Source organism: Electrophorus electricus, chromosome 6, assembly GCF_041902795.1.
Source record: "Electrophorus electricus isolate QZ-2024a chromosome 6, ASM4190279v1, whole genome shotgun sequence".
Lineage (NCBI taxonomy): Eukaryota > Metazoa > Chordata > Actinopteri > Gymnotiformes > Gymnotidae > Electrophorus > Electrophorus electricus.
The window spans coordinates 28190135-28304701 of NC_137502.1; the positions used below are offsets into that span (position 1 = coordinate 28190135).

Sequence of the window (114567 nt, forward strand, 5' to 3'; positions counted from 1 at the left end):
TCTGACCATAATACTTGTAAGAACATTTAGTTTGCTGTGGTTGCCTACATGTACATAATTTTGTAATTTTGCATCAGTGCAATGTCTGTGACATGATGTGTTTGTAACTTTATTGATTTTTAACTTTAATAATGATTACCTGCTTTCTTGTGCTAGAATTTAAAAGAACTTACTTAATCTCCCGTTTCATATTTTGATTTCTTTGCATTGCATGTTTTGTTATGTGTGTGGTCGTTCAAATAGTTGTGAGAAGAAAGCACATACCATACCATTGACACTTTCAGTTCCACCCCTGACATATACTTTAGTGAGGTGCTCTGCGGGAAGAAATACTGAATACTGAATCTGTGAAGATAAATCTGTCCAGTGTAACTAATGCACAATCAAGCTATCAATCAATAGGACTTACTCTCAAGGAGCCTGGAAGATTAATGGGGCTAAGTCCTGCTGTTTGAGCGTTTATGCACCACTCCATTGTGCTACTGTTAATTATATGTCCTGACCTGTTTCCTAATACAAAAAGAGCAATGTTCAAACTGCATCCATGTAATTCATGCTACTGAGCTTTAGCACAGGGCAAATAACAAATCTAGCCTCACTTCTTAGCTTAAGATACCAAAATGCTTACATTAAAAGTCTTCATTTCCCGTACTGGGCAACCATGAGAAATCTCCAGGACTGACCAGTGACAACACTCAACTCACTTCTTGCCTCGCAGTTTGCATGGTTTATGAAGAATACAGAATGATCAAACAACTGTCTGAGATTTTTCAAAGTGAACAGCAAAAAAAACCAAACAATTCTTTAAATAAACAAAAGACAGCAAAGTATATGTCTCCCCATCATGGTAAAGCAAATAACTAGAAATAACTATCCCATAGGCCGTTAAAAGCATAACCCCAGTAGCAGTAATACAGAAATGCCAAAAAGCCTGTGTTGCGAATAATTATTGATGGATTAGCATAGCAAGTGCAGGGTGTCTCTCTCTTCAGGTAATGTGACCTCTTGTTTCCTGAAGAGGAATGGGTATTAAGCTCCTTATGGCTCAGGTTATTGTTATTACCTCCATTATTTGAGATGACCAGATGCTTGAGCAGGAGGGGGAACGGCACACCCCACTGACAACGGTGTTGTGTGATTGGCTTGGACTAGAAGAACATTCTTGAGGTCAAAGGGCAAATTCTTCCAGAGCTAACATGCCATCTGCCCGGCGGAGGACTGCTTCTACTACTCCTTTTTTATGTGAAAGCCTCATTTTGTACACTAAGATAACTACAAAAAACTAAGATGACAACTATCTATACGTACCCTATAGCATATGGCTACAGCAACACACACACACACAAAAGCAAGTGCATATTAAAACCTTATATACCATAAACTGTTAGAGCTGCAAAAAGCAAAGGTTTTGGAGCCTTCTAATCTGAATGATTTCACTCTATTTATACAATGAAACAATATATCAATTATGCCTATCGACATAATCTATTGACATTGTTCTTCTCACAGTCAGCATATGATGTGATGTCTAGACAAAGATATCTGATCTAATTATATTGTTTCTTAACATAGTCAAGAGATACAACGGAGAGTCAGCTCCAACGCTATTCCATCAGCTCCATTATTTTTATTTTTATTGGCTTCACAAAAAGCTCTTTCAACTATTCTTCTCCTTTTTTCTAGCCTTCATGTTAGAACTGCTATTGAAACGTCAGCATATTCAAAGTCGCATTGCTCATTTATGTATTTATTTAAACAGATTCTGTTAAGTTTTATATTAGGCAGCACCACAATGATGTTTTACAATGATCTGGGTACAGATCCTAACGAGTTACCCAACGGTGAGAACAGTAAAGAAACACCATCAACACATCATCCTCCCAGACAGTCACGCTGCAGGCAAAGAAGGCATGGGAAAAACATACAAAATATAATTAAAAATGGAGACATTTGCATGATAGAGCAAAGATCTATGTGGGGAGTTAATAACCAACATTAAAAGTCTATCGATTATCTAGCAGAACTAATAATCTGGACAGCACACAGAATACTAGAAACACGAGGTGATTACAAGTTGGGAGCCAGGTTTTATAGCTAACAAAAGATGTGAGAGCATGAAATCAAAGGTTGTCCATGGAGCATCCGAATGAGATTAAGGGAAGTCAGCAATCTGCAGCAGAATAATGAGTGACACATGCAAATAGACTACAAAGCAATCAAGCATGCCAGGGTTAGAAAGCAACCAGAGTCACAGCAGGGATTCTACTGCAAGGTCTCACACTGGGGTTATATTAGGCATCACCACAGAAGCACACATTCAGAATACAGGCAAGAAATAGACAACTCTGAGTTTTAGCAAACTGTAACCTAATTAAGAGTACAGTAAATAGTGGGGAGAAATAATATCAATAACACAAAGTAGCATAAAAAGACACTGACAAGTGCAATTTTCTTTACAATTATTTCCTATATTGTGGCACATCTGTAATGATTGTGGCACAATGTGTCCTTTACAAGAAATGATGGGTGATGGAAGCTGTCCAAACTAGGTGTGACAATCTGTGTGTGATGATCCAGGTATGTCATAATGGTGTGGGATTTTTTTAAAGCTGCCAGCAATAGCATGATCAAGAGCCAGCAATTATTTTTTATCTGGTCTTGAAAATAAACTAGATGATTTTTGTTCTTAATAGTGAGAGCTTAAACCATTAAATGAATATGTCAGAATACTTTTAGTGGTTTAGAAAAGGTGGATATATCTACTTCAACTGAATGTAGTTTACTGTATAAAAATGTATTGTAACTTTTTAATAGGCAATTATGCCTGCAGTGGGTAGGTTATTTACAATGACCAACAATGATCCCTTCAAGAAATAAAACTGAGCTGATTTAGTATTGGGTGTTTTTCTGCAATTTGTTTTAGGTTTTGTTACAATTAGTACTTAGAAGTGTCACATTTCTGAATATAGTTGTCTAGTACAGACACGTGGTCTGGCTTTGGTTTTGATGGGTTGTTAATGAGCTGTCAGTTCTATTGGCTGCTACAGGAGTTTGTACACTGTCTAAAAAACGACAGTGGGTAAAATACGTCTTTGGCAACCCACAACCGAATATTTAATAAGAGCCCATATCTAAAGTTGTTTTTGTCTAGCTGTTAAAAAAAACCAAAAAAAAACCAAACAGTATATTTCTATTAACCTACATAAAATGGATTGTTTCTTCAGATTAAACTGGAAACTGGGAAGCTAGTTTAACCATTCTCAGTTTTTATTATTTTAAAAGCTGATGAAGTCTGAAAGTTTTTTCATATTTTATGAACAGTATCCACCAAGTGAGGCTTGGTGTCATCTATGGCTCATCCAGCATGGTATGTTAACTGTGGTAGTAGGGCACAAAACACTACTCATCTGGTCAATCAGGCACAGCTGACATCTGATCCAGCTGGTTAGTGTAAGCTCTAGGACTCATGACAGGTGCTTGCTACAAGTTTCCTTTAGTTTTGTTGTGTACATGGAAGAATTATGTCACTCAAAGCATAAAATGTGTTCAGCTTGCTGGGCAAGGCACTGTGCCATACACAATCTTCATGTACATGATTTGCTTCAAATGAATACTGAGCTGCCAGACATCTTTCTGCATCTCTAAATGACTTAGTTTTTATCTTTTACCTTTAGAGAATAGAATAGCTTTGTTGCCAATGTGTAAGAACAATGACTCTATGGGTAACTTGTTGATCATTCCAACAATCAGACTTCAAATCATGTGAGCTCTTAAAATAATTTGTAAAAGATGCTACTGGTGAATTTCAGGCAGTCTGGGTAACATTCACTGGAGCTTTAGGACTTGGACTTGAATTTAAAATGGTGGTTTGAAATGCTGGCAAGATTTTCTTCAAATTGTTTCTGGATTGGCAAACTTGATTTCTTATTGGCAGGTTTGGGGAATTGGATTTGTTCCAGGATTTTGTATGTCAGGAAAATGTATTTCTTTGTGCAAATTAAAAACAATGTACTGAACTACCTGATGATATGTAAAATCAGTCATAAACTGCAGTCTAGTTCACTGCAGGACAGTGTTTTCTGCATACATTCCACATGCTGCGGGGTTTTTCTGAAGTAATGCATTTCTTACAAAACTCCTGACAAACTGTTAGATTTACACAACAGATACAGATTTTTTCACCTCTGATGAGGAGCGCTTTCCTGAGCACAAGAGTAATTTCCACTGATTAATGAAACATGCTTTCACTTTGATTTATGAAATGTCCTTTTCCTTTTCTTTTCTGTATCCTCACACTGAGACTCCTGATTAAATAACTTCTGTCAGTGGGAGAGTTTTTGCTGATGCTGGCAAAGGAAAACACATTTCACTTCTTCTCTCTCTCTCTCTCTCAAAACCTACCTTCAAAACGTACTGGCACATAATGGCCACTGACTCAATGCAATGCTCACTGATAACTGCAGAAAAAGTCATTTCAACTCCATGTAAATTTCACATGAACACACGAATACTCATTCTAGTCCCCTGCTGTACAGTAGTAGTGTGCCTGGGGGTTCCTTCTCATGCAGAAGACCTTGTTTCAATGTCTTGGCTTCTCTAGGAACTAGTGGATTGGAAAAGGAGCAGTATCAAGGATGAAATGACTTGCCAGGGAAAGTAGGGCATCGTGACAGATCTTCTCTACAGCTGGCGTCACTGGCATTGGGAGATGGACGGGTTCCTTTCATTCTGGACCGTGTGAGGAAGACACTAATGATCCCTATCAATCAAGAGTGCACTAGCCAGGATGGAATACTGTGAGAGCCATGCGTGAGTGTGTGAGATGGAAGCAGAGGTGTGTTGGTTTCGTAGATATGTACTCTGAAAGTTGTATTTATGCCAACAAAAAGTTCACAAGGATGAACCAGAATTATAGCAGCTGGTTGTGAATAATTGTTGAGAAATATTTGGGAAGGAAAATCTAATTTGGTGGTGGAATACTTATTGACACAATATGACTTGCTTCCTAGGTGACAGGATGACTAAATATTAGGGAAAGACCCAATTTTATTCACTTTATTGTCTTTCAAATGGATTTATTAAAGATGAAGAGATATTGAGGGTTAGATCAAGGTTGTGCAGTGGAGCAAAGATTTTGGTCACTTTTAAAGAGGGGTTCATAAATCACACTAGGAAACAAGCTATAAGACTAGGAAACAAGGCATAAGAGTCACAAAAGCATGGTCTAGTCAGAATGTATACAAAGGCAGCTTTTAAGTCTATTTATTACTTCTAACTCCAGAATCTCTGACATTCTTACTGGAGAGCTGCACTCTATGACCAAAGGTATATGGACATATGATCACAACATCTGTGAGCTTGTTGGACATCCTATTCCAAATACATGAGCATTAATATAGTGGTATTGTTGAAATTTGTGCCCATTTGGTCAAAAAAGTCCCTGAAATTGAATGAGAAGGCCTGGATTGTAACGGATATTCTAATTAATTTTTCTAATTAATTTTTCCATGATTAATGTCGATGCCAAAATATACCGATTATTTGTGCAGTAAGCGCAACTAAACCAACACTATTACAATTTAAAAACACCAGTCTGTCAATCAATGTTTGAAAACAGCTACACAATAGTGGCAAACAATTTTTTATTATATACACTGGAATTTCTTCTTTGCTTTTTGGATCCGAATCTCATTCATTTACACCTGTGTTGTCACTGTAATGAAAGTCCGCAGAAACCTGCGTTACAAACGGACTGTGGAAGTTCGCTAGTGTGCAATAGCCCACTTACAACACAAATGGAAGAATTTAGACAGCCATCCGGTTCGGAAGACCGGAGGTTTAGGTTGAAAACTGGAGTTCTTTGTTCAAAGTCATGTGTCACTTGACGATAGCTACCTAATTACCGACTTGTAATGATAATGACTATCAGCTGCAACTAACTGGCATACAACTCTCTAACTTGAATGTTAGCGGTCTTTTAAAGTTATTTTAGTAGTTGTGTAGGAGAAAGTAATAAGTTCTCTCGCAAGTGTATGACGATTTGTGAATAGCGTTGTATTTTTGGTTTGTGCGTGCCAAGATGTATTCTGGGATCCGTTTGGGGTAAGTCTGATGTCAAATAAGTGAGCTGCTGATGTTTTGATTTGGGATTACTCAAGCTGTAATTTTTTTTTTTTTTTTTTTTAAACAGGACGTTACTTGGCTTAGTGTTTTTACCTCATGTGAGATGTTCTGGAAATATTGTGGGTAAGAAGTTTTTGCTAAATAAATTGATACATCTGTTAGAATTTACACTCTGATTTACAGTGATCAATGATCATATAGAGCCTGACTAAGCTTGTATTTACTTCATTTTGCCTTTCTTCAGATGGAACCGCAGGACGTTCTCTAAATTTTAAGTATAACATGGGCAACAGTGCAAGGCCACAGCAAACCTTGGGTCAAGTTTTTTTTCAAAATCCACAGAATCTTACCCCCAGCTCCTACAGCATAAGCTTTAGTCAAGGCACCCACAGCAGCTTGGTAGCACCTGGCCTTTCTCAACCTTTGCCTCCCTATAAACGTGTTTCCTCTTACCAAATGTCAAGTCCCTCCAAAAATATCTGGCCATCCAGCAGCAGTGCCACCTTATTTAAGATGGCAGATTCTGGATACTCTATGCATGGGCTCCAATATGGCTCTGGTTCTGAGCATATGAAGCCATATAGAAGTGAATCCAGATCGAATATTGCTAAACCTTCCATTGTCAGTTCTGCAGAGATAATTTTAAGACCAGAAACTGGAGGATCCCAGGATTTTGTGGACCCAAACAATCCTGGTGTTGGCAAACAACTTCCTGTGTACAGTACTGTGTCTAGACCAAGTCCTTATAGATCTCAAATCAGCCACAAGTCTGGGAATATCTGGCCAGGCACCACTGCTTCCAACTCATTCCAGAGTGACGTTCTTCATTCCTCTTCAGCTGAGGTAATTTTGTCTAAACCTCAGTTTAGACCTAAAAAACCTTTTAGTCATTTTACACCTGCTCATCATTTTACAGCCAGTTCTGGAGCAATTCATCTAGTTAATGCAGTAAATCCTTCTGCATCTGATGGACGTGTTTTGACCAGTTTTCGAAGTCAGAGTGTTCCTGGTCCAAAAGAAATGGGTTCGTCCTCTGCAATTGGATATGGCTTTGAGTCAGGATACCATGACCAGGAATCACATGGTAATGGTTTCCAAGCTTCTTTCAAACCAGCCTCTATGTATCCTGTCCAAATGTCAAAGCATGCTGAACAGACCCATTTTGGAACCCTAGCTAAACACATGTCTCAGCCAATAGGAAGTAAAGCATCTGGCATTCAAGATGGCACTTGGATATCTAAATGCACTATTGATATTCCATCTCATTATGGCCAAGGTTCCATCCGAAGATGTGCTCTCCTTAGCAGCAACCCAGATTTGCTTCAAAATCAAGGCTCCACTAATTCCACTTTAACAACTTGGATGCTGCTTTTCAGTCAGAAAAAGCCAACTCGTAGTTCAGTTATTGTCCCTGATGAAACACTGCAACCAATTGCAGTACAGAATGCAAACCCTTCTATGATGAGCTCACACGACAAATTTGGTAACAGAGCACAAACTCTTCAGAGCCAAGACATTTTCCAAGGTGTAAATATGTTTTCATCTAGAACAAATGCCCAGGGACCAGCCCGGAGAGTGAGTGTGCCTGCTCTACCAAGTGGTGGTAATGTATACCTTCCACGTGTAGGCTCACCTCAGTCTAATATACACAAGAGATGTGAAATGCATGGAAGTGCACCACCTGCTGGCAGCTCTGTACCATTAGCTTGGAACAGGGGAAAGTCATTCAAGTCGTAATGGCCACAACTCCATGTGTCAGTCAAACCAACAGAGTAGAGGGATCCAATGATGCTGTATACAACTTGGTTATGGAAATGCATTAATTCACTGCACCATAGCACACCCCAGAGAAGAGACACAAGTGCTTGGAGTGTTCAGTCATTACCTATGAGAGTGCGTTGAGTCAAAATGGCTAAAGCAAGGCATTCTTGAATAGGTGTCTGCTGCCTCTCCACAAATTCCAGGAGCTGTTTCACATGGATTTTTTTTTTCCTCTTAGTGGTGGAACAATGGAGTATAAGTCTAGGGGAACCCTGAACCTTTTCCCATTCCAGTAGGAGGAAGAACTTGTTTGTAGTGAGTTTGTCTGCCAGTTGGACTGCACTTTCTCCAGGGAGCCATGACGACAAGTTTGTGGTGAGGAGTCCAACACTGACTGCTGAAAGTACAATGAACATGAACTTGGAGTAGGTCAAACCTGTACAGTGCACGTAATTTCTCAAATTCTTGGCATGTACTTTCCTGTGAACTGCTATGGGACCAGACAAATAAAATTTTGATGCTTTAATTTTTGGTCCATTTGTCTGTTTCCTGCTTCCCACCTTTTGAAGTGCAACCTGTTTCTAGGTATAAAGTTAATCTGTTTATGGTCATTGACTGGATGGATAGATGGGGCTATTAAATCACTTGCAGATTCTGTGGGCTAACTCGAACGTCTACCTCCTCTGATTTGATCAGACAACGTGTTCTCGGGTGTCGCAACAGAAGCACGTTGGTGCCATCTACTGGAAAGTGTCTCTCACACTCGCGCTCTCTCGATAGCTCGATCGCTCGCTCGCTCTCGGTTCAAAGGGCTAGCCGCCTTTAAACGTTTCAGAGCAAAAATGTATATGGGTTTGCGAGTTTGTTACCGCAGTTGAGGTTTCAAACGTACGCAATTCTAAACGTTTTAACGTTATTACTGCGTCACGTCACCAGCAGTGTTGAGTTGGGAATCTACCTGTTACTGCAGGTAAGTTGAATTAACGTTAAGAAGAGGAAGTGTAAAGGATAAGGGAACTGTCGGATATTAATCTTACATATCTATGCCGTTTGACATGAATCAATAGACTGCCATAATTGCGCGCACACTATTTTTGAAATAACCTTAAAAATCCAGGAGGAGAAAACATTGGACTTCCGGAAATCTTTCTCGTACTCAATTGACTGCGACGTTTCCTCCATATGCCGTGAGTAAAGTGTGTTTAGTTGAGGTGAAACGTGGTATTTGGATTATTATTTCTAACAAACAAATACTACTACTTATCAATTTGAATAATCTTGAGTTTTTCTCAGACTGCAGGACAGTGGAAGGTTTTGTAACATCTGCCATTTTCTTGGTCCTCCGGTAAATGAGCTTTATCGGCGGTTATATACGTATAGGCCTATATATTTTTGTAATGTGCTTGTTTGAAACTCTCAAATAATTCATGTGAAATTATCACCCGCCTCCGTTTAAAAATATCTAGTTTCTCTTCCTATCTGGTATGCCTGATGATGGTTATAATGTCTCTAAAGCAACTCGGCTGCCGTGGGTACAGACGTTTGTTTGTTTTTTCTGCCTCTGTGTGGTTTGTGCACTGCTCGACGGACTAGGCGTGTTTACTGCTATTTAAGGCTAAAGGTTGCTGCTTAAATGAAACGGACTGAAGACTTACTGTTCAAACAGGCTGAATCAAGTGTGAGAGCACATTGATCTTTTTCTCAGACCATGCATATGACAGGTTTACGCTGTTTTGCATGTTCTGTGTTTCTCTTCTTTTGTGTTTGTTAAATGTCGCTGGGACATTATAAATTATGGCTCCCTATATAAAGCAATACAAAAGCAACCTATTTCGGATGGCGAGCAAATGTGTAAAAAGTAACCACCTTCTGCATGTGTTGATAAAGCTACCAAACCGGTTAGTTTAGATCCATTTGGTGTGGCAGACGTCAGGTCATATGCAGCTTTCATTATCTCCGTTGCAATCTACACCCGAACTGACATGCTTACCAATCCAAGCTAACCCGAAGTCCTGTGTCTTTTTCTTTTTTAACAGACTGTGACATTACTGAGTCATGTCATACAGCTCCAGCAATTGTGAGGGGGCAGGGGGTCCTGGAGCTCATCCCAAGCATCGTAGTAGCATCAAAAACAGGCCATACCAAGAGCGCTGTGTTGACCCAGTCAAACCTGAGACCCACTACCCTGGAGCAGTCCATAAGATCTGCCACAGGGAAGCTAATGGCAATGCCGTTGAGCCAGAGACAGTCAGGTTTTTACCTGCCAAAGTAGAACCTGCATCAGGTTCCTGTACATGTGCTCCCTGTGCCTCTGTGAACAGTTGTAGGACATTTGTGTGTAGCGTGTTGACATGTGGACTGTTCCGAGTGTGCAGGCGTTTGCCGTGTCTGATGCCTGGGGACAACTCGGGGGATGACACGGAGGTGAAAACTGTGTCCGAGCCAGGTAATAACGGCTTCTATTCGGATCTTCGTATTCGCGGCATAAAGGTGGACACATCCGTTATCGAGGAGGACCAGGAGCAGGGCTCATTTAGCCCTTCTAAGTTGGAGCTGGACAGCCCAGCCTATCCAAGCAGCAGTATCCATTTCAGCAGCCTACAAGAGGAGCACTTTATTTACGAAGGAACTGATGAGGACGTGGACTCATTAATCACACGTAAGCTCCTGGAGGTGTTCTCGGAGTTTGAGATTAATGAGCTAGCAAAGTGTACGTCAGACTCCATGTTCCTGAAGCGCTCCCAGGAGATCAGTCAGCTCATCTCCGACATCGTCCAGGAGCACCACATCAAGGAGCAGGAGGCAGAGTGCCGGTTGGTGCGCGAGATCATCCGCATCAGCACGCGCAAAAGCAAGAAGAAGCTGCCCATTCGGCAGCAGGAGCCCCAGAGAGACAGCGGCAATGACACGTGGAGGAGCGGCAATAGCAGCAGCAAGAAGAACAGTTTCAACTCCATCGGTGATGGCAGTAAGTGGCACCCTGCTTGCTACTCTCTGCTACTCCTTAAGTGGGCCCTGCTAAAGATGAAGAGCTTCCATCTTCACTCGTGAGCCTTTATTTGTAAAGTTAGATCTGTGACGTTAAAGCTGTATGGTGATATTATGACTTCTGGTACATGGAGAGATGAAGGGTATGTCATTTTTAGTACCTGTATTGCAGGAAAATGGGGTATGGCTAAGGGGTTGGTTGCAAGGCTATAACAAGTATTGCAAGTTAGTTTTCAATATCAAGTTGGTCCTGGTCATTCTCTTGTTTGTAATATTAAAGATCAGTGGCTTTTTGGTTATTGATGAATGTATTCAGTATGTTTATGCAATGGAGTTAACACTCCTTGCAGTTCTTGCAATATGTAAGTTAATATGGTCACTATGATGCAGACTCTCTTCATGTTTCTTCCTTGTTTTAGGCCTGAAAATTTCAGAGGAGAGATCAGATGACATAGAAGCCAGAAAGCTGAGAAACAACAGTAACCAGTGTAAGATGGTCATGGTATTTTTTAACTGCTAACCCAGGACTGTTATTACCATATAATCATATCAATTAGCGACTGAATGCATTATATAATTGCTGTTTAATCTGATAATCTGCCAGTGGGCTGGTCCCCACCTCATTTTTATACAACAGTAATCTACCACTTTGAAGGAGCAGTACCGCTCCCACTGGTTCATATTAAAGGCTGTTGACTGCCTCTCTCAGCTGACTGTACATGATACACTGACCCAGCCACTACTTGGCTTGAATAAGAGAAGGGCAAGACCAGCTCCTCTCCCATCTGTAGATCATGAGACGTTACATAACCCAGCCATTGTCTCATACAATGCGCTCTTGTTTGGGGGGGGCTATCTAATCAGTTGCAGAATTCTGAATTTAAATGTCTCTCCCTTACTTGTTTGAAAATGCCTACCCCTGCTAGTTCTGTTTAATGTTTTTATTGTGGCTTTTACGCTTAAGTGTAATATACTTTTTTTTTTTAATGATGTAAAAAGGTTTACTAATCGTTTGAGAATTATGTGAATTCATCTGGTTTTTGCCAGTTGTGTAGTCTTGGTGTATAAATGTGTATGAACATATATTAGATTTAAACAGTCCATGAAGTCACACATTTATGACTTTTCCTTTTGCCTGTTTCCTTTCTGCTCACTCGTTCTCCTCTTCCCTATTCCCGGGTTCTGCCGCCCCACCCCCAGCGTACTCTTCGAGCTCCCCTGGGCCATACTCTCCGAGCTTCCAGGGTACAGTCACGCCTGTCACATCGGACACTCCTCTGCTACCTTATAGTGTGCGAGCCTGAGTTGGCAGTTTGGCCTTTTCCGAAGAGACCTCCTGACGACTCGAAAACTAATGAAGTAACTTGAGGAAGAGAGAACGTATGCTGAATATGTGTATGACCTAAAGGGATGGATTGCTATCAGTTCGTTTGAAGTGTAGCATAGCAAGGAATTATATTTCTATTTGCAAGTAGAACAGTTGCTGGATTTGTTACTTTGGACTCCACTGCTTCTGCTTGGAGTTTGTTTCATCACTGCCTGTCCGTGATAACTGAACCTAGTAAGAGTGGTTAAACTCTTAAGAAAGTGGCAATAACACTCAAACATTCCAACTTCTATATAGCTGACATCAGTAGCATATTGGATTTGATATCCTTTTGATTTTTTTAATTCTATTTGTTGGAAGAACCACTGTTGCACTTTCTTTAAATGGGCACTGAAGGATATACACTGTCAGCTTTTTTTTCCCTCATAGTTCTTTATAACCTGTTGGTGTGAAGTACAGCAGTACCTCAGGGTCATCTTTATGTACCCTGTGTATGGACTGCCCAACAGACTATGGAGGTCGTTTAAAAAAATTATGCTAGTGCTTGATTGTTTTACAAAGTGGCACTGTGTTCACTTTTTGTATATAGTAATGTCTTCTCTTCATGCAAATGTCCAGAGTGTAGATTTGATTTTGTGTAACTTTGAATGATATGTATATTTTAAATGCAAAATTTAATATTGTCACACTGAAGGATGACCCAGTAGATGTGTCTAATCTCTACATAGTTCTAGACTAAATTATGGTGCAGTTGGAGACAAGGCTTTGTCTCGGATAGAAAACCTTAAGAGTTCGATAGAGCAATAATATATTAATTCTTTTTACTCCAAATAAACTTTGTATGAATGTGACTTTTGAAGTGAAAAATATAAGCTAAATGCAGGAAATGTGGAAATTCTGACGATTGTACACTTTTTTCCATTTTTAGTGTTATATGGGAAATGTTTTGTAAATAGTCATTGTAAATGAAATGAGTCCATGAGCAAGAACCTCTACTGTAAGACCAACATTCAAATATATGGGTAGTGTTTTGCATGAACTTGGTGTGAAGAACCAGTAACCCGATATAACCTACTCTCACAGTTTCCATGGTGGAGCTATATTACAAGCTTTTTCAGAGGCTCTTGAGGAATAAAATCTTTTGCAACAGGAAAAAAAAAAAACAACTCAGAGGAGCAAATGGTACAAGCGTCTGCTTTCATACCTCTATTATTATACAGGTGCATTAAAAAAAAATTAGAATATCTTGAGTATGGATTATAGCTCATGAAAATCAGAAGTCCAGTATCTCACATTTATTAGAATATTTCATATTTCATAAGATAAAACAGAAAAGGATGTACAATACAGAATTGTTCTACTTCTGACAAGTATGTTCATTTATGCACTCAGTACTTGGATGGGGCTCCTTTCCTATGAATTACTGCATCCATGCGATGTTATTGAAGTCCAGGATGCTGTGACGGTGGCCTTCAGATTGTCTGTGTTGCTGGGTTGGATGTTTCTAATCTTCCTCTTGATAAAAGTCCATAGAGTCTCTGTGGGTCCAGTGCGGAAAGTTGGCTGGCCAATCAGGCACGGAAGTATCATGGTCAGAAAACCACTTGGTAGTTGTTTTGGCACTTCGGGCAGGTGCTGAGTCCTGCTGGAAAAAGAAATCAGCATATCCATAAAGGTTGTCAGCAGATGGAAGCATGAATTGCACTAAAATCTACTGGTAGGCAGCTATGTTGACTTTGGACTTGCTAAAACACAGTGGACCAACACCAGTAGATGACATGGAACCCCAAACCATCACAGACTGCGGAAACTTCACACTGGACTTCAGACACCTCTTATTCTGTGCTTCTCCACTCTTCTTCCAGACTCTGGGACCTTGATTTGTATATGAAATTCAAAATTTACTTTCATCTGAAGAGATAACTTCTGACATCGTCTCTAGGTAAAGAGTTGTAGCCCCTTTCCTGGTGATGTCTGTGTTTGGAGGCTCTTGATGCACTGATACTAGCCTCACTCCATTCCTTGTGAAGGGAGCCCAAGTCAATCAACTTGTCTTGATCCTCTCAAGGCTGCGGTCATCCTTGTTGCTCGTGCACCATTTCCTACTACCCTTCCAGTCAACTTTCCATTAATATGTTTTGATACAGCACTCTGTGAACAGCCAGCCTTTTCAGCAATGACCTTTAGTATCTTACCTTCCTTGTGGTCATGTCTTCCCCATGATTGTACTTGCATGTGCTGAACGAGACCAAGAGATACACGGTATCTGTACTGTTTGAATAGTAATTTACTCAAACTCATAATTAAATATTCAAATAATTTGATATACTGCATTTTGGATTTTCATGAGCTATAAGCCATATTGATTAAAAGTAAAACAAAAAAGGCTTGAAATATCACTTTACAGCTAATGAATGTAAAATTTGTGACCATTTCCCTTTTTGATTTAAATTATGAACCTGTGTAAAGAACAATCAGCATGTTGGTTTTGTTCTGTGATAGATATTGTAGCTCCTGTAGGCATATGTAGGGTTTGCATAGCTTTTTATACCATGTCTCTCAAATCTCCAAAATATGGTCTGCAACATTCTTACTTGAAATGTTCTTAGAATGCAAATAAAGCCTCATTATGGTTTCACCTGGAAATTAAGGTTAAAACCAATGTGACACATGGTGGAACACCACTGGTAATGGCTGTGTGTGTTTACCAGATATGTCCACTGAAAGCCAAACCAGCCAACTGAACCATCCTGGAGTGATGTATTATCTACAGCTCTGTCTCACCCATCCTGGAGAGCTGTATTATCTGCAGCTCTGTCTCACCCATCCTGGAGTGCTGTATTATCTACAGCTCTGTCTCACCCATCCTGGAGAGCTGTATTATCTAGAGCTCTGTCTCATCCATCCTGGAGTGCTGTATTATCGACAGCTCTGTCTCACCCATCCTGGAGAGCTGTATTATCGACAGCTCTGTCTCACCCATCCTGGAGAGCTGTATTATCGACAGCTCTGTCTCACCCATCCTGGAGAGCTGTATTATCTAGAGCTCTGTCTCATCCATCCTGGAGAGCTGTATTATCTACAGCTCTGTCTCACCCATCCTGGAGAGCTGTATTATCTAGAGCTCTGTCTCATCCATCCTGGAGAGCTGTATTATCTACAGCTCTGTCTCACCCATCCTGGAGAGCTGTATTATCTACAGCTCTGTCTCATCCATCCTGGAGTGTTGTATTATCTACAAAAGGGCTGCACAAAGGTATGCTGACAGTATGCACAACACATTGTGATAGAGTTGTAGTTCTTATTATGAGAGGGTGTGGTGTTCTGTATTGAGAGAGGGAGTAGTTCTGTTATGAATGATTTGGTTTTTCTCTGTAGTCAGGCTGTGTTGTAGAATCAGAGGTCCAGAAAATGACAGCACAATTTATCAAACAACAGAGCTCCTCCCTGTGAATCCCAAAGGCATTTATGGTTGGTTGTTTAACGCTATGCCATTAAAATAACCACCTATATTCCTAATAACTGAAATATTAATAACTAGGTCCTTTAGGGACCTGGTTCTACTCTACTATAATCTGACTTTATATGCCACATATTCAGTGCTCTGGTGTAGATATCCATATGTGAATTCCCATATGATGAATCAGTCAGTCTTTATTTTGAATTTGCTCTGTAAAGTTACTAAGTCACTAATCTCTAGCCTAGGCTGCTCCTTTGGTCTTTTCCTGGAGACATACGAAGCCTAGCCTTGGCCTGTATAACACTGTCATACTCAGCATTACCAATTCCACTCACTTGCCATCACACTTAACCTCACTTTTATCCATCCATGTTTATTCAGTGTGGTTCATTGTTTCAAAAAGAGATCTATTAGCACATACAGGACATTCCTGGAGGCATTGTGCAGTAAATAGCCTATATGTATTTGTTCCATTACCACTGAAACTACTGTACCTTATTATACCTGCTGGTGGGGAGTTTATGCTGAGATAGAAAGTATTTTCCCTCCAGCATTGAATTCAGTGAGCGCATTCCTTCCAGAGACCAAATCTGTTGTTTGTACAGGGGACATTAAAAACGTTCACACAGGTATTACAAACTATTGGGACAGAACACTTAAATTATAACATTTATTTACTGAGAATAACATTAAATAAAATAAGCAATAATTAGAGAAAATACATTACATTCACTGTTAACTGAAGAGTGTCTCTAAGTGTGGCAAATGTAAATAAAGCACAACTGGTTTGACCAGGTCGACTGATGGGAAATATAAACACTTAAGAGGAAGTACTGTTTTAAGTCTCAATATATATACAGAGCTGGGGGGGGGGGGGGTTGGTTGGGTGACTGTGGGCTGATACCTGATATCACTGTACTGCATAGGAGGTTGGGACTTTTTTTTGAACTTCCTATCCATTTACAGTATTTACAAGCCCTGTGAAACGAAGAGTCATTTTAATGATCTTCAGAATTTGTTAAGTGTCACTCATATTACACATTTATCAGAATAAATTATATCTTTAGGTTAGTCAGATATTGGCGTATCCAGAATTCAATTCTCCAGTCATGACAAGAGATAACCGCAAGAGGGAGACCAAATCACGACATAGCGCCTTGACTCAAAAAGAACGTGTTGAAGATATCGTTGCTTAATCAATATTAGAAACCTTTTATTACACAAGGGTTACCTGAAAATAAAATGAAAATCAAGCAGATCCCATCTCAACATAATTAGCCTAATTATATGAGAATATACAAATGCTAACAATCATTTTATGCATATAAGTGACAGTTCAACTGTTATTTCTCACAGACAGTATTGAGTATTAAAATCTATATCCAAAAATGTTTTACTAAATATTTTTTCCTTTACTTGTCCAATAAAATGCAAATGTAACTGGAGTAATATAGAAGAAAGACAGTAGAGTATAAAGTAGACAACGTCACTCAAAATGTATTTAACGTCTGTAAAAATTGACAAACAAATACCTAAATACAGTAACGGAAGTATAAACCAAATAAAATCATCCACTTCAAACAGGTCAGAAATTCCTATTAGCTGAAGAGAATTTCAGTCAGTAGTTCTAGAAGGTCTGTTTGGCCAATGACAGGCCTGAAAAATAGTTCTGTCACAAAACTTTGGGCCACTGTCCTTAGAGAAGACGCTGTAAGCAGGACGCAAGTGAATCGACCATGGTCGTTTGGATGAAGAGTCTGGATGACTTCATGCAGAACTCGCTGAGACTCCTTCTGAAGCCCCTCAATGTGCTTGCAGCTCATTAGACCAGATACATCTGTAAAAACAGCACACAAGCAGCCTTTTTATGTGGTCGCATTACACCAAATCTACAATAATCAAACCCTTTATTCTGAACTTCTATATAAGTTATGGTTGTATCACCAATAATTACCTTTTATGCACAACGATAAAACAAGAATTAAATTGCTTGGTTGTTAAAGAATGTTACCTGGATTGAATAATATTGCACCTTTGAGATATGCATACTCCTTAGCAGTGAGATCAAGGCTCCATAGTTTGTTCAAGCAGGAATTCAGGTTATGCACAGCTTGTAAGGTGGTTGGAGAGTCATCTGTCTCCTGCTCGTTGGTTCTCTTTTGGTGGTTCAGCAGGAGGTTTCGGAGGATGCTAGCTGTGGGTATGTCTGTTACCTCGAACACCATGTGCTCTTGTGCCAGGCCCAGGACAAAAAGTGGTGCCCAGCAGCTCTGAAGAAGCAAGAGCTGATCGATGCATGGTAGGTGGTGGAAGGAAGGTAGGCTTTTCATAAAATGAATGGTTTTTACCAGCACTTCAGATGCTGCTTGGCACGTACTCGCTGAGTTCCTCAAGCACACTAGTTTCCGTTGCTCGCAGTGACAATTGTGCATCCCAGAATAATCCCAGTTGTCGTGTCCTAGACCACAGCTGTCTTTGCGGTTGAGAATGTTGAAAAGGATGGCATGAGGATGCCGATCCCTGAATTCAGTACAGTAACAGTCTCGTTTATTTTCCTGAGGTGAATACATTTTTGACAACAAAAAAAAAAGGGCTTTTATAAGGCAAATTAGATGCCTTCTCACAAATCCAAATACAAGTGTTTTTCCACGCGCCACTTCAGAAGACTGGGTAAGGTGTTATTTATAGTGTGAGCCTCTAGCTATGACGAATTGTCAACCTTGACCTCGATCACCACCCTGAGCTACGACTCGCGAGCAAAACAACATGACCCTGGACCGCGTGCAGTGGGTTACATCTCCGCTACGTGGAGGCGATAAGGCTTATTCAGGTGAGCTTCAGTAGTGGCTGAACTGGGACGCACGGGCGAGAGTGCCGAAAGAGAGGTAAATGACATTTATCATGTTTACAAGCCATTCACTCTGTCTGTACCAAGCCACCAAGGACTGCGAGAACGATTACATAGGTTATAGACTTGGGCTTCGGGCCAATACACTCCACAGCACTGGATAAGACTGTGACTGCATAAGACTGCAAGAGCACTACATCAAATCTACTAATAATAGCTAATCAGGCTAATGACACTCTGAACGATCACATTGCATAGAAATCCCTTATTGATCATATTTAAACATTTGTGTTCATTTTCAGATGAAGTTAAAAGTCTACAGCATGAATTTTCAAATGTGTAAAGACAGGCCTGCTAGTCACAGTGAGATGTGGCTGTGGTACACAAAGGTCTTTTTAATACTTGCAACAAAATGCTTAAACCACTGTAGAAGGTTGTGTCAGTTAAATGTTGGTTGATCAAAAACAGTAATTCTTATTACAGCTACATTTTTAAATATCTTTCTAATTAAAGCTACAAAAATTGTTAAGTATTGGATGTACTTTATTTAAATTGCCCCTTAGTGTACCTGCTCAAGCACAATTTAACTGCACTTTAGCCTATTTTACAGTGTACTTGGCCAAGGGTCACTTTATTTTGAAAGTCTGTTGTATTATTCAAATACCATTAAATAAAGTACATCTAATAATAACACTAAACCTGTGTAGAAGTAAATGTAGATTTAGTTTGGAAGTATACATTCTTTAATTAATTTTATTTCATGCTGGCTACCATTTTTCTCCTTTTTTTGGGGGGGGGGGGGTGATTAGAAAGATAAAATAAAATCTGTAAGTTATTCTCAAACATTTCAATTAAATTTCAAGACTGTCAGACCCGATGCCGCTCTTCCTCCTTGTTGAGTTTTGTTTATGCTGTCCCAACTTTTAAAACAGTAAGGACGTTGCATTTTGTCTAACTGAGGCATAAATTCAGGCACAAGCATTTTACCCAGTTGGAAACATAAAAAGTTCACTTTGCATGGCGGTAATTTTAATATTCAGAAAGGTAGCTAGTGAGAAAAGTGTTCTCACACAATCCTACAAGAACTCTGTGCCAAAAATAGATGCCATTGGGTTATAGGTTTTAGAGACTCAGCTGACAAACTATTAGGAAAGGCTTCAAAACAGATCCGTTTAATCTCATTGTCCCAGTTCTTTATATTCTGGACGTTTCTAGAGAATTCTCCCAACCCTCGTTTTCACTCTATGAAGTACTTGAATATGCGCTACAGGAATTACGTTTTTAAAATTGGACCTCTTATTGGCTCTCTGTTCCTTTCTTTAACTGAAGGTTAATTTCATTGGTTCAAGAACTTTCCGGGTAGTGTTTGTAGCTAGGACGTGAAAACTGTACACCGGTAGAGCGTGATTACCCTTAAGCACAGACTTATTTGTTTAAGTATTTGTATTTGTCTCAAGACGGGTGGAAATCCTTAAGATGGGTGATGATGAAGAAAAGTATGATGGGATGCTGCTTGTTATGGCACAGCAGCATGAAGGCGGAGTACAAGAGGTAAATGTTTAAATGGATAGCGTCAGATGAGAGAGCGTCACATGCGCAGGAGTTGCAGGCTAGCTAGCTAGCTAATTAGTTTATTGATCATATTTAGAGAGTTGGCTGTCTTGATCTTTATTGTTGCAATTAATGTTTAGTTACAAATTAATGTATTATTCCACCACACATTATTTAGCTATGATGAATAACTCATAACTGTTGCTGGAACGTGGCTAGCTATCTATCTATCTAGCTAGCTAGCTAGCTAGCTAGCTATCTATCTAGCTAGCTAGCTAGCTATCTATCTAGCTAGCTAGCTAGCTAGCTAGCTAGCTATCTAGCATGCATCATTGTGTGTGTGCAGATAGGGCCTTAGTACATTACAGCTGTGATTTAGCTAGCTAGATTGACACATAGTAAAGATATTTAGCCCGCATTAATTGAGCCGTGTCACAGGAGCGACATGATAATCATAACAATTCACCCGTTGTTCAGCATTTTAGTGATTATACAGTTAGTTAATCTAGTTATCGTACATGTCTGAACGGCCGATTTTGCATTGGTAGCACAGATTTAACCGGTAATTTGTCTTGCATGTGTTCACTGTGTTATTTTGACTGTTAACAGTTGGTGAATACATTCTTCAGCTTTCTCCGACGAAAAACTGACTTTTTTACTGGAGGCGAATCAGGAGCTCCTGAGAAGGTGAGATGATCTCTATGGTACTTGTACACTATCTTCAGGTCGCAGCATATACAGTAAAACGTTATTGTATATACTGGCGTTGAATATTGTTGTTTTGAGAACAGTATAACTGACACTCAACTTTTCCTCATCAGTTAGTAAAAGAGGCTTTTGCTCATCACAGTCAACTGGCTTTCAAGGCCCAGAAGGAGAAACTGTCCAGGCAGGAGAAAGAAAAGAAGGAGAAAGCTGAACGGTCAGATAAGCTGAAGGCTGAAGAAGAGCGAAAGAGGAAAGAAGCTGAAAGTGAGCCCAGAATCAAAGAACTTACAGAGGAAGAAGCAGAGAGACTGCAGACGGAAATAGACCAGGTGAAAATAAATAAACAAAGAAATTGAAAGAAATCCATTTAAATTGCACATTTAAATTTAAATCCTTAAGTAAGGCAATATAACTTAAGAAATCATCAGAGCAATAAAGCAAATTCTGTTATTTTTTTGGTTTTGGTTCTCTATAACACCTGTCTGTCTGTTTGATGTATAAGAGAAAATCTTTTGTAAACTGAACACCAGCAAGTGATTTTTTTCAATATGCTCACATGTTATTTCACTACTGTCTTCAGAACAAAGAAAACGAGGAAAAAAAAGAGACTCCTGCTCCTGAGAGCAGTGTTGCAGATACGTCTGATAAAGCAGAGAAGGGGGTGAGGGGTGTTTACGTTATACAACACCTTTTGATTTAAACACTTTCTCAATTCTACCTTGGACTACTGGGTTCTCAGCTAATTATCAGATGGTTATGACTCATCTTTTACATGAATATGGCCGGGTTAACAATAGCGATGAATAAATTAGTGTCCAGTTGACCTTTGATAAAATGCAGGTTAATGACTAATGATTATTTCTGTGACATTTAGTCTGACTCAGAAGGAGAAGAGGATGAGAAGGATAAGAGCAAAATGAAGCCTAATGCTGGAAATGGAGCAGACTTGCCCAACTATAGGTGGACACAGAACCTGTCTGAAGTAGATGTAAGCATTTAAGTGGTTTTAACATATTTTGTCTTGAATAGAAAACCACACTGATCTGCATATTCCAGTGTACTTTGAGACTGAAACCTAAAGATGGTCTGAACAATTTGAACATTTGGATAATTCTTTCACTACTTTGCTCTCAGTATCCTAAATAAATGGCCAAAGCTTCCCAAACTAAAATTAACTGTTAATATATACAAAAGTTACAATGTTGAATGTGCATAAATTATAGCTGTTAATGTATTATAAATTTGTCTCTTGTGTCCACGTTGCCTATCAGTACACCGTAGCTTGTGGCCATAGAAGACAGTGAGGGCAAATATACTGTAGAAGTCTACTGTTTGGGAACACTTTAAATTACTATTATTAAACTGTTGAGACAGAATATTTACTGCAAAGTATGTGACATGTATTATATGAATTATAAGGCATACTCTGGAGGCACTGCAGGTTTGGTGTCATTTTAGAGCATTCTGAAGCTCATCCAAAAAGACCCATGAGCATTTAAATTATTTGAAACCTTTAAAATGGCATTTGGACCTACTGAAACAATTTAATTTTAGGGTAAAATGTATACACAAGATGAGGTCATTGTCCAGACACTCAGCTAATGGTTTTGCTGTACTTTTAAAAGTGTGGTTTCTTGGCTTGCATCCTTGTCACTTATTTTATGCCCTCGTGAAATGTGCTGTGAAGAAAAATGCTGCGTCTGTGGGCAGTGAAAGGAGTGATGCCACCCCTGTGGTCAACGATCTAAGTCTTTTTAATTATCTCTCCAGCTCATGGTGCCTTTTGATGTGAAGTTCCGTCTGAAGGGCAAGGATGTGGTTGTGGATATTCAGAGGCGTTCTCTGAAGGTTGGGTTAAAGGGCCACCCACCTGTTATTGATGCGCAGCTCTATAATGAGGTGAAGGTGGAGGAGAGCTCCTGGCTTATTGACGATGGGAAAATAGTAACCGTTCAACTAGAAAAGGTAAGAGATGGTAAAAGGAGAGATGATAATACTAGGTGTGTGAATGCAGATACTTGTTCCTCAATATGTATATTTTTAAAAATTTGTGTGTCTTGTATAGTAACCAAGGCTCTGAGCAAGACCTTATTACTTTTATATAATTATGATCCCTTTTTTTTTTTTTTTTTTTTTTTAAGTTGTGCCTTCATAATCGATTCAGAGTCATGAACTTCCCACTCATGTGCTTTTGCTATTATCTACCATTCTGCTGTAATCAATTGTTTTTAATGAGTACATTTTTATGCTGTTTCCAGATTAATAAAATGGAGTGGTGGAACAAGTTGGTGTCCACAGACCCTGAAATCAACACCAAGAAAATCTGTCCAGAGAACTCTAAGGTAGTGAATGGCATACCAATCTAACAAGTTATGATCTGCCTTTATTTCCCTAAAAGATACCTTTATACATCAAACTGTCTGCATCAACACTACTAGAGGTCATATGGATGGAGACATTGTTTTAAAAATGATCTTTTGTAATAAGATCTAAATTGTCCTTCTCCATCATGTCTTTTCTCTTTTTGCAGCTGTCTGACCTGGATGGCGAGACACGCAGCATGGTTGAAAAGATGATGTATGACCAGAGACAGAAGTCCATGGGCCTGCCTACCTCTGAGGAGCAGAAAAAGCAGGACATCCTGAAAAAGTAATAGGCACACGCATGCTCACAGTATAGAAGCCTGAAGAAATGTTAGACTGTTTTGAGTTTTATAAGAAAGCTTTAGAAAGTGGTAGACTGTGTTGTCAGCTGTTACAAACCAGGGACTCGTGCACAGGGTTCTCAAAGGCAAAGCAAGGAAATAGGAGAGCTTAGACAGTCAGTGGGTGGCTGGCTCAAGATAAGGTGCAGTAACCTTGCATATGCATCTGTAGTAGGCTGGTCTTGCGTCCAGGGACGGGTGTTAACTCAGTTCATGCAGCTCCTGGAGCAGAAGTGGGTGGAGAAAAATTGCCACCAGGAGAACTCGCTGAACTTTGTTACTTGCACACCAGGTCCTTGGGTAGAAGCATGCGGTCTGTTGGCTACATCTTATGTCATTCATAGTAACACTCCATATGACAAGGTTAAGGATAGGGATATCACTTTCATCAATAATAATACATTTCAAACCGTGTGAATGCTTAATTCATTAACATTTTTCATATTGACCATGTGAGTGAGTGTGCTTAAGAAATCTGTGATGGATATTTGTTGAAAGTTGCCATTTGAATGCTGTAAATGCTAGTCCTTTTATATTGCATATTTATTTGCAAATACTACAGTAATAGATAGCAGCCCTTTGGTATTATTTAACTACTGGCAAGCTAATAATATACAGCAAACAGTAATATTATAAAATTAAGTGGCTTATTTTTTTATGTCTATTGGGTGCACAAGATGAAAACACTTAGAGGCTCCTGAATATTCATTATTGTTGTTGGATTCAAAGAGCTGCGTTTTAATACTTCTAAGACTATTAGTTAGTGTTTACTAGTTTCTAGCTAGTGAAGTCTTGACAAATCTTCCAAACTGTCTTCCTTGTAAGGAATCACAATATTAATTATGGCCGGCACCTTTGTTCATGGATTCACACACAAATCTTGTTTGTACATCTGGAGGAGCTGGAATTGTTCATCTGTTGCTCTGACACAGATGAGGTGTTCAGCGTAACATGGTGACATTCATAATATCCTGAATTTTGTTTATGATGTAAACATTCTTGGCAGTTATTGAGTAATGTGTAATTTTCTTGTAATTTATTAACTACAGTCTAGTCTCGTCAATTGTGTGAGCTACACTGAGTTTTTATTCCACGTTTCGAGGTGGACTCTTCCTGCTATATGCGCGGGCAGATGTGGATTAGGCATTGGCACTGGATATGTTGTACTTCTTGGGTCGAGGAACTTTTACAGAGGGTTTTATAGACCCAGTTGCAGGTATTGTCATTATAGAAAAGTGCATGAAATTATACGAGTTAACCGAAAGTACCGTGGAGGTGGCCCAACTCCTACTGTTGCAGTCAAGGACAGTTCATATCTTTTAATAACAGTCATAAAGTAATTGTCTGTAACGGTCTGTGCCTGCCTGTGAAGTTATTTGAGCTGGCACTTATATACTGTTAACAGACATTCATTTTAAATAAATGAGCTGTTGCTTGAAGTTTAAAAAATGTACATGGTGCAGACTTAACAAATTCCAAGGATCTTTGTTACTCGTAAAAAGCAAAATATAATTTTAATTTTAGTAGCAGCTTGTTTAGTTTTAGAATAGTACAATTACTTTTTACTTATAAAAATGGTATTGCAAAAAAGTAAAGCTTTCTGAAGGTAGACAGTTTTTCCATTTAAGGTAATGTAGGTGAAATGTGAAGGGAAGGAGAGATATTGACTAGACTTGTATTTGTCACCGACATTTGATAACAGGGAGGTGTGTGTGTGTGTGTATGTGCGCGCGCGCGAGCGTGCGCAGGATAATAAGGAGCAGTTGGAGACGGACACAGGGACACCGCTTATCACTTCTAGGTTTGTTAACCCTGCGATGTACTTGATGAAGGAAGTGTGCCGCTGGGTCTGCTTTATTCCCCCTCAGCCTTGTTACACGCCTCGTTCAGCTCAGCCAAATAACGTGTAGATGATGCAATTGTTCTAAATTGGATATTTCAGAAATTATAATATAGTGCCTTTTCTTTCTCTTGCACCTTAGATGCTATGATTTTTACTTTTTTTTTTTTTAAACATGCTTTTATTCCACTCTATGAAGTGTGTTATATTACGGCTGGGGCTATACAGCGTTATGGATCTCCAGCACTACAGCTGGTCAATATCAGTAAAAAGAAAACGCATTTCTAACTATAATATCTGCCCTTGAAATTAAAATGACTCCAGTTTTGACTGCAGACTATTCCTTGCCTAATCCAGTGAGTGGGGACAGCTCTCTTGCCATTCCTTAATGATCACTTTATAATGAGACACATTTAGAGCTAAAATTACAGTACAGCCAAGGTAGCTGATCAGTGTGTTTAATTTTCAGATTTGTGATTTGATTGGAATTTGTATATTTTGGGTGATGGTTCTCTTTTCAACTCTCCTGCTGCAAATTTTCTAATACCAGAAAGACGGCTACTAGCAACATAATACAGAACCAGACAAAACTTGTACATAACTACTTTACAAAAAACACACACAACTTTCTGTTCTCTACATTTATAATTATAAAACTGTTAAGTAACACATGGTATTATGCAGTGATCAAGGAGTGTTCTCTGGTTTCATTTTACCAGCATGATGACGGCTTTTCACATTAGCACTTTCTCATCCAGCTTCAAGCTGATGCCACCTGACAATCATTTGCTGCAATCTGAGTATGTCTTGGCTAAGGACCTACACTACTGCTGAGCAGGCATTCAAATCATAAGGAAAAAGAAAATGAATACATAGGCATCAACTTTGACAGTTCAAGCTTAAGGCTTTTGATCAAATTATCTAAGGTTAAATGCAATACATTTAGTAAGGTGTGTCCGGTGACTGTGGACTGACTTTCATTAATGAATACATGAATGTGTAACCTATTGATTGATCATACTCGAGCTACCAGGATATAGTGGTAAAGCCAAACAAATGTAACCTCTTTGGCGTCAAATTTAAGAGATGTGCTGTGTATATACTTTTGCTTTATATGTTAGGGGAACTAAAGGTGACTATCAAAGGCCAGGATTTGTCATTGGGCTTTAATTTGCGCCACATCCACCGAAAGGATACTGTGCGCTGGCATGGGTGGTCTCCTTGCTGGCGGGAAGTGCTGACTCAGCTATTCATTGGAATGTGGCTTATTGAAGTGCTTGGCCTCAGTGTGTGCTGTGAGGTGGATCTGCTCAGCAGATTACTCAGCATTTACTGTTCCTGACCACAGCTGCCTGAAGAAGAATTGGAAATGTGTGGTTTTAATGCATTTGATTGCTTTAAAAAAAAAAAAAGGTTAAAAATCCCCCCCCCCCCCCCCCAAGATTATTTCAGAACCATACAGTAAATCTGTAACTAGCCATGTTGTTCCTTATTACCGTGTCCTGTGTAGAGTAGCAAATGTGGTTGTGTTTGTGTGATGGCAGGTTCATGGACCAGCATCCTGAGATGGACTTCTCCAAAGCCAAGTTCAGTTGAGAGCTCCTGCCATGCTGCTGAGGTTCGAACTGCAGGCCCGCCATGCGCTGCACATTGGAAACCAGGCCTCTGGCTTTCTCTCCCATGCTCTCCTTTCTTTTTTTTTCTTTTTTTTTTTCTTTCTTTTTTTTTTTGGCAAAAATAGAAGACTGTATGTTTATCTAGTCTGACTCGTATTACAGAGGTTACTGTATTCGGAATATTTAAAGCGTTTGTTTTGTTTGTTTGTTTTATAAATAAATTCAAATCCCACCACCTGGTTACCTAAAGCCGTCTGACCGGTGTCTGTTTTTATATGAACGCATCATAAAAAAGTTTCAGTGTGACCTGTTTGGAAAGCTTTAGACATTTTATTTGCCCTATTCCTCACTCATACTTTTTTTTAATCACCTGAGGAGTAAGAGTTTACAGGGCTGCAGGTGGAGTTGAAGGCCAGGGAAAGGGCCTTGCTTCTCTGGGTCATTGCTCTTTTGTGTTGTTTTTGGATGAGCACAGGGCCCAAAGGTTTTTATTTATTTATTTATTTATTTATTTATTTTTTATGACCATTAAGCAGCTACTATGCTCTTAATCTTCTTAAAAGGACAGAGCACTTTCCTCTAAAGCTGTTTCTTTTTTTTCTTTTTCTTTTTTTTTGATGGATCACTTGGCTGGTGAGAATGTATTAATGGTTTCTAATAAAATTTTTAAAAAAAACAAAAAAACACTTTCTTTAAACAAATACCTAAAGTATTTGGCAATGTGAAATGCACTGCAGGAGTGGCAGGATGTCACCTGACTAGTTATGTAGTATTTCAGAGTTTATGATAACAGCAGTGACTTCTTTTTGTTGTCCTTCAGTTGGTGTCATGCTAAATATGATCTAGTCTAGTCTGAGCTATAGAAAAGTTAGAATGCCACATTCCTGATTATGCGTAGTTGTTTAAGTTGTTAAGATGTTTAAGGATTAGTCTGAATCGTTATTGTCAGTCTCAGACAGTATTTGCAATAACCAAAAGAGCTTTTGTAAGTCCTTCATGAAATGGTCATTCCGTTGTGCACTATGTGGCCACAAGAGGGAGGTATTTGACTGTGCACCACACCCACTGGCTTCGGGTAGAAGCTCTATTATAAATGACTTCCTCAGCAGGGATTGTTGATATACCGGGCCTCTGAGTGTTGTGTTCATGTATATTCTTATGATGGCATCTAGATTAATTGAATTGCTTACATATTTATTTTTTGGGAATGATTCTGAAAGTAAGAAAATAATGGACAAGTAGTAAATGATACTGTTGCACTTGGTCTCTTTCTCCTTACTCTTCATTAATAGCTGTAGAGCCAATTCCATACTCAGGCTTGACGAGGCACTTTTTATCCATGCTAATGGTTCAGAGCACACCAAGCAGTTTGTTTACAGCTCTTTTCAACACTGCAACTGTCTGCAGTTAACCTAGTGGGCCTTGTCAAGATGGTGAGAGTGTCTGTTACCAGCTTACTGGGGACTGTCATGGACATTAGCTTGTGCCAGTTAGTGTGTTCTCCTTGTATGTGAAATGGCACATATGTTTCCTAAATCCTAATTACTCTCACAGTTATGTTCCAAGCAATAATGTATATGCTTTATTGGATGCTGAAATTCCTACATATTGAGCACATCATTTAATCTTGGGGTTAGAACAAAGTAAGTGGGTTAGGCCTGTAGCAGGATTCTCACAAAGATTTCACCACTGAGAGTTTCCAAGTGTCCAGTATCCTTGTGACAGGAGATGGATTCATAAAAGACGTGGCATATTGGAAGTGCTTTCAGAGCATGAGATGTTTTCCTTTCTGAACAAATTCTCCACGTGGAAAAAGATGAAGCTAATTTCTATTTGTCATCTGTAGCACTGTACTACTGGAATCTGCTTCCAAAATTAGCCTGGATCTGCCTCTACTTAGCCCAGTCATCGGCAGGTTGTCAGGCTCTGTGATTGGCTGGGGCAGGGTTGGCGTGGGGCTAGCTTCTTCAGCGCTGAGCTGGCCCTTGGTGAACGTGTGGTCCAGAGAGCCAGTCTCCTCAGCTAAGAGCAATGTCTCACCGAGGTATGAGAATTTCTTCATTAACGAAGGCACACAGACATCAGAGGGCAAGGTGGGTTTGTGCATGGGGGTGGAAGGAGGTGGGGTGATAGGCAAACACACTCCGCTTCGATGACGGGCCTGAGCAGACTTGACGACTTGTTTTTGGCAGCAGGGTTCCATAAATCATCCACAAGCCCTTGCTCTCTGACTCACTATTAGGAGCAGGGTGTTTATCCAGGTCTATGTTCCCATCTACGGCCAGACTGAGAAGATTCATATGCCAGGAAATGGGAAATAGTTATGGGAAGGTACTGAAATAAGTTCAAGATCATTGAGGTGCCTCCTATGATATAACTTAGTTATTTTAGGATGATAATGCATTGAGAGTAAAATTGATGTATGATGCCCACAGTGCAGAGGCAACAATAAGGAAATAGCAAAACGTCTTCAGTGTCTATGTACTAAACCTTGATCTGATTTGTAAACTATGGTGTAAAGCATGCAATAGCGATATTCTGAGAAGTAATGTCAAAAATGGAGAGCTTTAATGTATATTCTAATCAAAGGTCTAACATGGCCACCCATCTCCTCACCTGTTTGTCAGGCACACTCTGTAAAGTGTATTTAAAACACACATCAGAGAGAAGGAAGAGGGAAAGCCCAGTAAAGCGAATCCCTAACTAGGGTCAACACAGACAGCAGACTTCTGCGAGATTGTATTTGTGTTTTTATAATGGCCCAAGTTCCGACTCTACTAACTGTTTGTACAATCTGAGTCTTCAGTAGGTTTGTGACCATAACTGCACATGGGCCATAACCCTCTAGGAAACTCACTTCTGTATCCTTCATTTCACAAGGATTTGTGTATTGGGTTTGAGCAAGGAATGAATGAATGTTAGTTCTATAAGAATCTTGTCTCTTCTGCATTCTGCAACTAATTTATATAGTATCCATGAACACACAAATAAAAGGTTCACAATCAGTTTCTCAGAAAGGAAGTGTATTTTTCTTCCATCTCACCATCTCATCATGATGAACAAAATGTTTTTAGATCTGTTTACATTCTGATTTCATTACATTTTACATCTGTTTACATTCACATGGGTGGGCTGCTGATTATTTCACTGTATTAATGTCAACATTACTTCAGTAGATCTGTCTAACAAGTGACATATATATATATATATATATATATATATATATATATATATATATATATATAGTTGTTGTTGTTTGTTTGTTTATAATAATATAACCATGCAAATGTTAGACTAAAATAGTGATGTATTTGATGTAAGCAAAGGCTTTATTACAGCAAAGACAGATATTTTGAAAGTTTTCTTTATGGGGTACACTTTGCTCTTGGGATCAGTACGCATGGACATGGGTTCGCCTTTGCCAATTGGCTGTTATATTTCTCTATCAGTGCTGTTTGCCTGTGGCCCTGTAACCCCGTGGTCTTCATTTACACCCTGGTGTGGACTCTTCAATCACAGCCTCTGAGCCCAATCTGTACTCCTGTCACAGACTCAGCTAGTCTCATATATGCCAGAGGATTTGGATTTATTCTGAGACAAAGTGGAATTTGTTAATTCAATAACATCTAAACTTGTGCTCTAGAAAACAACATATTCACCAGTATCTGGAGGGTAGTTTATGACATTTCAATGCCACATTGTTTTAAAAGAGAGCAACAGCATCAGATGTCTGTTTTATTCCTTAAATATATTTTCTTTATTATTGATATGCACCAAACTACAATATTTGTTCAGTTTTCAATAGGAGCATATTTTAGAAGACAAACTGCAGTTGAACACAGGAGATGAGTTCCTGTAAGACAATGAGAGAACTGCACTGACTGATCATTGTATTTCAAAGACTTGGAAGTTCTGTAATTTTTAATTCTATCGCTGGTGTTATTTAGTCAGGAACACTTGGAAGTTTAATATTCCTTGTTTGTTCCCTCACCTTTTCCTGAATGACAGTGAATCCTAACTGTGCAGACCTGGTGTCACAGTAAGCTGCAGATTCTAACGAAACAGCGTGAGAGAGAGAAGCCCTTCGCCCATGCAGTGCTTCTGGAGCAGCTGTAGCTCTATACCACTCCACACTGGGATTTCACTTAGTAAAGCTGTGCTGCCTCCATGCTCTTATTACACTCCTAGAAAACCAGGGCAACTGACTGAATTTAAAGAGACAGCTTGTTATGGGAGGAAGCTAGCTAGACCTTAATGACCTTGTTATAAATGTACTTGTACTAAAAATACAAAACAAACCTGGATTTTTTTAACAATCAGAAAATGAAAACAAAATTACAGTTCAATTAAAAAGCAAATAAATAGGTAAAAATGGCATATCTAGTGCTTGGTGGTTGATTAAAAATGACAGAAGAAAGAAACAGCAAATAAGATAATCTAGTATCTCACAGAGAAAATATTGACAAACATATCTGCTAACCACCTCCAAAGACAGAGTTGCAATAAAAACAGAACAATTCTTTCTTTTTCTTTTTTTTCCCTTCTTTTTCATTAACCTTAACCCTAATTTGTTTTCTTGTTGTTGTTGTTGTTGTTGTTGTTTTTGAGGGACATAATAAATAGCCTTGCAGCATTTTTTTTTCATTATAGAAAAGTAGACCTGAGTCAAATTGTTATTAGTACAAAGATTATTATATGACCTGAAGTAAATCTATAACTTTTGGGAGTTTGAAGAGGAAGAACGTTTGAACCTTGGTTAACAAATTTTATTATATTACAAACTTACCAAATACACTCAGTAATGCATTTTTTTTCAGTACTTTCTAATTACTCTTTCACCCAACTTCAGCTTTTAGCTAAGACGCATTTCCTGAAATAATGCATCATATTTCCTGAAGCTGTAAAAACCTTGTTCTGAAAAAGCACTGCATTTGATTCTTTGTGGTAAAAGGTTTTATAGTAGCACTATAAATTGATCTCTCAAGTCTGTGTATTGCTTGGTCTTTGTGTGGCATTTGAAAACAAAGTCTGATTTAGATGGAAGATAATATGCCTTTGGAACGATGATTCTGTGCTGGAATTCTGTGTGGGTTCTTTACAAATTAGTGTGTATTTTTGGGTTTGTGTTTATAGTTTTGAGAAAATGGTAGTGTTTCATTAAAGCATTTGAGAAAAATTGTGAGTACCTAAAAATACATTTTTAAATACATAAATATGAATATTTTACATTTATGGCACTTAGCTGACATCATTAAGCTGAATGTTTTACATATCTTTAACAGATACCTACTTAAAGTGATGAAAACAAATGTATTTTAATTAAACATGTATTTTAATTAACAGCCTATTAAATTGGAAAATAAAATTTTTACCTAAAGTAAACTAAAACAAATTTAAAATGGATGTATCTTGTGATACTTTTTACATTAAATTCAAATCCGTTATTAAAATCAGGCCTAGTTTTTAATGGACAGAGCAATTCAATTTTACAATAAGTATATTAATACATATTATTTAATATTTATAAATATAAATAACGTAATAATAAATAAGGACGTTATTACACTTAAAGTATCCACAAACATACTCCTAGAATGAACAGGCATATGAGTTTGACCTAAATATTGTCTCAGGAACATCCCTCTTCAGCACTAGTCTGCCAACATCAAGGAGCTCAACTTTTATAGCATTTAGCTGACCCCTTCATCCAAAGCAACTTACAGTTATAAGTACAGTTTGAGCAATTGAAGGTTAAGGCCAACAGTGACAACTTTACAGTTGTTGGGCTTGAACTGGCAACATTCTGATTACTGGTTGAGTAACTTAATATTGTTGACAGATTTTTATTTCCCACCTAATTCAACAAGTCTTTTCAGCGAATAAAGATTAAAAGCAAATCCTCTCCATTATACTAAGTTGAAGTATCTGAATAGCTAAGTATAACTTAAAAAACACCTAATGTATCAAAACTAATGACTGCAGAATTAAATCCTAATGTAAAAGTAATAATTTTTGTTATATTAGTACGAGTCATTTTAGCTTTTCAATGTTTTACCTTTCCAGAGTCAAATTGCTTTACCTGATGGTTTCATTCTTTTTAACAATTTATTTTATTTGACTTTTACACATTACACTTGCACAGTACTAACACACAATTAAAGAGGCTAAATGTAACTATTTATTACCCATCACATTAGGATTGCTTAGTGGTCAGAAATGTTAGGAAACAAACTCTCAATGCCAGATTCTCACAGCAAGTGAAAAAGTAAATATAGCAAGTGAAAGTAATACATTTTAATTTTATGTCTGTATATGTCTACATATATTTTTCATGGGCAAGAAACAATAAACCTAAAACATTTTTGACAAAGAAAATTAATTTATTATTAAAATGACATAAATAAAGTTCACAAAACATACAAATAGATAGATAGGTATGTACATGGAACTTGTGTGGGCAAATTACAAGGTACAGGACTTCCCATATTGCCATATTAACTGTGGAGAGGATACAAGGCACTTGTAGTTTTTTTTTCAAGCAGACACGTTTCTGAAGATTAATATTTTATACGACCAACAGCGAGAATGAACGTTAACTTAAATTTATTTACACACATTTACATTTATTCAGGCAACAACAACCTTTGATCTTATTAATTAGTTACATATTGGCCCCATAAGTTATTTTTGGCTTTCATCTATGTAAGATATGGGCAAATGCAAGGTCAGATGATTGCCTATCACCATTTAAAACATTTGTTCTTCCTCTCTAAAATTCTAAAGGATCTTAACCAGACTCTACCTAGAAGTCTTTGCCTAGGCCTTCTCGTTTCCTTTCTTCTGGAGCATTAGTCAGAACAGTCTTTTCTACCACATTCAGGGATCTGAATCTTAGACCATGGTTCTCAATGTACCATTAGCCATGTACTGGATCTTCAGAACAGCAGGATGAAGCTTCCTGGCTCTCCAATGGTTGAGGGATGGCTGGCGTATTCAGTTCTCAATAGCTCTGTGCCACAGGTGCCCAGGAAGCTGTAAGCCTAGCAATGGAGCTCTCGAACTGGGCATCGCCCACTCCCACCTCGCCTAGACCTGGGTCGTACATGGACGAGGGAGAAGAGACGGGCAGAGAGGAGGTCAGACCTGAGTAGGAGACTGAGGAGCCACGCAGAAACTGGGAGGTTAGACCCCCAGCGATTGAACCTGAAGTTGATCCGGAGGGGGTGAGAGTCGTCCCGGCAACAGACCACAGGCTGGGGTACTGGCTGTGGACACAGACATGAAAGGAAAGGTTAATGAGGTAATCTTTGACTGATTTGTCAGTATAAAAGTGAAATAAAAAAAATTAAAGTGAACATGAAAAAGTGAATTAACTAAGATTAAATTAATTGCTAGATTTGAAAGGTTTGTCTGTATGGATGTGTATGTCTATATGAATGTGTGTGTGTGTGTGTGTGTGTTTGTTTGTTTGCATATGTATGTATGTATGCGCGTGCGTGCGTGCGAGTATGTGTCCACTGACCTGGTATTAGAGGTGGAGTTAGTAGTGTGAGCAAGGGTGCCCATTCCACTAGAGTTGGGGATTTGAAGGGCTGACCAGCTGTCATGGGTAGGAATAGTTCCTGAAGAATTATCCATGTAGTTGTCTAAATGAATAAATTAATGAATACATGAATAAATAAGCAATTGTACAATAATAAAAAAGTTCATTATTATTCAATTTACTTCTTATCTTACATGTAACAACAAGCAGTTCAGTATATTCAGAGTGCTGAAAATATCCAGATTAGAGTGATAATACAAATCCCCTGTGGGGATGTCATGCCAGAGCTCTTACTGGTGTTAGTGCTCCGATGAGGGTAGTGGCTGGGGTAAGGGGACGCCCGGTGACCCCGTAGCCCAGAATAGCGCTCGCAGTACGGGCTGGAAGAGTGTGCCGGGGTGCCACTAAACTGTGGAGGGCTGCTGCTGGGGCAGATGGGGCCGTTGTTGGGCAGGAACCAGCCGCCGACTGCAAGGACAGGAAGAGAGTAATGAGGAGCTGGTTTACAGCCCATGAAGACTGCAGCAAGAACAAAACACTTCTTGGGCTCATGGAGTCCATACTGAGGTGATTCCAGTGGCTAGAGTTAAGTGAACACAAGGCTGCTTACGTTGTGAGTATGCAGACTGCTGATTGTCACTGCTGTGATCTTGAGCTTCCTTGTGGTCACTCCTGAAATAGTGTTACACCTCGTTAAATCCTGAATTTAAATCCTAAATTATATCTTCTAGTATACAGTTAATATACTGCAGTAAGTTAAGCAAATTAATTTATAATATCTTTTTTTCCCCCTCATACCTCTCTTTAGCATCCAGGAAAGCTTTAGCAAAGGGGTTGTGTTTAATTTTCAGGGCTGTGATCTAAAGAAGAAGTAGAGACGTTTGTTTACATATTTTTACCATTTCTGCATAAGAGTGTAAGCAGTGAATGACTCTTACTTCCTCATTTTGGTAGGCAGTGACTGCTATGAACTGAGTCTCTGGGAAAGACTGGCTGCTGATCATCTTCTGAATGCCACCAACTTTCACAATGTGTATCCTGGGCTCATACTTGTGCAAGGAGTTCAACATAATCTGCACAAAGAAAATGTAACTTTATGTATAATGAAAAAATATTTATAGGACTTTTAACTTACATTTTTGTAATGATTTCATCTGTGTTTATTCATTAGGCCTGTGTGATTAGGAATTCTAACAATCCAGCCTTACCTGTCCTCCACCATTAAGTTTGTTAGAAAGTTTGACTTTGCTAAAGGAGACGGGCGCTTTCATCCAATGAGCGCCGAAATTTGGCGAGTCCGGGTGGATGTAGACGCAGCTCGGGCTCTGGGGTTCCGGCTTGCCCCCCGGAACCCACTCGCCGTTCACGTACTTCCAACGGTTGTTGTCTGCCGCCACAAAGTCCAGGAGAACAGAATACATGGCGTTTGGGTCCAGGCCGGTAACACTTGCTCTAAGCACGGGGAACATCCGTCTAGAAACAAAAATAATAATGACAAACAATTTATTCAAATGTTTTTAAATATTGACATTACAAAATGTATCAAGTGAAAAAAAAGTTAGCAAAATTTACATGTTGGTGCTAGTTGTGCTAAACGTATACAGCATATAGTGCTAGTGCATATAGTTTTATCTTGTTTTGAAATCACATTACAAACTAACCTAAAACAAAAATCATCATAAATCATTGCCTAGGTTATATCCTACTCTGTTTCTACTCCAGTTACCAAACGCAGTCGTTGTCTAATATTTCAAAAATGAGAGCGTTGAGAGCTTTTAGCCTGTAGAGCTGAGAGCCAAGACAGGCTCATTTCAACAACCTACCTCCCCGTCTTCGTGACGATCATTTCATTTGTTAACTCTTTAAATTTGTTCCATAACTCCGCATCCTCTAGCGTTAGTTTAATATCCCGCTCGGAGGCATCCCCTTTCTCGCTGCCTTTCTGAAACTCGCTCTCCACTGCGCTAAGGAGATGCTCCAGGCGCTGATCGGGATTGCTCGAAGTCATATTTTCCAGAAATGTCCCGGTACAAATCCGATCGTGATATTGCTGGGCCGGCAGTGTGGTCCAAACTCCAGTGTGGTCCACTTGCTTTGACGGGGCACAACGTTCTGTCTTATTTACGTGACTGTCGGGTTTTTAAAAGGCGAACAAGGACCGCATGCTGCTATGGGCGTTACCGAAGGGTAAGACCAGGCCCATGGCGACCTAATGGGCCCCCATTATTTGGTGCAACTTAATAAATGAAGGAAAGGTTGCCACGACTAAAGGTTCAGTAGCTGTATATGAATGAAGCAAAAACGCTGAACATTGATATAATAATAATAATAATGATAATAATGATAATAATAATAATAACATAAAGGATTATATAGGCCTGTAGGCCTGTACATCAAACACATCTTTACTATAGATTTAGCCTATAAAACCATCAGTCTGCAAAACGTAGTCTATACTTTATTCATTTTTCAGTTTATAAGCTACGAAATTAGGCTGTGGACTGTGAAAGATTAGCTACTAGCTACGATGTAAAAAGTGTTTATTTTCGTGCTATTTTTCCAAGGAGAATTTTACATTAAAAAGTTAATATATTATTTAGGCTAAATGAGCAAAAGTCTTTTTTCATACTTGAAAAGGCTCAGCTTTCTTAAAAACAAAAGGAAGAGAACGTCCGTGTCCCCATTGTCTTTGAACTCTGTTGTATATTTGTGAGTGATGTTAATCTTTTGTTGTCCCAAATACACACGCGAGAATTCTTGTGTTTACTACGGACGGACCATTAAGTAGCGGCGGGCGAGTACTGTATTCCTGTACTCGCCGAAGTGTGGATGGCTACGAGGTGATAGGTGCATTTCCTTAATGGGGCCGCCTGACGAGCGTTTAGCCTACCTGGGCATAAGTTATTAGAGATCAGGCCGAGCCAATTTAATAAAAGCCCCAGCAAAGCATCAGTTTAAACTAAGATGCTTTATTGCTGTTTGTTTAAGTAATGTATTAGATACTAGTGACTTAAACTAAAACTAACAATTTTGGATATCTTGGAAGTTTTAGTAAATTGAAAATGAAACAGAGCTTAATAGTTTTACCTTAAAAAAAATAAATCCGATTTTATTTAAAAAAATTAAAAAAAAGGTTAATTGGGCCCTTTTTATTTACAGAAATACCAAGCAAGCAGATGAAGTGTGAGTGTTAGCATTTTCCCCCTTGAATTTTTAGTTATATTCTGCACAGTTAACCTATGTGACAACTGACCTTAAATTAGCTTATACTCTATAACCTAAAAATATTTAAAAATTGTAGGGAAGGAGGTACCCCACCAACACACACACACCTACACCCCCACCCCCATCTCCTGATGGACACTGTATTGAATGGAGAATGGAGGGGTCTGAGAAGGGTTCTGTGGAGTGTGACTCCTTTACTACACTACTTCCTTCTGCACTCCACAGAGGCCATAAATGCAAAGAGCTCCCTCACACCTTTCCATCCCACGCATTCAGCTAACTGAGTCGATCTTTTGTCTTTTGTGTTTGCTTCACACCCACCATGTCCAGTATGCTCACCTATGGTCGGAGTTCGTGCGACAACCCCCAGGAAAGGCCTCTATCACTATCCCAGGCATTACCTGCTGTTACAAAGACAGAAAGCACAAAAACTTTGAAAACATATGTAGATTAATATGACTGAGACTGGTAACTGAAATGACAGCATCTTAAAGGGATTGATGGATTTAAAGGGTTTACTGTGTCTCTTTTAGCCCGGATCCAGATTTTTAATAAATTTGGTTGGTCTGATGATAATGATCCAGTTATTTACCAAACTTTAGTATCTTCATCTGTGAAAATCACATTTAATAAATTTAAACGATGTCATTTTGTAGCTGCCACTCACTTGGTTCAATTTTATGCTATGTAGAACTAATATTTAATATTTTATATTTATGCTTTATAATAAGGACGGTTTAGCTCAACTGGCAGACTACTATAAATGATGGTGTGAATCTGCCCACTCTGCAAAATTTCTAAGTATGCATTGGTGTCTGCTTTAGTTAGAATCCCAAACTTGTTTTGTGTGACTTGCGCAGACTGTATAATGTTGCATATATGCTGTGCTGGCCTGAGTGCAGTGGGAAGGAGAGGGCACGCAACCCTCTGTGTCCGTAGGGTTAAGAGATGCCGGTTCTCCCTGGCATAAGCACACTCTCACCTGGGTGAGAAATATTACAGAGGCCTGGTGCTCCACAAAGGAGCAGTTATAAGGGACGATGCATATTTTCCACCGTCCTCTCCTTGCCGGCCTAAATAAGTAAACAAGGGAGGTGGATGAGTCAGGCATGGGAAAAGGAGACACACATGCACACATATTGCACACAACAACCCACAAACACACACACATACACATACAGAAAGACACCGACCACAAGCATCTTTATCCAAAAGTTCAGTATAAAGAGCAATTTTACAGCTGTCTGGATTGATCAGAATGTTTCATGTATATTGACTTTTTTTGATAGACATCATTGCTTTCTTGATGACAAGAAAATCATTTGTCCTGTATAGTCTTGCAGCTGTTTGGACCATTAGACTGTGCTGAGAGTGTTTTTGAAGCATCATTTTAGATTGAATGTGTTTCTCTTCTTTGTATCCTTTTCACTAAGACACTTTTCCCAGTTGAATTGTTTATTGTGGTTTCAGATTGTTTTCCTATTGTTTGAAAACTGGTTCTGGTTGAACTGGTTGCATTGTATTTTAATGTTTCTTTATGACTGAAAGAAAAGGTGGTACGTAAGAGGAGAGGACGAACCTGTATATAGTCTGTGTCATTTTACTGTATCTCCCCTTACACACACACAAAAACACCCTCACTCATTTGCTCACTCACGCAGACTACCCCGGCAGATGTGGATTGAACTCAGAGATGCGTCTGTCACTTTTGCGTTTCCACTTCAAGTTCAGGAAATCTAAACTTTCCTCTCCTAATCACCCTGTGCTTTCAAAGGGATAAAAAGAATTAGCAGGGTGGGTGATTGTTCCCTCCACCCCCCTTCTCTGCCCCTGTCCTCTACAATAGTGCCACAGCCTTTGGGATGCTAACGAGGGGAACTGTGGCTCTCACTTCGAGTGTTATGATCAAATTTATCCTGAAGAGTGAGGGCCCAGCAGAAAGAAAAAAAAGAGGACATAACTATAATACTATAGTAATATATAGTACTATAGTATACTATAGTCTTACTATATTTCAGTACGGATGAAACATTTGTCATTACTTTTTTGCAAGAGTAATTTTTAATAAATGCATATCCATGAAATCAGTCAAACAATATATGTGTCATGAGGCAAATGTAATACTCATGGGTCACTTTATTTAAATAAAATAGTTCTTTGATCCTAATATTGGGGGAATTAAACCCACTGTCATACATACAGCTTCGTTGATCTCACTCTCATGGTAAAGGTGTTAGGAGAGGCCAGGTCAGACAGAGAGGATCACAACAAGATGATTTACAGTTGTTCCAAATTTAGGTTGCCCAGCAACAGAAGCACAGGATAAAGTAATTATTCTGACAGGCCAGAAGGGCTTATAGCATGCGCCTGAGACAACAGTATAAATGCACAAGTAAAAATTGTGTTGTAAAAATTGAAAAGAAGTTTGAAATGCTTGTTTTTAATGTAAAAAAAAGAAAAAATGTGGGAAAAAAACATTAGTTAATAAGCTCTTTAAAAAAAAAAAAAAACACATATTAAAATGTTTAGGGATGTGTTTTGCAAATTAATTGTACATAGAGAACCTCTAAATGGTTCTCTAAACCAAACCCTAAAAGAGGGATTTTATATATACTAACATCCAAATCTCTGCTGCACACCCCTGCCACTTCCAATTTAAAAATTACAAAGAATATGTAAAATATGTTATTGCTGAATGTATTTTATTCATATATGTTTTATCAGGGTTTTTTTTTTTAACAAAAACGAAAGTTTGCATGCATTAATAAAGAAAGTGTCCGGATCATGTGGATTTAACATGCATACATGAATAAATATCCAATGAATTAAATACGGTGATAATAGAATGTGTTAACCTGAGGATGAAACGTTCTCCTGGAGATCCACTTGTGTGTGTCCTTTTGCAGGTTTTGTGTTTTGTGGTGTAAATATGTACAGCTGAGGTCAGCACTCACCATTGTGTGAAAAAACATGATTAAAACCCCTTCCCTATAGTCACCAGCTGTACCATCAAAGCACACGTGCTAACCTGTTCCAACATATCTAACACATAAGGACTGTTTTCAGCAGTCACATCTATTGGAACATTTAGGAGTTAATTTTTAAAAAAAGGAAATTATTATTTATACATGTATAATTACAAAAATCTTACCCCTTTTTTTCTATCCAGCTATAAAGGTGACACATTTTTCCATTTAAACACAACAAACTGATCTACAGTGTAATCTAGCTGACTTTAGCTTGTAAAATCAAGTGGTCACTGAAAACCTTAGCAGAAAATTTGCAGCAAGAGGGGATTTTTTTTGTTGTTGTTGTTGTTGTTGAAAATATTGTGGTGTTTACAGAGCTAGTATCTGTGTTAAAGTGTATATTTCGAACTAGTACCTGTATTACTTAGAGTGTATATGTTAAACTAGTATCTGCATTAGACAAAGTGTGTACGTTGAACTAATATCTGTGTTAGCATATATGTTTAACTAGTATCTGTGATAGCATAGTAATAATAGTATATATATTGTCCTATTCAACTCTTCAAAGTAATCTTGATAATAAGGTGATAAGATGAAGTCACTCTGCACACCTACACTCACTGGACAGCCCTGTTTCATGCTTATCTTTCCTTAAATGTTCTGTTCTCTGATACCTTACACAGTTTTCATTACAGGGTCCCATGGCCAAGTAACCCAAATAACTGCAGTTACAGTGTTTGCAGACTGCTTCTTTGCTTTAAAGTCACTTTAAAAATCTGATTTCTCTTTTTAAAATGTATCAGACAGTGCTCCAGTTCTGCTCTTCATTTTGTGCCATTACAACTCGGAAATTACCTTTGGGGCTGATCTTAGATTAACCCCTTTGTTTTTAGATGCTTCACATGTAGCAAATCGGATTCTCTTCCTCTCTTAGTTCATCGAGGAGGTCGTGAAGCCGTCTGCTGAGTCCTGAGTCCACTGGTTGTGGAGAGGAAGGCTGCCCACAGGAGCTGGAGGACAGACTATAAAAACAAGGACAGACAAAGGGGGCAGAGCCCCAATCAGAGGTTCTTTTTACTGCATTCCCACAGCAGCGGCAGCGGCTCACCGGGACGTGTTACCTGCACAACGCCACCGCTCCCACATAAGCCCACACGCATCAGTACCCCCCCACACACACCTCCAAATTACCCAGCAGTACCCTCTCCTGCTGCCCAGAGACAGACCTGCACCAGCACTGCTATGGTCCAGGTGTACAAACACTAAATGCTGAGTCCAGATCAAAGACGCTCATTAAAGCACAATAGATACAACCCCCCTAATCCCAGATCTTTTACTACAGCCGTATGCTGGCCCGCCCCGCCTCCTCACCACGTACCTGATGCAGTGCCATCTGTAGGTTAGGTCAGTTGTTACAGTTGGTAGGGTAGGTCAGGGTGCAGGGCTGTAATGCCGCCCCTAGTGGTTGATCGACCAGAGATGCACAAGAGGCTGAGTGAGTGTGTTGCAGTTTGAACTCTTTTAACTTTAATGTAGCTTCATGTGAAGCACTTGCACTTGAGTTACTCATTAAAGGCAATAAAGCCATTAACGAACCGCTACAACATGGTGGTGGGCTAAATCTCCCCCATTTTAATTAAAGTTCTGATCTAATTCAGACATGTAGATTCTTAGAAATGCCCCAAGACATTGGCATTTGTGCTGCTAACAAAATTCAGCTGCAGTGCATACTTCACACAGAGGTGTCTAATGTGAAAATATATCTGGGCTCTTCAGCTGAAGTGAGCAGGTGGAAATTATATACCTGATAATGAATGGATAGTCCTCATGACTCATGTGGTCTGATTTGTACAAGAGTTTTATCACATATAAGTGCATGAATTAATCTCTCATATAAGTATGTGTCTGTTATTCTAGTTGTAAGGAAGGTCTTTATTTATGACTACCTAGAACTACTATCCAGTTACTTTCACAGTCAGAAAAAGTCCCTGAATCGTAGACAAGAAACATTAAAAATTTCAAGGAAATAGCATCCTACAGTTTATTATAGCTACAGTCTAAAACATTTCTCACTGGACAGGTTTACCTATGGCTACAAATCAATTGTTCCATAGTGATTCTCTCTCCTTGTAGCTGGCAAGCATTATTGTTAAAGTCTAATACTAATTGTTAAAGGTAATACTTTGATGCTAACATTAGAAACAACTCTCTGTTTCAAATGACTCTCCAGGAATATGCAAACTATTTGAGAAGGGAAAAAACTAAATATACAGACGTAAATAAATGTAAAAGGTGAAGGACCTGGCTCATCAACCCTGGCCCATCATTAGCCGAGTGTCCTGGGAAAGCTGTGCTAGGGACAGGCCTGGCTGCTCCTCTGCAGGCTGGGCCACTCTTTGATGGAGTCTGGCTCTTTGTAGTCAGCGTAGAGAGAGCCTGTTAGTCAGTAAAAGTGAGAGCTAAACGGCTCCTTGGCAGGAAGTGGTTAACATGGTGACGCTCAGCCTGCCTGTGTCCCTCATTGTGTCCCTCATTGTCCCTCATTGTCTCTGACCCTCTCTGCGACTTCATCAGCATTTCCATAAGAAAGGAGCTGTAATTGCACCTTTTCTTCTGATGTCCCTTCATCTTCAGACTCTGGTCCTCTGTCTTTTTTTTTTTTCTTCTGCCCCTTGCTCTCTCTCCCTTACACGTTCTTCTGCACTCTGTCCCCTGTTCTCGTCCTGCAGACGAGTCAGTGTAACAGTTACAGGTGTCGCTGCTTTGATGACACTCGTATTCAATCAAGCTGGGATAACGTTCCTGGCTTTTAGGCCACAAATCCCTTCTTTTTGCACTTTTTATCCCTGTGTCTTGTTCTGGTTGTGTGTTTTTCTGTAAGTCACTCTAGGAGTGTGGTATAATCAGGCTGTCGTATTCTGCCACAATTTCTACAGCATTAATTTTGGATTACAGCAATTGCAGATGAACAGATTAATGGGGGGTTTTTTCAAATACTTTTATGGCATACAATCACATTAACACAGATAATGTCAACCTTAAACCTAATCTTAGGTAGAAATGAAAATATTTGATCTGTATTTGTTAGTCATTCTTCATAACTACTCAAGCAGCCAGTCAAAGTTGGCATGAAGTGGAAGAATTGACTTGTCTTTTGTTACTATGCCAGACTGGGTTAATGAGACCAAGACAAATGTGAAAGAGAAAGGGAGAGTTCACTGTGGGCATAACTAAGATTTCCTACTTGACCTTTAACTGTGTAGTGGCTAATGAGACAGTACATCCTCTCTGCTCCCCAAATCTGAACTCACTGTGTAGTTGTTAATGAGACAGTACATCCTCTCTGCTCCCCAAAGCTGAGCTCATTGTGTAGTTGTTAATGAGACAGTACGTCCTCTCTGCTCCCCAAAGCTGAGCTCACTGTGTAGTTGTTAATGAGACAGTACGTCCTCTCTGCTCCCCAAAGCTGAGCTCACTGTGTAGTTGTTAATGAGACAGTACATCCTCTCTGCTCCCCAAAGCTGAGCTCACTGTGTAGTTGTTAATGAGACAGTACGTCCTCTCTGCTCCCCAAAGCTGAGCTCATTGTGTAGTTGTTAATGAGACAGTACGTCCTCTCTGCTCCCCAAAGCTGAGCTCACTGTGTAGTTGTTAATGAGACAGTACGTCCTCTCTGCTCCCCAAAGCTGAGCTCATTGTGTAGTTGTTAATGAGACAGTACGTCCTCTCTGCTCCCCAAAGCTGAGCTCACTGTGTAGTTGTTAATGAGACAGTACGTCCTCTCTGCTCCCCAAAGCTGAGCTCATTGTGTAGTTGTTAATGAGACAGTACGTCCTCTCTGCTCCCCAAAGCTGAGCTCACTGTGTAGTTGTTAATGAGACAGTATGTCCTGTCTGGTCCTCAAAGCTGAATTCACTGTGTAGTTGCTAATGTGGGAGTACAAGCTCATTCTCCTGCACCCAAAATAAGATCAATGAGAACACTCAAGCTGGGATTTGCCAGAGCACCTTATTAACATGAATGTAAACAAATGTGAAATCACATGCCACCTTACCATATTACACAATGTCCAACACATTTCTCCACAGCAACCGTGGCTTACTTGGCATGTGTGCATTTATATTTTTTCAGTAAACTACACGTGAAGGCTATATTCCATGCTGTGGATGGCAAGCCGTTGACACTGATCATAGAATCAACTCTATTTTATAACTCCGAATTTGGAATGAATCTGTTAAGTCAGATCTGGTAAAGCAGGGGAGAAAGAGTGAAACACTGGTACTGCACTGCACCTGGGTGTAGTGTGATGAGCCTCTAGCAGGAAGGCCACTACTGCCACGTGGAGGAGAGCAGGAAGAGAGAGCCGCTTGCTCCCCGCCCCGGCACTGTAAACAGCTGCCCTGGCTTCCCTTTGAACTGGGAGTGTGAGAAGAGCCACGCGGAGGGGCCGGCAGCCTTCGGGACTATGCGGAGAGAACGGCTGACAGCCCCCTAATCCCATCAAGCTCACGGCATGCACGCATGCACACACACCGAGCTGAGCACACTCCCTCAGCCTCCCGCTCCCTGGGGCCCCTGCCGCCCAGCCAGGTGGGTAAACACAGCCCGAGCTCACCCTAAGGTGGCCTTTTCCTGTCAGCATGTGCAAAGTGTTGCTAAATACTGGTCCCTAATTGTCTATCAGTATGAGTTAGTGAGTGGAATCATGGTGCGGATGCAGAATGTGGAGAGATTTGGCATGGGTCTCTTTTTGTGTCTCTTTTTCACAATGTGTGATGTTTAAAGGAGATAAACACTTACATCAGGTCAGTGATACACATATACCTTATCACAAGCAGAATAAAACAAACAAAAAAACACGTACTATTTACAGTAGTTCTTTCAGAACTACTGTGGAATTTTGTTTCCACCAGCATAATATATAAATATATTAATCTTAAATTTAGCCATGATATCTTAGTGGACATTGGCCTTCTACTAAATTCAGACCATTTTTAGCCCACCATAGACTGAGAATAGTAAATGTTTCACACGAAGGTAGGAACACAGCTCCTGTGGTGTATGTAGAACTGTTACAGTTCCTGTAATACATATAGAACTGTTATAGCTCCTGTAATAAATATAGAACTGTTACAGCTCCTGTAGTACATGTAGAAATGTTACAGCGTCACAGCACTATGAAAGCAGCTCCTCAGTTTCCAACTTTGTTTGCCTTATAACATTACTGTGTCTACTCTAATCATGAATCTTGTTGTCTTTGTGTGTGTGTGTGTGTGAGAGAGAGAGAGAGAGAGAGAGAGAGAGAGAGAGAGAGAGAGAGAGAGAAAGAGAAAGAGCGAGCGAGCGGGAGGGCAGAGTGAGTTTAGCTGCCATACCTATTACACTGGCCCCATGTGGACAGGTACAATAACAGTGGGTTGTGTCCTGCGTCTGGTCTATTGTTATGGATGAAGCTAGACTAGGCCTGAGTCGTCCAGAATACTCTAGGCCTGAGCAGGCCACGTTTCAATATTTAATTAACTAGTTATCTATAGAGGAAATGTTCAAAACAGCCAAAAGAGAAGTTTTAATGTAAAACTGACAGTTTAAAAGTGTAGCCAAAAAGCACTTTGGTGTAAATCTCTTTGCATTTGTGGACTCCAGCTTGTCCCGTGTGTCCTGAGAGACTCACATTACTAATTCTATAACCCTGCAAAGCCCAGCGTCGAAGGACAAGTTGCCACCTTAGTGCCTAATATTCACTGCGATTTATGGCTGACACTCATCGTCCATTCCAAATGAGTGCAAAAATCATATGCAGTGAATAATAGTCTTTTTAGGCCCAAGTTTTCTGAGTTTGAACACTAGCCATCAGCAGCGTCTTTAACCAAGGTGTGTGAGTACGCAGTGGCATGAGGTCCATTCAGGGCTGTGTGTCAGATGTACAGCTGCCCAGGCCTTTTTGGCGTTTGGTGACACCTCCATTGATCCCTCCTGATCTCTGTTCAAACTGGCCCCCAGTGTCGCTAACGGAATAAAGCCTGCCAAACACATCTGTACAAATGAGGAAGAGATTAAAGGTTTTAATGGGCTTGACCTTCCTAGATCTGAACTAAATCAGTGGAGTAATGTGTGCACTCACTCCTGGAACAAATAAGACTGAAATGGCTTGCTGGATCGGTGCTTTGAAGTCTTTGTCATGTGTTTAAAGCAGGCTTTGTAAGCAACGTGCTTTGAAGACTTCGCAGCATTGCACATGATCCAGCTTGTTTTGTGTTTTATTTATTCATTTGTTTATTCATTGTTTTGTCATTCTGTCATTGTCTTCTTACTTCAGGTTGTCTGAAGTTTGGCAATACGGTTTATTCATCTCCCTGAGCTGTGAAGCTGCTTTAAATTAGTCTGCCCTTTGCACCAATTTCACAACTTTAAACAGGATGAAATTCACAGGAATATAATCTGGAATAAAACCTTTAGTTTCACCTCTGTATGCTGACTAAGAACACAGCCACAAAACAATCGAAGTCTGGTACCAAGAGTTGAACTTGGACTGAAACCTCCCCAAACCTAAAGAGACCACTAGTGTAGGTACGCCCTCTGCTGGGCAGTGTTTTAAATAGTCTATTTTACTCTGTTTGCCACAGAGTTGACTTAGTCTTACCCACAGCTACATAGAAATGATACATGATAGACATGCAATTTAATGCACTGAACATTATTTAGTACACTTCTGGTTTACAACTTTCATCTAAAAACAGTTTTCTTCTGACATAATAAATTGTGAAACTATTTAAACTATGAATCAACACTGGCAAATCAACAATATATCAACACAGGTGAATCAACTATGAATCAACATAAGTGCAGTAAACTTTCTTGAAAATGGCAACCAGGGCCATTCTTGGTGCTACACCAGTGAAGCTCTACACTAGAAAGCTCTACACTAAAACACATGCATGTTTGCACTAGAACACTACACTAAAATGGGTATGGGTGTTTGCACTACGGCACTCTACACTAAAATATATGGGTGTTTGCATTAGAACACACTAAAACACATATGGGTGTTTCCACTTGAACACTACACTAAAACACATATGGGAGTTTTTGCATTAGACAACTCTACATTAAACACCTATGAAAAATATTAAAATGCACCTGCACATTAAAACACTTTTCTGGAGATTCAGGGGGGAAATAGGACCAGACGGATATTCACTGATTGTATTGTCAACTGGACTAACAACATGCAGCCCTGTGTTTAATTTCCTTTTCTTTATTTGCCATTTGTTTTCTATTAAATAATACAATTCATGAGAATTCTCCATCACTCCTGCTTACCTAATAGTGCCGAATATAAAAAGTGAGATTTGCATGAACATGAATGAATGAATGCAATCTAGCCCCTAGATTACACTCAACATATTTTATTTATGAATACTGTATCTACATTTCCAATAACACTTTTTGAAAAAACACGACATGCGTGCTTGCACCCCGTGTATGCTGTCACTGATCTTTCAATGGGTGTCGTATAAACGAATACACAGAAATTGGGATCGTTGTTCATGTTGGTTGTACTAGCCTTAAATATTTTCCTGTATGGGAGCACAGATTCCATTCTCTGTTATGAAATAAGTTACCTGCTCTCATTGCATCAAATGAGTCATGTAACTACAAATAGCGCAGAAGTGCACTCTTTCTTCCCTCTGCACTAGTTTCTGATAACATCAGATGCGGGAGACCCACTCTCAGGCATGGGGAGTTGTTTTTTGATTCTGTGTAGTAACCTTCCCATTTCTAGAAACATCACTTCAGAAATTTTCAGCTGCATTGAAATGGTAAGTACTGACATGTGGAGAAAATGACAACCTGCAATCACCCCTTCAATCAAGTTACTTTGTGACATTTTCTGCTGTCATAACGAGAAATACCCCTGGCAAACCCAACAAGCTTCCTTAATGCGAAAGCAATGGTCAGATTTTTAAATTCACTTTATTTGCAAGTAGGGAGAATCCCAGTACTTTTGGTGGGTTCGTGTAAGTATAAATGATATGCTCTATTGAAATAAACTGTAGGTGTTGAAAACTCAAGAGCCTGTGTAATGCTGAGACAGATCAGTCACTCAGCTGTGCAGATGCCGGCATTCTTTGATAAAAGAGCATTTGAACCGTGTGTTAAAAACATTTTTTCTTGCTCACTACACCCCAGCACACAGCGACAGCCTCACTGACCGCGTTACTCTCTGCCGCCTCTGCTCTCTTCATTCTCACACACTCCACCCAATTCGTTCGGTGTCATCTTCCCTCCCTCAGAAGCACGGTTCTATTCTTCACATATCCTTTCGGCGGCTCCAAACCATGACAAACCGCCGCATTAGCAGGCTAATTGGGGGAGATTGGGGAAGAGAGGGTCCTTATGAGTTGCCTCGGCTGCGTTTTCTAAATGAAAGCGCCTGTAATTTTCACGGGCGGTAATTGAATTGCCTGCGGAGAGTGGGATGCTGAGTAGGACTGGGAGAAAGAAGAGAAACGAGCACTGTGGGTACTAGACACGGACTTGCCACAGCGTTCAGAAAGCTTCACACTTTAAGTGCCAGGGGTTCCTTTCTATTGTCTCGCTGTCACTCCACTGAACTGGTTTTCTTTTGCCTCTGAGACCCATTTTTGACCTCATGACTCCAATCACAGTGGTTCTGAGAGATTCTTGAGACCAACTGATGCTTGAAGGACTCCACCTAAATCCCTTTTTCAGTGGGGGTATGATCACAATTTCCAGTAATGACATATGCTCCGAGGTAAAGGCCCTGAAGTGTAAAAGCCTTAAATCTGCGATTCTGGTGTGAATTCCAGCTGTGCCCCATGTTCTTCACTGTGTGATCACAATTTTGAGAAAATGTGGGGGACATCATGGGTTAAAGGTGTTGATGTAAGCTGATGGAAGAGTGAAAAAGACCTATGAAAAAGATTTGGAAACATTACACTGTTACCATTAAACACTGTTACCAATACACTGAAATACAAAATATGTAATGCTACAGATGAGAATGGCACATAGTTCCTTGCCCAAAGATGTATGCATTTATATTTGTATCTAATCTATTACCTAATCAATTTTTATTAGATTAGAACATTGATAAGAAACATTGTAGGAATACCATGGAAATACATGCATTTGTGTAAAATGTTTAACATGCACTGATGAAGACCTTCAAAACACCTGTATCAGAGCTATGCAAACATCTACTCTTACAGTTTTGTGTCTTAAGATTGGCAAGTTTATAGTAGAAAATTAAAAAGAACCTAAATAATTAAAAAGAGATAATTGCATGCAAAGTCTTAATGAAGCTGTCAGTGATTAAAGCAGTCCTCAGTCAATCACATCACATGGTCAGCGGGAAAGAGACAAAGGAGAGAAGAGCGAAAATGTCAATCATATTAATTTTAATGAGTAAATTGGTGTGCACAGCTTACTGTCAGCACAGAAAAATCCTGATGTCTTAGCTATGACCTAGAAGAGACAACATATGTCCATTAGGGATGGATTGAAACACAAATCAGAGGACAAAAAAGTAGGAGGGAAGGTAACAGATTACAAAAGGTGAAAAGTGAAGAAACTTGGTCATTGAACCTTTTAAATAATCTGTATTAAAAGAAATTATTAAGCACTATATTCAGCTGTTTCATTTTTCATTAACCAGTCAGTCAACATGTTTCATTAATCACTGCTTCATAGCTACAGCACAGCGGTCCTGAGTAAATAGAAAGTTCAAGGAGATATCATACTGTGGTCCTGAGTAAATAGAAAGTTCAAGGAGATATCATACTGTGGTAAACACACTCACACACACACACACACACACACACACACACACACACACACTCTCTCTCTCTCTCTCTCTCTCTCTCTCTCTCTCTCTCTCTCTCTCTCTCTCTCTCTCTCCCACTGCAACTGTTTTCCTAGCCTGCTTACACCCTGAATAAAGCTTTACATTATGGAAAAATTCCAATAGTTTGACACTTCATCCGCCTGCATGCCTGTTAGCAGGAAGAGAGAAGAAAGGGGACGCGTGTGGCGTAATAAATCTTACCGTGGTGAGTTTAACGAGCAGAGTGCTGCTTCAGGCAATTCAATAAGTGGTCTTTTCCTTCGGCCCCTTAAAGGAAACAGAAACCGCTCTTGGCGTAGTGGCAGGGTTGGGGGCGCAATACTCTCTACTCAATAACTGGATGGGTTTTTGAGTCTTTTCTCACATTTGCTGTTGTATGTTTATGTTGCACATAACAGGCAACTTTACAGTGTACGGCATTATCATTATTATCATAGCGTGTTACAGCTTTTCAGCCACGAGATGGCACTGTTACGTAGCATATGTGCGCAATGTGTTTCCTTTTTTATCGTTTTCTTTTTTTTCTTTTTTTGGTCATTATTTCTTTTAATTACTCCGGTGATAAAAGCGTTTGCTGTTGTCTGGAAGTCTTTATGGACCATTGTCGCTGCATTGTTCCTGATAGAGGGTTCTGTTCTGCTGTCAAAGCATTTCTAAATTAGAGAGCCGCTTCCTAATTAATTTACAATTCTGTGCCAAACCCAGCGCTCAGAATAGCAGCCCTTTTCCCTACCAACCAGCCACGTTCTTGGATTTTCTTTTCTTTTTACTTTTTCCTTCGAATTCTTTGTGCCAAAAGATAATACCCTTATTATTATTATTAGGGGGAAGAACAAAGCAAGAACAAACGATGACGGTCCACCTTGTATTAATAGGCAAATGCGCTACTTTTTCCTAACCAAACTGCTCTCTGTGTTAAGAGAAAACTGAATAACATGCATATGAGTTTTCTGTTTCTCCTCTTTACTTCCAGGAGCAGCTGGGTACGTCATGTACAACACTGTAAGACGATGCTGTCTTACTGTTAAGAGATAGAACGACAGTGGAATACTTATTTGGTTATCATTCGGCATGCAAAAGCTACAGTTCTGTCCCCCGCATCCAAAACAGTGTGTGAATGTTCCTTTTTTTCCCCCCTTGTGTGACAGACAAAAAGTGCTGCAATTGGTAAAAGATTTTGACATTCTGAGTACTCCACTTGTCATTTATTGTCAATTATTTGCTGCTCTGCTGGTGACTCAGTGACTGTGGCAGGGCTTGTATCAGTCTGGTTCTACTCAACGCCTCAGCAAATCTTTGGCCCTGGTAGGGGACTGACCTCTCTCCTATTCAGTAGGCATTGTGTGGGAGTGTTTCAATGCCGCCACTGTGAATCAGGCTTTGAGCTCCTCTCTGCTTTAACAGCCATGCCACTACAAGTCTTATCACAGAAAATGTTGAAGGTTGCTATTGCTAAGGCTCCTGACCTTTGACACCCATGGGTCAAAGCAACAGGGTGACAGGTGAAGAGCACATTCTATGCATGGCTGTGCCAAGAAAGCTGTATGATCACCTATGTGATTTGGTACACATATGCAGTCAAACACTCCTCACTGAATGCACTAAGAGGTTTGTGAATTTTGCACAAATGCACTGTAAGACTTTCCTTTATGAGCCTTTTATAGTTAATTGACCTTTTTCTGACCATGGCATTTTTTTATAAGCAAATGTACACCCCTCTTTAAGCCCACAGAAGATAATTGTAATGTTCAATTACAAATTTTCTTTGCCTTTTGGAATCGGGAGGCAAAGATGGATGACAAACACATAACATGACACTGCACACAAAGGGATTAGTCTGGTATGACCTGATTTACCCCACAGACAAACAGGGCCTCTCTCTCTGTATATATGTCTGTCTGTCTGTCTGTCTGTCTGTCTGTCTGTCTGTCTCTCTCTCTCTCTCTCTCTCTCTCTCTCTGTGGGTGTGGGTGTGTGTGGGTGTCTGTGTGTCTGAGTCTTGCCTGGGTTTTATTAACATTTTGCAGCCATCTGAAATCTGAGGTAAAGATATGAAAAGATACAAAAAAATGACAGTATCTTATTTCCATAATAACACATATGAGAAAGAAAAGGACAAAATAAGTGCATGTTTTTAAGATTGCATAGGTTGAGGGCTCCAGGAAAGACTTATTTTTTAACCCCGAGACATCAATCTAGCCTGAATTCCTGGATTATGTGAAATTAATTCAGTTTTACCAGGCCACATAACAGATGGCTGTTTAATTCAGGACTCTGGCTGGTTTTGTTGCCTGGCAATCTCTCTCCAAAACCAAATCAGAGACCATAAACTGTCACTTAGGGCTGGTGGAATCTCGTTTTGCCAACAACCCCAACTGTGAAAACGTCAGTCTATCCTCATACAGAAGTCTGTGAAAACGTCAGTCTATCCTCATACAGAAGCGTCACTGCTGCCCCCAGTGAGACTCACCCATGCAAAAAAGCACAGAGCTGTCAGTTAATTTACACCAGGTTATTATCCTGAAGGACCCCACTTCAATACAGAGAAAATTTTCACTTTTGATTAATTCATGAAATACCCAAGTAACTTTTCCCATCTTGTTTTTGATTTTATTAATAGCATTGTGATTTTCTTATTTAGTCATGAAGGTTGGTCTGTAATGGTAGAATGTTTTAAATGGAACCACAGGCCTATAGGGCAAGTTAATGAACTGATTTGGTTTTCTATTCAGTATCAAGCAAGCTAACACATTGATTTTTCCTATGACCTTTTCAATTTGCCTATTTATTGTGTAACCAATATTAGAATTAGGAAAATTCTAAAATTCCTAATTTAACCATGCTTATATGTTTATGTGCTGTGGTAAAAGAATCAAAATTAAAATGATTGCCGCAGTAACTGAGTAAGAATTAAATTTACTTTCAGTACTTCATCGGGGCCTTTACGCGTTTCTATCTCCTTCTCCTTTAGTTAAGGCGGGAGTTTACAGGAACAGCAGGCAGGCAGGCCACATCACGCGCGGACCAACACAGGAATGCATTGTATGTATTAGGGAGACAGGGCAGACAGGCAAAATAGTACTTAAGTTAATTAAAATTTGTCCTACATTGTTTTTTGTGAGAACACACATCGAGCTGTTAAATAACAAAGCAATTAATATTTCACTGAGGAATGATTAAACGTATAGCGACTAAGTGTCGACCGATTTTCCTGCAGAAAAAAATACACTCACATACACACAAGTGATCCGCGGAAGAATCCATAAGGTTGTCGGTCTGTGCTTTGTCTCTGAAAGCACACACAGTAAATTGAAGCGAGAATCGTCTTCAAAACCCGGAGTGGATTGTGATGTTATCAAGTACGAAAACCTCACATAAAATAAAACAGAGATACTATTATGTTATATCACTTGCAATTCCGAAGTTACTTAATAGTGACCTAAGAATGTAAATTATACGATTTGATTTCAAGGTCCCAATACAAGTCATTTACCCCTTCTTTCCCCGTGTTCAGTCCGAGCTGCCGACTGGCGTCTCCTGGGAGCCGGATCGGCTACTCTGACCTCTACACACATTTGATAGTTCTGGTAATGTAACGGGGATGAGTGTGATAGGCCTTAAATCCCAAGCAAAACACGTTAAGGACCGACTCTGTATGTCGGGTTAAAGGAGGTTGCGTTTCACTTGTTTGATGTTTTAGTAAAAGCACCCCAGTATATTCTGTATATTGTGTTATCATATTTAAAATCAAATATTTGAAAAAGTTGTGGCACTTTTTAAAGCTTACAGCGCAGAGCACCATTGCTGATACTAGCAGTTACTGTTCATGAGTCTGCACTGGTATGGAGGCACAGGTCCCTGCTGCCAAGCTAATTGGAAGCCAGGACTATGCAAGGGATTACTCACATTAATATTTGTCAGGTATTTGGGATTCCCTGCCAAATCTTGCTGTCTCCTGTTGACTGGCTCCTGCTATTCTGGCTCCATGAGTGTCTGCCAGTGACACGCCCCTCTGGCACTGCCGTCCAGTCAGACAGACTCTAGAGAAAGACCTCCTCCATGAGGAATCCAAGGGGAATTCAATCAAACATTGGGGGGCCTCTGTGTTCCATGCCAGCATGCCACTGTTTCAAAGAGATGACATATTAAGCGATTCAGAGTATAGAAAACTCACCATCTTATGTGAAATGAATCCAAACCCACGTCTCTTCACCAGCACATATCACAGAGCCCCTCTTATCAAGCCACACAAATGTCATAGACTAATACGAAAGATCTCAGTACATACATCGCGCCTCTGATTGAAAGGTCAACCCTAGCTCACGCTGCCTTGTTTTGATCCTGACTATATTAGCATCAGTTGTTGTTTATCCATGCCCGCCCTCCACACACACACACACACACACACACACACACACACACACACACACACACACACACACACACTAACTCAAGTACCCCTCCACCCACTCATCCTTGGCCTCGTCCTGCTTGTCACGTCTGGTTGACATGCAGCGCTGTGGTGACGAGGCTAGCCCCCTCCTCTCTTCGCCCAGCTGTCGGCGGTTACATAATAGCGAGGCCTTGTCGGCCTCGGCTGCAGCCTTTGTGCGCCTGTCACCGACTACGATTGTGGGCGAGATTAAGCAGCGGGTGAGCAGCCCCCGTGAAGGGGTCTCTACCTGATCCTCAACCACACCAAACCCAGAAGAAGCCCCCTTGCCGGCACTGAGCTGAGGGCCAGGGAGGCAAACAGCCGCCTGTTGGGCTTTTTCCACGCTCACTTTCATTTGGTGATTTGTTTGGGTTCGCTTTGCTTGTCTTTGCGCTTAAATCTCTTGGTCACATTAAAGGGGGCGGAAGACCCAGCAGGAGCGCGTTGGGCTTGTTTCCATGCTTGTTTTCGTTTCGTCTCGGGAGATAATGCGATATAAAGTGATGGTTCAGACTGTCACGCACACTTCTGCTGTCTGTTATGTCAGGATTCATTGCATCCCTGTCTTTTAGTCTCTATCTCTTTTGTTGTGAATTTGAAGTTGTCTTGTTTTGCAGGTAACATGCGATATATTGTCAAGATAGTACCTGACAGGTGAGACTATTATAATGCTAAGTGTGTACTGCTGTGTTCACTCCAGACGGCCTATGGTATAAACAAGACCGACTTACAATCACCATCAAAGGCTGGGCTTAAGTTTTGGGTTTAGCTAGCTTCATTGAAAAATATCCAACAAACACTGCTTGGACACAAATCCACGATCAACAGCAAATCCATGATCTACTCAGGAAAACCTTGCGTTTCCTTGAGACTGCGTTGAGTCTGGAATTTACACTGTCAAATATTTACTGGTCGCAAACACATTGTGTTATTATTTTCTTTACATGCCATATTAGGTTAATAAAGATCAGTTGTCTCACACCACATCCTCCAGATAGCTAAATCTCAAATGATCATGCATTTTAGATAGTGCCCTGCCTTAGACACAATGCCAAATACACCTCTGTGTTGATGAAAATCAATACTAGCAATTCAGTGGAGGTTTCTTCATTTAGTCTCTTCATTTATTTGTTCACTGCTTTTTCTGAATCTTGTCTTGTGTGGCAGATGGTAGGCTTTGTAGGCTTCTGCGTCTACAACAAGGATGTGCATGTGCTTCTAGTAAACATGCCTTCATAACAAGGTTATTGAGCTAGAAACTATAAAAAAAAAAATGGGAGCACGAGGCCGGGAGCATTGTCAATTTATAGCAAGGGTCCCTGATTTCCCCTGGGCGTGGGTTGTTAATTTAATGCAGTGTGGCGTTGTATACCCACACCACAGGAGTATGGAAAGAACAGAGACAAGATACCTTTCTAGAAGTAGAGCACCATCTCTCTCTCACAACTGCAGTCGAAGTGTCAGAGAGAGATGGCTGAGATAAACAGTGGTGCTGAATTCACAGCCATCTTACATGTGTGGAGAGCCTTTTCTTTTCCTGCTCCCCTCATCTCCCCATGTGTCTTGCCTTGTGCTTAGATCCAGGCCAGCTTTTCTCTCTCTCTCTGCCATAACAGGGAGCCAAGCCTTACATTAAATCTGTGTTTCTGCATAACCAGGGCCTCTTGTGTTTTTTCTAGGCTGCTGGGCCTCTGTCTCTCTGTCTCTCTCTCACTCTGTCTCTCCTCTCTCTCTCTCTCTCTCTCTCTCTCTCTCTCTCTCTCTCTCTCTCTCTCTCTCTCCATCTCTCTCTATCTCTCTCACACACACACACACTCTCTCTTTCTCTCATGGAGCAAGTGCCTTATACAGGCAAATCCAGCCTCAGTAAGCCTCTCCCTGTATATGTGCATGACACGTTCCTCACCCAAAACAATAACCTCATGGATAGAAGGCAACAATCATTCAATTAAAAATGCACTTCAATCATGACGCATTAGTCCATTATTTTAGCCATAAGTTGTTACTTATCATCATATATATTCATCATATATATTGTGCTGTTGTGAAACCATCCCCTCTTAAGACAAGCCTTTAGTAGAGTAATAGACCTCGTTTGAATAAACAAGGAAAACACTTTTATTTTAAGCCAGTGGAGTGTATCTCCTGGCCTCTACCTGCAGAGAGGTGAAGTGTTTCTGTGAATATGCACTGTGGAACAGCGAAACACTCTGAAACCTGCTGTTGGCCCTGGCTGTTTTCTCAGAACACTTTTTATTATTACAGCTTCACTGCAGATCGCATTTGTGGCACCCGCTGCTATCAAAGAGAGCAGATATCAAAAAATTCTGTGTCCTTCTTTTTTTTAACAACAAAGAGAATACAAGCTCAATGGCCTGCTCTCTTTGCCTATGGGGACCTGTGTTTGTAGATATGGCAGCCCGATCTGTTTCACCAGGACAGTCACTGTTCATTAGAGAAAAAAAGGTGTATCAAGCAAATTGTTTATGTGTTGGTTTACATGTTCCCCTTTAGTACCACACAGTGACCCGGTCACATGCGACAATGGTCATCTGGTCATCGGCAGCGTTAAGTCGTTTTTGTTTTCGTTTTTGTGAAAGTGAGTAGCAAGCATGCTATGCCACAGTGACACATGCCAAGCAACCCCTTGGTTGGCACTTCGGCGTGGGCAATGTGCCCTTCGCCGGGCTCCGTGTTTGACGGTTGGGTGCCAGCACTGAGTTAATGCTTGATTAGGCCAGAGCAATGCTCAGCCCAGCAGTGCCTCCCAAGGTTCCAATTCTAGTGTCCACTCCAAATGTATGTGAATGATTTCCAAAGCTTGAGTGTTCCAAATTCCAAAAATAACATATGTCTGAGGTCTGGGCCCTCCATTTAGTCCTTGGACGAAGCCAAATTCAGCAGATTTGTGTGTTAAATAATGTACGGAGAGGATTTTAATACCTGGCAGCTAAGTTCCCTGTCAGTTATGACTTTTTATTGTATAGATAATAAATTCAGTCCGTCACTATATAAAAAACACGATAGTCAGAATAACCACAGGATGTCCCTGACGTTATAAAAACCGGAGGTTAGCTACCCTCAACTGGCCAGCACTGAGCATAAATGCTGTCACTTGCCAGTCCCATACAGACACATTCAGTATGGAGGCGTGGCCGTTCAGCAGCAGTGAAAGAGGCAATCGCCTCCTGATGCTTTCATCAACATTTCAATGAGCAGTATTAGAAACCCTACTCCTAACCGCCCCACCCCTCACCTTGTGCCTTCTCCCTGGGGTAATAATCAGCCACGGTAATAGCCCCCTCTCAACCCCCCTAAACCCCTCAAGGAGCCTGATGGCCTCCCTGAAGGCCTGCCACAAAGCCAGGCCGAGTTCTGTTTTCACAGTTGACTGGTGGGTGGTGTAAGATTCCCGAGCGCAGCAGTCAGGGGGTCATGTCTGGAGTGTGCCCACCCTGTGCCAGACCACAGGCTGCCTCCACTCTGACACAGACACGGCACAGGTAGAGCATGGCAGTTTTTGCTGAAAACCTACCATCCCTGAGAAATACTGGGGACATCAGTAACCCAGCATGCTTGTGGATGTGTCGTGTGTACGTATTCATGTCCTATTTCTGTATTGTTGCCCATGTTGTGTGTGTGTGAAACTTGTTTTTGTTTTTTGCCTTTTTATGTCAGAGAAAATGTCTTTAGGGTTAATTTACCTCGTGTTAAAAGAGGTTGATCTTGTTGGAACTACCTAGTAAAATAAAGGTTTGATAAGACAAAGAAAGGGATAAGGAACATATGCTCTTACATAGGGAAGTGTGAAGTCTTCCCAATCTTATCACATTTCTTATTACTCTTTCCTTTTTCCCCTCATCTTCCTTGCCTCTTTGATCCCTGTGTTCTGTGATAGCTTTCTTGATTTCCCACTAGTGCCCTGTCTCCTTTCTCTCTCTCTGTGTCTCACACACATAGGCCAAACTGCGCAGCTAATATATTCCTTAGATTTGAATTTTGCCTTCAGCTTAGCTTTTGTGAACGGTGCTGCTTACATGGCAAACAAGATAAAGTTTAAAGTGGGACCTTCTCTGAGACCCATGACACAAAGGCCCTTCTGAACACCACCGTGCTTTCACACCGAGCAGTGATGGTGTGTGATTGTGTTCCATGGAGTCACAGGCAGGCTTTTTTTTAGGGGGTGGTAGAACCCTCATGGTCTAACTTGGATGACTTGAATCCAGCATAAACAATTCTAACTCAGTGGTGGGTCTTTTTTATTTAAAGTATGTGTTTTGTTTTGTTTTTTCCTTAAAAACATTATTGTTTTATTGTCAAGCTAGTCTACTGTCATTGTCATCCTGAAACTTCAACGATAATATATGTTCATTTTGTCCTCACTTACCGGTAAAGATCTTCCTCAGGAGAAAACGGGCTGTCTGCTGTTGGCCAGATCTCTTTTTCACCTGCTCCATTCATCTTCACACACTGTCAAGCTGCTGATTGATACAGGCCATTCAAGGCCCATGCTCAACCTTTGGCAGCTTAATCATTCAATCTACTCCCGTGTGTCTTCTGTCCAGTGTGGAAGGTTTAGTTCTAGCCTGAACCTGGTAGCCATGCTTGAAGCCTGTTGGCACTACCTGTACCATTAGTTACTTCAAGCCTGACCCAGCCACTCTCTCATCTGCCACTCAGATCAAAGAGGAGAAGTGAAAGGGAGAACACACACATGCACACACACACACACACACACACACACACACACACACACACACACACACACACACAGTGTAACATTATCACTCTGATCACTGATCAAAAAATATTCAATTTGTATGTAATTCATATTATTTTTAATGTTGTTCTCCCCCAAAACACAGAATGAAAAGTAGTGTTTTAAATATATAAATTATACTTTATGGCCATTTAACTATGAAGTGGCGTGACGGAGCTCTTTGGGAGATAATGAGATCAGAATGAAGACAGGTGAGACTAGCGTTCGCCTGAAGGAAAATGGAGCATAATGCCCATAACAAATTTCATGACCACACAGACATGTATTTTTCTTCCATCTTCATGACGAGAGCGGTGCACTTTGCTTGGGATAAAAGAGAAGGAGCCACCAGGACTGTGTGAGTGCTCTTAACCTTGCAGAGCTTTAGTGATGCCACGAAGCCTCTTCACAGGCTCCTACGCTCTGCCAAAGAGAAACTGGCAGTGTTTGGAAATGTGTCCTTTGCCGTGGATTTCGTAAAATGAGGGATTTTCAAGAATGTCAGGGAAAATGCCCCAGGCAAATTGCAGCTGCAGATAAAAGAAAAAAAGAGAGCAAAATGCCTTTTTTTCTAAATGGAAAAGGAGCTGGTGGAGACTATGCTCCTGTGCACCCTGAAACTGTCCCGTTTAGCCAGGTCTGAAAGCATGCCAGGCTGGGAGTTACACTCTCCACTGGACTATTTTCACCTTTGGAGTGGAAGAGGATTTCGTCTGGGGAGATGTGGCACATCGGGCTCACACTGTGTCTATGAAAGGAGATTTAATGGCCACTTAGCATTTAACGATAAAGCTGTCAGGATGGCATTGGGAACAGTACAGGATTTTACTGTTTTTTTTTTTTTAAGTGAGCTGAGCTTGAGTCTACTGCTGATAGTAGTGTCAGGAATATGACTATTGTATATCTTATAGTTATGTGAATGTTATAGGTCCCTTATACAGATTCTGTAGGCCTTGTCATAATACAGCAAGTGGTGTTCATATATTCATGTATTTTCTTTTATGATCATTAGAATACTACAATTAATCCATTCTACTATGGCTTCAGAGCTGAAGGGTCAGTTATCATGTAAATGTGGGATGTGTATTTAAGAAAATTCTAAAATGGTCTTCTTATTATCTGTTGGGTACCCCACGATACCCAACATACTGCATAATGATTCAAAAACATCCAAGGAAAAGTGATCTCACTGCTTATACTCTAAATTTGCATGAGAGAAAGTATGTGTGTGTGTGTGTGTGTGTGTGTGTGTGTGTGTGTGTGTGTGTGTTGTGCGTGTGTGCATGTGTGCATGCGTGCGTGTGTGTGTGTGTATGTGTGTGTGAACAGGTATACCTGCTGCTTGACTGTGCTGATTATCTGTCTGGGAATGAGTTGAGGTTCTATTGCAGTACTCAAAGTGGCACTTCCTTCCTGAGCACACTCCAGACTATGTGTTTCACAGCTGCCCAGCAACCTGCTGGAAGGAACCCAACCATGTGTGTGCATGTGTGTGTGTGTTTGTGTGTGTGTGTGTGTGTGTGTGTGTGTGTGTGTGTGTGTGTGTGAGTGTGTGAGTGTGTCTGCACATGTGCATGGAAGTTCCCATGGGGGTGTGTCCTCAGTGGTTCCTGTGAGCTGGCACGACTAAGACAGCATGTTGCCTAATGACATGAATGAAATTTGAGGTGTGTGTGTGTGTGTGTGTGTGTCTGGAGAGAGGGAGGGGATAGCTTTTTGAGCCAGGCTCTCAAATATGTGTGTGTGTGTGTATGTGTGTGTGTGTGTGTGTGTGTGTGTGTGTATGTGTGTGTGTGTGTGTGTGTTCCTGTTGCGCCAAACCTGACTCCACTCTCGTTAGGAAATTCCATTCCACATTACTGGGTTGTCTTGGCAATTGAATGGCTCAGGTCCCAGACTGGTTCCCATGAGATTTAAAAAAAGAGTGAATTAACTGTCATCAGTGAACTTTTGCTAGGCTTGACACTTTCACCATTAGTTGACTATGTCAAATATTGCCGTTCATTCATTATACTCTTACAATTTAACTTTTTGCCACTGACCAGAAAAACCTCTCTGTGGTTAAACAAGCAAGATCTGTGAACTTTTTCAGTTTATGGTTGAGGGAGAAGCTGCAGATGTAGTGGGCCTGCACCCTAGTGTGGTTAACTCAGCCGATGGCGAGTCTGCAACTTCAGAATCCTTCACCTCGGTTGTGAAGTTAAATGTGTGGTTTCAACCTCGTAGCAATGGCAGAACAGCATGGCTTCATGTGCCTATTTGGTGAGCTTTCATCTAACACGTGCTCCAGAGCAAAATACAATGAGTCATCCCCAGGAATGCCCTGTGAAGAACCTATAAGAGCACTTGAGGGTTTAGGCAAATTTGAGGCTCGCTTGTATATGTAGGTCGTGTCAGTTTTACTTGCAAACATATTCAAGTAATGGTGAATGGGGTTTGATAGCACTGCCTCAAACAACGCTAGTGGATTTTTTATCTGGTGGCGAACGTTTGGTGACTTCTAAAGACATCCACCTTAAAAATAGACATCCACCTTAAAAAGCATGTCATAAGCCCTGGTCAGGATGCCTTGCATAAGGATTACTGAATACGAGGACTCTGCACATACTCAGGAAAACCTTAAATGTGACCACTACACTGCAATAAGTCATTGTTTGGTATCAGCTGCAGCAAATAGACATTTCCATGCCACTGCATAGAGGGCTTGGTAAACAAAACTGAGTGAAGGGTAGCCTTTTTGGCTTTTAAATAGCACCTGTTGTAATATTAGCAAGGTGGAGGGGCAGCTTTCTACAAGTTCACATTGTTTTTGCATGCCTTGTGAGCATCATTTCAAGATTAGCCACATTCCTCTAGAGGCCATGAAGGAAAAAAAAGAATTTCTTAATGCTAATAGGTAGATGCTCAAATGCTATCAACAGGTCCTGGTGATATATTGCCGCTACCTACCACCCTTGCACACAGTGTTGCTCGATATTTAAGTAAGGGTGGAAATCTTGAGAATAAAGCTGACTTTGGGCCAAATCCCTGCTGGCTGGGTTCCAGCCTTGTCGTCGTGGAGACGGGGGAGACCAACGCCTGCAGGCTGTGGGTGATGCATCATGGTCAGGCCTGTGGGGTGGTCGTGTAGAGGGACAAAGTAAACATCATCCCACTGCCACAGACAGAATGTATTTCGGTCCCCACGTGGGGAGCTCCCCCATCAGGGTGACCCAGGCACACGGTCCTGGCAGTGCATGCTGCTCAAAATTTTGCTTTCACTTGTCCAAACTAGAAGGGTTTTACAAACCAGAGCTGAAATCCGGCTTGTCCAGCATCTCCATTTATTGCTGTGCACAGACTGACCAAGAAAAGCAATGCAAATCTGAAAATGTGCATATGTAGGTGTGAGTGTGATTCATCCACTCCTAGTGAAGAGGGTCTCTGGCCAAGCATTTCTGTTGCTATACAACTTTGCTTCTCAGTGTAAAGGCCCAGATTCAGCCTAAGCCAGTCTGTTCAAAGAGGAGTGCCACCCCCCAAAGTCAATGGTATTCAGTGAGCTCCAGCTCTAATGGTCTTTGTGTTGGATTCTTAGCATTCAACTTGAATCATTCCTCATTCACAAGAATGTGCTTTAGTATTGATCAAATGCTTTAATCCTACTTTTAAATAATATGAAAAAGTCTATGAATTTACAAACAAAACCCATTTCATTCCATATTTTTTGTTGGTGAATATCTTGGAACAGACCGCTCAGAAGTAAGGCTCAAAGTAATTCATTAAGCAGATAAATAAACATAAATTTTATTCTTGAGGCCTAGAGATATCTCCTGTGATCTGCTCTATACTATGTGTTCTGTTCAGCACTCATAGTTCTGCTGATAGGATATATTCAGCAGCTGACCCCCTCCTACACATATAAAAAAAGGAGAAACACACACACACACACACACATAGGCAAATGAATTTGTCACTGACTAATACATCTCTTCCTGTTTTACAAAACAAAAGCAAAAACTTAAACTGAGGGGGATTCCTGTATCTGTGCAGTGAGCAAGGTCAGGTTGGTCGGTGAAGCTAGCACGAGAGACTGCATTGTGAAGGGGAAACAGAGCTGCTGCGCCCGAGCCGTGCGCTTCGCTGCCCCATCCCCCACACTCCGATAGCGAAGTTCTGCTGCTTTTGCAAAGCACTGAGGCTGCGCCGCTGAGAGAGCGCGAGCGAGCGAGCGAGCTCGGGAGAGCGCAGGCAGGCAGAGAGAATGAGAGGGGGTGGGTAGAGACTGAGAGAAGCGAAAGAGCGCATTGGAAGAGTGGGGGAGAGAGCATGGCTGTTCTCATTTAGTTGTTTGCTTTATTCGAACCAACCAGTTATTTGGGCACTGAGACAAATTGTGATTTTCACATTCATTTTACTGAAGGTGTGGTAGGGCAGATTTGTTTACTGAGGCTTAAGTAGGTTTTTTCCGTCCCTCTTTGCACTGCATTTCACTTTTTTTATTTTCACTTCCTGCTCTCAGTCCATCCCCCATCCTCCTTCCCTTTCTATCATCTCTCTCTCTCTCTCTCTCTCTCTCTCTCTCTCTCTCTCTCTCTCTCTGAAGCGCACGCACAGGCTGTAATTTCATGCTTTCCTCTCCACAGATCAAGCTTTATGCTGCAGTTATTAGCCCCCAAATTTTCTGTCTGCACATGTAAAAGTACACTTTCAGCCTGCTTAAAGGGATAAGTGAGACTACAGCAAGCACCCTGGTATAATTATGAAAATGTCATTCTTTTATGTTTTTTCATCGTATACATTGTAAATTCGATATATATATATATATATATATATATATATATATATATATATATATATATATATATATATATATATAAAACGTGTCATACACGTAAGCAAATATAAGAACAGAGGATTTAGTATTTTTTTCATGGGTTAATCAGTCTTAATGCTATCAAATAGTTTGATGTATAAACGCGTTTATTCCTTTTACAATATGTGAACTGAAACTACGCTAGCTCTAACTACATTTCAGACGTTTCTTCCCCACTCCCGATCCGTGCATAACGTGAAGATCCACCCCGGGTATTGCATTTAACTGCGTGCCTCGGTAAAATGGCTGTGTCTCGCGGAGCCTCGTGCTGGTTTGATCGGTTTCTCGCGCATACTGTCGTTCTGTAACAGAGGCCCCCCCACATTTTGTCGGTTAAATTAATTCCCGGGACCTTTATTTATATTCTTCAACTAACTTTTTTACTCAGAAACTGCAGAGAGGACCGGATCCGGTCTGGAGGTAGGGGGTATGATCCGGGACACGGGTACATTGTTATAAATAATTGTATTTATATTCAATGCTGCTCAGAGCTTGATTGTGACTGACTCGCTTTGAAAGAGAGGGAGAGAGAGGGATATCATGGCCGCTCAGGTCGCCACTCTCAACACAAGCCCGCCCGCCGAACTTAAAAAGCCGGATCGGGACCCACAGGAGGAGTCGGTACCAGGAGAGAAGCAGCAGGAAAATAAGGAGTCGCGACCAGATAGTGGATCTCCGGGACAGAAAGAGCTGCAGGACGGGGCCGATGTAGGAAATGCAGGGGGAGGAGGGGATCCTGACATGAAGAACGGGAACGGGAATTCGTCCAGGGTGAACAATAATAATAACCAGAATGATTCCGGGGGACCTGAAGGTAACAACCATCCCGGGATGGCTCACCACCACTCGGGTCCTTTCCCTCCACCTCCTTACGGTTACCAGCACTACAACCGGGCCCCTTTTCATCAACATGGCGGACAACAAAGCCCTGGCATGGCAGCTGCAGCGGGGCCGGCTGTGCAGCCGGGGAGCATGATAGACCCCTACCCGCCCAACTCACACGACCACGGCTTCCCTAACCACTATAACAATTACAGTCCATTTCCGAATCGGACACCGTATCAGGGTCAAGGATACGGCATGAATTCCCCGCGAAATAACCAGCCTCCGCCGGCTGGGGGACAGTCAGCCAAGCAGCAGCAGCCACCAGGAGGAACTACAGCAATGGTCGGTTCTTATAATAACCAGAGGTATAACATGGGAAACCCTCAGCCAACTTCAACCCCAACTTTAAATCAGCTTCTGACTTCTCCAAGCCCCACAAGAACCTACCAGAATTACCCACCAAATGACTATAACAATCAGGATGGGGCTAACAAGGGACCAGGGGACATGGGCAGCAGTAATCAGTATGGTGGGGGCCATCCGGGTTGGCAACAAAGAAGCCATCATCCACCCCCCATGAGCCCGGGAAACACTGGACAACCACTCAACAGAAATCAGGTAAACTTTGTTAGGCTCAGTACTTTTTCCCACGTTCAGACTAGTCAACGTGAGCTTATAGAGACCTGTAGTACTGCATAGAATAGCGAACTGCTGTGGACCTGCCATTGTTTCTCTATGTCTTCTCTAAAATGGCTGCCTCTGTTTTCCTCCTAACACAATTTTATATGAGGATCTTTTACGTGCTATAAGAGTGTAATTTTACTGTATGTCTCCACTTCTGGATGCTTGCATAGACTGATTTGTATTGCATGGAGTAGGTGTGAGGGGGCATGACTTTGCTTATGGAAATTGAGAAGTAATGGTAATTTTGTGAAGCAGAGGCACCTGAATGCACCAAAAAGACTGCGCAGTCGCTTTCTGTCTTAAGTTTCTTACAGTCAGTATTTAGGAACAACGCTGAAATGTTCATAGTTTAAAAACAAACGCTCTTTAGGCCCTGAGAAGTAACGTGCGTACCAGGATATATCTGTTTCGTTATGTTTGATAAAGGCGAATTAATTCGTACGTGGGGCCATTGCTGCGATACACAAAATGGCCAAACTCTTTCTTGCGAGAGACGCGTTGATATCCGAATTGTTTGTAACATTCTCGCTAGTAGACTCGAGTACCCGTTGATTTTTAAATAAGCATTATTTATTCTTTTGAGTATTGTCGTTTCGCCAGCGTACACCGTAATGTAGCGCTGTTCGCTGTCGCCTGGTAAACACGGTCAATGATTTGAGTAAATGCAGCCTGCTTTGCTTTGGGATTTGAATTATGGAGGTAAAATCCTTCTGTCAAAGCCAGGAGACAGTTGGTCTTGGGTTGACATGCTAGCTGAAATCTGATTGGCTCACATCTCCTGCTCTTGGCCATTTATAATTGCATCTAATGTAATGGCGCAAAGAGCCCTGCTGACGGGCTGCTGCTACTGCTGCACTTGACAAACATTTAAGACAAGGTTTGCCTGTTAGATGTGCAAAACACACACAGATCCAGTTAAAACGGCAAGTTATCAATCTGTGAATAGAATAACATTTAAAAAAATTCTATCCATGATCCTGTGTGCGTGTAGTATGTATGTATGTATGTATGTGTATGTATGTGTGTATGTATGTGTGAATAAAGGGTATGTATTATGTATATCTGCACTTTAATTGATCACACTGAGCTGCATTCACTTTCGTTGTCTGTAAACTGGCACTTGAACATGTATGTGATCTGGATAATTATTGCAATACTGCAGTTTTGCTTTGTAGAGAGACTATGTAAAGCACTATTCCCAGTAATAGAAATAGAGTATAATATAAAGTATATAAGGCTTTTCTGGTATAGGAATAATGCTTATCTTCATTTTAATTTGTAAAGCCTCCTTCAGATATTTTTTTTAAACTAATACTTCTCCCATCTTTTTTAAAAACAGAATACTGATTTCATAACGTAGATGCATGTTTTACTGATTCAAACAAAGCTTTTTCTTCTGATTCTGACATTAGATGCACTAGGTGTGGTGGTTCCTTTTTACACAGCATATGAGCATGCTGATCTAAGAACAGCTTATTCTCAACGTGTCTGTAGTTCTGACAAACTGAGGCTGTGTTTACAAGCCATGTGGATGTCAGCCAAGTGTCACTTCTTTGTGCGTCTTATGCATTCTCATTCTGAACGTGTAACCATGTCAACACTAATAAGCTTGTACTCGGGCTTGCATTAGAAATATTCAGAGTAGGATTTATGCATAGTGTTGGTTATTTAGCTTTTTGCCAGAAACACATCAACCAATTTGTTTTAAACTGGTATCATACATATTAATTTGTGATTCAGATGTTAAGAACACCACTTTTTTTATTTTTTTTACTACTGTCATTTCTAAGTTTTATTTTATTTTTTTTTATTTTTTCTCATGTGATGTTGCTGTGTGTAAGGGACACCCTGAAGCCAGGACTTTTTTAAAATTCAATTTGTGACAACCTCTGTAGGCTGATAAGAGTTCACTCTCCATGTAGGCTGATAAGGTATTGAAATTGCAGAGTTCACTCTGGTAGTCGTCTTTGAGAATCTAAATACATACAGTTGTCTTAAACTCAACAATGATTTTCCATGTGTAAATGCACAAGCACATTAGAAGCATTGTGTTGCAACTCAAATTCAGGCCTTTTTTGTTTTTTATATTGGCAAACCTGTGTCATGTGTGATTGTGCAGAGTGGATATTGTTGTACTCCTTCATTTTAATTTAATCCAAAGGTGCAATGTTGCTTTCTGTGTTGTTGTGCTAGAGAAGTGTCGTAATGTATTGTGGTTTCATGATATTTAGGCTACATGTTTTATTTGTACAGTTGCAAGCTTGTATAATTCACAGTATTTGCGGATTAATGGGGTCAGTTACACATTTCTTATCAAAATGTCAGCTATCTACACGTGTGTGCTCAGATGCTATTTAACTTGCTAAGGGGGAGTTAGCTGAAGTGCAGCCGAGCTGGAAAGATTTAATCTGATTGCTGACTAACAGTAGCTAGTTAGCATCCGTGAAATAGTCTCTTCACCTATGTTAAAACCTTTTTTTTTTTTTTTTTTTTTTTTTTTTTTTAAATTGCACTAAAGACGTTAGTCTTTATCTGAAGGTAACCACTCAGTTTAGGTCAGACATTATTTAGTCTAAGGTATATTTCACAGTCATAAGTGAAGAGTTGCTAACAAACAAGATATTTTTGCTGTGCTTAAACAGCAAAACAGGAATGTAATTCCCTTGTTTAGGACTTTATTCCATACACTGCTGTATTGCAGATATTTGACAAGCTATATTTGGACTGTTTTTGCAGCATTTTTCTTAAAACGAGTTTGATATATTTTTTTTGTCAATATTGAGAGCTCTGAAATGATCTTTGGCAATTTTACAGTCTTCAATCAGCAGATAGGATTCTTGTAGCAATTGTACATGGAAAGCAGCCTGAATCTTCCCCTCCACCCAATTGAAATGCCCCCCCCAATGAAGTACCTTGCCAGTAAACTAACTGACCTGGACCCTGAGTATGTGCCTACAGTGTAGTTCACTGAATATATTGAAGATTAGCCTATGGCCATACTTCGCACAGATGTTTTCAGACTGAGTTTCCCCTCAGAGTTGTAGTATGATGGAAACTTGGAAATGAACATGCATAATTTGGGAGCAGACTTTTTATTTTATTTTTTTAACAGGGAGCACTTGCCATTGGGAGATTATACTACGGTGTGTCCTGGCAAAACTGTGCGCTTGGATTTTTTGACCTCTTAAATTCATTCAGATTGTGTATGAAGTCATATTGATCCTACAGCCAGCCCCCCTGCTCAAACTACTGTTAAGATGAGCTATACAGGAAACACTTGCTAGACAATCAAGTTTGCTAAGTAGCTGGCTAGCAGAGAAAGTAACTGTGATGCATCAGCTGTCATGTATAGATAGTGTAATTGACTACCTAAAACCCAATTTGAATTTAGCAAATCGGATGTTTTTTGAATCTTACATATTTCATCACATTTTATACAAACAGTTTTGTATGACTTTTTTGCTGCTGTGTGAGCACAATGGCTTCTGGACAAATTCTGCTCTTGAAGTCTGCAGTTATGTTGACTCGGTCCCACTGCAAACTTGTAACAAACTTCATTTATGCTGTTGAACTAATGGAAAAGCCTTTACAATGCCACTGAAATTTCCCAAAGCTAAAAAAAAAGGCAGCAAGTCAATGTTTAATTAAAACAGTAGTGAAATGATATCCTACATTTGGCTAAAAATGCACTATAGCAGAGTAAGTAATTTGACTAATATCTGGGTATTGCTACTAAAAAGCAGGTCTTAACTAAACTAAATTTAACTTCTTTATAAATGTGTTTAAAGTTAATCTTCAGTAGTATAGCCTTAAGTCTGCTGCACACTACACAATTTTAGCCTGGATTTTGCTGTCGCAGACACATTTTTGGGCTTGGCGATAAATGGCAGCATGCACCCATGACGATGCACGTGTAGTTGGAAGGGTTCGGTGGTGTGATTTTTTTTTTTTTTTTTAATTTTTCCCCGCTATGTGAGCTGTAATGGATCCTCCGATATTTTCAAACGTGTTTGAAATCCTCACCGATGAATCGTGTTAAGTCTTGTGAGTACCTTTTGCGTCAGGTAGAAGGAGCAGTGATGAGCAGCAGCCAGTCAGAATGCAATAGAAAGCTCTGGCAGAATGACTGGACTGCTGCTACTGCTCTATACTATCATTCTGATTACTTGCATCTTATACTTTTGTATGACTTCTGAAAAGCTGAAGTTAACAGCTGGAAATAAAAGCTTTTAAACTGTGAATCTTACTGTTGTCAGTGACATTTGTTAAAGTGTTTGTAAGAGAGAGTGACATTCATGGTTTGACTTTTTGGGAATTAAGACCTTTTTTAGCCTCTGCTGTTTCAGGCTCCTTAGCTTTCATTCTTTAATTCTTGACAACAGTTGAGTGATGTGTAAAAATGGGTTTAGCTAAGTAGAAACAATTACTATTAGAGTAGAATAGTGTTGTACACCTCTAGAAACCCCTAAATGTATGCATGGTTGTATTGTATGCATAGACATGGGTCGTTTATTTGCCCATGAGTGAGGGTGGATGTATTTTTGCATTAAACCTGGCTGTCAGGTTGCACAAAATACATAACCATTCCTTATATGGTTGGCCTGAGTGAACTCTAACAGCCTCATAACAGCCTGTGATCACTTGTGTAGTGTGCACCTCTATATCAACAAAAATAAAACAGGCCACAGGTGATAAATGTCATATATATTGTGAGCAGTATAGTGATTCTGAGATTTTGGAAGTCATGTATAATAATAATAATAATAATAATAATAATAATAATGAGTAATGTAGTATCCATTTGGTGTTATTTGTCCTATGTCAGACTGCAGTTCCTTTGGTGGTCTTTTGTGACCTTGTGACTTCACTTTGTTATGGGTGCTTAGGATGTCACATGTTGATGGTATGGTGCTTGGGTGATGTAGACCAGTCTAGTATGGAGCAAAATGTACTGTAGTTATCTTCTGACTGGTGCATTGTACAAATGTGCTTGTTTTTTTTTTCTTCACCATTTTTCTATTCAGTCATAAAGAGGACAATGTATAAGGTGGTAATATTTTTTTTGTTCTTGTTTCCATTCTTGTCTGATCTGGTTACATCTGAATTGTAACCCAGTCATTTTAAAGATCAAAATGTTAATTCCTTGCTGGACAAACAAATTTCCTTATCTGTGTATAGATTGTGTATTTTATTACTTATCATACTTCATTTGTAAGTTGTCCATAATTTATCTAATAATTTCTAATTGTGTAAAATGTTGGGTTTTTTTTCTGATATATTTTTTCCCCCTCAAGATATTCTTTTGTCTTTCAATTTGGCTATGTAGTCTTGAAATTCCGAATAACAAATTGCTGCAAATAGCATGACAAAAGTTTGGCACCTTCAGATGGTTGTGTAGTATGTTTTAATGTCAATTTCCTATTTGGTCTTGATTTGGACTCGTTGGGCTTTAGACTTGTTTTGAATTAGCGTCACTCTTCAGTACATAATTTGACAATTATCTTCATTAACTGCAAACTCCCATCATTCTTTAGTCGAAGTGGTTGTTCATTGTGAATATAAAGAGTAATCCTACATGGTCTGGTTATTTACAATTCAAACCAATATTTCAAGTAAAGTAAGTTTTAGGCACATTTTTAGGTTTAGGTAAAAGCATAATGATCTCCCCATGCCGATTTTTAATCATTATAAAACACTTTTTGAATTACTGGACAATTTGGTTTTGGCATCAGGATGATACAGTTGTTTTGGCAGGTGCGGAGTCACTTTTGAAACATGAGGAGTTATTCCTTCAAGATGGTGCAGATTTTAGACATGCATGCATCATTCCTAAATGGACTCATTTGTTTGGTCTATGCACAGGACTGAAATCACTGATTGAGTGAGGTGGGGTGTAGCCTACTTGCCAGTGTAGTTTGCCTTTCAGTGATCTGTAATTTGCTATTATTGCAGCATATGCATGCTGTTTAAAAAGATAAGTGGACTAGCTGGTTTGAGTTGGTTAGTATGGATGCACAGTTGGCAAGTCTGGCTCGATGGATAATTTAATTGTAACTACCAGTTGTTTTGAATATAAAATGGATTAGAAATCCTGAACATAAATTCTCTGTGGTTGTCATACATTACCACAGATTTTAGGTGTGCTACTATGCCAGAGGGGCTGACCAAGAGCGAGGCAGCTCTCTGAACCCAAGGCGCTACATTCCTGTGGCTGAAGCAGTGTACTGGCCTTGGACCTACGACCATGGACCCGGTCGTCGTGCTCACAATGACTCTCTAGGCTTGCACCTTTTGCTCTGTATGTTGGCTCTCCATCCAGTCTTTGTATAAAATACATTTATTAAAAACACGTGCTAAGAAGGCACTTGAGTCTCAGAGGAAAAGGGGTGGAGACTTGAGCCTCTTATTGGGTCTGTGTACACATGTTTCACTAGAAACATTGACCATGGAGGGGGTTTCTGTCCTTAATGTAGGTGCCTATAGCTCAGTGGGCTTTAGGTGATCGGTGAAGGTTTGTCTGCTGCTGCCACCCCAGGGTGCTGACTGCACTGCTGAGTAATGATTCCCAACATGCTGTCTCGTGCTCTGTGTGTGCGTGCACGTCTGGCTTTTTGGAGGTACGTGGAGGGTTTGTTGTGAACGATCCTTTGCTGCCTGGCGGTGACAGCTGTGTATGTGGGTGACGGGGCTGGGATGGGGGTGTGTGTGTGTGTGGGTGTTTGTATTCTTGGTGAACGCCTGAGGATCCGCTCTGACCTGCTCATGCTCCACGTGCCACTGCCACTCCGTCTCTTCAGGAGTGGCGGGGCTTCCAGCACAGATGACTTCTGAAGCGTAGTGCATACTGCCTCCTCACGCGTGCCATCCACGCGCTCCTCTGGCCTCGCTCGCCCACTCCTGCACCGTCTCTTCCTCTAACTCCAGTTCTTCAACCTTTGTTTCCTTCATTCTTATACCTAGACTGGCTCTTTCTTTCTTTTCCATTTTTTTGACTACCTTTCAGCTTTTTGCCATTTATATTAATCATTATATCGAGCATTTTCATAACTTCTTTGTCTTCTTATATATTTCAAATTTGTTTTCTGTGTAGTCAGAGACTTTTTTTTCCCCCCATTCTGATGTTTTATTTCATTCTGTTCGTTTCTTTTCTGTTTGTGTCTTTCTCCTTTGGATTGTAGCTTCCAGTTTGTGTATAAGATCAAAGGACTGTCACCAGTAGTCTAGGCCAGGGATGTCAAACAACAAAAGCCTTGGATAGAAGTTAGACTTCTCCTTGCTTCTAAATGCCCCATGAATCAGTAGCTAATAATCACCCCTTCAGTAGTTGAATCGGATCTTTTAAAGCAAGGAAAATGCACTGCAGTTTGTGGGAGCAGATGCGTGACTCCCTTAGGGTTAACCTACTTGACCAGGTAAAAAAGATTTAAGATTTTGTTTCAAAGAAATGTTGGATTTAAGATGTATTTTTAAGAATCATATATATATATATATGTGTGTGTGTGTGTTTGTCATTTACTTTTAAAATGCAGCAGATTAGCATAGTAATTTCCTTCTCTAAACCTTTGGGTTGCATCTGTAGATTTAATTTACATAATGTCTGTGTTTTTGGTGAAATGGTATTAACCTTTAGATGGGGCCTAGAGAGAATAGAAGAAGCATTGCTGAATGTGCTAGTGGAAGGCAGTGTGGAGACGACGGTACAGCTGTAGAGCCACGGTTGTCTTTCAACACTCACGACTATACAAGTCATTCTGTGCAAAAAATGAGGGTTTTACACTTTCTCCCTGTGCTTTTTGGAATGCTTTGCTGTGTACTTATGTTGTATGCGACGTTTTAATGCATTAGTTTCCGGTTAAATATGGATTTGCAATTTCTCGAGTCCATTTGGAAATTGCTGAGCAATATTGCTAAATGTTTTTCTATTGTTCCAGGTATGTAGCAAAGGTCTTGCAAACATTTGTTTTATATCATGGACTGGTATGTATTATCAAGCTACCATCTTCTCAAAGTCTGATGCAGTGTTTTTCTTTGATCTTTATGAGGCTATTTTTGTTTGTCTTATACATTATCTGAAGATCACAAAGTAAATGTTCCCCGTCCCCATACTGTTCACTGTAAATTCAGACTAATTTTAATAATGAAGTCTGTTAACATGACTTGTATAATAAATCAAATGCATAGTTTCTTGACCCTCTGGTAGAATGTCTTGTGTTGTATTTTGTTCATCTCAGTTCATGTTGTATATTGGAAAGTGTCCTCATCTGAATTGGTCCTTGTAGTGGAGGCATTGTTTCCAAGCAAACACGACCTAGTTCATCTGAAAAATGCCTGAGATTTGGAGTTTGTTAAAGATCTGTCTCCGAAATGTCAAGAACAATGACCTTGATGATGCAAGACATGCATAGCTGGTATACTCTGGGTAGGAAATGATGTAATAAAATGTAATTGTTCATACTAAAGCTTTAATAAAATGTATTTGAGAAGGGCCAAGAGGTACTTATTCATATATACCCATACTGAACCCATTTCAAAATAACTGGGCCAGAGTGAGGTGCAACCAAATTTAAAGCTTGAACTAAGAGGTTCAGATCTTTATGCTGTTCTGTCAAATAGTCCAGAGTTTGAAAGACTTGTTCATTTCAGTGCAAAACCTTATCTGTGGCTTAACTATGTTCTCTATAAAGGTTTCCCTACTTACTCTACATATGGGCTACAACGTGTCTCAGTGTAACCATGTGACTGACTTGCATAAAGAATACTCAAGAGTACAGGAAAGCATTTTGTTGGTCTCGATCAGGGGAGCCCAGCTCCTGAGGTCCTGGGGATCTACAGAATTTCATAATCTATTACACCTGATCCAGATGTAACCAAGGTGTTCAGTGGCACCTGAAATTAGATCTAGGTGTACAGGAACTAAACTGCAGACTGTGGTGGATGTCCAGGACCCAGAGTTGCGCACCCTCATGGAGCCCATTGAGGTGTTTGGCCTGTTCTTATGTTCAATGGGAGAGGCATCTTGCTCTGTTTTGCTCCAGCATGACTTGGGGAAGGCGGATGGGGACATGGCTGCACTTTTTTAAATGTGTTTATTAGAATTGTCTGATATGGCATTTAAAATGTTCTGTAGGAGACATCTCAAAAGCTGGTTCTGCCCATCCCTTAATTCCACCCTTTTCTCTCAAGCTCATATTTCTTGTTGGGGCAGGTGTAATCAGGAGAAATGATAGTATCTTTCACAGAGAAAGAAGCATCTAAAATATATTGATTAGAACCCTTTACAAATTAAATAAAATGCATTCCCTCTTATGACAAAAAAAAAGAAGAGGGGGGGAAAAAGCAGGGTAATGGAATTTCGTGCATTTTCAGACGGGCGGCAGTTCAGATTGTAGCAGTGATTAGAAGCTTTACCGTTGCAAAGACAGGTGATTAAAATACGGCGACCTGTACATTACACCTCCTGGGATGACTGTTTAGAATGGAAATCACGTTTTGGAAGTAAAGGTGAATAAAATATTCTCTTCATAGCTTTGTGATGACAGTAATATTGTACATTTTAAAGCTGTACTACACCAAAGTAATAATTCCCACAGTGGACTACATCAGGCCAGGTAGATCTGGAGAGCATAACAGTTTTTTTTTTTTCCCCCTCAGTCTAGCCTGCCTGACATCTCCCTCCATTCACAATTTGAGGCCTAAACAGACATAAAGGATGAAGTTCAGACTGTATCTGTCATTTGTTTTGTGAAGGGCTTCAGAATTGTGTGTGTGTGTGTGTGCGTGTGCAGGGAACGCCCAGCCAGCACTGCAGTCTCACACCACTCACAGTACTGTAACACAAACACCAGCTCTGTGGCGTCAGGTCCTCTCATACACCTAAACACGCTGGGATTTGCATGCTGGGATTCTAATTTTGTTTAAGTGCGGCTTGCGAACAAAATTCAGAGGCAAACAAGGCTGTTTTGGCTCCATTTTGATCAAGTCAGCAGGCAAGTGAGAGGCCATGTCTCTTACTCGTGCAGTAGATGCTGTTGGTGCACATTCCTCACTTTATGCATTGAAGCTCCATGGTGGGATGTGTAAATGTACTCCTTGTAATGCTTTCTCTCTAACCACAGCTACTCTGACTGATTGTGCTTGGTTGTGTGTAGTTCACTCACAGAGGACAGTGGATTCAGGATGTTCAGATTCTAATGAATGTACTGTTAGTGAGTGCTGCGGCAGATAGCAGTCTCTCCTCTCTGTCTCCCGCAGTCCAACGCTCCCGACGCTCTGAGCTCCAGGGTCTGCCTGGTTGCCCCTCACCTGACTGATCAGGCCCTCTCTCCTTCCACTCTGCGTTTTCACAGCAGAGGTGTGCTCCAGGGCCAAATCTCAGAGTAGGCGCAAGAGCGAGGGTGAGATGTCATGGTACTGATAAAAGTGCTTCATCCATGCTCTATTCGCATGGTTGTCAGGAAAGCCTGGCAAGTCAAACTGCTACCCCCACCCCCCTCCACCTTGGGAATTTCAAATGAGGGGCCGGGAAGATGGGCCAGGAGGACAGGCTGTCATCCATTCAGCAGCCAGCAGCGAGCAGTACTCCCTCTCCAGTCAGTGTGACATGTTGACAGTCCAGGCATGTGGCTGTCGGAGTTATTTCAAAGCGGTTAGTTTCTACTTCAGAGGATGGCACAGAACTCTTAGAAGGTGTTTTTTGAGTGCTTGAGCCCAAATTTTTAGCCCAAGCAGAATGCCCCTGCCAAACTGCTGTGTACTCGAACACACACTCCATGTAACACAACGATGAGAGTGATGCGTAACATCTATCTTCTCCCAGCTGGCTAAAGTAAGCCATTTCCACTGCTGATCGATCTCGATCTCTCTCTCTCTCTCTCTCTCTCTCTCTCTCTCTCCCCCCCCCCCCCAGTTTTATATCCACACACTCCAAATCTTTTAGAACGTTTCTGAACAGCTGGGTGAACATCTGGGAGGAGTGAGTGTGCGTGTGCTACTACTTAGCACAGATGAGGGGTGTGGCATAGGCAAGGCTGATCTCTGGGAGAATAAAGATGTCTCTGCTTTGAAAATCCAAGCCCAGTAAGCACTTCACAGACTTGAGTGTTTGGGATATGCTGTAGTTTCTTACCCTGCTAGTTCCACATACAGCTGGACAGGATAGAAAAGCAAGCTGGCAGTGATGACCTGGCTGTTTATAGTGGTGGAGATTGAGGTCCAAAGAAATTAGATAGGCACCTAATGTATACGATATAAAAAATATAATGCAGCAGTCAAACTTATAAAAAAACTCAAAAACTTAATTACATTTGGCAGTGGCTAAAGCTGGTACTAAACACTTCACAGAAAAATATTGGTTGGATATTTAACTGGACGCAAATGGAAATTATTTTGGCAGTTATGTTCTTGGTATATTTTAGCCGTTTCCCTAAAATACTGCCCCCAGGTCAGTGTCGGGTCTCAATTCCCTTGGGTTTTTCCATGTAGGCTGGCACATGTAGCAACACATGATGAGACGTTTTGAAGCAGCTCTTAGTTATGGAGTAATGAGGGTGGGAAAAGCAGTGTTGCCTGTTTACTGATCCTGGTCACAGCCTTTATGGTCTTCTTAAAACTTCCTTTGCCTAAATCATATTAACTGCTGTAATGAATTGGCAGCACTGGTCTCAGAGTAGTGCAAAGCAAACTGCCTGAGCATTCTCTGAGTGAGTGGTGGTCTTAGCTCTGTTATGGGGTAAACCCAGATAGTGGTGTGTGTGGTAGAACAATAGTCCTGGGCACCGTGGCTGTGTGGAGGATTAAATTAGCAGCAGTTGTTTATCGTGTATCCCTCGTCCATCTGTCTGATTCTGAAGAGCCAGTGCTGTCTCTGCAATCAGACACTGCTTCACCAACCCTTCCCCACCAAAACTCACAGAGAATATTAAACTCTTTCAGAATCAGTAGTTTTGGTAATTAATCCTTTAGGAAATTTATGAATTAAGTTAAATGGCCTTTTAAAATAATGAGAAGTGAATTATTTTTTATCTGTGATTTGTGATGCTAGGGCCTGCAGTCAAGATAAATGCCTTTTGTGATTTTTCTTATGATGAATAAAGGAAACTTTGAAGTTCACTTCAGAATGCTAAAGCAGTTAACTAAGTCTCTCTGGAAAAAGAAAACGGTCAGACAGGAGAGAATACTTGAGCTACATCTCCACAGTGGTGCATGTTGTTCAAGTATGTTTTGGAATAATTGAGGTGGACAAGGAGACTCAAAGGTTTTACATTTTCCAAAGTTCCAACAGTAAAAATGAACATGTTCTCAGTGAGCGTTACTGTCAGACGTTATATTTATTTGCCAACTGTTTTAAATGGGGAAACATGAGCAAAACTTCACACGCACGCACACATGCTGCGAAGCCTTCCTATCTCTTTGCCACGTGCTCGGCAGTGACTCAATCTGCCTAGTGGAACCTCCTCTGCCAAGAGGGCTTGACTTCTCTCTATGCAGATTAGCCATGTGCTAATTGCAGTTACTTAATTAATTATTTTTTTGGGAGGGAGTGTGTGGATGCTCTCCTAACTCGCTGACTTATGAGAGGCTGGATTGCAGCGGCGACAGAATCTGACTGGCTCAGTGTTTAAAAGGGATGGGCTTTTATGGTAATATGCGCAGGGGTATAAACAAATGCAAGACTTAAGCAAATATGAACACATCGTAATGTATCTGGAGCAGGGAGGTCAGACTCGTACTTTGGCCTCCGAATACAGGCACATAAGAAGTCTGACACTTTACTCATATACCAGGCCTTCTGTGTAACTGTGGTTTAGATGCAAAACAATGCGCTTATTTACATGTTTGGTTCTGTTTTTGTAAGGCTTTAAGATGTTTAAAGCCCTCTCTGCCTTTAGATATCATTGTTAAGGGGTTCTACACATGGATCCAGATGATGTCCCTTATTAACCTTGTAAGACTGTGTGCCGGATTAATTGTTACCGTTCATAGAAGCAGGATTTCTTGCTTTTTTTTTTAAAAAAAAAGGCTTTATTCTGTTGCAGAGAGATCTTGCTCTCTCTGACCTCCGATCAGGATAAATGAACAGCATTTCCTCAGGGAACAAAAGCCCGACTAGTGCTTCCTCCTCTCGCGGCTTTTGCCGAGGGGAAGCCCAAGGTGTGTGTATTTTGTATACAAAGTACCCCGTAGGTGAGATTTTTAGCAACTGGGGTGTTTTTGTAATAAATGTGTTGTACACCTCCATGTTTTGGGCATGAGGAGCTGATGTGTGGATTTCGATGGTCATTTAATTCAGTTGGTTATGGGGCTAGTTGATACAGGTTCCCATATTCTGGAATCAGCTTTGCTTTAGCAGCAGAAATATTTCGCATCTAATTGCTAGCGTTGAGTAATCAGGAGGAGTCTAGCCTGTTGCACTCAACATAATGTATGCATTCATAAAGGGTTGTTCTCTTTGTAAATAGACTACTGCAGTCGTTTATACGCCCAACAGTATTAGCATGCCTCTTGCATTTATTAGCGGTCCTCACTGTAGCTGATTGATAGTGAGACTCCGTTTGCATAATTTGTTTCACTTTGTTGTGTTTTGAGGTCAAGGCTCGAGGAGAGGTCACTACTGTGAGCCCTGTGGGCCTGACACCTGTCTCTCCTACAGAGACGCCAGAGCTCCGGAGTGTGTGGGGGATTTGACTTTAGTTGTTTTGTCAGCCTCTCTCGCAGGTCTGTGTGCATGTGCTCAAGGGCCTTTCGGTCAGAACCAGATTCACTAACCTGGGTGTAGCAGTGCTAGCCAATTATAAAGGCGCAGTTTAATACTGTAGTATACCTGTTAAGGTCGCAGTACTGTCCTGCAGCCATGTGCTGTGATACTGCAGGAGATCGTTACTGTAGCTGGCACACCAGCATTGTGCAAGAGAAGTGTCTTAATACTCTGATCATGAATTAAGTAAGTGAAGTCAACCTGCAGAAATGCTCTGAAGTTTTTACTTGGAGAAAAAACACATTTTGTCCTGTACAGCTTTAAGTTTTCACTGCACATTGTCAGATGAAACCATTAAAAGGCTTTATTTAACAAAAATATAGAAGTGAGAAGAAACAAACCAATCTTGTGTGGTTTTCTCCCTTCAGTCCAATCTCCTATTTTCAATGCATCAATTACACAAAGCACAGTTACATGGAGGAAAATTGGGGATGTTGATGGCCTACTCACACTACGGTCAAGTTCATGTTTATTTGGGACATGTCCTGAATAACGGTGGGCCTAAATCGCATTTGGTTTTGGAAGAAATAATGGCTGTTGTACATCCCAATCTTTTAAAAATCTTTTGCTCAAATAAAGAGGAACCTGACTGAAGGCCCAGGCTTCCACATTTATCAGCAGAACGTCTCGACGTGCTGCGACCAAGCAATGAATTTCTTGGAGATTTAGCAAGATTGTCAAAGGCTTAAACGACTGTCTCGTGTGGCATGTGTTTAAACTGACGAGGAGCTGCAGAGCAGCGGTAAGGCACTTGCTGCCGTCACCTGGCACAGGTGAGAATGTCTCCGGATCCACCCCCACTAGAATGAATGGGAAATGTAGCCATGATTACTTTAAAGAAAGTGTTTACACAGAATAAAACAGCGTATCCCCCTTGTCATCAGTTCTAACCTTTAGCTGTCTGATTTATGCAGTGTAAGCAAAACTTTGTTTAAAATGAAATGAAACCAAACCAATGCGGGCCAGTCCAATATGCTTTCTCATTTGAATTGATGTTGGTAGTGTAAAAATTGTATTATACTTTTATTTTATTTTTAGAAATAAAACATTGGCCACAGGTGTGACATGTTCAGCATGGGTTTAGCAACAGGAGACATCCATGTTTCCACTGGGCTGCCATGTTATACAAAAATCACCTTTCATCCAAGTCCCAGAGTGTATCTGGATTAGCCATAGAACAGCAAATTTCAGCTCCAACTCTTAAATAAGAGAACATGAACACTTCTTGTAACCATTTTCCACTTGACTGGTAGGTCATGAATCAAAACATTCCAGAAGGTGTGCTGAAAAACGGCGGACAGCTGACCCACATGACACACTCTGAATTGTAATGTCTGTTCTGTCGATTCCACTTCTACATGCTTAGTTGTTACCCTCTGTCACCATTACTGTTTTGAGCTAATCAGACTCCAGAAGAACCATGACCGTGTCTTTTGTGTTGGAGAGAAGCTGGTTCAAGATCAGCGCACAGGCTCCTACGTCCAGCCCAGACTCTGTGGGTGCACTTCTATCATTCATCCAGTGCCAAGAGCTCTTTATTAAAGCTGCAGGAGGAGCAGGACTGGCTCCAGTTCAGACACACACACACACACACACACACACACACACGAGCGCACATATATGCGTATGCGTACACACGCAGCTGGGACCTGTTACACTCTCACAGACAGACTGCCCTGTGTCTCACAGCTATAAATAGCTCTGGTGGTCTTCTTCAAGGAATCAAGCGGGGGGGGGGAGTGTGTGACTCCGGTGGAAGTCGCAAACTGAGTTGGAGCGGCATGGTAATCGTGAGAAGCAATTAAGGTGGTGTAGTCATGTCTGTGTGACCTGGGAGAGGTAAGTGTGAGTGCCACTGAGGAGTGAATAAAACATGAGTCTGAAGATACACACACGCGCGCGCGCGCACACAAACACTCTTGCTCTTAGAAATGGCTTATATTACATACTGTGATGCCTTGTTTCTGTTAAAGCAACCTGGCTCAGCTTCCTGAACACTAGAAGGTTCAAACCCCTATTAGTTGGGGGGTGGTGGGGGAGAGAAGAAAGAAGGAGCCCCTCCTTCGTTCATGTGCCCTGTCATGTTGCTACAGGAAAGCCCAGCATGCAAGTGAAGCTCACGGAGCTGTTCACGGCTTTGAGCAGGTTTCAGTGCATCACTGGGCTCAGATATTTCCCCACTGGAGCTGTTCATCAGTAAGGAGGTCTGTTTAGTTTGTATGTTAGTTTGTGTGTGCGTGCATGTGCAAATAATGAATCCACTAAGTGCTCCTCAACTACTCCACTGGCCCTTTACCTCCTAGCACTCCTGTGGTATGTGATCAGGGCCTGTAGCACACCGATGAAGGTGACTGGGATTATTGAGTGATTTATAGCTTGGTCAGATTTTTGTTTTTTAAGTTGCTGCTTAACATTTAATAAGCAGAACTTTGTATTCGCTTGTTTGTTTGATTCTTGTTCCTGTCATCCTGCGTGGTGTGTTTTTGTTTGTTTGTTTGTTTTTTTGGACCCCTTTTGGGGTTTTTTCTATGTGGTGGATTTCACTGTTCTGGCAGAAACACACACACACACACACACACCTGTGCATTCAGAACAGCCTGTCAAATTCAGCCAAGTTGCTGAACTTGTTTGTTCATTCATTGATGCTACACATGCCATCTGTTTTATTTGATTTTAGTGATCAGTGCTTGAGTTGGTGAGTATTATGTCTCATGCATTGTAATTTGGTGAATTGATCTCCCAGTGCTCAGGCAAAAGTTGATGTGAGTTTCACACATGCATCAGTCTTCATTCTGTAAGTGAGGTTCACACTCGTGTGCACACACACCAGTCTTCGTTCTCCAAGTTCTCCGGTGTTTTCAGAATATCCGCCCAGCAGAATGCTGTGTGCTTGCTCTCGCTCTCCCGTCACCCCCCGATTGAAATACTCTGTGTGTAATCTTCCGCAGCTACTCCAAAGAAATCTGACATTGAATGAATCTAAACTCTTAAGGGCCAAATTTATAAAACCTCCTGCTAGATGTAACACAACATTTAACAGCAAGTAGCATTGTGGTAGCACGATTCCTCATTCATAAATGTGGATTGTCAGTGCGTTTTACCGTTTGCCCGATATATGTGGTGCTACTACAGGATTTTGTCTCATTTGCATATGACATCAGCAATTCATAATAGAAAACGCCACCTGAACCTCTCCAATGGTAAATTGAAAGCCGATGTATATGGGATAATCTTTTCTCTAAAAGTGTTTGGTCACACATGCAAGTCGTCAACAAAATTCTGCACATGCATGCATTTAACCAATTAACAACATTATTTAAAGGGCTGTATCTTGCATTTTCCTTTTCTATTTTCTCTTGATGTCTCCTGACATTTGTGTTTCTTTGGTCCAAAACCAGCCATAATTGGTTTTAATGAGATCGCTTTCCAGCCTCTTTATCCCTTTCACTTGAACAGGGTCTTTCTGCTAATGTGCCTTTTAAGAAGAATATGAAATAAATAAGCTCTCTTCTGATTGGTTGCTCTGTATTGTTTCTCATTAAGAAAGCATTCAGAGCAGAAATACGCCAAAGTGGGAGGGACTAAACTGCTTTAGGCAGAATTGGCAGAGATATGTAAATGAGTTTCTTCTCTTGAGAGAAGACTTCAAAACAGGCTGTTTTTGAAGTTGCATTACCATATATGGACTTTTTGGACTGGGGAAGTCAACGGTGTGTTTTGAAACTTTAACAATATTTACATGTTGCTTCAAAATTCCATATTTCAATAAAGTGAGAACCTCAGTTTTCCATGGTAGGGGCCTTTTTAAAAGGCACATTTTTGGTCTGTTAGGAGTCAGCATGATGACAAACTCTGCAACTGCCATAGTACACAGGAGGATATGAAGAGGAAGGTGACTTGCTTGCGCAGGAGTGCCGAATGCCATGGAGGAGAAGGAGGAAACTATAAACAGAGAGGCTGAGGAGAGATGCAGTTTTGCTGTCCTGCCATGATTTAGCAGAAGTACTGAAGGCATCACCCAAGCACTCGGCTCATCCGTGTAGTTCCTATCTTGGTGAAAGTTATGTTACGTTTTTATGTAACTGGCAGTTTTCTGTGCAACACTGGTCTCACCTCTCGGATTAGTCAGTCATCTGTCTCTTGCCGTGGGTTTTTATTATGTATGGCTTCATTTACATGTCAGGTTTGATTGGCCTTCTCCCAGGGCATATTTGAGTTTAGCGCAGTGGTAACTGTACACCGATGCACTAATTATTGCCACGGTAACTTTATGAATAGGGATTAAATATTGTGTTTTGCATTTTGCGTGCTGTAGCGCAGTTACTGTCAAGTATTCTAGAAATAATAAGATTTGGGGTCAGATTCAGAAGTTTAACTTTGATAAACAGGTTTCTTCCTTCAAATTTACCAAGTATTTAAAAGCAGGTGAGGCAGAGCAACACAGCTGAACTGCTAATGTGACCCCACGTAATGTCCGTTTTGGTTCATTTGAGATTGTATAATTGGTCGAACTGCCACTCACAGAAAATGTTGCGTTAATGTTTCAGTAATTTTGTTGTACTGCTACTGGAGATGACTTTCTCTCTCTCCCTCTCTCTCTTTTCTCCCTGTTGTCCATGCAGCCTCCGAGCCCAATGGACCAGGTGGGCAAGATCCGGGGCCAGCATTATGGAGCAGGAAACCCCTACTCCCAGCCTCAAGGGCCTCCTCCAGGGGCCCAGCAAGGCCCTCCGTACCCCGGGCAGGGATATGGCCCACCAGGGCCGCAGAGGTACCCCATCGCCTTGCAGGGGCGTACCCCTGGAGGTATGGGGGCCATGCAGTATGGACAGCAGGTGGGTTCCGCTTGATAAGGTGACTTCATTTGTGTTCGACATGTTTCTGAAATACCCGTAGTGTTTTTCAACAGCACAGCAACTGCGTCGCTGTGTCTCAGGGCAGTGTTCCTTTAAGACCGCAACTACTCTGGTGTAGACAGACAAAAATGCAGACGTGTGCACAGGTGTGGAGCTGGCCTGTCTGTGCTCACCTCCCCCCTACCATCAGATGCACATCCTGTGCGTGTATGAAAGCGTTAGCCAGTTTACTATCGCAGGTTAATAAGTACTATCGCAGGTTAATAATAAGTAATATAGCAGTTTACTATCGCAGGTTAATAATAAGTAATATAGCAGTTTACTATCGCAGGTTAATAAGTACTATCACAGGTTAATAAGTACTATACCAGTTTACTATGGCAGGTTAATAAGTACTATAGCAGTTTACTATGGCAGGTTAATAAGTACTATAGCAGTTTACTATGGCAGGTTAATAAGTACTATAGCAGTTTACTATGGCAGGTTAATAAGTACTATAGCAGTTTACTATGGCAGGTTAATAAGTACTATTGAGTTGTTCGTTTGAGCTCGGTGCTCAAACGAACAACTGTTATCAATTCAGAGATGTGTTGAAATATTGGTAGTCCAAGTACTATAGCAGTTTAGGTCATGCATGCAGTCGAAGCTTTAAAAAATTTATGAATTGTGGGTTGGTAGAAACAAAAGAGAAAACATTTGATTTTTCTATGTGACAAATGATATTTTTGACCATTTCTTCTTGTAGAGCAATAACTTTCTCTATTTTTCCTTTATGAAGAATACATAGAAAACACACGTAGGACAAATGCCAAAATCCAAGTATTTCAGTCATTCTTGTGCCAAACATACAAACTTATTTTGCAGTATGACTACAAATAATTCCCCTTTACATCCTGTTGATTAATTTAAAAATTCAAAAGCTTTCAAAGTAGAGACTATAAACTGCTATGCAAAATGCTGCACTGTTTATACAGTTTAAATGACAGCTAATGAGAAAATGGTGATGGCAACCACTTAGAAGTAAAATGTGCAACATTTAAGCCTGGCGTCAGCCAATAATGGTGGTCAGCATGGTGACCTGCCCTACCACGAATAAAAGAAGGAAAGTGAGGCACAGCATGCGCTTGAGTGCTGGGAGCCCCACAAAGACCGAGAGGTCTCCAAACACCGTGGCCAACCCAGATATAATTCTGGGATTTGACACAGGAGCACTGGAGGACCACGATGGAGGCGAATGTGAAAGTTGCATTAAAGAAGTACCGTTGAGTTGTCGGCATGTGCTGTGTCAATCATTATGTCCTGAAGGATCAAGGTTTCACGTGGAGGAGGGAGAAGAAATGCCAATACAGATGTATGGTCTAAGCTCATACGGCCTTTAGTCATCAACCTAGAACGTTTCAGATAAGAGAATACTTCAGCTAGGTCGCAGGCCCGTGACACAGCAAAATGGTATAATGGCTAAGCAAAGCAATCCTGGCTTTGTAAAAGCTGTAAGCATAACAGCTGATAGCAGTGCATTCTAAACGTGGGTGTTATATCTCTTCTAAACATGGGTGTAGATTCTTCTAAACGTGGGTGTAGATCTTCTCCTCATGTTTATGAAAGTCGAACTCTGGCTGATGACATACAAGCTGCACGGGCTCTGCTACTGATCCACCCAGCAGAGTTAACACTCCTCTGGAACATGATCGGCTGTCAATAGTAGCTAGTGATTTTGAAGGCAGGTTTTTTTTCCCCCAGTACTTGTTAGTACAGTTGCTGATGTTTTGTGTGTTGCAGTGGCAGCTTTGCCGTGTCTGTTAGGTCATGCCCTGGGCGAAGACAGGAAAATTCGAAAAATCTCTCCATAGCTCATTTGACTATGATTAGCTTTGGGTCTTGAAACGAAGGTCTTATTGCACACACGATATGCTCTTTCCATCTTGGTATGAAACGGTGGTTATTGTGAGTGTGTAGTAAAGCCAGCAGTCGTTGTGTGGCCTCCAAGTGCGCATGGGTGCGTGGTGAGGGGAGGCTGGGACGGGGCCTTCCGTGGGTTTGCTCGCCCACCGGGGTGCGTGGTGTTCCCAGAGAGCACGGAGACCCAATAGACTCTTCAGGTTGTTTTGAATGACTCTTTCAGGGGGCAAGGGGGAAATAAGTGCCCACCTTGTCACCACCAGACATTTTGTCTTTTACTGTAGCCCTTGTCTCCAGCAAGGTGGGTTCTTACTTATAAGATGCTTGGAAGAAGCAAGAAATTTGGGTGTTTTCCATAGGACCGTGTTCATCATGTTTGCTTCAAGTGTCTAAAATTCTAAGTGGACAGCAGAGAAGCTGTTGAATCAAAAAGTGAAAAGATGTTCCAGCATATTACATTGCAGAGATGTGCGTTAGTTAACTGAGGTTAGTAGATCGCCGTGTGGTGTAATGTTGCACTATTGGTTCTGTCTTTTCTTTCTCACTGTAGATGGGTTACGGACAGCATGGCCCGGGAGGTTATAGCCAGAGCCAGGGGTCCTACTATGGCCAGCAGGGCCCTCCTCCTCACGGCGGCCCCCAGCAGTCTCCATACCCCCAGCAGCACCCCAGTGGCCCTGGATCGCAGCATCCGTACTCTCAGCCGCCTCCTGGTCCACCCCATGCTCAGGGCGGCCCCCCTTATGGCCAGCCCCAGGGACCTCCTCAAGGCCCTGGGCAGGGCCAGCCTCCATACTCCCAGGCACCGCATTCCCAGGCTAGCCAGTCGCCGTACCCCCAGTCCCAGGCTCAGTCCCAGCCGCAGGGCCCACCTCAGACCAGCCATGGTCCCCAACCGCAGCCTGGATACCCCCAGCCCCCGTCCGGCCCGGGGCAGACGCCCCAGCAGCAGCCCCCCTCTCAGCCACCCCAGCAGGGCCAGCCTCAGCAGCAGCAGGCCAGCACGGTGCAGCCTCAGCAGTCCCAGCAGCCCCCGGGGCATGGAGCAGCCCCGCAGGGCCAACCCTCGCCATACCCCCAGACTCCACCACTGCAGACACAGCAGCAGTCACCCTACCAGCGCTTCCCGCCTCCCCCACAGGTAACGAGCTGCATTGTGGGTCCCATCAGCGATCAGTGAACCTTGGTATACCCTGGAGCTTTGGTTGTCATGGATGGTTGTGTGCTTGTGGAGGTGCCCATAAGTTTAAAAAAAAAAAAATGTTGGTGAGAACTGAATGGAATGCAAGTGCCAAGTTGAATAATCACACTTAAAAAATCACTGGTCCATGCTGTTAAATTTGTGTGTTTGTGCGTGTGTCTGCACGTGAGCCTGTGCACTGATAGCGCTTTTACTTGCCAAATAAACAGGATGTTTACTTTTGGGTCCCAGACTCCCACTGCTGACTAAAGGTCAAAAGAAGAACTGTGCAACAGAGCAGTTGTGTCAAAAATACACTGAGCCCATCACGTTCAGACTGAGACCTAATGCAGTGTTTTTAGTAGCTTAAAGCAAAGTGTATGACACACATTCAAGTGTTTGACACCCAGCCTTAGGTGTTCAGCTGCTGCAGCCTTGCCTCCAATTCTGTTTTTCCTCTCCACTGCCTTATCCCCCCCCGTATGTACCTTAAGGAGCTGTCCCAGGACTCGTTCAGTTCTCAAGCTTCTGCGCCGTCATCTAACCAGCCCATGTCCTCCAGTAAGAGTGGTACGGAGGACGGCATGCCGGGACGGCCCTCCAGCCTGCCAGTGAGTCCCCCCGCCGTTGGATAACTCTATTATTAACAAATGTCTGCTGTCCTGATTATACTTTTCTTTATCCTAGAGTCCCAACACTTGTTTCACCACTGCCATTTGTATGAGCATGCTGTCTCTGAGCTCAGTGTAACACTACTGTGCGAGCGTGTTTGTGTATGTGTTTGTGTGTGTATGTGTGTGTTAATTGTCCACAAGTGGGTGCATCACTTGATGGGGGACAGTGGCATGGTGCAGGGCTTCCGTTTTGGGTGTTGGATCCAGGACTGGGCTCGGGTGTGCAGCTTGCTCTGTGCCTCTCTGATGTGCTAGATGCACAATATGAGAAATATAGTGTGACTACTGTGCAATGAATGTCATGCTATTAAAAATGCATTGGGCAAGCACTCTATGGGAAACATTAAAAGATCACCAGGTATTATTTGTTGTTTGGATTATTAGAGCACCCAGAGTCATCACAATACCTGCAGACCACACACCTGGATCAGTGGAGTTGTACCAGATGGTTAGAGCGCACCGGAATTATTCTTGGAGCATTTTTGCGTGTTGCAGCCTTATGTGATATCAGTATTTGGTAATGTGATTGCAATTAAAATATACTGTGCAGGCTGAGGGATGGGTCTGTGTGTGCGTGTGTGGTTGGGGCTGGCTAAATGTGTTTGGTTGTCAGTGTTTGTCTGTTTTTAATGGTCAGTGAATGGCAGATAACTCCATCAGGGAATGCAAACAAGAAATTGTCATTAATGAGAGAAGGAAAGTGTGAGTGAGAACGGAGCAGCAGAGGACAGGAGGAGGGGAAGAGCGAGCGAGCGCGAGCGCGTGTGTGTGTGAGAGCGGGAGAGAGTGCAAGCACATGCTGTCTGTGCCAGTGGGGGATGCCCTCAGGATGTGGTTCCCTCTTCTTTTATTTATTTCTTTTATTTATTTATATATTTCTACTCAGCCCAACCAATGGCTGAGGCAGTCCAGGGTTCTGTGTGTGTGTGTGTGTGTGTGTGTGTGTGTTTCTTCTCCAGGGGAATCCCTGGGGCTGGACTACACTGGCTCTGAGAGGCCCCTGTCTCAACCTCTGGCCCGCCCCCTCCTCCTCTCCTCATGTCATCGCTCCAGCTGCTAACTATAGCTTGGCTGGATGCATAGAGGGAAATCACTTCTGACTGAACTTCTCATACTCCCACAGTCACAGAGCAGTTATGGTTTACAAAGCACAGCGCTTCTGCCTATTGATGAAGGCTCTGCGTATGGTCATTCTAGCATGGCGTATCCCAAAACCTGAGTTTTTGCACACACTCTCTGCTATTTCTTGGCATTTCTCTACACAAATTCTCCAAGATGGTGAAGGACTGCTGCTGTTTGTTTTGCCGTTCTTCTCTACTCAAGTTTGGGGGGGTGTTTTTGAGGCGATGCGGTCCGATTTAAGTTAGCAGCATATGTGAGGTCGTGACACACGAGAACAACCTGAATAAATCAGGAGGCAACCTAACAGCCAGTCGCTGGGCCACGTTATCCACCCTCAGAAAGCTGCCGGCAGACTTCTCACTGTCGGAGCACGGAGAGTAAGTGATGACGTTAATACTGACATGGGATGGTGCCCAAAGCAACGTGGTTACAATTGCTATGTGCTCACTCGTAAATGCTCAAAGATAGACCATGGCTAGCTGTTATATCCTCCTGGTCATTGTTGTCTTAGACCAGGAAGCATGGAGCTCGGTTCCACAACATCCCACTAAGGGTCAAATATCTGCTGTAGCCAGGTTAGTACAGCCATTATAATAACATTGTTCTTCTATTAACACATACTGAAGGTCATGATGGTCTGTTTAGATGAGGCGCAGTGCAGTTAACTTGGTGTAATTTAAGGTTTTGAGTGCAGTTTTGCCATCACAGCATTCTTGACATACTCAGCTCCAGTGAGCGCCGTGACTTGAGGCCTACAGCACTGCACAATGCAGTGTCTTACCTGCTCAGTCACATGATCGTCCCCAGCTAGACTCCAAGGCCCTTCCCCTCTCAATCGGCAGAAAACGCCAAAACATACCGCGCACCTCTCAATACTAGAGATCAGGACAAACTTCGAATTAACAGATCTTGTGAATTTTTAGCACTCAGTAGCCAAATACTGGAACCCAGCCAACCCTCCAGACTGGTAACAGCAAAGCAATGGTACACTGAAACAAGCTCAGCCGGTTCAACTCGTTCCAAGATTGTTTTTGCTTTGCTTGGCAATGGACAAATGTGTTGAGCAAATGCAAAAGCGCCTAGGTTTCTTTGCTCTGACTCCACTATTAGGCACATTTTGATAAGTGATGTGTAGGTTATTGTCTGCCTCTTTGAGTGGAGAACGCATGTAACCCCAGCCTCAAGATCAGCTATTTGGTGATCACATGGGATATTCAAGGCAACCAGTTTTTGTTTTTAGAAATGCTACTTTGCTAACATGAGGTTTATATGTCAGAGGACACTTTTTATTAACTTTACTGCTTAAGAAGGCACTACAAAATATGTTCCAGTGCAATTATTAGTCACTTAAAAGAGCAGCTTCCCCAAGCTTAGTCTCTTCTTTTGTTTTATATCTGAAACTGAGGTTTAACTGTTACTGCCTGCCCCATGTGTTTCACACTGGCTTGTCTTTAGTGGTCGGGTGTCACGGAGGTGACCCTTTTGCTTTGCAGGCAATGTAGATCTTCCTGCGGCTGAATGTTTTTGTGTGTAAACTAAACTTAACGTGATGTAAACCTCACCCAAACACATCACTAGCTGTGGTAACACTTCAAACAGCTTTTCTTTTTTTTGGATGTGTGAATGTTGCAGATTATTTCCACTGAGTCACAGCCGTCCCGTAAGTGACGGGTATAACAGCAGGATTCTGAGATCAGACTGCGCACTTGTGGACTGCCGTGGAGGTGGAGAGTAGAGGGTAGGAACGGCTGTGGCTATCTGAGATGTTTTTAGCGTTCACTTGTTTGTCAGCATCCGCGCAGGAGGTTCCATGTTTGCAAAGAATGTCGGGACATATGCAGATTGCTGGGAGCGTACTGCTATCTTAATCTGTTTTCAGCAAATAGATTAGTCACTCAACTAAAGTAGTGTGCAGTGTTTTTTCAGCCCCACGGTTGCAGGTCACGTGGCTTGAGGTTCGTGCTCCCGAGATGGAGCGTTTGGGCAGTGGTAGCTCAGTGGTTGACTTGTAATCGGAAGGTTGCTGGTTCAAGCCCCACCACTGCCAAATTGCCACTGTTGTGCCCCTGAGCAAGGCCCTTAACCCGCAATTGCTCAAGTTGTACTCAGTTATAATTGTAAGTCACTTTTATCCAAAGCGACAACAGCTAAATGCCGTAAAGGTAAAGATGGAACTTTGGGTGGCGTGTCTGTGCTGGATTATGGATGCCGGGGCATCTCACATACTGCCCACTCATTCCTGATCTTCACCCCTCACAGAGCTGGCTCAAGAGCGTATTAATGTTGGAAAAACATGATCATAATATAGCTTGTCATTTACCTTAAAATGTTGAGGGTTTTATACCATCCTTTTGACTTGAACAATGTTACAATATTTTTTTTTATCAGCAAAAAACTGACCAACTGTTTAAAAAATTTTTTTAATAAAAATTCATAACATGGTTTCTTTTGTCCGAATACTAGTCAGTGATAACTTTACTGCCCTTGTTTGGTTAGCTTTAAGGCCTGGCTCTGCAGTGGAAGTATAGTGTACCAGGACACTGGGGAGCACGGGTCCGGGGAGGGGGAATTTTGGATGTAAATGTTGTGTAAATAATAGATTGATTCCCCTGATTATAGCTTTGGAAGTAGAGAGAGTGAGCATCTTGTGCGATGATCACAATTAATTAGTTTTGAATTATCTCCCCTCCCCCCCCCCCCATTAATCTCAGTGTATTGTGGCCCAACTACCAGCCAAGATCACATCAAATCCTCTCCCATTTGGTTGGTGGTGATGATGGTTAAATGTGTTTGTGCGAGATTCATTGGGTGTCTGGGACTGCTCTCGTTTTGAAAGTGGCACGTTCTTTTTCAGAGCTTGTGTGTTTGTCTTTTCATGTGTGTGCATGTATGAATATGAATGGTCCCTCCTCGGTGTTCTCTAATCTCTTCCAGTCTCTCCGAAGGAGCTTTTGTATGCTTTCCACACAATGGCTCTAATCCGGCTCCATTCCCGCCCCTCTGGTGCACCTCAAACGCAACGGCAACGTTACGTGGCTCCTTTCCCAGCTCCCCCAGTCCTCCCCACTCGCACGTGCCCTCCACTCAGACCCACGGCCGTCCAGCAGTAGTCTTGTCCGTTCTTACCCTAACTCCAGTCATATCTGTTTTGCATCTGACTTTTCTTGGGCTTGTTTTTCACTCTCCTTTCTTCCTCTTGTGCTGCAAGCGTGTTTAAAGCCAGCAGGTGAAGGTCACACGGTGAACATGTGCGCACACACACACACACACACACACACACACACACACACAACTTGTTCAGGTTTCACTCTCTCCTTCCTCTCAGCCTCAACTGGAATACTTGCATTCAAATACTGGTCTTCCTCGACCTCCTAGAGGGGCCTGGAACGGTTCGAGTGGAAGGTAGAGCGTGAGAGCGGGAGGAGAAACAAGGGAAGAAGAGGGAGCAGGGGTAAAGTGATAAAAGGAGGGGTAGAATGGACAGAAAAAGTGGCTGGTAGGAGAGGAGAATGGAGGGAGATCTGGAGGCAGAAGCTGAGCCAGGCTCACTCTGAACCGTTTTCACACAGGAGCGCCAGTGGCTCACACCACGGAAGGACCACCCACGGCTCTCTCTCCCGCCGCCGCCCCTTAAAGCCTGCTGCCTGAGAGCCAAACATGCCAGCCATGCCAGAACTCTACCTCCTTCTCTGCCCTGCTCTCATTTGCCTGCTTTCCCTCTTTTACGCATCTTTTCTGTCTATTCTTATTTCTCTCCCTCCCTCTCTCTCTCTCTCTCTCTCTCTCTCTTTCTCTGTGTAAAATAGCTAGGTTTAGGCAGCAGCTCACTGCTGCTCTCAGCCCTGTTTTGCGAGCCTGTGTTATTGCAGTATTCAGAGTCTGGGGTGTGTTTCCTGTTGCTATTCTGGGGCCTGCGCTTCCTGTATGTGTGCGTGTCTTATTCAGATTCCAGGGCCTGTCTGTCCTTCTGTGGCTCTGGCTATGGAGCTCTTTTGCTGTAGATGTTTCCTTCGCCGTATCTCGCTCTCGTCGTGTATTAGTTTAGTTTAATTAATAGAAACGAAGGAGCACGAGAGAGCTGGAGATTTGGTGACTTCTTCCAGGGAATTTAATATTTGGTTTTCATTAGGTTTTTAAGTAAGTGTCATTTATCTTCTGTCTCGTCCTGATCTTTTTTTCATTCTCTCCCTCTCCCTCCCTCCCTCTCTCTCTCTCTCTCTCTCTCTCTCTCTCTCTGTGTCCTCTTTTTCTGTTTGTCCCTTTCTCGCTCTCACTCTTACTCACACCCACTCTATGCCCCTCCTCTCTCTCTCTCTCTCACGCTCTCTCTCTCCATTTCTGCTGGCTGAGCTTACTGCGCCACACCAAGGCTGCGCCTTACTGCAGCACTGTCTTCGTCTTCCCCCTCTCCCTCCCTCTCTCCTTCCTCTAGGTTTCTCCCATAACCTGCATTCTCCCTCCAAGTCTTTCTCTCAGCCCTCCTTCACCCCCCCACCCCCCCAAAAAAAACTCTGAACTGTTCCCCGTCTCCCCCCCCCGCCGCGCTGGCCTCCTCCAGCATGAGCCGACAGGCGAGTTGCTCCCTCAGCCCTCCTGTCGCTCCTGTGCTGCGTGTGTGCGTGCGTGCAGGAGCCGTAACTCTAGCCCAGCGCACAGCTCCACGAGGGGCGTTGCTCTGGAGCAGAGTGGAAAGGAGGCAGACAGGCCGTTTTTTTCTTTCCCTCCGTTTTTTTTTTCCCTCTATCAGGCGAGCGCCCAACCCCCAGTGTTCTTCTTCTCTCCTATACCTCCTCTCCTCTCCTCTTCTCTATTTTTGACTAGGCAAGGCAGCTGCTTCACTCACCAAGGCGTCTGTGCTATACTGTGCGTCTCCCTGCTACTATTGTCACCCACACAAAAGCCAACCACCCCCCACCCCCCCGCAACACCCCTCCTCTTCAGCGGCACACGGGAGCAGAGCTCCGTCAACCACCAAAACCTATTTGTTTTGATTTTATTCACCACGTAGTCACCAGACAGTGGAATGAAGATTGAATGCAAGCTGAATATTGCGTATTCAATTTTTCCTCCGTGCGTAGTTATATTTAAATTGTTTTTGGATTGGAGTTGACATACGAGGTGTGGCTTTGGAGGAGGTGAGGACTCCTGGGCTAAGGATCAGTACACACCATCTTTAATGCTGACGTAATCATCCGTCACCTGGTACACACGTTATTTGAATCGTTTACGGTCTTGTTGTTCAGCAGAGCAAACAGACACCCCGTGGGCCACACGGGCGCAGGTTGTTCCTGATGTTATTGGCAGAAAGACCATTCAGCACTTCATGCTCAATTAGCTGTCTTTAATCATTAAACAACCATAAGCTTCGATGAGAAGGCAAGCGCTCCCTCGCGCACAGCGCCGGGCTGGGTCCGCTCTCAGCGCAGTGCGAGTGGAGTCACAGTGCCGAAGCCGCGAAGGCACGGGCGGTAATGGCTGCTGGTGGAGGCAGGGGCCTCTCCCTCGCTCTCCATCTCTCCTTCTTTCTCTTCCACATGCGCACCAGCTCTGTGGAATGGCAGTGCCCCCTTATGGCCGAGTGCTGCGCTGCACAGCTGTAGCCGTGGCTCCGGAGCTCTGGACCGCGCGCCGCCCTCCGCAGGGTCCGTCCGGGTCTCGGCTGCTTCAGATGGCCGTGTGGAGCATGGCTTTAGTCAGCCGGCCGAGTTGAGCTGGCCGTCCAGCCGTTCTCTGCTAGGCCTCTTCGACGCCACGCTCAACACCCTTGGGGGTTTTTCGTATGTTATAAAAGAATTTGTTGTAGGGAGCCTGGGAGCGGAGGGTGCAGTGTGGTTGGGTTGAGTGTGTGGCAGGGATGTGCGCACAGTCAGGAGAGAGGGGCCCGTCATGAGAGGCAGGGATCTGTAACCTGAGAGGAATATACGTTATTTGATTACTATGGTTTTATTATGGCGGCATGTGGATTGTTTGTGTCTGTTTGTGTGATGTATACGTAACACGGGCATACACTGACATTGTGAGACAGAAGTAAAATTAAGTGTGTTGAATGTACACACAGTGTCCCACAGGCCTTTTCAAAGAGCTGGGAGGTACAGGATTTAATTAAAGTGTGTGTGAGAGAGAGACAGGATGGCTCTGGCTGGTTGCTCTTTGTAGTCTGACTGCACCGTGACCTCAGAAACCTCGGAAAGCAAGTGAGTGAAGGGGGGAGGGGAGTTGCCTCCTCCGTACTAATGTGTCGACGCACGTGGAGACTGCTCAGTTGCCATGACGACGCCAGAGACGCGCGGGTGTGTGTGGTTTTGTTTTTTTTTTTTTGTTTTTTTTCTTCCCTCTCCCCTTTTCTGTTTCCTCAGCCTCTCCCTTTCAGCTAAGGATGAATGGGCATGTGCGTGTGTGTAAGGGGAAGTTTTTTTTTTTTTTTTTTTGTGTGTGTGTGTGTGTGTGTGTGTGTGTGTGTGTGTGTATGCGAGAACAGGAAACGGGCCAACGGAGTGGATCAGCAAGCAAAGCCAGAGAGAGTGAACTGGGGTCATGTAAAGTATGCGACTGCATGTTGAACCCTGAATCCCCTCTCTCTCTCGTGCACACACATCTTGTTTCTCCAATGGATCTGTGTGTTAATTTGGATAGTTTTTGCTGTCATTTCCTTATCTTACAATAATAGACATATAAACCATATAAACAACATCTAGCGCAGTGTTTTCTTTTCACTGTGCCTACACAGTTTTCTGAGGAATTCCCGAACTCTTCCATTCATCTGTGGGTTCACTTTTCTGTATGGGTCTAAAACTGTGGAAACTGAAACAACATGGCTGCCACAGTCAGTATATGCTTCACAACTCAACATGGCTGACTAGCCCATTTTACGTTTAGCAGCCAGTTCTATATTGTAATGCTGCCCTCAAGTAAAAAAAAATAAATAAATTTAAGTCGTTCAAAGTTACTCTGTTAAAATGCTTTATGGTGTGCATCTTTGCCTAGTTAGACTGAGCATATGGTGGTGCTAGTGTAAAAGCTAATGTTTGTCATAAGATGGCTGCCACAGCTTGTAAAGGCTTCAGGCGAACTCATTCTGTCTTGTGCAGTTTCTGTGTGGCTTATTATTTGCTCATACCTTTCTCTATATTATTGGCCGACTTTGAAGCATTTAAATACCCTGCTTGGACCATGTGGTTCAGCAGTTATGTGCCACATGCCGAATACCTGCTGTCTGCTTTCTGTCAGGCTGTGGTAGACTGCAGAGACTCTGCACACTGCCTGGCCGAATGGTGTATGGGACTGTAACTTTAGGACAACATACTTACCTGCTTATTGTTGTTTATTACTATTATTATTATTATTATTATTATTATTATTATTACTACTACTACTACTACTACCACCACCACCTTTTATCACCTTTGTTGGCCAGCCAAAGCGCGTTCAGTAAGATGTGAGAAGTTAAGCTTCTCGTTTAACTAGAAATGTTTTTAATCTATTAATGTAATGTCAATATATCATTTTCCCCCTGCAAACATTATAAGATGTAGGCTAGCTGTTATCCCTGCTCTTCTCTCACTAACATTAAAGGATGAATGGCCCCTAATAGCACACTGGTCCCATTAACTCAGGCGTGTGTGGTAGTTGCGTCTGGCCTGATTAGCCCCGTCTCGCTGTCATCTCAGCTGCTGCGTGTGCTCAGTCTGGCTGTGATGAGTGGGCCAGGGCCAGGCTGCCACTCTCAGCGCGGCCCGTCAGCAGACTGGAGGCTCCCTGCTGCTGTGTGCAGAATTCAGCCTCAGAAATCGATGGCTGCGTCAGCGAAGCAGAAGCGAGAGGGCGTGCGCACGTGTGAGTGAAGGAGATTCGGAAGCCTGAGTGCCCGTGTGAGGACTGATTATGAATAAAGGTGTGTCCATGTTAACTTTGTGTTTTTCTTTGGACTCTATTTTCCCAAGCTCATGACCAGTGCATCTCTTGACCTCTGGGTCATCCTCGCCCTGCTACTTGACCTTGGCAACTCCTGACCTTCAGGGCATTTAGGGTCAGCCAGGCTGTGTCAGGCTCCTGTATTAGGAGGCTTGTGAGGGTTAACTTGGCTCGGCTCAATCCTGAGTCAGATGACTGGTCTTGTGTGTGTGTGTGTGTGTGTGTGTGTGTGTGTGTGTGTGTGTGTGTGTGTGTGTGTGTGTGTGTGTGTGTGTGTGTGTGTGTGTGTGTGTGTGTGTGTGTGTGTGTGTGTGTGTGTGTGTGTGTGTGTGTGAGTGAGAGAGATCAGGTGATTGTACATGAACTCTGCGCCTAAAGGCTTGTGCTAATCTGCTAAAGCTGGTGTGTGTGTGTGTTTTATTTTTTTAAATATCCAAAGCTCTTCGTATGTAATTCAGTCTGTCTGGCAGGCTTTTACAAATGTGGGGATGTGCACTGTATACTGCCCTACCTTTTGTTCATAAATTCATTAAGTTCAAACACACAAGCACACTTGCTCGTCTCACTGTAGCAGGGGAGAATTCCCCATAGTGGAATTATGTGCAGCCGTTACACTCCGTGTGTTGTTGCTGTGTAAAAAAACAAACAAACAAAAAACCAGTCTACAATTTTTAAAAAAAGATTTATTTTGACTTTTACAGTTATCTTCCCGCCGCCAGTCTGGGAGGCCGAGGGACCGTATGTGCTGCCTTCATGGCATATCTGTCCGAGCTGCTGCTCAAAGTCACAGGACAGCAGAATGTGTTTGCTGGAGAGTGCTGAATGCCAAATCTTCTATACGTGACCGGACAGATGCCCACGATTGGCTGCCATGGCTCTGCTGCTAGCCAATCAACGTAGAGGGAGCTACTCTATAATTCTTCCAAGCCAATGAGGGCACGACCAGTTTTGCCGACGTGTTTCCCCCAACCACAGAGGGAAAAAGAATAGTGGAGAATAGAACTATGCCCCTAGTAATGGGACTCAAGCTTTTTGGGATATACATCTTTTAGGGACTAAAACATGTACTAATGGGCAGATTCCTACAGATTACTGCAGTCCCTCAAGGAGCGAGGGTCAGAGACATGCACCTCTCCTCTGAGTTGTTCTTGATTAATTAATTAGGCTACATCCCCATGAGCCATTTAATCATGCCCTTTGGGTCTAACAGACACGCACGTGCACCAACACGCACAAAACAAAACAAAAAAACGTTTACACTTGGGCTTGTCCTCCTTTTAGAAATGTCAGCAGGGCCACGTTGGAGCGTGTGTCCGAGGAGGGAGGGGGTAAGTGTGTGTGTGTGTGTGTGTGTGTGTGTGTGTGTGTGTGTGTGTGTGTGTGCGCGTGCGGGCTGGTGGGGAGAGGGGGTGAAGCGGTGTGTGGGTGGAGGGGGGCAGTCTGAGTGGGAGTCTGATTCAGCGTCCTCCTGCTGTCTCTCCCTCTGGGCTTCCTCAGTCAGGTCATGGCCCAAAAATAGTAGCGGGCGCCGCTTCAAGTGCAAAACCGCCGACTTCAGGGCTGCCGCCAGCCTGTGAGTGTGAGATTTCTATGGGAATACTTGGCCACTGTCCAGTGTGTGTGTGTGTGTGTGTGTGTGTGTGTGTGTGTGTGTGTGTGTGTGTGTGTGTGTGTGTGTGTGTGTGTGTGTGTGTGTGTGTGTGTGTGTGTGTGTGTGTGTGTGTGTACGCATGTGTTTTTTCTTTCCTTTCCCATCCCCCCCCCCTTTTTTTTCCTCCCCCCCCCCCTCTTCCCCTCTGATCTGACTGGCAGATGAGCTCACAAGTTTATGCTGAACAAATGGGCACGTGAGGACGGTTCAGTGTGTAAATACCCCCCTCCCTCCAGGGAGGGGTTCCACATAACCAGATTGATTTCAGCATCACCTCACCAAGTACACATGCTGCTCATTTAGCACGAGCTCGTTTTTTCAGCACTCGCTGTTTTGGTTTGATGAATGAGCACAGCCATAATTGAAGAAAAGGTGTCCGCTGGAAGTCCTGCCAAAGCCACAGTAATTTTTCACCTCTCCTCTCAAGTGTTTGAGCTGATGAATGTGTGTATATATAGTTAGTTGGCCTCGGTTATGGCACACTGGTTGTGTTGAATAATGGTACGCTCCTTTGCTCCCTCTTGCTCTGTTTTAGGATCTGGGTTCTATTGACGACCTGCCCACGGGCGCGGAGGGCGCGCTGAGTCCAGGCGTCAGCACGTCGGGCGTGTCCAGCAGTCAGGGCGAGCAGAGTAACCCGGCCCAGTCGCCCTTCTCCCCCCACACGTCACCCCACATGCCGGGCCTCCGTGGGCCCTCCCCCTCACCTGTGGGCTCGCCTGCCAGTGCCACGCCCTCTCGCACCGGGCCCCTCTCCCCCGCTGCTGTACCAGGTGGGTCGACTGGCCGCTCATGTGAAAACACACAAGCTGGCTGTGTGTCGTTGTCTTAGATGTACACAAGCGTTAACAGTACGCCACAGTGTTTGGTAAATACATGTTCATTCACTTCAATAATAAATACACTTCAGTAATGCCTCACGTGAATGCTGTGTTTACACACTGTGTGTGTGTGTGTGTGTGTGTGTGTGTGCGTGTCTGTCTTTATTTACTGATAAAACTACCGATTTATTGCTCATCAGCCAGACGTTCAGAAACTTTGTGCCTGTCTCACTCAGGTAACCAGATACCCCCCAGACCTTCCAGTGTTCAGTCAGATGGAATTCTGCATTCTTCCATGAACCAGTCAGCCATGGGCCAGGACCGAGGTATGACCCTCCCCTCCTCTGAGCAGCTGAACTCACTAGTACTTCCTTCCAAACCACACACTCTCACGGTTGCTTTCAGCTTGTCTTGCTTCACTGTGTTGCTAGTATTTTGGTTATTGGCCATATCTTTGAATGCATTTGATCAGTCTTTGTGTATGTCTGTGTGTATTTATGTATGTTTATTTTATTACTTTTAATCTCTTGTGCAGTGTACATGAGGAACCCTCAGATGCCTGCATATGGTTCTCCTCAGCCTGCCTCAGCCTTATCACCACGTCAGTCATCTGGAGGCCAGATGCATTCTGGGATGGGCCCATATCCTCAGAACAACTCTATGGGCAACTATGGACCACAGGGAGGGCAGTATGGCCCTCAAGGTGTGTGTGTGTGTTGAATATAAAGGCAGGCGAGAAGGACACCCTAGCACTGCAGCCTGGGTGCCATTTATTGCCTGCTGGGTAATAGAAAATATCCCTGGTGATAATATATGATTATGGACAATTTAAAGCCACTTGGTCTGAAAGCACAGCCTGGGTATTGTGCACGCTGACGTAATTTGCTGCTACATGCTTGCTGCCTCCATCCTTCTTTTATGGTTAGAAGTCCTTCATTTCCCTCTCAAACTCGTCAAAGCAGTCCGAGTCCAAGCGCCACTCCAGCTAAGCCTCCACAAGCCAAGCTTCTGAAGCCCTCTGCTTAGCGAAAAGAATTTCCCTACTGTCCCTTAAGAGACCTTTTTTCTTGCTGTGGCTTTAAGAGCAGCTAAGAGATGAAAGCAGTCTTCAGACCTATCTGCAGCCGAGCTTGCTCGTTAGCCCGGAGTTTAGTGTGGCAGTGCAGAGGCTGACGCAGCTTGGGACGCAGCAGGCTTGCTGGGTCTGAATTTGCAGCAGTGAAGAGCCGTGTGATGTTAGAAGCAGCAGGAAGGGACTCGTGGATGACTTGTTTAAGTTAAAACTAAGGGGAGCTTCTGTACAGTGCTGCACTGTGGGATTGGAGGGGAGGGGTGTCGTGGGAGATGGAGATCTCTAGATGTTGAAGGACTGAGATTGCAGGGTGAACTACCTTAGATCTGTCATGTACCCAGTGATCTTGCAATCTTTTTGTTTTAGTCTCTCCTTTTTTCTGTTACCAATCTGTTTCTCTAAAAATAGGTAATTGTTTACGTTGTTGTTGTTGTTGTCTAAAATAGGTAATTGATGATTGCATTTTCTCTTCTCTTTTGCACTCCACCTCACCCTTTAAGATGACCCACCTTTCTTGTGTCCAGGTTACCCACGGCAAGCAGGCTATGGCACCATGCCCAGCTCTAACTACGCTGGCGCACCAGGCATGGGTGCCACCATGAACACCATGGCAGGGCAAGGAGGAGGGGGTCCGTATGGAGGGATTCCCCCTGGGCGCATGGGTCCAGGGCAGATGGGCACCAGGCCCTACGGCCCTGGCATGGGTCCCAACATGGGCGGCATGCCCCCCCAGGTGGCCTCGGGCATGTGCCCTCCACCTGGCATGAACCGAAAGCCCCAAGATCCAGCCGTGGCAGGAATGCATCACGCCCCTCCCAACTCCATACACAGGTAGCATATTGGTACTATATACTGCACTCTTCATCAAGCTGGCGCAAGACCAACTCGCAATTGCACAGACTCTTTCCTGTCATCTGTTGTTGTGCATAGCACAACCTCAGCTTTAGTTGGGAAGATTTTTCCCAATCCTCTGTAGGTTCTCCATGGCTTACGCACAGTCCCCTGGGGCAATCTTCAAGCATTTCAGCCTTTCAAAACCCCCGTATAAATCTTCTGTTCAAAAACAGGGAAGCACGCCATACGTCTGTGTCTCTTTGTGTGTTTTGTTTACTGAGAAGCTGCAATGAACAACAGTAGTATTTGCAAAACGGATTTGTAATTTGGATTGCAGTGTACAGAAATTTCACAGAAAAGTCACAAACCATATTGTTCCATTTTGCTGTTAGTTTGTTTTAAAGGCAAGCTGTCATTTTACACCAAGTGCACCACTCACTCACTGTGTGCATGTTGAGGGCGATGCCCTTGTGGTCTCGGCTGTGGAGTGGTGAAGTGTGATAAGGGCGTGAATTCAGGGGACAGGCTAGGACTGCAGAGACAGGACGGAAACGGTTAGGGTGCAGTTAGGTCCAGTTCCACACGAGGTTGATGTTCCGAGGGAGTCCTCCTGGCTAGGGAGCATAGGCAAAGGAAGAGAGAACAGAACAGACAGCATAACGCTATTGACAACCTCACTCTGGGCAAAGAATGAGGTCAGTACAGCGTTCAGTACAGCATTCTCAGTCTTCCACATTACTGTGAGATGATGGTCATGAGTGTTCTCATGAATAACACCGTGAACCCCTGTTCTCCTCAGGCCGCCTGGTTATCCGAACATGGGACAGGGAATTATGGGATCGGGCTCTCCATATGCCCCGCCCATGAACAGCATGCAGGGAATGATGACCCAGGCTGGGCCCTACCCCATGGGCTCCAACATGGCTAACAACGCTGCAGGTGAGCCAAGGCTGTTAACTAAAGTCCCTATGTGACCATTGCATCAATGCAAAAATAAACCTCCTTAGCCAACATTTAGTGTGTGAACCTGGTTTTATTGGCATTTGTGTGGGTTTTTTTTTGTTTTAATTTCTTTTATTTATTTATTTATTATTATTATTTTTTATTTTTGTGTGCGTGTTTGGTAAGTGCTTGGATTTATGAAGTTTTTGCCTTCTGAAGTGAGTGGCATTCAATTTTTACTGCCAGCTCAAATTAATCCTGAAGTAAATTAAAAGCATTTTAGTTTTAGTGGAAATTTTAGTACTACAGTTTCATTCAAAAGAATCACTTCAGTTCTTCTTGGGCTTCTTTAATATGTCTGTACAGAATAACCTTAATAATAACCCTCATAACCACGATACCCATTACAGTGAGCATAGTGCTGTTTTGCTCTTTCCATGAATTATTTGTGCACTAGTGGAAGTGAAGGTCTCTCTTTAGACCAGCAGAACTCAGGCTTGTAAAGAAGACACTATGAAGACAGAGAGCAGGACAGAATGTCAGTGTAAGGTGCACTCATGAGATTATGCAGAAGTGTTTATGCAGAATCAAACTGAACTGAAATGAGTAATGAAAACGTGGGCTATCCAAGCAGAAAAACAGAGGGTGACTGGTTAGAGTGAGGAAGGTCAACGGATCTGTGTAATTCTCACAAGTCCTTCCTTCATGGGCCTTTCTTCCAAAATTTTATTTCTTCATGGGTGCTATGGCCAGAGCTTCCTCTGAAGATGCATAACAGCAATTTTGGTGATTTTTGCTCTCACAGTTCACCATGCAAATGTGTCTTAGTTTTTGACCCATTTATTCCTTTCGTAACTAGCTCTTCAAAATAAAACATTTAAATGCAAGGTACTACTTAAATGTCACCTTTCACTGTTTACTAAAATAATAATTATTAGCTAGCTGTTATTAGCTACCTTACCTAAATATTAGTCCTTTTATCTGCCTCAGTTATCACACATTGTTTTGAAACTGCTCACTTTTGAAGATGAAACACCCACTAATGACTGAGCTCAGCAAGGCTAGGCAATGGTGTCATGCATCAGTGTGACACTCTTTATAAACAACGTTGGATGAAAATATATTGTGAATACCTGTTATTGTAAATACTTTTTGATGTCATGATTGTGTGATTCATGTGCTTTGTTGAATTGTGAAATGCAGATACATAAGGCACATAAGCTTCTGTCTCAGTTCCAGGTATGGCTCCCAGCCCAGAATTTGGCATGGATAAGCTAAACCAAGCTCAGAAGATGAATAACAAAGTCGATGGGACCCCTAAGACTGAATCGAAAAAGGTGAGAAGCTGTAACTATTCCAGCTGATTAACATTGGTTCTGGGCTTGCACAAAGCTCATTTGTACCTTAACATTAGACGGACTCTTTCTTGGGTTTTTGCTGCATCATTATCTGCTGCTGTGTTTCAAGATATTCATGGTGAACTCCAGCATTTATAGTGACGTCACCTGTAAAAGTTGACTCCTTTTGGTTCCAAAGGACAAGCACGTTCAGGCAAAAGCTTTCGAGTTATAGATTCATGCCTCTGAGACATGGCCACCAAGACCAGTGGTGTCCGTTCTCAAGTTCTCCAAGCTTATTGTGCATTTCTGGTGCTGTACCACCTGAAGCATACTCCAGAAGCACTAAAGCTGAGTTCTTCACACTGTTTAGTCTCTGATCATTTCACATAGAAGGTTTCTATATGGAAGTCATTTCCCACCTTTTAAGTTCTTTTAGATTTTTTATTTTTTTTTAAATAATGCCCGTCCTTCTTTTCCTAATGTTTCCCCTCATTTTGCCTCTTGTCCTGCGCCCTCGTTCCTCATCTCGGCAGAAGTCGAACTCCTCCACCACCACTAACGAGAAGATCACACGGCTCTATGAGCTCGGCCCGGAGCCGGAGAGGAAGCTTTGGGTGGACCGCTACCTGGCCTTCGCCGAGGAGAAGGCCATGGGCATGAGCAACCTGCCCGCCGTGGGCCGCAAGCCTCTCGACCTCTTCCGCCTCTACGTGTCCGTCAAGGAGATCGGTGGCCTGACGCAGGTGAGTGGGGACGCCCCGACCAGATCGGCTTCGTGCCATCCTCATTTACACCGACGCTTGGCTGAGGGCCAGTGGCTTTAGGCAAAAGTCATCGTCCCCCCCAAAGTCCTTTTGCTTTTTCGTAATCAAATTGCAACCACTTCACACTTCTCTCACTTCACATGTGTCTCGCTCTCGCTCTCTCTCAGGTAAATAAGAACAAAAAGTGGAGGGAGCTGGCTACGAACCTCAACGTTGGCACGTCCAGCAGTGCCGCCAGCTCTCTGAAGAAGCAGTACATCCAGTGTCTGTATGCTTTTGAGTGCAAGATTGAGCGTGGCGAAGACCCGCCGCCTGACATTTTCTCCAACGACCCCAAAAAGAACCAGGCCAAGATCCAGCCCCCCTCTCCAGGTCCGTGCCGAGCCCTCGGCCACACTAAACTGCGTTTTCTTGCCTTTGCTGTTTCAGGGTGATTGAAAGACTAAGTATTGTCCTTAATGCTTGGCCTCTCTGGATTTATGTTGAGGCTTGTCAAGGTCTGGTGAAACCCTTGTTAGATCCCTACTCCCTTTTACCTGGGGTTTTGACTATTATTTGGCTCCTTGTTTGCATCATGTTTAGAGGGATGTATTTTTCTTTCAGAATATTGTACAACATTTAAACACTGTTTTTAATGGTTTATTTAAATGTGGTTACAGGTATTGTGAAGAAGGCTTTTTGTACAGAAAGTGACTTACAAGCACATGACACTTTATTCTGGTTTTACTTGTAGCAGCCTCTTTGCCACATATAATGTGCTCATAAACTGCTGTGTTTTATTGAACTACATTAATTCTGATGTAAAATACATTTATAGATCATTTATCACTTCCTCTATTAGTTTCCCTGGCTGTAAATCTCTTGTGCTCTGGCGTGTCGTAATATAGTCGTTAGTGCCTGTGTGCGACTGCTTGATGTTGGTTTCATTGCTGGTTGGAAGAACAGTGTTTATGGTCATTTGTGGCGCCGCCAGTGAGCTGCGGTGCTCTGCGTGTTATTAGCCTCTACCCCAGCTGGGCTGTCTGGTGCTTCCTGGGGCCTCCGGTGCTGTGCTGGCTCCACTAGTGCCTGTCGAAATCATTCAGAGCCTTAACTGTTATTGCAGCTGAGGTGGAGAGCCAGGAGCTGTGTATTCCACCCTGTGACTGAAGGTGGCTGGTTCCCTGCTCATCCATGCAGTAGACCATCTCTGCATGGGCACAGAGCATATGACATGACATGATGCTTACAGTCTCGAGAGTTCAAGGACTGGGTATCTGTTTGGTTTGAATTGCACGCACACGTTTGCCTGATGGGCAAAAGGTTCCTTTAGCCTCAGCACTGGTGTGAGAAAGCGGCAGCACTGAGATCACGGCGCAGGGAGAAGGGCGGGGGAGGAGAGAGTAGGGAATCCTCTGTGATGTGGAGCATGTCTGTCTGGCACCAGGTCAGGGACTCCATGCTGACTCCCTTCCCACAAACAAGGCTGTCTCCTGGAGGGCTGACCCGAGCCAGAAAATGATGAATGGGGAAAAACGGTGGGGGTGGAGGGTGGCTGTTAAGTTAGTTATTTGTTTGTTTGTTTTTTAATCATGTCTTTATTTAATTTTTTTTACCCCTTCCTTCCTGTGCTCCCGCTCCCTATGCCTTCCCCCCCCCCCTTGTGCTTCCTCCCCCTTTTATCCGTATTTGAGGGAAATCCTTGCCCAGAGGAAAGAGCAGAAGGAGGGGTGTGTGTGCGTGTGAGGGAGAGATTGAATGAGCCCTGTGTGTGTGAAGTGTGACAAAAATAAATCCGACCTGGTAATGACCCCCCCCCCCCCCCCCCCCACGTACATGTTAATGAATGAATGCATGACTCATCACCAGCCGTGCCAATGGCAAGTCCTTCAGCTGGGCTCCGGATGGAGAATCACATGTGGCACATGCTGTCTCTGTGTGTGTGTGTGCGTGCGCGCGCGTGCTTTCACTCTGACATACACACGCGTGGACAGGCGTGTCTTGTGCTTACTGCATGCTCCCCCACAAACACGCACTAATCCACACATGTGCTTTCTCTGGGCCTAGTACTAAACTCATTGCCTAGCTTATTGTTAGTGGTGCTGTGGCAACATTGTGTAGAAGCTGATTTGGAACTCGTAACTGGGGGGGGGGGGGGGTGGCCTCCTCAAATTGGATTAAACCCTGCCAGGATGTTTGTGCCAAGAGCTCTCAGAGAAATGGCAATGGAGCAGCACGGAGGCACATAGACGAGGCCACCACATTAGTGGAGTGCTTTGTAAGACATGTAGGGCTTGAGCTCAGGCTTCTGTGTCTTTTGGTGAATTTTAACCGTGGTGAGGAACAACACAGGATTCCAGTTTTGGTGAAAGTGGTTCAGTCATGCTTGTTTGGGTAGGCCTGTGTCTTGAACCTGCTTGGTCGGTGCTTTCCAGTTCAAAATAAACTTCAGAAACCCTGTTCTTCTTATTAACCTGTGGTTCACCAAGTACCACACATTGTATATTGTATTTAAAAAAAACTTACTAGGTAATGAACATTTTGAGTTTGGTAAAGCAACACATTTGTGACGGGATTGCCTGTGTCTTTCTGTAGCGGGATCTGGGTCTCTACAGGGCCCTCAGACTCCCCAGTCAACAAGCAGCTCCATGGCTGAAGGAGGCGACCTGAAGCCTCCCACCCCTGCGTCCACACCCCACAGCCAGATGACCCCTTTGCCTGGCGTAAGGTATGTCCAGGGCCTCTTATAGGCTTACACTGGTAATTAAAATGATCGCCAAGAAGTCTGTGTTTGCGTCCAGGTAATTTCTTATGGTTTCAATGGCAAGAGCAAAAGATTAAAGGTGAGAGAATCACAAGTGTGTTGTTTCCACTTAACTCTTAAACAGGAGCAGTGTGAATCTTCAGGACCCCTTTACTGATGGCGGGGACCCTACCTTTCCTAGACGGAACTCTATGACGCCCAATTCCAGCTACCAGCCTGGCATGAGTGGTCCACCACCTGATATAATGGCTCGCATGGGGCCTTATGAACCCAGTAAAGATCCTTTCAGTGGCATGAGGAAAGGTGAGAATGCCTTGTGACCCATCTTGTGGTTAGTTGTAGACTAAATATGTAGTATGTAGAAGTGTGTTTAATTGAAGAAGTAAAGGCAAGTTCCTGAGTCATGTTCCTCATTTAACAAAAATATATTGGACAGTAGTAAGGTTCTTGCACTCCCGAATAATAATTCTGTCTGTTTATTTTGATTTTGTCATTAAAGATAAAAGATGGTTTACTTTATGGTGTTTGTCATTTATTTTCAGCTCCTGAACAGTTTATGACTCCAGGACAAGGCCCCAACAGTGGCATAGGGGAGCAGTATAACCGAGGCCCCCCGGGACCTATGGCCAATATGCAGATGGGCCAGAGACAGCAGTATCCAGGATATGGACCAGGATATGACAGAAGGTAGGGATTAATTTATAGCTTTTTGACATTTGCATCCAAATGTCAAAACATTTGAGGGGAAAAAAAAAAAAAAGTCTGTAAGTTCTTATGCCTTTTGTTGTCTCCTATCAGACAAGAGCCAGCCATAGGTCCAGATGGCAGCATGGGTCCTGGTGCTCCACAGCCCAACATGATGGCTTCCAGTGCTGACACGGGGATGTACTCGCCCAACCGGTCGCAGCAGCAGCAGCAAAGGTCAGCATTACTTGCACACTTTTTCTTGTCTTCTGCAAATGTGATGTGTATTACTTTTTTACTGTGACATGTAATGTGTGTTACTTTAAAAAAAACAAACACATGTCTTAGGTGTGTGTTCTCCTTTTTATGCAGGCATGATTCCTATGGTAATCAGTACCCTGGCCAAAGTGCTCCCCCTGGTGGACCATACCCAAATCAGCAGCCAGGAATGTACCCACAGCAACAGCCGGTTTGTATTGCACGTTCAAGCTTAAGTCTTTCACTAGATAATTTTCATTGTAACGTTGGTTACATAAGTAGTCATCAGAATTATTTTTGTTAAATGATAAATTATTCAACTATCTTTCTTTTTATTTTTGATGTTTTGATAAATAATTGACAACTTTTCAAAAATTGTATCCCCTCACATGCAGAATTTCACACAGAAGAGACCTGTAGACGGTGGTTATGGCCCCCCACCAAAGCGTCATGAGGGGGAGATTTATCCATTCAGTGGGCAGCAGCAGCAGGGTCCTCAGCCTGCCAGTGGCCCTCAGTCCCAGCAGGACATGTACAACCAGTACAACACGTACCCTGGTCCAGATCGGCGCCCACCTGGCCCACAGAGTCAGTTCCCCTTCACTTTCAGCCGGGACAGGGGCCCTAATGCTGGGGGCCCTAACTCCCAGTCCTCCATGCCACCGCAGATGATGGGCAGCCCTATGCCGTCTGTTCCCGACGGGCCCCAGGGTCCTGTGTGGCAAGGCCGCAATGACATGAACTACCCTAACTACCCCAGCCGGTCGGGCCCCCCCGGGGTTCCTGCTCAAGCTCCAGGTTACCATGGCATAAATCGCTCAGAAGACATGATGCCTTCAGACCAGCGAATGAACCATGAAGGCCCCTGGCCTGGCCACGTCACCCAGCGCCAGCCCTCCTATGGGCCTGGAGGTGCTGGTCCACCTATGTCCAGAACGCTGCAGTCCAACTATCAGTCCCCTCAGAACCACATTCCACAGGTGTCCAGCCCGACGCCAATGCCAAGGCCCGTGGAGAACAGGACATCGCCTAGCAAGTCCCCCTACATGCACTCGGGGATGAAGATCCAGAAAGCAGGGCCTCCAGTCCCAGCCTCGCACATAGCCCCGCCCACATCGCAGCCTCCCCTCATAAGGAGAGATGTAGCCTTCCCACAAGGCTCTGTGGAAGCTACCCAGCCCATCCTCAAACCACGTCGCCGACTCACGATGAAAGATATCGGTAAGAGACTATTCACACCAAGGTCTTGCCTTGTTGATGCTTCTGACTCGTGACCCATTTTTGCATAGTTTCTTAAATTCACTTTAAAGGTTCTTTCTTATAGCATGATACCCACATGTTTAGTATCAAAATATTCAGACAAATCTCAGTTCTCTTCCTAATGAGGTATCATTTGGCCTAGAGCACTGCATAAAGAAATAATATGGCCATAAAACTGAAAATATGATGTCCGTTTTTAGAACCATATCATTTCATGTGAAAACATATCTACTCATGTGAACCAACCAATTGTGATTTGATTTCATAAATATGCAGGAACGCCAGAAGCCTGGAGAGTCATGATGTCCCTCAAGTCAGGCTTGTTAGCTGAGAGCACCTGGGCCTTGGACACCATCAATATTCTCCTCTACGATGACAACAGCATTTCCACCTTCAGTCTGTGTCAGGTGAGACTTTGTGGTTATTGCACCACTAAAGATGTCAGAACTCTATGGTGCATCACAGACTGAATAAGGTGGCTTGTCATTTAAATTAGTCTGATGTACATCATTTCTTTCAGCTTCCTGGTTTCCTTGAGCTGATAGTGGAATACTTTCGTAAATGCCTCATTGAGATCTTTGGCATCTTGAAAGAATACGAGGTGGGAGATCCCGGACAGCGCACGTTGATGGATCCAGATGCTGTTGACCCAGAGATGTCCGATGAAGAATGCTCAGAGGTAGAGCAGATGGACGAGGAGGATGAGGAGGATGAGGAGGACGAGGAGGTGGATCAGACATCCCAGATCCAGGTCAAGAAGGAGAAAGATGAGCCTGTGCAGGGCCAGAAATCCACTGAGAAGCTTGAAGAAGAAAAGGAAGGTGAGCCAAGGTCACCTACTCCATTGCAGGACATCAGTACACCCCAGGAGAAACCGAAACAAGCTAGCAAGTTTGACAAACTTCCTATCAAGGTGGTACGGAAGAAGGACCTATTTGTCATTGGGCGCACGAGCAAACTGGGCCGGCGACAGGCGTTCGACAGCGGCCTGGTCCACTGGAGCGTTGGCGGAGGTGACACTACGGAGCACATCCAGACCCACTTCGAGAGCAAGTTGAAGCTACACAAATCCTATAAACAGGTGCCTGTCAGTGCGGCGCCCCGGAAGAAGGCGCCTCCCGTAACGCAGGCTGTGGCTGAAGACACGGAGAAGGCTCAGTTGAGTGTGCAGTGGCAGCAGGAGCAGCAGCCCGGGTCCCAGCATCGTCGTTGCTCGGACCAGCCGTCAGAGGACAGGAACACAGCCAGTGCCAGCGCCTCCTCCAGCATCACAGCCACCATCGACGATGTGCTTTCGGCCCGGCCCGGCTCCGTGACAGAAGAAGCCGTGCGGGGTAGCACCGAGAGCGACGAGAAGAGCAAGTTCCTCTTGGGTGTGGATCTGGCACATCAGAGCGGCAGCGTGAAGATCCTGGAGGACGAGCCACACAGCAAGGACGAGACGCCACTGTGCACCATGTCTGACTGGCAGGACACCCTTGCTCGCCGCTGCATCTGCGTCTCCAACATCGTCCGCAGCTTGTCCTTCATCCCCGGCAACGACCACGAGATGTCCAAGCACCCAGGCCTGCTGCTGATCCTGGGCCGCCTGGTGCTGCTACACCACAGACACCCTGAGCGCAAACAGGCACCCGTCACTTATGAAAAGGAGGAGGAGGAGGATGAAGGGGTCAGCTGCGAGCGTGATGAGTGGTGGTGGGACTGTCTGGAGGTGCTGCGTGAAAACTGCCTGGTCACCTTGGCAAACATCTCAGGCCAGCTGGACCTCTCGATCTACCCTGAGAGCATCTGCCTGCCCCTGCTGGATGGCCTCCTCCACTGGGCTGTGTGCCCCTCGGCCGAAGCCATCGACCCTTTCCCCTCGCTGGGGCTTAACGGAACACTGTCCCCCCAGAGACTGGTCCTTGAGACCCTCAGCAAGCTCAGCATCCAGGACAACAACGTCGACCTCATTCTAGCCACGCCCCCTTTTAGCCGCCTGGAGAAGCTCTATGGCTCGCTGGTACGTCTGGTTGGCGACCGCAAGGTGCCAGTGTGCCGGGAGATGGCAGTGGTGCTACTAGCCAACCTGGCTCAGGGCGACAGCCTGGCAGCCCGGGCCATCGCCGTGCAGAAGAGCAGCGTGGGAAACCTGCTGGGCTTTCTGGAGGACAGTCTAGCAGCCACACAATTCCAGCAGAGCCAGGGCTCGCTGCTACAGATGCAGGGGGCGCACTTTGAGCCCACTAGCGTGGACATGATGCGGCGAGCTGCTCGTGCTCTGCATGCCCTAGCCAAGGTGGAGGAAAACCACTCGGAGTTCACGTTGTACGAGTCACGGCTACTGGACGTCTCTGTATCCCCCCTCATGAACTTGCTGGTATCCCAAGTGATCTGTGACGTACTGTTTCTGATTGGCCAGTCATGACAGCTGTGGGGTGGCTCATTGTCCTCCACATCCATTTCCTTTCTTTTTTTTCCCCAAAAATCTAAAAATCTGCGTGTGAGTGGAGGAAATATAATGACATGAATGACTTAACGGTATGCCCCCTTTTTGTTTAGGTTTTTTTTTTTTTTGTTTTTTTTGTTTTTTTTTCTTAAAAAAAATTAATTTATGCAAAATCACCTCAGATTCCACTGTCTCTCCTTTCTACCTTTGCTTCTCTCTGAAGGAAGGATTTCATGAAGTCGTAATGGATTTAACACATGGATAAAACGGAGAGACCAACATGGATGAACGACTTGAAACCCTAGCCTGCGAGAGCGCGCTGCCCTTTGGGAAGGACTTTTTTTAATTAAACAAAAATGTAGATTTAAAAAAGAAACAAAAAAATTAAAACAAGATAAAACTGTAACCAAAGTTGCTGTCACGTTTACAGTGAGTTTGGGGAATAAAGGTGCCCATGTCCACTTGGATCGACTGGGCTGGCGGGCACAGAGACCACCGTTATCTAGTTCGTGTTTGGAGGCTAAACAGTTTCAGACTCTCGTGTGTGGTATATGTTGCTGTAACTTGGATGATATATATACTCAGCCCTAAAGGAACCAGGTCATCGGCTGTGAACAGACATTTGTAAATGGGAGGCCTGTGCAGTAGATTGTAGGACTTTTTTGTACTGTACACCTTAAAAAGAAACTGTAAACATACTGTAATAATACTGTTTCACACTGAGATAACGCTGGCTTGGCAGCAAAAACTGTAGTTTTTAAAAATGATTTTAGTTCATGTTGAGAGAGGAAAAAAAGGCTTTCCCCCCAAAGTATTGTGAACCTACAACACCCCGACCTCTTTGTCCCTCGATTGTATGACTTGACCCTTAAAGAAATCACCTCTTAGGACTGGTCTTGAGCTCCAGGTGCAGTCCAGGCTGCAGTGTAAATAATGATGTTGTACATTACACTCTTTGCTCTCTTCCTCTTTCTCTCACTTTATGGCACTCTTCACCATTTTTAATCTGACAAATTAAAGGTTACACACGAGATCCCTTCATTGCGCATTGCCATGTGTTTATTTAAACCCTTCCTTCCCACTCATCAGGGGCACAGCATTTTTGTTTTTTTTTTATCCTCACTGTGACCCCAGTTCAGGTGTAGAGAAATATATCAAATCAATCATGTCTATGGCTCCATGCAAGATCTAGATTCAACCAAACATGGGCAATCCCTAAAGACGTCACCCTCACTCCCCAGTGCTATGGATTCTGCATATTTGTATTTCAGACGATGTAGCTAAAAACTTGATGTAAATTCCTTTTTTCCCCTTTTTTTGGCTTAATGAATATCATTTATTCAGTATGAAATCTTTATACTATATGTTCCACGTGTTAAGAATAAATGTACATTAAATCTTCGTAAGACGTTTGTGATGGATTTATTTGAGTATAACCAGGAATTTTAATGCCTTTGACAGAAATCATGCCTGATGAATTGAAGTGAGGTGCATCTCCTCACCATGCCGGCTCAGCACTTAAGGCATTAGCAGGCAAAATGATTCATGCATCCTACTGGGAATTTGTTCGGGTTCGCAGTACTGGAGGGAGAGACGCCTTACACCATAGCTCTTCCAGTCTTGCCCAAGACACCACCAGTTTCTTTTTTAAATGTACTTCTAAGGTGAGATTTACACAATTATTAATTTAGGCATATACTCGTATGTGACAAGTGGAAAATAGTGTTCACTTTACCTGGAGACGTACGATAAAAATGACACCGGGAACATTTCCGTCACCAGTCAATGACGTGTTAAAGCGGCTTAAAAGCACGTGTTGACGCTTTGGAATATTTTCTCATCCCTAATTCCAGAAGGATTCAAATAGTACGGGCGACTTTAATACTACTATTTCCCTTTCACTACTGATTACAAACCTTGTCTATTGTATGCATCAACTCGTCTATAATACAGAGCTGTAGTGTTTACCTTTTGTACAAGGCATTTTCTGAGAAAGGTCAGCGTGAGCCGCACTGCTGTGGAGAAAATTGAGAAGCGACTGAGGCCACATTTCAAGAGTGTTTGTGGTTTCAGCAAAGACAATAAAATAATACGATACACGGGCAGTAACGCTGGCTGCCTCTAAAAACCATAATGTAAGCCTTACCAAATGGTTGTGTCATTGGATAACAAGCGATTGAGAAATTACTATAGCAGGCCTAAAGCTTCTATATATCTGCTTATCCTGCAGTGCCATCTAGCGACTGCTCTGTACTAGTTCTAGACCAAATTGGGCACATAACCTGA

At 42.4% G+C, this 114567-nt stretch overlaps 5 protein-coding genes and 2 long non-coding RNA genes across 15 annotated transcripts; 4 read left to right on the forward strand and 3 right to left on the reverse strand.

The window, feature by feature from the left end:
• The first annotated feature begins 8633 nt into the window (after positions 1-8633).
• On the forward strand, positions 8634-13332 carry kdf1b (keratinocyte differentiation factor 1b). Of its 5 annotated transcripts, none has more exons than XM_081716269.1 (4): positions 8634-8854; positions 9921-10931; positions 11292-11360; positions 12073-13332. In XM_081716269.1, the coding sequence occupies exons 2-3, from the start codon at positions 9940-9942 to the stop codon at positions 11320-11322; spliced, it is 1023 nt and encodes a 340-aa protein (XP_081572395.1). In that variant the 5' UTR covers positions 8634-8854; positions 9921-9939; the 3' UTR covers positions 11323-11360; positions 12073-13332. The 5 variants fall into 5 exon arrangements, with proteins under 5 accessions (XP_081572395.1, XP_026876516.2, XP_081572394.1 ...); XM_027020715.3 differs by having other exon boundaries at positions 9921-10852; positions 12073-13233; XM_027020716.3 differs by lacking the exon at positions 8634-8854 and adding an exon at positions 8861-9071 and having other exon boundaries at positions 9921-10852; positions 12073-13246.
• A 3035-nt stretch (positions 13333-16367) lies between these two features.
• nr0b2b (nuclear receptor subfamily 0, group B, member 2b) lies at positions 16368-18321 on the reverse strand. Its single transcript, XM_027020722.3, has 2 exons — positions 17671-18321; positions 16368-17496 (listed from the first exon to the last, which is right to left on the reverse strand). Exons 1-2 carry the CDS (start codon positions 18227-18229, stop codon positions 17258-17260), a joined length of 798 nt encoding a protein of 265 aa, XP_026876523.2. The 5' UTR covers positions 18230-18321; the 3' UTR covers positions 16368-17257.
• An 89-nt stretch (positions 18322-18410) lies between these two features.
• nudc (nudC nuclear distribution protein) lies at positions 18411-27175 on the forward strand. 2 transcript variants are annotated; one of them, XM_081716270.1, is made up of 10 exons: positions 18411-18544; positions 19965-20058; positions 20668-20745; positions 20880-21095; positions 21347-21427; positions 21641-21754; positions 22537-22731; positions 23025-23108; positions 23297-23415; positions 26855-27175. In XM_081716270.1, the coding sequence occupies exons 2-10, from the start codon at positions 19984-19986 to the stop codon at positions 26904-26906; spliced, it is 1014 nt and encodes a 337-aa protein (XP_081572396.1). In that variant the 5' UTR covers positions 18411-18544; positions 19965-19983; the 3' UTR covers positions 26907-27175. The 2 variants fall into 2 exon arrangements, with proteins under 2 accessions (XP_081572396.1, XP_026876525.2); XM_027020724.3 differs by lacking the exon at positions 18411-18544 and having other exon boundaries at positions 19852-20058.
• A 6198-nt stretch (positions 27176-33373) lies between these two features.
• tbxta (T-box transcription factor Ta) lies at positions 33374-38031 on the reverse strand. Its single transcript, XM_027020720.3, has 8 exons — positions 36293-38031; positions 35678-35942; positions 35408-35542; positions 35268-35329; positions 35080-35141; positions 34764-34937; positions 34449-34572; positions 33374-34191 (listed from the first exon to the last, which is right to left on the reverse strand). The coding sequence occupies exons 1-8, from the start codon at positions 36475-36477 to the stop codon at positions 33927-33929; spliced, it is 1272 nt and encodes a 423-aa protein (XP_026876521.1). The 5' UTR covers positions 36478-38031; the 3' UTR covers positions 33374-33926.
• LOC145658660 (uncharacterized) lies at positions 34897-39861 on the forward strand. Its single transcript, XR_014124354.1, has 3 exons — positions 34897-35036; positions 35424-35557; positions 38025-39861. It is a non-coding gene; the product is annotated as an uncharacterized LOC145658660 (long non-coding RNA).
• Positions 39862-48059: 8198 nt separating this feature from the next.
• On the reverse strand, positions 48060-54911 carry LOC118241256 (uncharacterized). 2 transcript variants are annotated; one of them, XR_014124146.1, is made up of 4 exons: positions 54820-54911; positions 54438-54655; positions 50116-50152; positions 48060-49597 (listed from the first exon to the last, which is right to left on the reverse strand). It is a non-coding gene; the product is annotated as an uncharacterized LOC118241256 (long non-coding RNA). The 2 variants fall into 2 exon arrangements; XR_014124147.1 differs by lacking the exon at positions 50116-50152 and adding an exon at positions 53765-53820.
• Positions 54912-64821: 9910 nt separating this feature from the next.
• Positions 64822-113682, forward strand: arid1ab (AT-rich interactive domain 1Ab). 3 transcript variants are annotated; one of them, XR_004775867.2, is made up of 21 exons: positions 64822-66023; positions 84465-84677; positions 87148-87738; positions 88272-88388; positions 99671-99908; positions 100193-100282; positions 100492-100659; positions 101553-101859; positions 102662-102801; positions 104038-104141; positions 104678-104887; positions 105076-105280; positions 107483-107615; positions 107776-107954; positions 108194-108338; positions 108450-108572; positions 108708-108804; positions 108989-109814; positions 110130-110260; positions 110374-112373; positions 112505-113682. XR_004775867.2 is itself a non-coding variant. In XM_035525130.2 (20 exons), the coding sequence occupies exons 1-20, from the start codon at positions 65121-65123 to the stop codon at positions 112258-112260; spliced, it is 6807 nt and encodes a 2268-aa protein (XP_035381023.1). In that variant the 5' UTR covers positions 64822-65120; the 3' UTR covers positions 112261-113682. The 3 variants fall into 3 exon arrangements, 2 of the variants coding, with proteins under 2 accessions (XP_035381023.1, XP_081572397.1); XM_035525130.2 differs by having other exon boundaries at positions 110374-113682; XM_081716271.1 differs by lacking the exon at positions 87148-87738 and having other exon boundaries at positions 110374-113682.
• Positions 113683-114567: the final 885 nt, after the last annotated feature.

Excerpts from the sequence above, each read along its gene's own strand:
- tbxta (XM_027020720.3), bottom strand. The coding sequence starts at position 36,477 with ATGACTTCGAGCAATCCCGATCAGCGCCTGGAGCATCTCCTTAGCGCA. Across the intron at positions 35,943-36,292 it reads ATCGTCACGAAGACGGGGAG|ACGGATGTTCCCCGTGCTTA; the intron begins GTAGGTTGTTGA and ends TTTTGTTTCTAG. Across the intron at positions 34,938-35,079 it reads GCAGTCTGCATACTCACAAC|TCGGCGGCTGGTTCCTGCCC; the intron begins GTAAGCAGCCTT and ends CTGTCCTTGCAG.
- nr0b2b (XM_027020722.3), bottom strand. The coding sequence starts at position 18,229 with ATGTATTCACCTCAGGAAAATAAACGAGACTGTTACTGTACTGAATTC. Across the intron at positions 17,497-17,670 it reads TGCAATATTATTCAATCCAG|ATGTATCTGGTCTAATGAGC; the intron begins GTAACATTCTTT and ends CTGTTTTTACAG.
- kdf1b (XM_027020715.3), top strand. The coding sequence starts at position 9,940 with ATGTCATACAGCTCCAGCAATTGTGAGGGGGCAGGGGGTCCTGGAGCT. Across the intron at positions 10,853-11,291 it reads CAACTCCATCGGTGATGGCA|GCCTGAAAATTTCAGAGGAG; the intron begins GTAAGTGGCACC and ends TCCTTGTTTTAG. Across the intron at positions 11,361-12,072 it reads GAGAAACAACAGTAACCAGT|CGTACTCTTCGAGCTCCCCT; the intron begins GTAAGATGGTCA and ends CCCCACCCCCAG.
- nudc (XM_081716270.1), top strand. The coding sequence starts at position 19,984 with ATGGGTGATGATGAAGAAAAGTATGATGGGATGCTGCTTGTTATGGCA. Across the intron at positions 21,428-21,640 it reads CTGATAAAGCAGAGAAGGGG|TCTGACTCAGAAGGAGAAGA; the intron begins GTGAGGGGTGTT and ends TGTGACATTTAG. Across the intron at positions 21,755-22,536 it reads AGAACCTGTCTGAAGTAGAT|CTCATGGTGCCTTTTGATGT; the intron begins GTAAGCATTTAA and ends TTATCTCTCCAG.
- arid1ab (XM_035525130.2), top strand. The coding sequence starts at position 65,121 with ATGGCCGCTCAGGTCGCCACTCTCAACACAAGCCCGCCCGCCGAACTT. Across the intron at positions 99,909-100,192 it reads CTCCCCCGCTGCTGTACCAG|GTAACCAGATACCCCCCAGA; the intron begins GTGGGTCGACTG and ends TGTCTCACTCAG. Across the intron at positions 104,142-104,677 it reads CTAAGACTGAATCGAAAAAG|AAGTCGAACTCCTCCACCAC; the intron begins GTGAGAAGCTGT and ends TCATCTCGGCAG.